Raw genomic sequence first — 120,583 nt, 5'->3', positions numbered from 1 at the left:
TAGATGCGGTCTGATAACATAGATTCAACAAGACCACCAGACCACATCTAGCGTTGAAATTATGGCTATTATATACGGAACACTGATTTTGTATGGGTTAACTTTATTTTACGAAATAATTAACGAAAGATTCGTTGATTTTGAGTGTTGATGGGGCTTTAAAATGATCTGTCTGGTTATGATGTCTATTTTACGAAATAATTAACGAAATATTCGTTGATTTTGAGTGTTGATGAGGCTTTAAAATGATCTGTCTGGTTATGATGTCTACGCATTGAAACGCAAAACTTATAAATTTATCGGGATGATTTAACTATTGTGGTTAGTCTACATTAGCGACACGGTAATTCACATGGACCGAAGTTCAAGTAGGGTGCAACGAAGCAATACAACGAAACGAACACATACCGTACTTTTTAAAATATGTTGTCACAAGATTTATTATCGAATCCCCGGTGAATACAGTTTCATGCTTTTGTACATATTTTCACGAAATTTATGATCGAATCCCGGCTGTATTTAGTTTGAAGCCATAAAAGTGTGCGTTTTGCAACACTGCGTTTTGCAAGATAGAATCTATACATGTATTTGAAATATAAAATGAGCAAAATAGACATAAAATAATTCTTGGAACGAAATCACTTGCATTGAGTATCAAATTAATTGAAGTTTGTATTTGAATAGCTAATATGTATTTAATATTCATGCCATTAAGCATTAAATATTGGGGACTTACAATGATAACTTTATCTGTTTCAAGTTACCGAATTAATATACGTAACATCACTAAAATTATGTTTCAATTAAGCTTTATTTTATTTAATTCTTACATAGTTGATAAGTTTACTTGTTGTTTTGTTCACTTAGCTTACTGTATCTTATACATATTGAAGAGTACAGAAAACAAAACATTGTTTAAGCTTTGATCTTTGGTTAACCTTAAATCTTAAATGCAGTCAAACAGTCTGCGCTTAACATACCGGTAATGTTGCACTCGAGAAGTAGAAGTTGGTTGTCAATAGGGGGCAATAAAGCGATTAGCGATGGTAACTTTTAGCCAGACAGAGCTTGAATAGCGAATATTTTATTGTGAATTTATAGAACGTTTTAACGAATATCTGGGCAAATTGTCTCATATCGGGACGCCGGAACAATCCCAAAACTGGCGGGACTGTCCCGTCGAGATCAGGCATGTATGTTTTAATTCCGTTATCCATATATCAAATCAATGAATATCTAATCAGAATTTGGTTTTTCAAATCTAAACCAATTAAATCGTTCTTAAATGGTTCTATATTCCAGAAAAAATAGCGAGACCAAAAGCATAAATATTATCGATGGAAAGTAATCCAGATCACTTATAAGTATTGAAATAAATAAGAATTATGGTAATGTGTTTGCCCGAAATATCTTACATCTAATGAAACTAAACAGTATTTATTTAAAAAAAGAGCATAATAATCCATGGTCTTAAAAAAATATTACTCTATCCTGTTTTTCAAAGCCGCACATAAGATACGATTTATAGTGGCATTTGTGGCAATTGTTCATAACATTTTTGAAAGTAAAGAATACAGTATCAACTTGTATGTTGTGTATGCGAGATAAACAGATAAATTCACAACTAACTTTTTTTATTTCACATGTTATTATGAATATGACTTTAATTCGTTTTACTTAACAGGCGATTGGGTGTTTGTGATTATATCTCGATTCAAAACGATTTTATCGAATCATTTATTGCAGCGGAGAAAATATATCTCGTATAAAATTCCTGTTAATATACTTACATCGTAGATCAATGTCAACTGAACCCATACGTATTTTGAAACAAAGGGTCACAGAATTAGCTCCTTTAACACATGTTAATTTGTAAATCATAAGAGTCAATACCAGTCAAAATGTAACAAAGCTGAATTATTGGTAGATAAACGTTGCAAAAAATATGCATACATGATTACAATTGTAAATACTGCAAGGGAGCTAACAGTGACGAGATTGTAAATACATGTTTAACAGTAGCGTCCCTTACCTAGCGCTTCTTATTAACATACATTTTTACTGACGTATGTTAAATTAAGGTTTTGACTTACAAATATTGACCTTCATCAGAGACGTAGATTATCTACGTCTCTGCCTTTATCAACATCCAGTCAAATGTCGGAGACAGTTTCCGTAAGTATGCACGAATTAATGTTAGTTCTACAATGGACACTTTCAAACCTGATGAGAATGCAGCATTTTGTTTCACAACGATTATAACCGAATTTTGCGTATGAAGTTATCATATATAATGATAGAAATGTTTACAGGATGCAACAGTCTCACACTCAATGGATGTTGTAAGAAAACCTTCACTCTCAGAAGCTGTGTTTATTTTCAACAATTACTTTCATATTGCATTTTGTGCACAAATATATTTTATATAATCTAAGTGACGCCATTCCTTTCCATTCCCTTGTTTATTTACGAAAAGTAACTAGATATACTGTTATATTTAGATAATCATTTAAAAACATTTGGGATATGATAAGCCAGTGATCCAGCAAACATTGTGCACTCACTCTTGACCTTATCGGCTTTTTATTGCATAAACCACTCTTTGCGGAGAAAATCCAGAGATGGACGAAGTGTTACGATATATTTAATCGTAACACTTCGTCCATCTCCGGATTCTCCGTAAAGAGCTACCTTATGCAATAAATAGCCGGTTGGATCCAGAGTGACGATTGATTGTGCACTTTCTGAAACGTAATATATCCCGTCTCGAAGGATACCAAGATCAGTTCGAGGACAGACTGTCTGGAAATCTTCTCCTAGAGCTAACCTCATGATCGGACACCCCGGTCTATTCATTACGTTACTCTGCATTCCTAGATAGAAGAGTGGAGCGTAATTATCAGCCGTGGGTATCCGACGATGAGCCAACCTAGGCTCTCGATTTGCCCTTTTGCTATTTAGCAATAACATTGTCTGATCCCCATGTTCTTTCGAAAAAGTATCCTAGTTATAATCGCAATAAGATTCAAAGTGGGATTTGAATGTGTGTACAGAATATTGCGTTACAGAGAAAGACTAGCATATCATATAATTTCAATCTTAAATAACAAATTCGTGACTAAATCCAATAGGCCATGTGAGGACACATAGTATCATATGATTAAGTACCATTCATAGCTACGTACATAAGTGTTACATTTGAATATACATGTACACGTAAACTTGTACTAGATATTTCCTGCATGTCTAATTTTTAGCGAAGGCCAGCATATGTAAGTGTATAAAAGTGCATTGGAAATGTGATGTACTAGTATACTATGTATTGATTTCTAAATTTTATAAACATGCATTCAAAATCGTTTGTATTAATAAACAATACACTACATAATACACATGCAATGCCGTGGATAAGTGAATAACACCATAAACAAGTACATTGTATAGTTAACACTTGTGTTCAATGCAATTATTTAGAAATGAAAATAATCAATTTTATTTTTCAAAATCAGGATAAACGCAGAATCTCATTTTTTAAATATATTTCGTACTTGTCATTTTAATCAGTCATGTGTCAATAAATTGTATTTTTAATAGCTGCAAAAATATGTCAGTCTTATAAAATGATGAACGATGTTTTAATATAAGTGTATTAATGTCAAAATGTTTCTCTTCTAAATAAAATACAGTGATCAAAATACCTTTTACCAAGTCTGAGATGAAAATGAAGACGCAAACACGATATTTTTTTACATACACTCTTTATTTATTTTAAAATAAGCATAACTTTTGATATATTTGTATTATCCATTTATTTTGTTTAGATTGTGATTTAAATACATCAAGAGTTTCTACAAGTACTATGCCATTCTTTTATTGGTTTTGTTTTTATGAATATAGTATAATAAACGACGTTAATTAACCTCAGCGATTTTGTTCGATGAATGAATGGTCTTTTCCATCTGATTTTACTCCCTCATACCCCTCCTCCAGGTTTTAATTCTTCATATATCTATTTTTTGGACACACTGTCTATTCCTTCTCCTCTTGCTCATCAAATCATCTCATCTTCGCATGTGGTCCCGTCTTGGACATAAGCCTTCCTTCATGCGTCTCGGTTCTGGGCTGCCCCCGCGTTTTAGCCATCTGCTTAACATCTATATCCATGTCTCGGCGCCAAGTGTTTTATGTCGCAATCGATGCTTCTTCCTCTCGGGGTTTCAGGTGAGTGATTGTCGTATCGTATTGGCTGCAAACTTGCGAAGGGCATGACCTACCAAACGCCAACGTCTCTGAATGATGTTTTCTTTCAACGGGCTGCTGCTTTGTCCTTCTCCATAATTCTTGGTGGTAATCTTGTCTTACCAGTGGATCTTGAGGATCTTCCTGACTAAGACCTGAATTTTCTTTGTAGCGGTGACCGTGGTTTTCCAAGTCTCTGCTCCCTAGATGAGTATTGGCTTCTCTATGACATTGAAACGCCTAATCTTGGCGGTAATGCAAGTCTGACTAGATCCCCACATGTTCTTCAGCTGATTAAAGGCTGCTCTTGTTAACCGATGCGAGTTCTGACGTCTGCATCCGTTAAAACAGGGTTGTCCAGGATTCTGCCGAGATAGTTGACTTTGTCCAACTCTTCCAGCGCCTCGCCTTGCACAGTGTATGGTGTGTCGTTGGATGCGATCGTCTTTAATACCTTGCTAATCCCTCTGTTGATGGCTAAGCCCAGTCTAACTTCGCTACCTTTTCCTGCGCCTGTTGTTGGGTGTGAGAGAGAAGGACCAGATCGATTCTGCAGATCATTCCTTCATAAGATTTCCTGATGAGTTTGGTAATCTTTTCTTGCACCCCGTAGTGCCTCAGTAGTCTCCAGTGGGACTGCTGGTCAATGCTGCCAAACGACTTCTCACAGTCAATGAACTTTACTCATGAGTGTGAATTGATGATTGTTCCAGAATGATGCACAGGGTTGAGATATGATCCGTGTATAGATCTCTCTTTTCGGCGACCGACTTGATAGTCACGGAGATGCAGGCCTACTGCATTGTTATTCGGTTCATCAGGATGCGAGTAAACACCTTTCCTGGTATGGACAACAGCGTTATACATCGGTAGTTGGAGAAGGAACTGATGTCGTCCTCCTTGGGGAGTTTGATGAGGTATCCCTATTTCAACTCTGTTGGTATTTCTTATTCTTCACATATCTGGCCGTTAAGCGCATAGAGCAGCTCCATACTGGCCTCAACGTCAGACTTTAGCGCGTCTGTCAGTATGCTGTCAGGTGCTGCAGACATGCTAATCTTCGATTTCTGGATGTTGATTCGGATCTCTTGGTGACGATAGTCTGAAGCAACATCTGCCTCGCTTGGCGCTTACATTCCGAGATCATAACAATGCACAGTGTGTCAATCTGATTTTCCGTTTACAGGTCTGGTGACACCCAAGTCGCCCCGTGTATCATTTTGTGCATGCTTCCGATGCCCATGTTAATTGTGGTGCACATGTTGGTGGATCTCTCACCGGTGTCGGTCATCTCGCCTAGCTTCCCCATAATCTCCTCATATCCTCGGTTGTGATTGCCGATTTTGGCGTGATAGTTACCTATTAGAAAAAGGGAAATATAATTTGTATGGCCCACACCCAAAGTGGGGGACATATTGTTTTTGCCCTGTCTGTTGGTCTGAACGTCTGTTGGTTTGGTCAAACTTTTACATTTGCCATAACTTTTGCATTATTGAAGATAGCAACTTCATATTTGGCATGCATGTGTATCTCATGGAGCTGCACATTTTGAGTGGTGGAAGGTCAAGGTCAAGGTCATCCTTTAAGGTCAAAGGTAAAAAAGTATAAGCGGCGCAGAAGGGGACATAGTGTTTCTGACAAACACATTTCTTGTTTATTATTATTATTATAATTATAATTATTTTTATTATTATTATTGTTCTTGTTCTTGTTCTTGTTTGTATTATTATTATTATTATTATTATTATTATTATTATTATTATTATTATTATTATTATTGCTATTATTATTGTTCTTGTTCTTGTTCTTGTTTGTATTATTATTATTATTATTATATTATTATTATTATTATTATTATTATTATTATTATTGCTATTATTATTATTATTATTATTATTATTTATTATTATTATTATTATTATTATTTTATTATTATTATTATTATTATTATTATTATTATTATTATTATTATTATTATTATTATTATTATTTAATTTGTTTCTACATAGTATTTCTAAGTTATACATTTAATTAACTTATTTCCTTTATTAATTCTATTTTACAATTATTCTGTTCTGGTTTAATCCTTCATCATTTTTTGTTTAGGTTTTTCATATTTAATTTCCTCATACTTCTATAATATTTTAATAGAAAGATACTGATCGAGTAAGAGACATGTTTGGATTTTCCCGTATGTAGCCTCTCCGATGACGTCACTATAGCAACATGTTGCAAAGTGCGCGTTCATGTCTCGTCGAGGCTTGTCCTCCATCTTGTCTGACCGGAAAGTTACGAAGTTATTTTCGTCACGTGTTTCTGTTTATTTTGTGTACTTTTAACGTTTCATTTTCAAATTTAATAATGTTTGGCATTTTTGGAAGTAACCTAAACCAGTTCGATGATATAATTTAAGTTATAACAGTGGGAAACGGACACGGCGTGTTTGGATTTTCAAAAAGACGTGTTTGCGCGCCATTTGGTTGCTGGGATCGAGGGGAAAAGTCACATCAGCGTCGGTTTCTATGGAGAATCTGCCAATTTAACACCTGCTTCATGAGTAGAACATAAAGGTAATACATTCTGTGTGAAAATGCAGTAATTGTGATCTTTTGCCAAGTTTGAAAACACTTTTTGGGGGCGATTGTTTACAAAGTTATTGAAATGCTGTGTTGTAGTTTTGACAGCAAAGTGAAAATCAAATGCCAAGAGTAGGGTCCATATTCATAGTGATGCAGCTAAATTTGAAATATTAGTTTATAAACTAGCTTTGAATTGAATAATGCCGCATCCTTCCACTAGTATATATGATAGAATAAAACCATGAATTGACAATTGCAAGAGAACAACTTCAACAAGTCTAGACAACACAGTCATATCAAGCCCTTGGCCTTTGATTGTTAACTGTGGAAAGGTGAACGTTCTGCTTTGATCAATGAAGTGGCCTTGTTGCATTTGCTTGATGATATAAATTGTAATGTACCATCAAAAATTAATAATGTTTGTATTGTTGGTCATACATTAATAGATTTTGTAGGATAGAAAACCTTTCATAACAGTACACACATTTGTATTCAAGAGTTGTTCCCCTGGATAATAATCACTGTTTAAATGTTATTCCTAAAATAAACAGGATCCATCAGTTACAAGCAAAGACAAAGCTGCTTCAAAAATATATTTACCTTTAAAGTTTAATAATTAAAATAAGGAGTAATAACTTGGCATTATCCTGAAGCATGAAATTGCTTTAGTAACAGTCATTCCAAAACAGCGCTTCCGTTAGCTTTTAAAAGTTGGAAGTCCTGACTTCCAAGCTTAAAATTTTTGACGTCCCAGACATACATTTGGAAGTCTCACTTTTATTTCAGAATTTTAATATACGTTCATGTTCCAATTCTATCCATTACCCGATAATCCAGTATTATTACGATTGCTATTTTCAAAACCAAAGTACGGCCAATATTGACGTCTGCAAATGTCCGCCAATTTATGCAAGTGCATATACAAATTGAATTGTGGGATGGGGAACCCCCCTTGAACATGCGTTAATCACGTTACGCGATTTGAGAGCATAGAGCACTGGTCATATTTAGTAATTACGACAAATCAACGACTGAATTTAAAAAGTTACATGTAACTTCTTTCAGAAAGGTTTGTGTAGGTGACAGCGAATTTCGGAGTATAAAAACGCTTCTTTCTTTAAATTTTACAGAGTACACTTCATTCCAATAAAATTTGTCAGGTCATTCATGCATTAGACCAATATGTATGCATACTTTGGCAATCTCAAAACACGTTATTTAACTACTTATTGCATTATGTTTAATGTCTGTTGATATAACAAAATACATTATTAAATTTTAGTATTTTCAAATGCTGATTTTTGAACGTGTTATCCGAAATCATTTCCAGATTTTATTATTCACGGAAAGTTAAGAAAATTCTACCAACAAATAAACATTCCTCGTGTATTGTGTGTACTGATGAAAATCATGCAAAAATTAGACTTCATGTACAACATCATGTCATTCTTCCTCGGGGAAAGCGAAGACTTAAATATTTGATTGCTGAATAAAAAGTTTGTAGCACAAAGGCAGGGTTTTTTTTTAGAAAAAGGGGAAGACGCTGGACGCTGGGTTAAAGGGGAAAATCGAGCGCGAAAGAGACATATTTGGGGAAAAAATAAAAACTGTTCATTTCAATGTCTATAACTCACCTACAGACTTCAGGTTTTTTTTAGAAAAAGAGGCATGTCTCTGACCTTTTTGTTCTTAAACACATGAACAAGTATGATATTAAAGTCAAAGTCCTAAAAAAGTTGCAGGTGTAGATCTAATAATGGGAAATGTTTTCAACTGGGGCCGGGGAACGATGTCAATACTATGATCTCAATTTCATGATGAATGGGTTGACGATCTAGATCTGCTACAGTATTGGCAGGGAAAGGTGCGGCAGCTGCCGATTGTCTACTTTTACTTTCACAATAATCCGACAGTATTAATCGATGTTGATTACATGTACCTCCGAATCCTGCTGGGTTTCAACGGTTTTTGATGATTCATTCTTAAAAAATGCGTCAACGCAATTAATTTTTTCCGCGTCCGAACGTTTTATTTTGTTTGTGTATGAACACCAATTGTGAGACTTTTTTTCTGTTTTAACGTTTTTATCTTGGCTTTCACATAACCCGGATGAAAACTCGACTGGTTTCCGGTAATTAATTGACGAAACATCCTTCTCGCGCAAGACCGGAATCCAGTAAAATAGTCACATGATTAATACGATTAGTTGCCCGGTTTCCATGACGTAATTTTAGAGCTATATATAGAATCACTGGGATTCCCAGATTTGAGTGTTCGTCGGAAGAGAGAGAGAGCGAGATCGTTGTACATGGTACAAATTGGATAAGTGTCGACTTCCCAAAAGAAAAAAAAACATTTCCTTGAGGGTAAAATATTATATTTTGGTGAAAAAAATTATATTTTTGGAGGGGAAATTGTATTTTTAGAGGAAAAATTCTGGTAGGGGAAGACGCCGAATATCGGCGTCACTTTCTTAGTAAAAAAAACCCCTGAAAGGTCGCTAATATTATTGTATACAGCTTCACGAGTGGTCGGCATGTATTTGGCTGCCTGAGCGCTGATTGGCTGATGCGCTTACCAAGAAGAATTTGATTGACAGCTGGAAAAATCAATAGTGGCCACTCAATGAGAAATTTATTGATAACAGTAGCTCTTAGGCGGAGTTAACAGTCTGAATAACACGATTTACTGTTGACATTGGTATGTGTTGTGTATTAGAAAATAGCGTACAGGCGGATTATCGGATGTCCAAAGGACTTCCGCCATTTGCATAATGGACGTACGACTGTCGCTTTCGGGTGTAATTTACGCCCGGACGTCCACTAACGGAAGCGCTGTTCCAAAATATCGTCCATTCTTTTCTTCCAATAATAGTTTGAAAATCCGAAAATGATTCTTATATTGCAGGACCTTGTTTTATTGAATAAAATCCATTGGTTTTATTTTCCTAATGACGTTAGTGTATATACTGTTACCATATTCAAAAATTGTGCTGCTTTTTCAAATCGAAAAACACACTACGTCGTCACTAGATGAGTACATTCCACAAATTAAAATTGACAATCATGTGCATTTGGTTTCCGTTTTATTCGATTAATGTGTTAGCAAGCGGGCATAAACAAAGGTCATTGTGACCTTTTGCGTACTGTCAACATCAACACAATTGCAAAAATCTTGGAAATTCTGTATGAATATATGCATGATTAGTATTATGTAATGAAGAGAGCTTTTTAAACTTTATTTGTGAAATTTATAAAGGCTTTAAGGCTTGCTTTTATCAGTGCCCAGGATAATTATTTGGGAAATAGGGTTTTCACCCATTGATTTAAAAACATAGGGTGATTTCGGTCTTGAAAAGGGGTGAAATGAGTTATAAAAATCCATACCTTAAAATCAGAGCTCCAGATAAAAATTTGGTCAAATTCTTATTTACTCCCTATTTTAAAAAATAATTCTTATTTTACCCCCTATTTATAAAATTGATTCTTTACAATATAATACAAAATAATTTTGAGTGCTTTAGATTCGCAGTCATTTACGCAAGAGCTTATAAGTTCATCAATTATTGACAAAACCATGCTTAGGGTATTTGAATCTAATTGAAAAAATGCATGCAGCGAGGACTTTTGACACTGAAATGGCTTTTTTGCCTTCCACGCTTCAATACACCGCTTAAGTCGGACATTTAGATTTTTTCTGTAAAACGGTCACTCACACTTCGGCTTTATATAGGTCATAATGGCCTTTTGGTCGCCGTTAAAGTCATATCAAAAACTATATTTAACATTTAATTTTAATGGCATATTGAATAGGTATAGTACAGTATATTACGTGTGTATAAAAATTACGATAAGTGTAATTAAAAAGGTACAATAAACAGTAATGACTCGCCTGCAAATCTAGGAGAACAGAATCGAGACCGTTTGGCCTTTCGACCGTTCTTAGGTGTGGCTCTTCCTCACAGCAAACGCTTGAGTGACGTTGATTTAAAGTTGTAGTTTTAATTGAGCGCCTAGAGGTTACGCATGCGCAATTAATTTCCTTCTATATTACATATAAAATAGTTGAAGTTCGATATCAATTTTTACCATGATCAAGCAATGACCCACTATATCATCATACATCCTTGGAAAGATAAATGTATAATCTTTGAAAAAATGTGTGCCATCACATTCTATGTGTTGTAACTAAAAATATTTACCTTAGAATAGGCACACCAGTTTTGACACATGTGGAGGCGACCATTTTTACTCAAATAGTATGACCTACTTTCAAAGCCGGGAACCATCAACAGAAAAAGTAGAGCACAAAAATGGCTCTTTTTCTTATTGCTTACAAATATACCTTCAAATTAATACCAAAACATACCATTTGCATTCTATTTTACAAATCCTAGGCAGCATTCACTGAACAATGTGTGCTATATATCAAATTGACTGCTGTAACCCTGTAAACAGGAGTTCCGGTTTGGGGTTATGTGACCTAGACAAGCCAGAACCGGGATGAAATGTTTACCATACATAATTTGCTACTGGTAGTTATACGCACGTTCGAAAATTTCGATTTCGTGTTTTATTTTTTCAATGCGTAACTTTACGCAAAGATTTTAAATCTAAATCGTTATTTAAGAAATTTAATTCGTTTTTACGCCTTTATGCATGTTATCTGGAGCACTGCTTAAAATCATTGCTGCTTTCCCCGTTGAATAAAAGCCAATCTTGGTCACTTCAACGTATCAATTAAGATTCAGATTACTTCTGTTGAAGCTGCACACTTGTATTGATTCAATAAAACTGTAAACTATTATAATTAACTGTCATAAACTGGTGTTTCATAACATCTTTAATTCTTGATACTGTCCATAATATAAACTTTAAACTTGAAAAAATTGATAACACGAATAATTTGTCACTTAATGGCTCTTGCTTTCTTGGTTTAAAAAGTTTGCGATAGATTGATATTGTGGCGCAACAATCGCGGATGTCTTTCAACCTCTCTTAGACAGTTTTATTTCGCATCGTTATAGAAACTGAAAGTACAGACGCTTTACAAACACTTGCACAATGAGCGACGGATTAAATCAGATTGAAAACGCATGTTTGTCATAAATAATTTGGTCAGATGCTGTAATTAACTCTGAAATCTAGTCCGCAAAGCGTTTGAATAACTTTGACTGTTTTCCTGCTCCTTCATCTAGACGCTTGCTGAATAAAAGCGACCTCGCATTACGATAATTAATAATTGCAAAGAGGCAGGTTTTTTTTTCCCACTTTTTGGGAAGATAGCCCATGGCTTAGGAATTGGGACTTTTATCGGCATTTTCATGAAATTGGGAAAATTAATTCATTAGCCTTTTTTTCCACACGAAAAGTCCACTAATTAGGGAAATACTAAATTTGATATAACACTTCATAATCATTAAAACTAAAAGAACAAAATCATAAAATACTTTGATAGATGTAATTGAATTAAAATTGAGATAAAATACGCATAAGACACTTCTTTCTAAGAAAAAAAAAAAAAAAAAAAAAAAAAAAAAATTTTTTTTTTTTTGGGAAATTGGGAATTTTTTGCCACATTTTGGGAAAAAAGTATACTTTTTGGGATTGGGAACATAGCCGAATTTCGGCTATAAAATCGGGCCAAAAAAACCCTGAGAGGATATACCGAAAATGAGCAAAGAATTTTCTATTGAGGCTTTTTTATTGTACGCATCGAATTTTAGGAATTTGCATAAAAAACAAATTGGTTGCGTTTTCAATACGCATGATATTGTATTTCTTTGCGTTTTTAAACATTTTAATAGGGTGAAAGACGCAGATACGCAGCTTATCTGGTGAACTGCTTTTATGTTGACATGATGTTTAATGGAACACAGGCATTTTCAATTCACTTCAAAGGCCTAATATCTGCATGTGATTTGATTTACAATACAGTTCCATACCATTAATAAAATAAACATACACAGAAACAAATTATTAACATGCTGTCAATGGAATAAATAAAAGTGTAGCTCTCGGACGTACATTATTCATGCTATTTGCTTTTAAAAAAGAGGAATTAAGTTTCATTATTTGTTAGTGAAAAGAGAGCAAAAAGCACCCACAAAAATATAGAAACATTAACGCAGGTTAATTATTCATTGAAATTTACTTTTCTTTTGTCCAATTTTCAGAAAAAAGCCCGTACTTGAAAAACATGTCGCCTTAAATCTAGATTTAAATTCACTTGTAAATTGGTCAGTTCCCCATGTACTAAATAAGGACTGTGTGACTGTCCGCTGCTTAAAGCATTGCCACACATGATTATTAGTTTTTTTTGCATTTACTTCCAAAGACAGCCAACATAAATTTTACTTTGATGATGAAGAAATTATTAAACACACATGTGTCGATTTTGGCCATAATTGCTTTGAAAAATTGTAAGTTGTTTGTATTTATTGTGCTATAAGGTAAAAAGTATGTTTTATAATATAGATGCGTTTTTTCTACTCTCCATGTTCCATTTGCTCTGACCTAAAATCAAAGTGTATCAATATATATTCTACAGTCATGTTTTGTTCCATAAGAGTTTTATCTTTGTACTTTTCCTGCTTATAATATATTCAAGGCTTTGAGATTTTTATGCCCCCGAAGGAAGGCGTATAGTGATCGGACCGTCTGTCTGTCTGTCTTTCAGTCACACTTTGCATTTAGGTCTGGCATTTGGTTTCGAAAAATGCTCATAACTTTTATGTCGCTTCAGAAAGCAACTTGATGTTTTACATGCATGTGTATCTCATGGAGCTGCACATTTTGTGTGATGAAAGGTCAAGGTCATCCTTCAAGGTCAAAGGTCAAATATATGGCTTCAAAGCGGCGCAGAAGGGGGCATTGTGTTTCTGACAAAAACATCTCTTGTTCATTGTATGAATTTCTGAAAATGTAGAAAATATCACTTGATAAATAGATAACAAGATCCCCTCTTACTTTGTTGCTTAAAAACAAATCAAAAGCCATCTGAACATATCTCTTCCAAATTAACTGTCTGGAAGCCTTTTTCTTGCATCTATATGTCTGGACTGACCTAAAATGTGCTCAGTTATGTGACTAGACAGATAGTCTACAGTTATTGTTGTAAGGTGACTGATGATTGGTCAATAATTGGTAGACACATGAAAGGCCTTCTCTGATTGGTCAATAAGGAGCCTGAGTCTGCTATAGGTAATGCAGAGTGCACCTCATGAAAATCATGCTATTATTGTTCTTTGTGTAAGAACATTTGTACCTAGAGGGATAACTGTTGGATTTATTAATAGGGTTAAGTGGATGTGTCTACCCAGACTGATTCTTTGAATAAAAGAAAAATCTGGTTAAAAAACTATTTGTGAAAGTGAAAATAGATACAACAAAATTAATGCTTATGTATATTTTTGTGGCGTGAATTGTCTGTGAAAAGTAGAAAGCTGATCAAGATGTTAGCTAAGCCAGTGAGTCATTTAGCAGTGAATAATATAGTGACCTTAAACACTGGCGGTTACAAAGAGTGTTTCACTGGTTTATAAAGATGATTGTGGACTGACACATTGATGTTGTGGGGGTCGTTTTCATGTACATAGCGGAATGTCCCTTAGGCTACATGGTCTGTCTAGCTGTGTGTGACAGCCTAGTGTGTGTACCTAGCTATCCCATTCAGATGGTTATTGCGCAAGTTTAAATGGCCAGATAATACACTCTTGTTAAGATCTGTCACTGCAAGTGATAACAGGCTTGGGCTACTATATTTGGTTAACATGGCTCACGTTTTAAGTGATAATTTCGCAAGTGCTTGCATGATTCCTTGTTAAACGTGGATAAGAACTTCTGTGAATATTACTGAAGTGTTGCCTGTTGTTTTAACACTGGATTTGTTTTCTTGTGTGTTGTGAACAGAGAGAGTAATATTCATGTTCGTATATTGTTGTACTGGTACACCCACACACTTTTGGATTTGTATTGGTGGCTTAGTGAAAATGGATGCTGGGCCTATTTTTAGACACACAGGCATCTGTTGTTATGAATAATTCTGCTGTTGTAGGTCAGTGAATAGTTGTTCCATTGTGAAATGGTGTCGGTGTTTAAGAAAAAACATGTATATACTGGACCTATTTAAACTAAATGACTGTAAAGTGTGTTGTCGCTAAAAGTGTGGGACTCTTCATACATGTATACTACACACGTGGAAACAGCTGACTGTGTTATTGTTGTACAGGTTATGTTTCATCCAAATACCTGGAATTTCTTGACTACCACCAACAACTAGACTGTAATGAAGTATAAAACTGTCAGACAGTGACCTTTGTCCATTAGGTAGTGTCAGATTTTAAGGATAAAACTGCTTAACATTTGTACACAAGTTTATATTTATTGATGTCACAAGGAAACATTTGGGTGTGAATCATCCATGAACAACTGATATTGATTTTTTAAGAGAGGACCTGATTCACAAGTTTTTGCTTTCGTTGGAATTTAAAAAAAAGAAGACCAGACCTTATGCCTATGGATGAATCATACATGAACATCATTAAACTGGAAATCACAAGTTCTCTATTGTATCTTTTTGGATGGAGTTCTATCATGCTATGCAAGTGTGTGAATTTTAAAAGATGTTTCATCAAAGGAGATAAGTAATACAAACAAAACACTCTGTGTGGATAATTTTTCATGTGACTCTGTTTCTCTGAAAAAAGTGGTTGAGTGGCGCTGGACAACTTCTAGGAAGACATACAGAAATCTTTTGCACAACAACAATTATCAGTTCACATCTTTATAGGGATTGATGTACATGTTCATAGTATTATGTGTTGAAAAGTGACCGAATAACATAGCTCTGTGACTGTCATATTTCTGTGCTTAACAAGATTATAAGTTGTCCAATTTTCCTCACAACTTTGAAGTGACCAGTTTGTGCTATATTTAAGTATACCAACTCCTTAGTATTTTTTTGAAAATCTGGATATAACAATGGTATCAAAGTTGAAAGACTGTCCAGCAACTGGGCTGTAAACAATCAGTGTTTTGTGTTCTGATTTTTTTATAATATTGGATTAAACATAACTATCTCATGGTGCAATACCATTAGACAGCCAAGGATTCATAAACAATAGGAATTTCTGTTGTTGGAAAAAACTGGATTAAAGAATCTTACCAATTTCCTGACACTGGACAAAACAAATTTCCTAGAACAATTTCATTTTTGGCTGGTATTGTTGTTAAATTCAAAAACTGGACCAAACAAATCTTTCCAATGGTCTGAAACTGGACAAGAAAACAAATTATCATTAACAATTACATTCTTTGGTTGATGATGTTGTAACTTTTGTGGAAAACTGAATTTAATGAATCGTTCCAATGGTGAGTGGTGGTAAATCCCCACAACACAGCATGGTGGATACTGAACCAACCGGGACGGGGGGTGTAAAGGACCCCTTGCCCGTAACGGACCGAACCCTCTGGCTAAAACACCAGCAGGAAGCATACTTGCAGTCAATGAAACTTAAACGTTAGTAACTTAGTATACTATTGTATATTGATGAGCCCTGATCTAGGAAAACTGAGTTTGACTCTTTCAGTGCTTGAACCGAAATTTGAAGGCCTTTGCAAACAGTTTGGATCCAGATGAGACGCCACAGAACGTGGCGTCTCATCTGGATCCAAACTGTTTGCTATTCTGATAGTATTCTTTGAGAAAAAAATGAAGAAAATTCTTATTTTACTAATTCAGCAGACAACTTTTTAGCAGACGACAAATTTCCCAGCATGCAAAGAGTTAATGCAGTCTTTACAGGCTTATCAGTGACAACACATTTGCATGTGAACCATATTTTGCTACGAAGAGAATTTCTCAAAACAAAAAAATACAATAAAAGGTGAAAGTGTCCTCCCTTATAATAGCCTGTGTGGACTGCACAGGCTTATCTTTGATGACACTATGCACTGACCTAATGCACATGCATTAAGCCCTGTTTTCACAGAGCAAGGCTCACATTTTTGTAACTGTATGGTACATATAATGAAAAGTATAAGATCCTGTTATATGTGCGCAACATTATTGCTTACCATTGTCAAGACTTGTAGACATTAAATCAGTGTCAGATTGGAATATACCTTCCAGAGACTGAGTGGAATTCACGTGATCAGATTTGAGAATCCAGGCTACTAATCTAGGTTACTTGGTCAGAGTTGTTTACCTTCCCTCTTACATGACAAGTGTGTGTAAGTTGGTTATTGGTACTGAGTCAGTTGCCGATAAGAATAGGTGAATTAAACAATTTTTTTCCAAATGTGTAAAAGAACCAGTTCCTCGTGGAAGCCAATCGGGAAAAATAAGCGCAAAAAATATTGATATTGGGCAAATTTGTGTCGTGAAATCTTCAGATTGGGATTTAATGGTATTTAAATAATTGCCTGGTAATAAAGTGCACAAACCACTTAAAATAATCTTTTACGTGTCCTTTCTTCTTGAAATATTAAGTTTTAAGTGCTCATTTTATTTGTTTACTTGCAGATGATTAAAAATGACGCAATTTTCCTTCCTTTGGGAAATGTTTAAATGACAATCGGGAATTTTGTTGATTTTTCTCAATTGGGAAAGCACCTTTTACTCAAATTACTGGTACTTCACAAAGAAGGAAAAAATTCACTGAACTATATAAGAATACATTTATTTTGCTCAACATCATGGAATGTTTGTAAATCTTTTACACCCTTGATGAATAATTGAATATTGTTATACCCCTACTAAACGAAGTTAAGGGGGGGATATAGGAGTGAGCTTGTCTGTCGGTCGGTCTGTTGGTCGGTCCGTGTCTGCTCTCTTATTCAATTAGTTTTCATCCGATCTTTACCAAACTTGGTCAGAAGTTGTATCTGCATAATGTCTAAGCCAAGTTTGAACATGGGCCTTGTTTTTAAAGCTGTTCATTGCAGATTTAAACATACTAAAATAGTTGGTTGCACAGCTGGAACAATAATGCTTAATACTGAATGTTCATAAAGAAAAAAGAGAGCAGCGACAAAAGCTTATTGGTATGACCTGAATATTTTACTAACAGATCGAATTTTTTTTTTGCCAAACTGGGAAAAGTACCGGTACCAGCCCAATTGGGATTTTTTTTTTTTTTTTTGAAACCTTAAATTTGAAATTAGTATTTTTTATACGCCTGTTTTTACAAAACAGGACGTATTATAGTTTCACCCTTGGCGGGCGGCAGTCTGGCAGTGTCCACAGCACTGTCCGCTCTCTAATTGAAGTAGTTTTCATCGGATCTTCACCAAACTTGGTCAGAAGTTGTATCTAGACAATACAGTAACTAGGTCAAGTTCGAATATGGGTTATGCCAGGTCAAAAACTAGGTCATGGGATCACTTGGTGCATTTCAAGGATTAAGCATGGTGTCCGCTCTCTTATTGAAATAGTTTTCATCCGATCTTCACCAAACTTGGTCAGAAGTTGTATCTAGACAATATCTAGGTCAAGTTCGAATATGTGTCATGCCAGGTCAAAAACTAGGTCTGGAGGTCACTAAGTTCATTTCAAGGATTTAGCATTGTGTCCACTCTCTTATTGAAGTAGTTTTAATCCAATCTTCACTAAACTTGGTCAGAAGTTGTATCTAGACAATATCTAGGTCAAGTTTGAATAGTGGTCATGCCAGGTCAAAAACTAGGTCAGGAGGTCACTTAGTGCATTTCAAGGATTTAGCATGGTGTCCGCTCTCTTATTGAAGTAGTTTTCATCCGATCTTCACCAAACTTGGTCAGAAGTTGTATCTAGACAATAATTAGGTCAAGTTCGAATATGGGTCATGCCAGGTCAAAAACTAGGTCAGAGGATCACTTAATGCATTTCAAGGATTAAGCATGGTGTTCGCTCTCTTATTGAAGTAGTTTTCATCCAATCTTCACCAAACTTGGTTGTAAGTTGTATCTAGACAATATCTAGGTCAAGTTCGGATATGGGTCATGCCAGGTCAAAAACTAGGTCATGAGGTCACTTAGTGCATTTCAAGGATTTAGCATGGTGTCCGCTCTCTTATTGAAGTAGTATTAATCTGATCTTCACCAAACTTGGTCAGAAGTTGTATCTAAACAATATCTAGGTCCAGTTCGAATATGGGTCATGCCGGGTCAAAAACTAGGTCATGGGGTCACTTAGTCATTTCAAGGATTTAGCATGGTGTCCGCTCTCTAATTGAAGAAGTTTTCATCCGATCTTCACCAAATTTGGTCAGAAGTTGTATCTAGACAATATCTAGGTCAAGTTAGAATATGGGTCATGCCAGGTCAAAAACTAGGTCATGAGGTCACTTAGTGCATTTCAAGGATTTAGCATGGTGTCCGCTCTCTTATTGAAGTAGTTTTAATCCGATCTTTTCCAAACTTGGTCAGAAGTTGTTTCTAAACAATATCTAGGTCAAGTTCGAATATGGGTCATGCCAGATCAAAAACTAGGTCAAGGGGTCACTTAGTGCATTTTAAGGATTTAGCCTGGTGTCCGTTTCTTATTGAAGTAGTTTTAATCCAATCTTCACCAAACTTGGTCAGAAGTTGTATCTAGACAAAATCTAGGTCCAGTTCGAATATGGGTCATGCCGGGTCAAAAACTAGGTCATGGGATCACTTAGTCATTTCAAGGATTCAGCATGGTGTCCGCTCTCTTATTGAAGTAGTTTTCATCAGATCTTCACCAAATTTGGTCAGAAGTTGTGTTTAAATGATATCTAGGTCAAGTTCAAATATGGGTCATGCAGGGTCAAAAACTATGTCATGAGGTCACTTAACGCATTTCAAGCATTTAGCATGGTGTCTGCTCTATAATTGAAGTAGTTTTCATCCGATCTTCACCAAATTTGGTCAGAAGTTGTGTCTAGATGATATGTAGGTCAAGTTCAAATATTGGTCATGCTAAAGTTATCAAGTTGTCCAAAGCCTTCAAACGGGCGTATCTTGTGACAGTTTGGCACTCTTGTTCACAATTGGGAATGTGCCATTTTCCAGAACTTAATAAAGAAGGAAAAAAACAGTTTAGAATAGAATATAAAAGCTTTGGTCCATACGCCCATAGTCCATGGGCGACCATGGTAAAATGTTAGTTTCTATCCCTGTGGCTCCCTGCTGCAATATTCAATAAAATTAAAACAAATGTATTAATAATAACCCGTTCTGAACTTAAAACATTAAGAGAAGTTAAGTAATTTGTCTATCATAAATAATTATTTTTGTGTGATTTTTATTTTGTTCTTGTTTTCTTAATGACTTAAGCAGGGATACAACAGTAAACAACAAACAGACTGCAATAAAAAAACACTTTCATTTTTATATTGTTCTCAAAAGGACACAGAATGTCTGTTGGGCCTTATTTGTTACTCCTGAGTGAGAGACAAAAAGTCTTCACTCAATAATTTAGTCACAACAGTACGGTACTGTACAGTCAGGGCTTTATTCCCCATCTTTGTGAATCAGCATTGTGAAAAAAAGGGGGGTTTTTTATTGTGTGAAAAAAGAGAGTCCAGAACTGTTCAAAATTGTGAAAATTTGCGTCACAAACTTTTTTAAATTGTGAAAATTTGAGTTGCGAATTTTGTGGCCATTCTCTAACAAGGGAAAAAACCTGATTGTGAACGTTATTTTTACACGCTGGTCGGTTAATAAGTCAAAAATGAATTTTTGACACCTAGAGTCTGATTTCGCAGGCTTTGGTGCTTTTGAAAATGCAGGCAAATTTATAGAGCCAACCTTAAGTGTTAAAATAACTAAGAAGATAAACTATCAGTAATGAACAGAAAGACTCTTGCAAACCAATAGGATTGTTCATCAAATAAAACGCTCTAGTCATTGAATCTTTATTGATGACATTTGTAACTGTTAATCATATTACACAGTCCAAAAGTACACTGCGATGTAAATACTGCGATGAAAGTAGGTCACAGAGGTCAGTAGGATATCTAAAGTATCCATTAGGTAACAAGGAAAGTGTTGCATATTTATAGCAATATCTTAATGAGGTTAATTACATGCCTGACCACAGATATTATGATACATGCCAAGTTAAGAGTGAAAGTGTTGTATGTGATATTGCAGTGTCACTGCAGATACAGTGGTTTTACCCTCTTTATCGTATTAGTATGCGTTTTCGCTTTGATGTTGAGACTTTGTTTAAGGATGGGGGTCCAATGTAATCGATTATCGCACTTATCAGTACTTATACTAATATTTACAAGTAATACCGATATAAATTATGTTGAAGATGAAAATTACTGATTGTATAGGGTGCTGCAAAAAATAGTGGAATGCCATTCATTAAAATTTGCACCTAAAAAAATCAAGAATAAAGTTTGTAACGCTTTAAAATTCGTAAGTTTTTAAATCATCAAAACATGCAACTGTTCAGGCTTTATGCTGTTTGCTGCTCATCAGTAACGTACGGTTGGAAATACAGCCTTAAAAACTTGAATCTAGGTAGGTAAGAAAGGTATTTATTTAAATATAACTTTCTACGAGACTACAAATGCGTGAACATACGTATCTAAGTCACTAAAGTGGTAAAGGGTCAAAGTGTGAATTCCACAGCTATAAGAAGGGGAGAATCCCAGTGAGAAAGTGATACGCAAATTATCAGTAAGATAATAGAATAATAAGAATCATTAAGCATAGTTTCATATCCAATGATGCCAAGAATGCTAGAATGCTGTATTGGTTGCTAAGGATCAAAAGTACATTGAATAACTGTGATAGAGAGAATGACAAAGCTAATTTGTGGAATGACTGTTAAAACCTTTTCCAATTAAGTCTTCTGAACAGAAGCATCAACTGGTGTACAGCAGTTGCTGCAGACTAGTCAGCACAGAGTTAAGGGGGGGGGGGGGGGGTAGCTGGGGCAGTAGATACCTTATTTGGAAAATATTAAATATTTGCTTGTGGAGACTTTTTCACAGTATGGCAAAATACAAAATGCTATTTTGTTCTTGTACCATATTAGTGTTTGTGTGTCGTATGCAAAGATATTGTTGCTGGAAATTAAAATGGAATATATTGTGCCATGCAAAATAAAAAAAAAGCATTTAAAATCTCGTTAAAATATACGTTGCCATACTACATATACATTTAGTGTTGAAATTTATTTATTGCTATAAGGAAACTGATTATATGGGTTAACGTTACGAAATATTTTGCACAATATTTGTTGATTTTGCGTATTTATGTTACTTAAAGACTATCGCAAAACATTAATGATTTGTTCGTAAACATATTAATTAATTACATTTTTGCAATATAAAATATGAAAATTATCTAAGAACTTAAAAACTTAACTATAACGCATTAACAAGCAAATTCATTGAATTGATATCCCCCGCCAATATGCTTCTGGACACAATAGCATTTTTTCAAGATACAAAGGGCCATAACTCCGTTATTAACAGATGGTGTACAATGCCATTTGGCGTGCATCATCCTCTAATTGATATACATACCCATACCAAGTTTCAATGAAATCCGCCAAAGCACTTCCAAGATATGGCTCCGGACACACACACAAAAGCATTTTTTCAAGATACAAATGGCCATAACTCCGTTTGTACAATCAGAGAATGCCATTTGGTGTGCATCATTCTCTTATCCATATATATACTCATACCAAGTTTCAATGAAATCCGCTAAAGCACTTCCAAGATATGGCTCCGGAACAATATCCCCCGTCTATGGCAGGGGATAATTAATCAAGTCACTTTTAGATCAACATTTGACCAAAAAAACAACACTCTTCAAATGTTTATATTTAAAATGTATAAACTGCACAAAATAATGATTTTCACATTCCACTGCTTTCAACAAAAGATGTCAGTGCTATAAAATTTTAAGTATTGAATAATATAATAATGTTAGAACTAGTTTCCTTTTCTTTTTGATTTTAGTTCAAGTTCAAGCCTTCAAGTTTTCGCTAAAAATCTTCTTTAAACAACAAAAAAAATCACTAAATTTACATTATAATATTTTTTTTTTTTAATCAGTTGTATTGAATGCAAGAATTCAAGGGTTTGTGACCTTTTGTTAACATTTGACTCAATCTTTATTAAAGTGAAAGAATCAGAAATTGTATAACTATGCACATAAAATTATAAATTCTTCTGATCTACCCTTAATTGCATTGACCTTTGATTCAAAAGAGAAAATGCCAACACAAACAGTCAGCAACAACTTTTCATGATCAGAAAGACCTTTTTCTGCTGCTCTCTAATGATCTATAAAAACATGTTCTTCATTTTGCGTGGCACTCCTTTGATAAAGGTTAACTGCTATACTGAAGATTGATTTTTGCAGTTATGCACTGTGCAGCTGGTAAAACATGTATATTGAAGCATCGGCAAACATGGAATCGATGCTGTAAGTTGATCTTATAGGACGCGAACTTGAGTGGTTAATTGAGAGCAGCAATCGATGGAATGCTCCTACCAGCTACTCGCCTACTCGCGAGTTGTAACAGCAATGTGGGTGGCTGATTTCATGTGGAGTGATTATGAAACTGACGTTTTAACGTTTGTCGTGAATTTCGATGCTTGGTGACGACCATCAGTTTTATTAATGAAATCCTATGGTCTCAGCCCTGCTTTGATTATTAACCCTTTCCGTGCGGGAACCGAATTTTAAAGGCCTTTGCAAACAGTTTGGATCCCGATGAGACGCCACAGAACGTGGGGTCTCATCAGGATCCAAACTGTTTGCTATTATGATAGTATTCTTTGAAAAAAATAGAAGAAAATGCTAATTTTAGAAATTCTGCAGACAACATTTTAGCAGACGACAAATTTCCCAGCATGCAAAGGGTTAATTATGGATGATATTAATAATGTTCCTAATGGGAGATCTTACGATCTAGGTCTTCTTAGCTTTCATTGATGATTGTTCTGCCATTCTAGTGGATCGATTTATTGATATATTTTTGTTCATTGAGATTTCAAAAGTATCTTTTGTAATCAAGACAGGTAACATTGCAAAAGAAATTTTCATTGAAAAGAAAGCCAATAAGTCGGATGTAAATTATTATCAGGTGAAAAACAATCTTACTCATAAAATATATAATAATTATGCATTTTTGTATTACATTTACTATAGTTAGATCAGTTTGTGTCCTGAAATGTTCATGTCTAAGGAAATTGTTGATTTTTAGGAATGATGCTTAACCCTTACAGTGCGGGAACGGAATTTTGAAGGCCTTTGCAAACAGTTTGGATCCAGATGAGACGCCACAGAACGTGGCGTCTCATCTGGATCCAAACTGTTTGCTATTCTGATAGTATTCTTTGAGAAAAAAATGAAGAAAATTCTTATTTTACTAATTCAGCAGACGACATTTTAGCAGACGACAAATTTCCCAGCATGCAAAGGGATAAGAATAAAGTCATTTTACAGAAACCTGACAGTATTGATTTGTGACGGTAAGGTATGTTTTAATGGAAGGTTTATGAGTGATATTTTGGATGCATGTTTCCAAAAATATCCCTGTTCATGCGACTGCATAATTGTGATTTATTATTGGCTGGTAGTCTGAAGGTAATTAACTCTCGAAAAAAGCCCAAGAATGTTGCATCCTTCCTTTTTCTGATGCGGGTAATTTGTATTTATTATCAGTGAATAACCTAGCTTCTTTTGGTCCGTTACCCAGGATCCCAACAAGGTGGGGGAAATCTAGCAATGATTGGGATGAACCGAAAGATGAGGACAGTAAAGTAGTCGGAGTGTTATTTACTGCCATATAGAAGCATTGGAAATTGGTCTGGTGATCTTTTCACTTTTTGTGGTCTAGACGAATTGATTTCCTGTCCTCCCTTGTAAATATCTACGCCTGCGGTCTGCTAAATTTATTTGTCTGAAGTAAGGACAGTCTTGGGCCGCATCTTATGTTTGAAGATTTCTAGTTGTTGTTGTATTGTGGTTGTTTCATGGGTTGTTGTTGCTGTTGTTTTGTATTGTAGTTGTTGGTGGGGTGTTGTGGGGTGGGGGGTTCTAGCCACTGGATTGATTGAGAAAGTACAAGTGAAGAATTCAACTAATACATAATTATGTATTATATTAAAATAATAATCAGTAAACTAGTTATATTAGTTAACATTAGTGCAAGGAATGTTTAATTGATATAATTATGAATGCAAAAAAATATTGATAAATTATTGTTTTGTAACTTAGGCAAGCTTACCAGTTGTGATGGTGGTACAACATATTCTGCAATTGTGACTGTACACTATATTTTGTGAAGAATAACATTAATTTTACAGCACCGCGCAACATTTTTTTTTGTTGTGTTAAAAATGCAGGGCATAAATGTTTACAGGGGTGTCAATTTACCGAAATCTAAAATCCTGAAAATCATCCTAGAATTTGGGGACCAGAGTCAAAAGAGTTTTAATGATTCATTAAATTATGTTTCCTTTGTAAACAATATGCCAAAGGTCAATAATTTGTGTTTAAGAGTGACATTTTGTGACAAGAATGCTTAAAATAACCAAAACAATCCTCTGATTTATATCAATATCAAAAGTTTTCCTTGAGGGCTTAAATCCTGAATTCAGGAATAATCCTGAAAATTGACACCTCTGTGTTTAGCAATTTCGCATTTTGATAAAAAATGATATGATTATATTTAATCATTATTAGTGATTGTAAAAAAAAAGGTTAAAAAAATGTAAGTGTAACTAAAATTAAAAGCTTTGATTATATTATAGACTGCAACAAAATGAGAACTTGTAAACAATATTTTGACTAAAAGATTCTTTTCTATTGCATTAAGCTTATCTTGAGTGATAAGTCACTTACAAGTTGTTTATAATTCGGATGGGGCAAGCTAAACAAAGTTAACCAAAAAAAAACCCATTAAATACACAATTGTGTTTAAACTTTGATATCTCCACGAAAACATCATTTTAAATACAAGAGCATACAAATTTTTTTTTTTGATTTCCATTGGGATCTATTCTTTGGTGGTAACAATTGTTTTAAAAAAAAAACTATCAAAATCTTTACCTCAGCAACCGAACATTAAAAATAACTTCCCCTGTAATATATTGCTAAATCTGACCTATCAAAATGTTGTACTCCATAACTTTCCCTTCATCCATGAAATGTGGTTTTTAAAAGCATGCAAAGAATTTGATTCAAAAAATGTATATCTTGCTAGACTGTATTTGCAATAATTTCATTGGGTCTTTACATCTATAAATAATCCACCAAAATGTACTGTTCACCTCTATACCTATGCCTGTTTAGTAAAGAATTTATTTGCTTTTTACAGTGTATTGTTTCGCTTGTGGCCTTGTTTTGACCCAAAGAGGGGTCAGTTGAGGCCCCTAGCCTAGTAATTAACAGGGCGAATTGGCCTCAAAACTCCCATAATATCTGTCTGGTCTCTCTGGCCTAATTTAATGCTACTCTGCGCTATAAATAGAATTGCTGCACAGCAACAAGCTAGGTAAAGATAGTCAGTACTCGTTTCTGATTGGTTGGGTTGTAGCTGAAGCACGATTTTGATTGGTTGAGCTCTGGTTCAATGGTTATAACATGCTCCAGGCATATATGATAATTATGGTCACATGATGAAAACACAGCTGGTTAAATCAAGCATGGCTGCCCATACTTCTGACGAAAGTATGACAGCTTTATTGTTTTGCTGTCAATTATTTATCAATGTGTGAAATCGGATAAAACAGTGATGCTCTTTATGAGGGATAAGTGGTTGATGTATACTGGATTCTCATGCCCTGCAATGCACTTATCCTTTAACATTGTTTGATTGAAATTGAATTCAATGGATAATTGTACAGATAGAAACAGATGGTTCAATTAATGAATGAAAACTTCATTAATAGTGGATGAACCTGGGATGGTGGTGCTTTCACTTATTGATTTGTGGAATTATTCAATTTGTGGACTCTGTGAAAGGAACTAGTGCTCATTCAGAATGACATTTTGTGACTTTCTGTGAAGTATGGGAAAATATTTGATCTATTTTTAGATTACCAGAAGTTAATACATGAACATACCTGTCTTGAATGCTTCACTTCCTGTATTTTTTCTAAGCATGTGACCTTTTAAATCCACAGTGAGTTGATTTCAAGTTAAAACATAGACAACACAAGGAGGGAATCGGATTTCTTTTCATAAAGTTATAGATTCTAAAACAAGTTTATTGTATATATGTTAATTTCATGTTGGATTTATTTAATTGATGAATGCATGGAACACAAACGTTTCTTGGCAAAGCAATTTCGGAAAAATCTGTCGGAACAAGTGCAGTGCAAGTGTTTGAGACTTTAATTCAATGCTGCATACACAGGGTGGTACTTATTTTGGGAATCATAAAGACGGTAACGGTTACAATCACATGGTTCAATCCATGTGCGGTCTTCACTTGCAAACAGAACGAACAGGTATTTCAAAAAAGGGGGCGTGGCATATGTATTGTTTCTTTTTCTTCCTACTGCAGCTTTTGAAATTGTGTGTTCATATGTCATCGTATGGTTGTTTTAATTTACATTTGTTCACTCACATTATATTTCATGACATTTAAGTTGACTAGCAAGAGTCTGTTGGAATTGGCAGGATTTTAGCTACAGTACAGCTTCGTAATTCAAATGAATCAACACTTGTGCTGAATCATAATGTTATATTGTTCTGAGTCTAACATAGGCAAGCAATAAATTGACAGGGGTTATGATAAAGAATGGATAATATTGTAGGATGACATAATTGTTGTTAAGAATTTCTGATTCAATATTCTTCTTTTTAAAATAAATAATGCCAGTTGAGTTTATAATTGAGAATTTCCTTTAAAAAAAAAGTGAAATAAGGTGTTAACCTTTTCTGCTTTAAGGTTTCACCTACACGCCAAATACATCATTAAAAACTTGTCTGTCCCACCCAGACAAGCGTTTAATGTGGCTTGAGTTTGGGCCAACAAAATAGACGATTTCTTTTCATGTTGGCACTTCCAACACATTATGCATAATGTGGAGATTTAAATGTCCATTGCCAAAAATACCAATGTACTGTTTAATCTAATGTTTACCCAAAGTTCTTTCTTTGTTTACATTTAACTTGTGTTCGACAGACATTTTGCGTATTGAAAATTGAGGGATATATATTAGTGTTCTCCTTGAAAAACTTGTAATGGTAAAACTCTTCTTATGTTGTTTTCATTTTAGCGAAGTTAATGTTAAACAAAAGGTCATTTTAATTCCTTGCTTAAAAACTTTGTAATTTCAATAGGGAACAAATGCAGTTAAAATCATGTTGAATCTTGCATTGGTTTTTCAGAAAACAGATATGTATAACAATTTCAATACAAACTTCAATACAGTGTGATACATATTAGTTATACCCCCACAAACAAAGTTTAGGGGATATATAGGAGTGAGCTTGTCTGTCGGTCTGTCTGTCGGTCCGTATCAAGTGCCCGCTCTCTAATTATCCCCACGCTTTTTGAAAAAAAGGTGGGGATATTGTGGTGATCTCCGCCGTCCGTCCGTCCGTCTGTCCGTCCGTCCGTCCTGGCCACTATCTCCTCCTACACTAAAAGCACTAGAACCTTGAAATTTACACACATGGTAGCTATGAGCATATGTGCGACGGTGCACTATTTGGAATTTTGATCTGACCCCTGGGTCAAAAGTTATAGGGGTTGGGGTGGGGCCGCGTCATAAATTATCACTCATTTTTTTAGGTTATTTTACATTTACTTCTTTATTTCTACACCGATTCACTTCAAATTGATACTGGACCTCACCTATGACAATACGGTCAATCTCAACCATGCATGGCCCCATTCCCAACCCTGGGGCGCCCCGCCCACATAGGCCACACCCACCAAAAATTTCCATTTACTATAATTTTTTCATTTCTACACGGATTCACTTCAAATTGATACTGAACTTTTGTTATGACATTAGGGTCAATCTCAACTATGCATGGCCCCAATCCCAACCCTGGGGCGCCCGCCCACATAGGCCACACCCACCAAAAAAATCCATTTACTATAAAAAAATTTAGGTTATTTTACATTAACTTCTTCATTTCTACACTGATTCACTTCAAATTGATACTGAACCTCTCTTATGACAAAACGGTCAAACTCAACTATGCATGGCCCCGTTGCCAACCCTGGGGCGCCACGCCCACATAGACCACACCCGCCCAAAATTGCCTTTTACTATAATTTCTTCATTAATACACTGATTCACTTCAAATTGATACTGAACCTCTCTTATGACAATACGGTCAATCTCAACTATGCATGGCCCCATTACCAACCCTGGGGCACCCCGCCCACATAGGCCACACCCTCCCAAAATTGCCTTTTACTATAACTTCTTTATTTTTACACCCATTCACTTCTAATTGATACTGAACTTCTCTTATGACAATACAGTCAATCTCAACTATGCATGGCCCCATGATCAACCCTGGGGCGCCCTTGGGTCAAACATGCGGCGTGGGGATACGCGTCGGCCTCTGCCGCGCCATTTCTAGTTCAAGTAGTTTTTATCCGATCTTCACCAAACTTGGTCAGAAGTTGTATCTACATGATGTCTAGGCCAAGTTTGAACATGGGCCTTGTCGTGTCATAAACTAGGTCAAGGGGGCACTAAGTGCGTTTTAAACATTCAGCATGTTGTCCGCTCTCTAATTCAAGAAGTTTTCATCCGATCTTCACCAAACTTGATCAAAAGTTGTATCTAGATGATCTTAAGGCCAAGTTCGAACATGGGCCTCGCCGGGTCAAAAACTAGGTCACGGGGTCACTTAATGCGTTTTAAACATTTAGCATTTTGTCCGCTCTCTTATTCAAGTAGTTTTCATCCGATCTTCACCAAACTTGGTCTTAAGGCCAAATTCCAACATGAGCCTTGCCGGGTCAAAAACTAGGTCACCAGGTCACTTAGTACGTTTAACACATTGAGCATGGTGTCCGCTCTCTATTGCAAGTAGTTTAGTAGAACCCAACTTATAGGCTTTAGATAGTTTTCAAAACGTTTGACACTGTTTTGGTTTTCCAATTTTTGTAATGTAGACTGGGGCCCTTAGGGAAAATTATTGTTGTGTTAACTTTAATGGGGCAATTTGTGTAGTCATTTCTGCAGGGTTTTCCCTTCCTTTTATTTGAACAGGCCAAATAAAAATTTGAACCGGCCAAGCAAGGCACTCCTGCTAGGGGGGTCCGGGGGCATGCCCCCCGAAAAATTTTGAAAATCTAGACGCAAAATGGTGCATTTTGGGGGGGTTTGGACAGAAATTTTAGAGATGAAAATTACTTGTTTTTTTGTGTATCACTTATGGAATTTTTCTAATTTTTTAAAAAAATTTGTGAGGGGAGTGCCAAATAATTATACTGTGCATAGTGTGCGATGAATTTTGAAACAAGTCAATAACTAAGCTACTGGTTATGCCAAAGCCAGTTCATGAGTTCTTTGACAAAGCTTGGTGGAATGAACTGTTGATAAAGAACCATATCATTGAAAAACATCTGTAATTTCTTTCATGCATTTTCATCGAGATTTTCATCAATACAAACCTTTCTGACGTTTTGAAGGCGCTGTCACACTGAAAAAATCTCTCAGGGTTCGTTTCATTTTGAGAAAACCATGTGGTTACGATTTTTGTAGTTATTTGCGTACTCAAAATAATCAGCCAATGAGAAGCGCCGTTTTGTAGTTATTTGCGTACACAAAATAATCAGCCAATGAGAAGCGGCGTTATAAATTATACTTGTTCGGTAAAACGTACACACGGAAGTATAAAGAACATAAACAAAACGATGTTAAATCGATGTTTTCGCTTGTTTAATTTCGTCTTTTTTTAACTTTAACAATTACATCGATCAAAGTTGCAAAACCTCTCATTATTTTTTTTTGTTACCAGCATTTGAACCGGCCAGAAAATCGATTGAACCGGTCAATTTGGCCGGCGGCCGGTTCTTAGGGAAAACTCTGCAGTGTCTTTTCTGCCATCAAATACTGAAAACTTTGGAATGAAATGTTTTCAATACAATATTTACTAGGATTCAACTAATAGAGCTATTCAAGGGCCAAATATTTGCCCCAAATATTACATAAAAAACAGCAACACTGTAAAACTCCAGATTTCAATTAAATTCCTCTGTAAACTCCTTATAGAACTGTTTCATAAGTCTTAGCCTATAGCCAGTCAGCAATCTACCCTGCAGATGATCTATTAATAGTTGTATATCTGGGTAGATAAGTATGTAGATTTGAAAGCTAACATTATGATCAGCTGACACAAGATAACAGTGGCTTGCCCAATCTTGTATTATGGTAAATAGCTGCAGGGTTCATTCACTTATTTATTTTATTGTGTCTGGGTTTATATCCTGGCATGAAGTACACCAAGGTTATATTTATGAAGATTTGTGCTGGGTGGAGAAATTGATTTGCCAAAATGATTTCTTAATTTTAATTATTGAAAAGATTTACACAATTATTATTTCTCATTAATTGTTATAATTATGTGACCCTTTTAAATGCAACACTAACAATTAATATTTTAAAACTAACTACATAATTTTAAATATCAAAATTCTTTTTATGGTATATCTTAAAAGAATATTAGTTAAGTTTGTTGAAAATCTTATTTGACATTTTTCTAAAACGTATGTAAAAGTTTAAAAGGGTCAATACTAAGATTGTTCATCCTCATTTGCAAACTTAATTAGTAAAAGATACAAATTTTGGTTTATTTCGATACCATACCAGTAGCTGAAGCATTTTGTAGTTGAGTAGTGAAGTGTTGTCCCTGATGTGCGTACTGCACAGGCTAATTTGGGAACACACCATGCTCATTCAGTAATCCAAATTTTTTCATAGCAGTTCATAATTGTATTACCATCATAACAAAAAGCTAGCTTCTTCAACAGTCTTGGCATTAATTTTTGGTAGGCACTAGCCCAGCCGGGCTACCAGCGTGGAAATTTCACTAGCCCAAAACAATTTCAACTAGCCCGAAATATAAGTTGAAATTCTGTTACATTTGTAACTATGTTTGTATTGAACTGTTTGAACAAACATAAAACAATAATGATTACACAAATAAACACTTGATTCTGTTTTATTAACATTTAATGTATGACAAAAAAAATGTAACACAAGGTCTCCAGACATCTCCATTCCATCATGATCCTGTCACCGAAATCAAGGTCTGACATGCTCTTAAAGGCGGTCTGAAAACAAAAACAATGTTATAACATGATATGAATTTTCCACTCAAATATCTGAAAAAAAGTAAATGCAATGTCAAACTAGCAATAATACCTGTGCATAAGAAGTAGAATAAGAAGGTAACCTTTCTGCCCTAACTTCTGAGTATTCTTAATCTGAAACAATATTTGTAGCAGTAGTTCCATTGCCTAAGCCACATCTGTTTTGTCGCCAATTGTACCAGCATCTAAAATGCCGTATGATGACACATTTGAATTTAATGTCAGAATTCATTCCTTGACAGATTTTTATCTGTTAAAAACTATACTTGTAAGTTAGAGCATGATATTTAATTGCACGCTGTATTTTTTTAACATTACGTATGAAATGCACTTACCAGCCAGTCAGAATTGCTGGCTCAGAATCAAAGTCCCCAAGGCAATAGGCATTGGCAATACAAAACAAAGCCATGGCCGATTATTTTTCCGTAACGGTTGGAATTTTCATTTCTTTGACTGTTCATAATTTTTGTTGCAACCTTCATTGTCATTATGCAGTTGATGTTTTTGCCTAGTGCCCTCAAAAATCGCAGAAAATACATTAAAACAAATTTATCGCTGCGAGTTTTCCCCCCAGTAATAATAATAGAGTCTCGCGAGATTGACTTACAACACTGTTCAATTAGCGTCTAATCAATGATTGCTCAAGGGAAATAACAAATGTAGTTTTGAATAAGCTTCTATTTTAATCTATTTCGGACATGTTACAAAGTTCGGACACGGAAAAAATGCATTCGACCAATCGGGCTACCGGCTTAGAATTTTCGCTCGACCGACGCAAAAATCACTAGACTCGGTAGACGGTTGAGTGGGTAACGTCCAAGGCTGCTTCAAGTATTTTTTCTCCTAACCGTCTGTCATAAGTCTCTATGTATCAGTTTAACTATATTATAAAAAACAACAATATAAGAGCTACAAATAACGATCATCAGCACAAATGACTAGCTTCGTCCTTTTTCCTCTTCAGGCCAGCTGTCAAAAAGTCTCCACATACAATTGGTTTACGGGCAACTAGTGGAATTATTTAAAAGTTTTAAGCAAGAGTTATAAATAACAATCTTCAGAACAAATTACTTTATTTTCAGGCCAGCTGTAAAAAAGTCATTGTACACTGATGGTTTAGCCCCGACAAGTGGAAATATTACAATAGTATTTAGAGCTGTATACAATGATCATCAAAAGCATTCACAAACTTATTTTGTTCCTTCAGGCCAGCTGTCAAAAAGTCGCCATGTACCGATGGTTTACGGGCGACTAGTGGACACAGATCAGCTGATCATCATGACCGACTCCCTGCAACAGCAGCAGGACATGGCGGCCATGCAGAATCGCATACCGACGAACTTCCGCGACGCGACAGGCGGTCCACTGCGCAAACTGAGCGTGGATCTCATTAAGACGTACAAACACATCAATGAGGTAATGACTGGCAGTGTTTTTTTTCTTTAACCCTTTAACCCTTTGCATGCTGGGAAATTTGTCGTCTGCTAAAATGTAGTCGGCTGACTTTCCTTAATTAGCATTTTCTTCGATTTTTTTCAAAGAATATTATCAGAATAGCAAACAGTTTGGATCCTGATGAGACTCTCATCTGAATCCAAACTGTTTGCAAAGGCTTTCAAAATTCGGTTCCCGCACTGAAAGGGTTAAAAATCAGGTCCGGTACTCGGCCCCATTCCCAATAGAACAGAGTATATATTTTTCCCAAATTGGAGCTAAAATTCCCAAAGGAAGATTTCCAAACAAAAAAATGTTTATTTTTAAATCTTAATATTTTGTTCATCACCCATCCATATTAGTTCAACCTTAGAATATATAATACTGAAAACACTAGTTTTTTCAATTTTGAAGCATTTTTTTTTGCAAAACAAATCAGGCCCAATTCCCACAGTGGTGAAAAAAACCCACTGGCTCACTCAGTGATTCGAAATAGGAACGAAACAACAAGCTTTAACTTATAAAATACTTCCATTGTGTACTATAAGCTGATAAACAAAAAAGTAAGCTCTTGTAAGAAGAATAACCTTAACTGTAATCAGTAGTAAAACAACTCGGCTTTAAAAAAATCTACATGGAAAAGACATTTTGCAAAACTGAAGCATGCAGCAATGAAATGCCTTCAGTCACCTCGTGAAAGTATGTTTTCATGATAAACAAAGGTGCTTGCTGAAAAAACATTTATTCCTTCAAGGTGATTCGTGCACTCAAGGGTAACAAGACAGCATTTAAAGGTAAAACCAAAGATTCATAAGGAAGGTCAAGGTTACATCCAATCAGGCCATCTTATGGTTACGGCGATATTTTTTTTGCTTAATTCGGAAAAGTGACTGTTCCAGCCAAATTGGGCACAATAATCTCAGAAACAACAGAAATTGGGAAAAATCATGTTGTGAAGTCTTCAGATTGGAAAATTGGTGTATTTAATTTGTTCTTACCTTTACTTTACATTTGATAACTCAAGTTGTCAATATTTTGTTTACTTAGGTGCAAGCGATAGGAAATTAACAATATTTTACTTTTTTATTAATTATAAAAGAACATTGGGGAAACCTTAAATTCGGATTTTTTTGGACAGCAATTTGAAATTTTTTAGTTTTTTTCCCCATATGTTAAGTGCTGTTTTGCGGTGCTTTATAAGGAAGGAAAAATTCAATGACTGCTGTCTTTCGATGAAATAAAGCAAATTGATAACTTGGTCATCTTGAGGGAAAATCTTTTTAATAAGGGCAGTTAGTTATATCATATGAAATACATGAAGGAAGGAAGCTCTATTATGGCCCCAAATTGGCCCTAAACGTTGATGTAGTGATTATAATTGTTCATAATATTGTGTCATTAAGAATTGCAACATGAACAAACAGGTGCCACATTACAATTGAAACAAGAGTGTTCAATTTAAGCCTAGATTTGACAACATGCAATATGGAACGATTAAAAGGTTCGGTGCTGATGTGGTTTTCCTGCAAAGCAACCAGTTGCTCTGCAAAATTCTTTATTGCATAAAAGGCGTTTTCATTGATTGATGCAGTTCTGTAAAACAATACCACATTTGCACCGCTATTCTGGTAAGAGAGATTTACCCAGTGTTTTCCAATAAATGCATGATCATGCTGACTGCGCAATTTGAAATTTGCCCCCCCCCCCCCCACCCCCCACCCCCCCCCCCCCCCCCCCCCCTCTCACACATGCAATCTTGCATCAGTTTACATTGTTGATTGTTGCTATTTTCTTCATGAAGATAAGCAACCGGTCAGTGAAGATGTAGATAGTTAATGAAATGTTTGATGTTTGTGGATCCATACAGTGTTATTTTATTAAGTTATTTTGTGGGAAACAAAATGTTTGAAGCATAATTTCACAAAAGTTTGCAAATTAGTTTGACTTTTTGTGTTTCATTTTCACTGACATCAAACCAAGTAGTTGAGTTTGAAAATTTGAATTCAAGTTGAAGTATATATTTAAACTTCTGTTAATTGCAAATATTTTTATGTCCCCCACCACTATAGTGGGGGACATATTTTGTTTTTGCCCTGTCTGTTGGTTGGTTCGTGTGTTTGTTTGTTTTCTCCAACTTTAACATTTAATTTATGCAATATTGAAGATTGCAACTTCATATATTTGGCATGCATGTGTATCTCATGGAGCTGCACATTTTGAGTGGTGAAAAGTCAAGGTCAAAGGTCAAATATATGGGGACATAGTGTTTCACAAACACAACGCTTGTTGTAATTACTCTTGCATAAATTTGTTTTGCAATGCTCCAGCTCACATTCTATGTTGGTCATTTTCTTATGATTTACCAAAATGCCGATCCTATGAGCAGAATAACATATTGACCCATTTATGCCTAGCGTCCTGAAAAAAGGACATTGCAAACAGCGTAGACCCAGATGAGACGCTGCGGCGTCTCATCTGGGTCTGCGCTGTTTTGCTTAAATGAATTTCTTTATGGAATATTCTAAATATAGAAATAATATACTTGACACCCCTAATTTTGGAAATAAATTCATCCAATTTAGAAGAGTGGGAGAGTCCACTAGGCATAAATGGGTCAAAGAAGCATCTTACATAGTTCCCGAGGACCACAGACCAAAGTAATAAATAAAGCCCAATCCTGTCCCAGACGCTACTATTATGTAATGGTGATCAATAAGGCTGTCTGCTGCCTCAACCAAAAAGGTTACCATGGTTTCAAAATCGGATCATAACATGTATTCACAAAATATCCAGACTGTGCATAATCCAAATGCATTTGCACCAGCGGTGCACATTCTTTAGGGCAAACTAAGGAAGAAGTTGCGCATCAAATTTCAGTATAAAAATGTGCATTGTTTAATCATTTGTTAGTTCATCATTTATATGCGGCTGCATCAAGGACATTTTATTATGTATATTGATTTGTCCTGTCATGGTGTTACATTTGCTATATCTTGTGCTATGGAGTTTATAGTGTTTAGAGACCCAGCCAGGTCTGTGTAAGGAAGAATAGTCTTTGCAAAATTGCCTTTCCGTCCGGCTTGACCAGAGAAATTAATTATGACCTGCATGTTTTCTTTGAATTTTGGCCTGGGCAATATGCAAATAATTTATATTTTTAACATGTCTGTACACTTTTTTGGTGGTGTCTATAAAAAAAAAAACTTTTAATAAATGTCTGTATGTTTGACTGGCTGTTTTAGCTTGTGGTGAAGAGTAAGACTGATGATATATCCTAAAAGAAATCAGTAATATACATGTTCTTTACATTGAAAATACTTATATCAGACAGAATGTACAAAACAAACTTAAAAACGTTAATTCTTTTGAAAATTTTAAGTCACCAAAATGTAATTAAATAATGTAAGTTCAGGTAACAGTCTACAAGAAAAACAAACATTCTGTCAATCTTTTCATGATATTAAGTAAGAAATATTTTTTGCTGACACTGCAAGACAAAAATTATTTTTTATAATGGTCAATAAATATGCTGGGCTTGTATGAATATCATGTTTCAATTAAAGCTTTCTCTTGTATTTTTAAAGTATTTTGTTCATAAAAAAAATATGCATACATCCTGTATTCAAAAGAATAATTTATCTAACAAATTTTCATGCTATTACCTTTTAAGTCAGTTTTGAAAAGAAGATGAAAGATAACAGCAACTGACAGGCGGGAAATTGCTAACAAATGTTTAAGGTGCAGTCATTTAAATGCCATCTTTATATTTAAAACCCCACACACATCCGGAAGTGGTGACTCAAAATAAACATTATGATATTTCCTACAGAGTAGTTGCTTTTGCAAGTTCACTGATAAATCACCTGATGTCACCTATTATACCGGGTATCTGTATGGATTAACAAAACATTGACTCACAATTTTTGTTCTTTACAAACTGCATTAAATATTGAATTTCATAAAAAAATCAAGGTAGGGCCTAAATTAAAATTGAGTTTGTTTGCCCTTTACCGACCGACCCGCTTTTAACCCCCCGACCCAAAAAATTTTATTGCGATTTCTGAAAACTTATTTTTTTTATTTTCGTTTTTTTCGACGATGACAAAAGAGCCGAAAGCAATATTTATTCATGCGTGTTTTTATATCCCTGTCTATTATTATCGCCCCTGACCGATCTAGGTCGCTCCGATGGTTGGAATTTCATACGCCCCAGAATAGACAGTAATGCAAGCGTCTATAACCAGCATCGCGATCGGCGGTGTTCCGTGAAAATGGCCGAACGACATCATACTTAACCATTGGTTCGCGAAAGTAGTCGTACATATACGAGTTTACGTTCGTTGTACACATGTTGTTAACGTGATCCAAGATGGCCGACAATTAAAAGAAATAACGATGCTCAGCGAGAACAAATAACTATCGAATTTACAACAGACATCATATAATTAGTATCGATTAATGAAAAGAGCGTGTCATTCTACGATTGAGCATAGGTTTTAGATACAATAAAACTCTCTTTTTTTTGCAAATGTATGAACTGAATGTCACACAGGTGGTTAGCGTGTGGCTATGCTATTAATTAGTGAAAACATCATTTTGAATGATAAATAATCATATTATAACGAAAAATTAACTTTTCTGAAAAAAATATATTTCACTATCAAATATATATATAACAAGGTATGCAACTCAAAATCAGCCCAAAACGGGGTGCATCGCTTTGAACAGCCATATCTTCATCAATTTTGCAGCGATTTTCACGATCTCGGTCTTATTCAACGCAGAAATTAATTTCCTTTCTGGAAATGTATATGTCTTGCAATATTTTTACAAATGCTGGGTCAACTTTTAAGAAATAACACGATACACAACACGGATGACCCAGTTGACAGTGATCATGTATTCTTTATGAATGAAATCTCCAGTTGTAAAGACACACCTCCGCATTGGACCAATGAAATCACTCGTATGTTTAAAATGTCAGTTAGTTGAAATGTATGTAAACAAAGGTTTCAAACGGCGCTGGACAGTTAGTCTTGATGCAGAATGTAACGACAAGAACGGTAATAATGTTTTTTCATACGTTTTATTGAATTATGGTATCGAACTACATGAACTTTATAGGGAAGTTGCCCTTTACTCCGTGAAGATTTCAGTCTTAAAGACAGCATGATCACTGTCAACTGGGTCATGCGTGTTGTGTATCGTGTTATTTCTTAAAAGTTGACCCAGCATTTGTAAAAATATTGCAAGACATATACACTTCCAGAAAGGAAATTCATTTCTGCGTTGAATAAGACCGAGATCGTGAAAATCGCTGCAAAATTGATGAAGATATGGCTGTTCAAAGCGATGCACCCCGTTTTGGGCTGATTTTGAGTTGCATACCTTGTTATATATATATTTGATAGTGAAATATTTTTTTTCAGAAAAGTTAATTTTTCGTTATAATATGATTATTTATCATTCAAAATGATGTTTTCACTAATTAATATCATAGCCACACGCTAACCACCTGTGGAATGTCACAGAACAAGTGATGAAGTGTTTGAAAATTGGAATGCAGTCTACTCGCAAAGAAAAATACATCTAAAAGTTACAGGATTTTTTTTGTCGAAAATGCAAAATAAAAAAAAAAAGACAAACATGATTTGATTTATATGCAAGTGGATCTGTGTTTAATCAGATTCATGTGCATATTCTGCTTTATTATGTTTGCCACACTGAACAGTTTACTGTAATGGCATGTTAGTGAAATGGATATGTAAAGGTAAACTTATTTAATTTATTAATGTCTCTTAGCTAAATACATCGACAACACTCAAGTATATATGTTTAAAGCGTTAGTATATCCACAAACTGAAACTAACACCCACTGTCCTACAGTGGGACTAACCACCCTCTCCCCCTGTTGCGCCTACACCGAAAGGTCCTGCAACGTACCTATCCAGATCCAGAATTTATTTCCCCAAATCAAGTTTTCATGCTTATGTTAGTTGCAATAATACAACTCCCAGCTATTGACCCTCTGAGCTGTACGTATGTACTCATAAAAGCTCAGAGCATTCAAGAAGAAATAATGATTTATAATAGTGTTCAGTTTGCACTTTTATGAATTTACTTTTCCATGCTGAGACTATGCACTAACCGGTCAAACACTTAAAATTGAGGCCTGTAAAAACTTCAACAGGCCTGTGAATTGTTTCTCCTGGTAGGCAAGTCTGGCCTGTAAAATGTGATGGTCTTTCGCCACGTCTGAATTTTTCCATTAAAGGCTTTGGGCTGTCTTTCTACACTCCTTCAATGCTTGTTGCATGCTAATTAAGCCCAATTTGAGGGAAAGGTTTAAGTTAAAAATAAAAGCTGTCTGGCTGTTAAATAATTACAAATGCATTTGAGCAATTAAAATCATATAATGAACAAATATTTGATGTAATAAATAACACACAAGCATGCATTTGATATTAATATATGCAAGAAACAGCAAACAAGATAATGTTAAGCTACATAGGGCTTCGTACACTGCAACAGTGCTTTAATAAAAGTGTTTTAAATATTCATAGACTATTTGTGTATTAAAAATATAATTTCTCAAATAAAATAAAATAATTTTCCTACCTACCTACCCACCTGTAAAATTTAGGGTCGGTAAAGGGCAAACCAACAATATTTTAATTGTGGCCTAATCAGGCAAAAAATCAAAAGATGTATATACCAGTGAATGTTCCTTGAAGGTCAAGGTTGTGGTACAGTATATGGACATGTCAGTTGTTTTCAAATGGGATGACACTTTTCCGCCTGAACTAGATTTTTGCTTAGAAGACACAAATGCCATTAACCCATTCATGCCTAGCGTCCTGAAAAAAGGACATTGCAAACAGCGTAAACCCAGATGAGACGCCGCATGATGCGGCGTCTCATCTGTGTCTACGCTGTTTGCTTAAAGGAATTTCTGTAAGAATTGTTCTAAATATAGAAATAAATATACTAGACATCCCTAATTTTGGAAATAAATTGATCCAACTTAGAAGGATGGGAGAGACCACTGGGCATTAATGGGTTAAACCTGTTTTCTCAAAGCAAGGCTCCTATAAAAGTGTATGACCCAATTAATGACTTTGTTTACAGGAACATGCTTGAAGTCATGTTTATGTTCTGTGCAATCAATTGAGCTGTAAATGTAAATATTTTGTTTATTTCACCGCATTTCCACCTTGGGCATTTAAATAATAGCTGCTTATGGTGTAAGTGCATATGTTACTTCATACTTGAACAGTAGATAAAGTATGTGCTGGACCGATGTTAATTACGTTTGAAACATGGGTTTAAATTGTTAACTATGTGTTCTTGCATGCCTCAATAAACATCCCAATAAACATCAGTGAATGCTTGTCCTTGGTTGAAGTGGAAAAATAAACATCATTTTGTGCAGATAGATTCAAGGATGGATAGATTTGAAAATGGAAGTTGTTGCTTTTGCTCTGATTTTTACTTTGAGTATGCTGGTTTTAAAATGAATGTGTGGAAAACTGTGTAGTGTCATGTCATTCATCAAATAAATATACCAGTAGTGGGAGCAATGAGGACGAGTTAACTGTAAAAAAGTAAATTATTTGGTTTTAAAGAGAGTGATACAAATGTACATGGAAGTTATATTATATGTAGATTGAGTGTGCTAGAGCGTTGCAAAACCTATTTAAGAGGTTTAGAGTAGAATGTGTAGATTTGAAAATATTCTGTCTTGGAGAAGGTTGGCGATCTGTAGATTTCGAGAAAACTTTTGGTTTGCAGGGCATTGAACTTGTAAGTTTTGCGTGTGATGTTTGGATTTGACCCCACTGATTATGCGTTGAGGACAGTGCTTTATTTTGAACCAAGTGGGTTATTATTGGAGCAGTGAGTGACATACATGTTAAGAGCTTCCGTATAATGTTGCTGATACATTCCTAGTTTCTATAGATTGGTAAAACTTGGCCACATATTGATAATTTGTTCAAGGTGCATTTCGGTAACTACATGTACTTGTTTTATACAGTAAATTAAAACATGTTGCCAGTTATAGAAACAGGTGCTGTATTGTTGGAGATTATTGTGAAACTAGGTCCTGACTGAGAGAGATAAAATCTCAACAGTTATGCAAAGAGGCATGTGTTCCAGAAGTTAGTTTTTCGCTAGTCTTCGTGTGTGTTCATGCAATGTGTTACAATATCGATTCTTACTTCTGCTGCTGGGCTAGGCTAACTTTGTTTTCCAATGAGATGTATTCGAACTGGGATCTATGATGCCGAAAGCAACATTACTAATGCATGTTGGAGCCTCTAAAATAAACAATGCAAAACCATTGCTTGTCATGCTCGGATGAACTTTCTGAACTGTAAATGATGTTGTGCTTGGTGGTAAGAAGCTTTCAGCGTGTGCCTTTGCAGGCTAGAGTGGTTACTAGGAATGTGGTAATATGTCGAGCTACGACATCAACCACTCATCTTCTGAAAGTAATTCCAGTGGTCGATAATGAGCTGAATGTAATCGAGGATGAAATCCAGGTAAACGCTGAAAAAGATAGACATGTTACTGATGCATATTTTTGTAATAATTATGGGTCATTTGAAGTTGTAAATCGTTGCATAGAAGCTTATCAGAATTCTTCCAGTGCTTTAGCCCTTTGCATGCTGGGAAATTAGTCGTCTGCTAAAATGTCGTCTGTTGAATTTCTAAAATTAGCATTTTCTTCCATTTTTTTATACGCCCGTATAAAATACGGGACGTATTATGTGAAACCCCTTGGCGGGCGGGCGGCGGGCGGAAGGCATCACTTTGTCCGGACTCTAATTCAAATTGTATTCATCCGATCTTCACCAAACTTGGTCAGCAGTTGCATCTAGTTGATATCTAGGCCAAGTTCGAATATGGGTCATGCCGGGTCAAAAACTAGGTCATAGGGTCAATAAGTGCATTTTCAAAGGGGCCACTTTGTCCGGACTCTATTTCAAATTGTATTCATCCGATCTTCACCAAACTTGGTCAGCAGTTGCATCTAGTTGATATATAGGCCAAGTTCGAATATGGGTCATGCCGGGTCAAAAACTAGGTCATAGGGTCAATTAGTGCATTTTCAACGGCGCCACTTTGTCCGGACTCTAATTCAAATTGTATTCATCCGATCTTCACCAAACTTGGTCAGTAGTTGCATCTAGTTGATATCTAGGTCAAGTCCGAATATGGGTCATGCTGGGTCAAAAACTAGGTCAAAGGGTCAATTAGTGCATTTTACTTTGTCCGGACTCTAATTCAAATTGTATAAATCTTATCTTCACCAAACTTGGTCAGTAGTTGCATCTAGTTGATATCTAGGCCAAGTTCGAATATGGGTCATGCCAGGTAAAAAACTAGGTCATAGGGTCAATTAGTCCATTTTCAACAGCGCCACTTTGTCCGGACTCTTATTCAAATTGTATTCATCCGATCTTTACCAAACTTGGTCAGTAGTTGCATCTAGTTGATATCTAGGTCAAGTTCGAATATGGGTCATGTCAGGTCAAGAACTAGGTCATAGGGTCAATTAGTGCATTTTCAACGGCGCCACTTTGTCCGGACTCTAATTCAAATTGTATTCATCCGAAACTTTTAAACAACTTTTATCCTGCGTCAAAGTGGTATGGGGGTATAAGTCACATTCAGTGACAAAGCTCTAGTTCAAGTTGAATTCACCAAACTTGGTCAGAGGTAGTATATAGATTATATATCAGTCAGGTCTGATTGGAGACATGCAACCGATTAACACATGCAATATTTTTATGCAATATTTTTATCCAGTTTTATTTTGCGATATTTTCATCGGGTTTATTTTTTTCGCGATTTTTGAAATTTTTTTTGCTTATTTCCAAAACAAATACATCAATCATCAGTGTATCATCTCCAATGGCACACGAATCGGGCGTATATTGCTCTGTCATGCGGCGCTCTTGTTTTTTTTAAAGAATACTATCAGAATAGCAAACAGTTTGGATCCAGATGAGACGCCACGTTCTGTGGCGTCTCATCTGGATCCAAACTGTTTGCAAAGGCCTTCAAAATGCGGTTCCCGCACTGAAAGAGTTAGAGACTTTGTAAACAGTACTATAGCAGATACATATTGTTTAATATTGGGGGTACACACAATTATAAAAAATGTGGTGTTGATAGGTTGTGGGCATGAAAAGAACATCCGGCTAGGGTGAGGAATATAATTGTTCTTTCCGCCTTGATTTTGTTTTATGTTTGAAGTAAGTACATGCATCTTCTTAGTGGAAATTCAGTTTAAGGGAAAAAGTGTTGTCCCTGATTAGCCTGTGCATTAAGTACAGCCTTCGCACAGCCTGGTTCAAATTATTGTGTTTTCGTTTCTAGTTATACTAAGCAAAAAAGAAAACAATACTTATTTATATATTGTTTGTTTCCAGGTATACTATGCAAAGAAAAAACGCCGTGCCGCTCCAGGGGCACAGGGGGACGAAAGTGGGCACAAGAAGGGGAAGGTCAACGTACACGCTTATAACGAAGGTTACGATGACCCCAACCACGATTATATCGTAAACCCGGGAGAGAAATGGCTGGACCGATATGAAATTGATTCACTCATAGGGAAAGGGTCTTTTGGACAGGTATGTTTTAATTGAAAATATCATATGTGTTGTGGGCTTTCTTCTTTTCAGCTGATCTCCCACTTTGCAATCGAACATTGCGCAACTGATATTTCTAAACATTTAAAGGGTCTAGTGAATGTTTTTGTTGACATAGTTTTTCCCCTGCTTTTTGACGTAACTAAGACATGTACACAAGTATTTGTCAATTTTGTGTAGAGATTAAAGGTTTGCTAAGTTGATCTTCTTGTATAATCCAAACAGTTGTACATTGTTAGTGGAAATTCTCAAGTCAGTTTATTATATTAGCATTGAAATAATGTATATGTCATGAAATCAGAATGCCAAAAAAACAGCAGCAACAAAATTCTTTCATTGTGTTTGCCTTATTTTTGGCGCAATTGTGATGTAAATGGAAGCTACTTAACACCACTACAAACATAGGTCACTGTTCCAGCCTTTGGGCTTTTTCTACAAACAACACTTTAAGGACAACAGTGCCTGTGTATTTGAAATTTGATTGGGTGTTTTTGTACAACAGTTATGAAATATTTTGTGAACGCTGATTGGCTGTTGAGCCATTGTGAGCAAGGAAGTACTTGTGTTCACATTCCAAGAATGGGGTTAAGAATTGGTCTGAAATGACATGTGCTTTTATTTTCTGTATTGTAATTACAATAAAGGATGTCGTGGAATGAAGGCAAAACAGTTGCATCTCCTGAACGCTTCTGGTATAAGATTCAACAGTTTTCTAGCTGAAATTTCCTAATAATAATTCATGATTGTTTACGCCTCCTACAAAGCAGGAGACTGCATACAGGAATAGCCACTAGCAGCTTGTCTGTATGTCAGTCTGCCTGTCTATAGAAACAAAGTGTCTGTCTGTAGACACAAACTTTTCTGCAGGCTTCACTTTTCAATTTATAACATTGAAACTTGTGTGCATCCTTATGTATCTACCAGAACTATTTTTAAAAGTTCTGGTTGAGTTCATTATTTTTGTTCTGATGGTGGGTTGGCACTAAAAATTAGTTTATTTTCAAAAGTTCAGGAAAAAGCATATTCAAATGAGCTAAAAATTACAACCCATCACCAAATTTATTATTTCTATTGATAGCAAATATAACAAGTATTGCAAAATCAATTACCGGTATTTATTGACTTTATTTCTTTTTATAGCCAACATTATTTTGCAAACAAATATTGTAAAATTGATTGGTATTTCATTATTGCTTCTAATAGCCAATATGATTCTGCAAACAAATAATGCGTTATCGATTGTTAAGTGTGCTCACTTTATTAAGGCATAATGCAAAGAGATAAAAGTTCTTTTATTTAGCCCTTATCCATACAGTTTAAAGAGGTTGTCTACACACTAATCGGAAGTGTATTAGGTTCTGTTCTGACATGATCTTACATGTTGTGGGGCATGATTTATGGAGTGATAGTCAATAGGGTTAACCTGTGTCAGTTGAATTGGGGTTTATTTTGGCGGGTAGCTCAGGGCACATGGTAATGAATGGGGGGGTTCAAGTAGTTCAGGTTAAAGCTATTGATTGGGCTCTTCTGATTGGTTGTGATCAGACCTGGGAAGCCAGTGGTTAGCCAATTGGATTGCTTGTTGTAAAACTTGTGTGAACAAGTTTGAATGAGGTTTGGATCAAATGTATATCAGAATTCATCTGTGGAAGCTGTGATATGTCCAGACATGATGAATAATGCTTGAACTGGTTGTAGACATGAATTTCCACTGATAGAATTAAAATTATCATTTAATTATTTTAATGTAAATGGTTTAAGTGGATGATGTTATGGTATACGTGTAGGTAATTGTTGTATTAACAATTCTTTTTTGGCTGCAATAAAAATAGTTCTGGTGGCAACTAAGTACTTTTCAAGAACTTTTTGGCAGACGAAGTGCGCTAATTGGGCTCTGTTGATTTCTAGTGCTGTTAACCATAACAAAAAGTGGCAGGTTATTGTTTGCAACTATAAGGCTATGCAAGTCCTTAACTGTTCACTTACACCCAGACTTGATAAAGATCTTTATGAAAAACAATGTTGTTTTGCTTTTGTTAGCTTCAAAGTTTGGAAATTTTTCTATCCCTTGTATTTTAAACAGAACTTGTGAACTTGATTTTTAGGAAAATTCAGCATTCTCTCACATGAGTTTTGGAAAGAGACTTCCATTCAGACATACGTTGTGAAAAGTTTAAGAGAATTTTCTTCCAAACAAAATAGTACGATTACACATTTGAGTGCATGCTGAGCACTTTACCTGTTCATATTGGATCTATGAGCCTTGCTCTGTGAAACGGGGGCTTAATGCATGTGTGTAAAGTGTCATCCCAGATTAGCCTGTGCAGTCTGCACAGGCCAATCAGTGACAACTATTTCCGTCTTAACTGGATTTTTGCGAGGAAGAGAGTTTCTGTATACAAAAAATATCATAAAAGCGGAAAGTGTCTTCCCCAATTAGCCTGTGCGGACTGCACAGGCTAATCTGGGACGACACCTAACGCTCATCCATAAAAACCTTCTTTTCATAGAGCATGGCCCATATGAATGTTGAACATACAGCAGTAATAGACAGACAGCAGCTTGATAGATCATAGCAGTAATAGACAGACAGCAGCTTGATAGATCATGGCTGCAATGCAGAAGTTCATACCTGGGCATCCCAGGAATGTAGCTTTACCGTTTATCAACAAAGCTTATCATTATTACGCTGCTCATAAGAATCTGTTTTTTGGGGTGTTAGAACATCCTTAGTTAACTGGGTTTTTTTTTGGGGGGGGGGGTTCTGAATAAGAGCACTTTAGTTTGTGGTTAGAATGAGTCAGAATACACTCATGACAATTTCCTTATCCCCAATGTGTGTTCATTGTGTATTTGACCCTTTGTGTTCTGGGTTCTGTTGAGTTAATGTTTTTTTTTTGGGGGGGGGGGGGGGGGGCGTCTGTACTTTTGTTAAAACAAATAGAGGTATTTCATGCTAGCACTGGGAAAAAAAATACACAAAATTACTAACATTATAACATGTATAACCAAGAGCAAAAAACATAAAATGATGGTTACAATGGTATAGTATTACTTAAGTTTTACATGGTATCTATTTGTTTGATTGAAAAGGTATTTATTCGCTTGAAAGGTGATCCTTTCTGTTTCAGTTACTCTGGGAAAATATTAACAAGTCGATTTCCTTGTCTGTCTTGAATCTATGAATCTAATTTTGGTAAAACCACCTTTCTTAGCAGTTTGTAAATTCTATTTTTAATATTCTTATTTTCTAGAACTGTTTATTACATTGGTTACAATGGGTTGTTTTGAATGTAGCGAAGATTTTCACCTTGTGTGCAGATTCTTTGCAATAATAACAATGGTGTGTTGCAATCAGCGTGACAGCTGTGAGTTATATTGTACCGGTTATTAAAAAAGCTTCTGCATTCTGCAAGTTATGCTTTTGTCCTTGAATAACCGTGCGTTCAAGGTCGAATGAAGAAGTAAAAAAGGTAGATTTGCCTTCTGTGTTCTGTAGTTGATGAAACGTGAATGACAAAATGAAATTTTAATTATACATTGAACAGCTTCATATATTAAAGTCAATTAGTTTGTCATGGCCTAGACAACCTGTTAATTGCTTGAAAGCATTTAGATTTCTGTTGAAATTTGCACAATTAGATTTTTGCTTTCCTTTGCTTGAGTAAACATGACAGGTGGAATTTTATTTTAATATGATAAATGGTTTGCGTTTATGTCGGAATATTCTCTAAGGACCACATGTCAAATTGCACAAAATTTTTAAGGCGAGAAAAAATATGTTCATTCCCGAACCATTGTTCATTTAAAATGCTTTATTATATAAAGGGATTTGAGGGTTTTCAAGAATTTTTTTCTCTCTTCTGACCACATAGTGTTCATGGTGAGCTTTTGTCATCACCTTTCTCTGTAATTTGCCATTGGCCCTCTTTTTAAATGGTGAATCAACAGCAAGAGGTCTTATAAATTAACAAAATATGGCAAAGAGCAGGAAAAATAGAGAAATATTATTGTCCTTTAATATGCAATACAGGACAAAAAATATGAATTGCGGAAGCATCAAATAAATAAATGCACCAATCCAAATTGCAAATAATAAAGATTGGCTAATGCACATGCGGGAAAATAACACGACTGTCTGTTCTTAATTTGTTGCAATGTTAAAATTGCTTTTTCAGTGTTTATTAAAGTTGTTGGTTAAATCAAGATGCTTACATTGTAATCTCACACTCATTCAACAAATCCCTCTCCTTAAACTTTCATTTGACATTCACATGCTCTATCTGTTAACGAGAGCAGTTGATTATATGAATAGAGCCGTGCTCTGAAAAAATTTGTTTAACCCTTTGCATGCTGGGAAAATTGTCGTCTGCTAAAATGTCGTCTGCTGAATTTCTAAAATTAGCATTTTCTTCAAATTTTCAAATAATGCTATAAGAATAGCAAACAGTTTGGATCCAGATGAGATGCCACGTTCTGTGGCGTCTCATCTGGATCCAAACTGTTTGCAAAGGCCTTCAAAATTCGTTTCCAGCACTGAAAGAGTTAAAATGCATGTTCATAAGGTATTGTCTCAGTTAAACCAGTGCATGCTACAGGCTAATCAGAGACTGCACTTTCTTCCTTATTTGGATTTTTGCTTAGAAGATACTTCTCTTAAAAGAAATATATATTAAAATAGTGGACTGTAATGGCCCTCCTGATGAGCCTGTGCAGAATGCCTAGGTTAATTGGGGACAGCACTCAAGGCGCATGCTTTAACCCTTTGCATGCTGGGAAATTTTTCGTCTGCTAAAATGTCGTCTGCTGATTTTCTAGAATTAGCATTTTCTTCGATTTTTTTCAAAGAATACTATCAGAATATCAAACAGTTTGGATCCTGATGAGATGCCACGTTCTGTGGCGTCTCATCTGGATCTAAACTGTTTGCAAAGGTCTTCAAAATTCGGTTCCCGCACTGAAAGGGTTAAGAGCTTGGCTCATGCCTATATACATTTGTTTTTTGCTATACATTTATTGGTGGTTAAACTGATGAGATAGATTCATCCGCTATTCACAGGTGTATGTATCTGTGTACATTTGCAGGTGGTTAAAGCGTTTGACCACCAGGACCAGGAACCTATCGCCATTAAGATCATTAAGAACAAGAAACCATTCCTCAACCAGGCTCAGATAGAGGTGCGACTACTGGAGACGATGAACAAACACGATGCGGAAAATAAATATTATATAGGTAGGATTACTATAAGAAAAAAGGTTCCCACTTAAAAATTGTCCTCTAGTTGAAGCGGCCAAGACATTTTTGAAATTGAGATGTATATTTTTTTTATACGTGAAAAGAATTTTAAAGATAGCACTGTCTGTCAAGTACATTTAACAATAACAATACTCAACCATTCATTATTCAAGTATAAAAAATATAACTATTTACAATAAAAGGTTAACTAATGGTTGAAGACTTGATTTACAACGCCCATAATTTAAGCTTGTCTTGTCATTATTATTGAATGAAAAGTTTATTAAGTCACTTGAGTAATCAACTTATATATCATATAATGTATTGTTTCATTTCCTGTCATAAGGACATTTATTGATTCATTGTTGTGTAGTTTTGTGGTCATTTTCCCATGCCATTCCCATTGTTTCTAGGAAAATAAAGGATACAAATAGGCGTAACAAGTTTCATTAACAATGATAGCGTTTTTAAGGAAATGAAATGAAAGCTTGATACATTTTTAGGACAAATTTGCTATACAAGCAGTTTTAGTGTTGCAACCCAAGGGAAGTAATCCATCATCCAAATATTGAATTGTGAGCCACTGAGGCTTTCATGAGTAATTTCCCTCCTCATCTTTATAAAAGCTTTCAAGAATGAGGTTTTAAACTTTTATAAACAGTGATTGCGTTTTGACGTCTTTTATTGGGTTTTTAGCCAAATGATTTCATTTAGACATTGCTTTTGTTGCATGAATATATATTTAAAAAAACAAACATAAGCAGAAGTTTGTTAATTTGTTAATTGTAATATGCATTTCCCATTTTCCTTTTCAGTCAAATTGAAAAGACACTTCATGTTTCGAAATCACCTGTGTTTAGTGTTCGAACTACTATCGTACAATCTCTACGACTTATTACGGAATACAAACTTCAGAGGTGTGTCGTTAAACTTGACTAGAAAGTTCGCACAACAATTGTGTACGGCCTTGTTGTTTCTCGCCACTCCGGAGTTAAACATTATTCACTGTGACTTGAAACCTGAGAATATATTGCTGTGCAACCCAAAACGTAGTGCAATTAAAATTGTGGACTTTGGTAGTTCGTGTCAATTAGGACAAAGGGTATGTACACGTTTATTTTCTGTTTTGTTTAAATACAGTCTAAAAATTCTTTCAAGAAAAGAAAACTGCAGAAAACATTTGTAAACTTAGAGACCCAATTAAAAATTAACACAATGAAATCAGTGATATGAGCTATATTTTCGGATAACTGGGCTTTATGCATAAGCACAAAGTGTCATCCAAGATTGCCTAATCTGGATTTTTGTTAAGAAGCGATTTCCTTCAAATGAAAAATTTTAAAAAAAGCTGAAAGTGTTGACTCTGATTACGCTGTGAACATGAAAACAGATTCTATAAAATACGACTCTGTTTCCTGTTAATGTTTATGTCATCAAACTTAGCTTAATGCACGTGCATAAAGTGTGTTCCCAGATTAGCTTTTGCAGTCCTCAAAGGTTTAACAGAGACAACACTTCACTTTTATTGGAAGGGTATTCTTAGCAAAAATCCAGTTAAGGCTGAGAGAGTTGTCACTGATAAGCCTGTGTTCTCTGGAAGCACCGGCGATTTCACCGATTACACCGTGTCTAGATGCAGGCTATTAACCCCAAATATCAATTAAAATGGTGCAAATACACCAGTATTATTGCTTAGTCGCTGGCTACTTTAAAAATATAACTTGCTTTTCAATTTTTATGTTGTTTTTGCCCTGTCTGTTGGTTGGTCTGTTGGTTGGTCTGTTGGTTGGTCTGTTTGCGCCAACTTTAACATTTTGCAATAACTTTTGCTATATTGAATATAGCAACTTGATATTTGGCATGCATGTGTATCTCATGGAGCTGCACATTTTGAGTGGTGAAAGGTGAAGGTCAAGGTCATCCTTCAAGGTCAGAGGTCAAATATATGTGGCCAAAATTGCTCATTTTATGAATACTTTTGCAATATTGAAGATAGCAACTTGATATTTGGCATGCATGTATATCTCATGGAGCTGCACATTTTGAGTGGTGAAAGGTCAAGGTCATCCTTCAAGGTCTGAGGTCAAATATATGTGGCCCAAATCACTTATTTTATAAATACTTTTGCAATATTGAAGATAGCAACTTGATATTTGGCATGCATGTGTATTTCATGGAGCTGCACATTTTGAGTGGTGAAAGGTCAAGGTCATCCTTCACAAGGTCAAGGTCATCCTTCAAGGTCAAACGTCATACAGGGGGACATTGTGTTTCACAAACGCATCTTGTTTCTGGAGAACACTGGATAAGCTAACTGTACAGGCTAATCTGGGAGGTCACTTTATGCACATAAATTAATCCATGTTTTCCCATAGTGAGGTTCATATATTCAATGTTTTTCTTCCATTTCGTGATGTCATACAGACTCGCAATAGTTTTATGGAGATTTGTGTTGCAAATGTATGAGTGATGATCGATTATCTGTGTAAGTTATTATCTTATCGTCTGTATGTTTCAGATCTACCAGTATATCCAGTCTCGTTTCTACCGGTCGCCCGAGGTGTTGCTGGGTATCCCGTATGACCTGGCCATCGATATGTGGAGCCTGGGCTGTATACTCGTGGAAATGCATACAGGAGAACCTCTGTTCGCTGGGTCTAACGAAGTATGTCAGGGTTTTTCCACCTTATTACAGTGTACACCCTTTATTGCTCAGATGCGAATTTCGATTCGTTTTCAGTCCTTACAAAATCCAATTAAATTGTCTTGAAGACATTTGTGAATAGATACACAGATCCAAAGGCTTTATTTCCTGCCCTAGACTTCTAGTGAGCAGCAAAAGTACATAGCCTGAACAGTCAGGGAATTAATGGCAGGCCGGTCTGGGCAGTCAGGGAATTAATGGCAGGCTGGTATGGGTTTATGTGCTGCAAGTAGCCATTTTCACTTTGGCCCTGAGCGGTAAAGGGATAATAGAGGCCTATTTTAGGCATCTTGCCATTTAAAAATATCTTTGAAATAAACATACTGTTTTTCCCTACATCAAAACTTTTTCATTTCCCTATGAGGAGGGAAACTTCAGTGTTTCATTCGTCAATTCTTTGTAAATGAAATCATACCCATGTTTAACAAAATTAATACCATTCTTGTTGTTCAATATCATAAACATGTGTAAACATCTGATGTATGACTGCTTTTCTATGACAATCTTTCTGTTTTTAGCTCACCTGAGCACAACGTGCTCATGGTGAGCTTTTGTGATCGCTTTTTGTCTGTCGTGCGTCGTTTCGTCAACATTTTGCCTTGTGAACACTAGAGGCCTCATTTATTTTCTGATCTTCATAAAATTTTGTCAGAACATTAGTCCCATTGATACTCGACTGAGTTCGAAACTAGGTCATGCTGGGTCAAAAACTAGGTCACTAGGTAAAAAAAAGGAAAAACCTTGTGAACACTGTAGAAGTGACATTTGACTGGGGGCGGGGCAGTATTCCTTATATGGCTAAAGAGAAACCTTTAACACACATTTATTTTCCGATCTTCATGAAACTTGGTCAGAAGATTTGTCCTAATGATATCTTGGACGAGTTCGAAAATGGTTTCGGTTGCTTAAAAAACATGGCCACCAGGGGGCAGGGCATTTTTCATAATATGGCTATATGTGATGCTTTAGTAAAACCTTGTACACACTAGAGGCCACATTTATTGTCCGATCATCATGAAACTTGGTCAGATGATTTGTCCCAATGATATCTCGGATGAGTTTGAAAATGGTTCCGGTTGGTTGAAAAACATGGTCGCCAAGGGGGCGTGGCATTTTTCCTTACATAGCTAGAGTTAAACCTTGTAAACACTCAAGAAGCCATATTTATTGTACGATCATCATGAAACTTTGTCAGAAGGTTTTTCCCAACGATATTTTGGACAAGTTCGAAAGTGGTTCCAGTTGTTTAAAAAACATGGCCACCAGTGGGCGGGGCATTTTTCCGTATATATGCACTTATGAATCTTCATGAAACTTTGTCAGTATATTTGTTTAAATGATATCTTGGATGTGTATGAAAATGGTTCTGGTCTGTTGAAAAATGTGGCTGCCAGGGTGTTCACTAGTCATGAAAGTTGGTAAGAACATATTGTTCTAATGACCTCTGAGGCTTCACAGAACAGGTCAGTTCCTTTGAATCTCAGGTGAGCGACTTTGGGCCTTTCAGGCCCTCTTGTTTAACAACTTTGAGTTGAAATTCACATTTTTCAAAATGCAGTTGAGCAATTTAAATGACATCTGTATCGTGGGAATTGGCTAATTAAAAAAAAATTAAGTACAACTTTATCAACTTCATTAAAGGTGTCAGGGTGGGATCAACAGGGCTAAATCCATATGCGGTAAGTTATGTCCCAGATTATGCTATGCAGTTTGAAAAGGCTAATCAGGGACGGCACTTCCTGCTGTTATGGTATTTTTCGTTTGAAGTAAGCCTCTTTTATGCTAATATCCAGGTCACATGGAAATGTTGTCCCTGATAAGCCTGTGCAGACTGCACTGGCTTATCTGGGATGATGATCTACCCACATGCATTATACTCTGTTCTTCAGAGTGGCACGTGTGTTCAATTTCTTTCCTTGCAACATTCAGTTTGACCAGATGATGAAGATCGTTGAAGTTCTCGGCATGCCTCCAAAGCACCTTCTTGATCAATCAGGAAAGGCACGGCGGTACTTTGATCAGCTTTCAGACGGCTCCTATGTCTGTAAGAAACCTAAAGATGGGAAAAAGGTAAGTAATAGGGATGGAAATTACTGAGGCACTACGCAATTTGGTGGGCCGTTTAATTTTGTGAGAAAACTATTTTATTTGCAGGAAGTATTGTGTGAGTGACATTACAATGTTGGCAAGCCATTGCAAAATGTTGGTTCTTTAATGTTTAACCATTAGTAGGAAATTTTAGGGGTCAAAATGGAGAAGGCCACAATCAAAATACTTAATATAAGTTTCAGAATGTAATAATGCTTTGTAGAACTTGCACTAGTTAATAAAGATTACACATTTTTCAAAGGAAAGCCAAAAAAAAAAGAAATAAAAGAAAAAGAAAACAACTTTAAAAAAAAGTGTATGAAAAATATAACTATTTGATGAGAGTTATTGCTGGATTATTTGCCAGTGTCCAGTTGCTCAAAAAAGTAATTCAAGTAACAGTCTAGTAACTTCAGAACCAAGTAAAATTGAATTTAAAATCAATATATACAAGTTTTACAATTAACACATATATAATAGATTTAATAATTAATGTTAGTCACTTAATAACTTGATCCAAAGATGAATGGCTGAAATCTTATCTGGCCGTCAAAGTTTGAGCAACCAGGTCCTAATAAACAAACATGCTTTTTGGAATTCATTACCAATCCAAATACTGGTAATACATCTTTATCTCTTATCTCTCACCAGTACAAACCCCCGGGTACCCGTAAACTGCACGACGTCATCGGCGCAGACACTGGGGGACCGGGAGGTCGACGTGCAGGGGAACCGGGTCACACCGTGGCAGACTACCTGAAGTTCAAGGACCTGATCCTACGAATGCTCGACTTTGACCCGAAAACGCGGATAACGCCCTACTACGCTCTGCAGCACAATTTCTTCAAGAAGACGACAGACGAGAGTACGAACACGTCGAATAGCACATCTACGAGTCCCGCCATGGAACAGCACAACGTGACTGGCCCCACAGGTAATACCGTGTACGTTTGACTTTTCTTCCTTTACGAATATAAATTTAATCAGTGTTTACAGGGGTGTGATTTTTAACGAGGCTGTTTTCAGAGAAAACCTGAGGTATTGTCATAGCCTTCTCGTCGTCAGCCGTCCGCCGGCGTCGTGCTAGAACCTTTACATTGGCTCTAAAATCAAAGTGCTTCCACCTACAACTTTGAAACTTCATATGTAGATGCACCTTGACAGTGTTCTGCCGTGAATCTGTACTGTTGGGGACAGGGACCCTTAAGGTTAAAAAAAGTGGGGACAAAAGGGAAAAATTTGGGGACGGAGAAATACATTTGTAGCAGAATTACATTTTCAGAAACTAATAAACCTTTTACTTGCACTCTTAAACTGGCTAGATTTATTCCTACAGCCAGTCCACAGGATGTAACATTCTAATTCAAACTTGAACATTTTTTAAATTTTAAAAAATGTCAAACAATTGTCAATATACTAACAACTTTGAACAGTTACATGTATTTAATGTCTATATCTACGTCTGTCTACATCTGCTTCAATGGAATTAGAGGCAAAGAATCACATTTGCTTTACATTTCTCCAGTGATCTAAAGCCTTTTCAAATTAGAATTACCGATAGTAAAGGCTTTTTATGCCCCCCTTCGAAGAAGAGGGGGTATATTGCTTTGCTCATGTCGGTCGGTCGGTCGGTCGGTAGATTGATCATGACTCGCAGATGACCCCTATTGATTTTGAGGTCACAAGGTCAAAGGTCAAGGTCACGGTGACCCGAAATAGTAAAATGGTTTCCGGATGATAACTCAAGAACGCATACGCCTAGGATCATGAAACTTCATGGGTAGATTGATCATGACTTGCAGATGACCCCTATTGATTTTGAGGTCACTAGGTCAAAGGTCAAGGTCACGGTGACCCGAAATAGTAAAATGGTTACCGGATGATAACTCAAGAATGCATACGCTTAGGATCATGAAACTTCATGGGTAGATTGATCAAGACTCGCAGATGACCCCTATTGATTTTGAGGTCACTAGGTCAAAGGTCAAAGTCACGGCGACCTGAAAAAGTAAAATGATTTTCGGATGATAACTCAAGAACGCATATGCCTAGGATCATGAAACTTCATAGGTAGATTGATCATGACTCGCAGATGACCCCTATTGATTTTAAGGTCAAAGGTCAAGGTCACGGTGACCAGAAATAGTAAAATGATTTTCGGATGATAACTCAAGAATGCTTTTGCCTAGGATCATGACACTTCATTTGATTTTCAGGTCACTAGGTCAAAGGTCAAGGTCACAGTGACAAAAAACGTATTCACACAATGGCTGCCACTACAACGGACAGCCCATATGGGGGGCATGCATGTTTTACAAACAGCCCTTGTTCTTGTTTGGGCTATATGCACAAACTGCATGTCATTTTGTTGTGTCAAACAGTAACCAAGAAAATTCTCAAAGCCAATTTGCTTGGCATGTACGTTTAGGGGCAGACTTTTTTCATCATTGCTAAACGATGTTGGTACTTGGGAAGACTCTTTTGGGGTGTTATTACTATCGATATATTTTCTTATTTTACTTGCCAGAGGAAAAAAAACTCAAAATGAATGGATTTTGTTTTCTTCTGCCGGTCACTTTCCGCCATTTTGATAGGTATGGAAATTTCCTTGATAACTGATTGGTTGTTATAGTCTCAACTTACCAATGAAATAAAGTGTTATTAAAGTAAATTAAGGATTGGCAGCGAAATGACGTCACGTCCAATGAAATAATTCGTTCCAATTACGCATTTACTCTCTTTCTTTAACAACTTTCAAATTTAATTGATTAATTTTTATTCCTAATTTCTGTGCACCCGCGGACCCATATACGTTAAACGGATGGGGACAAATCTCTTTTTTTTGCACTAATGACGCAAGGGCGCATCCACGGCAGAACACTGCCTTGATGATTTCTACAAGCCACACCCATTTTGGGTCACTAGGTCAAAGGTCAAGGTCACTGACCTCTAAAAAACCGACCTAAAAAAATTATAAATTCTTACAAGCTTTTGCAGCCGAGCGTGGCATCCGTTATGCGGTGCTCTTGTCCTTCTTTATGCTGCTAGGGGGGGGGGGGGGGGGGAATATGGCATTTTCCTCCCCTGAGGTGGTATTAACCCTTTGCATGCTGGGAAATTTGTCGTCTGCTATATTGTTGTCTGCTGAATTTCTAAAATTAGCATTTTCTTTGATTTTTTTTCAAAGAATACTATCAGAATAGCAAACAGTTTGGATCCTGATGAGACGCCACGTTCTGTGGCGTCTCATCTGGATCCAAACTGTTTGCAAAGGCCTTCAAAATTCGGTTCCCGCACTGAAAGGGTTAAAATCACACCCCTGTGTTTTTAACAGTTCTATATTTCATGGTGGTCGAATAGTTTAAGATTTAAATTGCCTTGGGGAAATCGGGCATAATACATGTGCCTACAAGAATGGGGACAACTTTGGCCGCTGTTATGGTATTTTTTGTAAAAGGAAAGCTCTGCGAAAATCCAGTTAACGCGAAAAGTATCATGCCTGATTGCAGTACCGGCTTATCTTGGATTACATTTTACGTACTTGTATTAAGCCCTTTTTCCCCCACAGCAAGGCTTACTTAGTTACTTTTTATTCAAAAGACAAAATTTCTAATCAGGGGCAGAAAAATAATATAACAAATGTATACTGCTGGTTTGGGCAAACAGCAAAAATGACAGATTGTTGAATTCGCTCCCAAGCACCAAGGAAACATTCTGCACGTGAATTATGTATTAGTTAATTGATAGTTACAGCTGGAAAGTACTTTTTTAGCTCACCTGAGCGATAGCTCGAGGTGAGCTATTGTGATCACTCAGCGTCCGGCGTCCGTCCGTCCGTCTGTAAACAATTTGTAAACATCTTCTTCTACTAAACCATTGAGCCAATTTCAACTAAATTTCATGTGGAGCATCCCTAGGTCATGGGAAAAAAGAATTGTTAAAAAAAATTTGATCCCATAACCAAGATGGCCGCCATGACCATATATGGTAAAAACCTTAAAAAATCTTCTTGTCAGAAACCGCTCATCAGATTTTCAAAAAATTTCACAGGGATGACCTTTGAGGGCTCCCCTGAAAAAGTTGTTCAAAGAAATTTGATTCGTCAAAAAACATGGCCGCAGGAGCTCGTTGAACTTTGCATGTTTATTCGTTTTTGCCTATTTTGTGAAAACTTTCAAAAATCTTCCACATTTTTTGTCCGATCCTTTCCAAATTTGCACAGTGTCTTTATATCAATGAGCACACGAACCCTACAAAAAATAAGCATTATTGGTCCATGAAGTACAGAATTACCTCCCCTTGAATTAAGAAAATGGTGTTTATGCAATTAAGTACAAATTTTTCATCCAATTCTTTCCAAACTTGTAAGGATTCAGCATGGTTCAAACAAGGGAAACAACTACGGTTTATGCATGTTCTTTTATTACAGATTTGCCTCCCTTTAATTCATTCAAAATCTCATTTTACAGCAGAGATTCCAAATCTGACCTGTAAATGAGCCCCATATTTACTGCCGGTGCTATGTTACCTTTTCCCATTTGATCATTCTTAAGTATTGGTCTTGTAATGCTGCTACTGCTACTGCTACTACTACTACTACTACTACTACTACTACTACTACTACTACTACTACTACTAATACTACTACTACTACTACTACTACTTCTACTACTACTACCACTACTACTACTACTACTACTACTACTACTACTAGTACTACTACTACTAGTACTACTACCACCACCACCACCACCACCACCACCACGTCTACTATTACTACTTCTACTACTACTGCCACTACTACTACTACTTTTACCACTACTACTACTACTACTACCACTACTACTACTACTACTACTACTACTACTACTACTTCTACTACTACTTCTACTACTACTACTACTTCTACTACTTCTACTACTACTACTAGTAGTAGTAGTAGTACTACAACTACTATTACTACTACTACTACTACTACTGCTACTACTACTATTACTACTACTACTACTACACCACCACCACCACCACCATTCACAGTGACAAAAAACGTATTCACACAATGGCTGCTACTACAATTATAGCCCATATAGGGGGGCATGCATGTTTTACAAACAGCCCTTGTTTCTATGGGATTTTAACCAAAACTGTTCATGTTTATCTCCGACACATATTTTTAGGTCACCTGTCATGAAGTGACACGGTGAGCTTATGTCCGGCGTCCGTTGTGCGTGCCTGCGTGTGTTCGTGCGTCCGTCCATCAACAATTTGTTTGTGTAGACAGTAGAGGTCACAGTTTGCATCCAATCTTGATGAAATTTGGTCAAAATGTTTATCTTGATGAAATCCGGTTTGGGATTGTATTTGGGTCATCTGGGGTCAAAAACAAGGTCACTAGGTAAAAAAATAGAACAACCTTCTGTAGACAATAGAGGTCACAGTTTTCATCCAATCTTTATGAAATTTGGTCAGACTGTTTATCTTGATGATATCTGGGTTGGGATTTTATTTGGGTCATCTGGGGTCAAAAACTAGGTCACTAGGTCAAATCATAGAAAAACCTTGTGTAGACATTAGAGATCACAGTTTTCATCCAACCTTTATGAAATTTGGTCAGAATTCTTGATGAAATCTGGGTGGGATTGTATTTGGGTCATCTGGGGTAAAAATCTAGGTCAAATAAATAGAAAAACCTTGTGTTGACAATAGAGGTCACAGTTTTCATCCAATATTTATGAACTGTGGTCAGAATGTTTATCTTGATGAAATCTGGATTGGGATTGTATTTTGGTCATCTAGAGTCAGGAACTAGGTCACTAGGTCAAATCATAGAAAAACATGTGTAGACAATAGAGGTCATAGTTTTCATCTGATCTTAATGAGTCAGGTGAGCGATTCAGGGCCATCATGGCCCTCTTGTTTTTATAAGTTTTTTATTTTATAAATGATCATTTGATGGTCAAATATAAATATTACTTTGAAAGTTTGGCTTGCCATAATAGTTTTCATTTCCTATTCAGGCACCTGGACCTACTGTCAGTCTGTAGTAGTTATTTTATCACTCCTGTCATGACATAGAAAGGTTTGCCTACTATGACAGTTATATCCTCTCTAGTTATTTAATCACTCTTGTCATGACATAGAAAGGTTTGCCTACTATGATAGTTATATCCTCTCTAGTTATTTAATCACTCTTGTCATGACATAGAAAGGTTTGCCTACTATGATAGTTATATGCTCTCTAGTTATTTAATCACTCTTGTCATGACATAGAAAGGTTTGCCTACTATGATAGTTATATGCTCTCTAGTTCTATTCTCCTGATATGACATTGAAAGCTTTGCTTACTTTGATAGTAATTTTATCCTACCGAGCATGTCATCATTAATCTGGATCCTTTTTAATTAAAGTACGCGCAATATACGTATAAACATATCTGTGTACTTACTACTTCAGTCGGGTCATCCAGTAGCGGTCGCGCTCGGTCGGACCCCACACACCAGCACCCAACTCACTTGCACGTTCACTCCCACTCGGCCGCGCACCAGGGCACCGGTCTCCACGCCAACCTCACGCAGTACCAGACCATGGAGTGCGAGAGTCCCCTGGGGGGAGGGGCAGCCAACCCCAGGGGCTTGTCCCAGGGTGGCCACATGACCCAGCCATCATCCCAGCAACAGGTCTACTCGCAACAGAGCTGGCCAGGCAGCATGGGAGTTGTTGGCGGTGGCTCGCATTTGCACCAGCAGCAACATCGTCACCATCGGCAACAGTCGCCACCATCGAGTTTCAGTTCTCACGGTCAGCTGTCATCGAGTCACGGGGGGAACTCGGCGAGTCTGATCATAGGTCCCGGGTTCGTTTCTTCTGCCACTTTGCCGCCTCAGTCGGGGCGGTCCGTAGACATTGTGCCTGGCGGACATAGTGGACACGTTAGGGTGCACAGTAGTTCTGACCCCCCACAGATTGCACCAATGAATATGCATTTGTCTGGCTACGCACCGCAGTACGGACAATACCCACAGCCCCAGTGGGCAGGCACGGGGTTCCCGTACACGCTTTCTTCACCAGAGGTCCCATTACCTGTTGGGCCTGAAAACCCCTCTGTGCAGCATACAAGAGGGTCTAGCGAAAGGGGGGACGAGTCACCAATGATGGGCGTTGTAGTACAACAAAGTCCAGTAGCTAGCCATTGACGGAGGCTGACTCCTAGTTTGTGATTGTGATAATTCTTTTTTGAAAGCAGGCTTTTCGTCACTGCCAGGTGAATGGTGAAAGGACCGAGGCCTTCTGTGATTCTGTCCATACAGTATGTCATTGTTTCGCAGGGTGCTTGAACAGAAGTGGCCTGGTCGTATCGCGGTTGCCTTAGAGGGACGGCACTGTGTGTGTTTGATAATTGGCTTATAAAGCTCATGTTATGGACAGGTGATGAGTGTTATGTGGATAAAAAATGGATTGTAAAAAAGATGAAGCACAGTTTGAAAAGAAGGACCGTAGTGATTTGCTTGAAGTTTAGGAGTCTGGATCTGAACAGTGCCTTGGTTAAGGCAAAGTTGTGTGTGGTATTGCATCAGTCTGAACATTGGGTGTGTGTAACCTCCAGTGCAAACCAGCCAAGCTGGTGAAGATCTCGCCACATCACCCACTAGCGGGCCGTGGTGGAAACGTGGTGGAAGGTCAAGGTCACATCAGTAGGCTTGGGCAGGAGTTCTCATTGATCGACACCAGGGGATGGGGCTGTTGGAGTCAATATTGCGCAATTCTGAGACTTGGAGACAGAAATGTGCAGAGGGTGTGGCTAAGAGCCTTAAGTAATGTGAGTGCGATTCAGTGAAGCCGTTAGTGCTTAAACTGTTGTTACCAGTCACTGCAGAAATGTAAACAGTTAGTGTTTTGCTAAGGAATTTGTTGTTGTGTTTTGTGACAGGAAGCTGTGTGCCCCTTGATAGCTTACGTTTGAAAAACATTTCCCAGCAGTTAAACTGCTCGTTATATTGTAAATCAATGTTAGATGTTTGTTCTGATGAAAAACGAAATATCTGTCTATTGAAAGTGAGATGTACGGAGATTTGTGTAATGATGGTACTGTGAAGAGGATGTATTTTATGACTTCTCTATGAAGAAGGACTTATCAGTATTTGTCATTCAACTCTTGTGTATTGATCACACATTTACTCACATCACTTTGTGAAAATGGTCACAGACTGTTTGTGAGTTAAGATTGGCCATTGTGCTGGCAAAGTTCTTTATCGTAATATATGCTTCGAATTTTTATCCTCTAAGTTTTATTTAAAAGAAGTATACTTGTGGAAAAAATTCCTCTACATTTTTAACTATGCAAATATTAGTTACCGGAATTATTAGCCAAGTTTTCTGTTACAATTCCAGAATGTTTTCATTTGTCTATTCATGTTTATTTATTTAGATTTTTAACCTGAAACTAAATATTTTGCTTGTCTCGGTGTAAACTTGTTGTAAGAGTCGAACACAGAAAACGACTTGTAAATAGAAAGGTGCTTCACAAACTATGAATTCGATCTCTGTTACCCTTTTATCTAAAATTGCGCATGGGGCCCATAGTAAAAATGCTCACAAGTTCTTATTGCTTATATGAACTAAAGTCTAAATTTCAGATTATTGTGATTTTAGTTATATTCAATATTGTTTCATTAAATTCTATTGTATATATATATACACTTTAGTCACATGCGTTAATAAATGTTAATAAAAAGATAAAAAACAGAATTTGAATTAACAGGTTAATTCTGTAGTGTAATAAATATGAACGAAAACATGTTTGCGAGATAATCTGATCATGTTAAAATTAGGTATTTTTTGTGGTTTAATTTCAATTGTTGGTCAAAAGCCATATGTTTTAAGTTGTTTGACATTTCCTTGTAAAAAGATAAATCAAACAATTACATGCTTTTGAAATTGCTTTTAAATAATTTTTTGCCCGCAAATTAAATAATGTTATCAAAATAATAGTGAAAAGTTTAATAGTAAATAAACAATCATGTTGATTTAATAAATGATCCTATGCCAATTCGGTTGCAAAAATGAATTAGCTGGTTATCTTTGAACTCAACAGTTTTATTCTGCATTGAATGTTCATATTTCTCTTGTGGACCATCTTTGAAATAATGTAACAATGTTGATTGTCTATGGAATATACATTAAATATTTAAATTATATTTAAATCGTTGATTAATTTGTTTACCTATCCTTTACGAAATCAACTGTATTAAACATAAAAATAATATAATAGTCTATAGTTATTTTTTATGAGCCTTTATGTATTGATAAAATATATTTGTTAAATTTTTGTTTTGGGTAAGCAAACAAAATAATTATTTTTAAGAGCCTTGTTTGAGAAAAGTGGGACGAATGCAACTGTGTAAAGTGTCATCTCAAATTATCCTGAGAACTTGAGTCTTTCTGTGCGGGAACCGAATTTTGAAGGCCTTTGCAAACAGTTTGGATCCAGATGAGACGCCACAGAACGTGGCGTCTCATCTGGATCCAAACTGTTTGCTATTCTGATAGTATTTTTTGGAAAAAAAATTCGAAGAAATGCTAATTGTAGAAATTCAGCAGACGACATTTTAGCAGACGATAAATTTCCCAGCATGCAAAGGGTTAAGTCTGTACACGCTAATGAGGGAAGACACTTTCTGATTTTTTGGAATTCTTCGTTTATGTGAAGTCTCTTTTAAACGAAAATACAGCTGAAGAGGAAAGCCCTTTGCACATTATCACTTCATTGTTGCATTTATATTATCATGAATATGGTGTAAATATTGTGATAATTCTATTTAATGAAACTGGATGGTGAATAAAATGCCACAAACCTGTTCAATACGTTGTCTTCTATGCATCAGGAATAAAAGACAGAGCTCCAGCTTGGCCTTAATGGCAAGGGACAGCACCCTGCCACTCAAAGGTGTACATTGGACCCCTACCATGCGTTTGAGCTTATCATGTTGTTAACTCGTTTGATTAAGTGTTTTAAATAATTATTCATGTATATTGTATGAAATATTAATGTAAATTACAAAGAACACATGATTTATTAATTATGCCCGCTACATTGAAGATAATTCACAAGAATAATATCCTCGCGTACGATTACGTTACCTTTTGACAAAAGAGCACCCTGCCCTTTTAAATACTAGCTGGAGCACTGAAAGACAGTAGCATTTACATATAAAACATTTCTTTACCGAATATTAACAATATTATTCAGATGTGTATTTTCCCCTTTCTGCTTATTTGGATTTTACATCGGTCTTCTCAGCCTTTGCACTGATCGGCTAACTTAAATGGCTAAGCACGTGTGTTCTTTTAGACACTATGGTGACTAGGGGCATAGGGCATGGGTCCATAAAGTGTAGCTGCCAATGGGTTCCACAGTGCTTATTCCGGCACTTGTGTTAAACATTCTCTTAAAACTCTGGGTTATGTTTATTTCAGGGTAAAGTTCGCACGTTACATTGAAATTTACATATAGTTCCGTTCATTTAGGAAAATTAGGGGCATTCTTAAAAACTGACAAATTTTAGCGACGGTTATTTCTTTAGATATTGATTAAAAGTATTATGTTTCATATGACGGTTTTAAAAATAATTCTAACATGTTTGGTAATTAATATGTTTTCAATGCATTATGCTGCTACTGCATAGTCTCGCGTTGTCGAGCGGAAGGCCCTTGTGCGTAGCCATGAGCTTTCCCAGCCACATTATCCTGGGAACAAACTGGAGCATATCAAAATCTATACGTATTAAACGTACACAATATTTTATTGAATTAATTCGATAGCGGAGATGTATATACCATTACATTAGTAATACAACGTGCTCATGGTGAGCTTTTGTGATCACCTTTTGTCCGTTGTGCGACGTCAACATTTGCCTTGTTCACTCTCTAGAGGCCACATTTATTGTCCAATCTTCATGAAATTTGGTCAGAAGATTGGTTTCAATGATATCTTGGATGAGTTCGAAAATGGTGACGTTTGCTTGAAAAACATGGCTGCCAAGGGGAGGGGCATTTTTCCTTATATGGCTATAGTAAAATCTTGTTAACACTCTAGAGGCCACATTTATTGTCTGATCTTCATGAAACTTGGTCAGAAGATTCATCCCAATAATATCTTGGAAGAGTTTGAAAATGATTCCGGTTGGTTGAAAAACATGGCCGCCAGGGGGCGGGGCATTTTTCCTTAAATGGCTATAGTAAAACCTTGTTAACACTCAGGTGGCCACATTTATTTTCCAATCTTAATGAAAATTGCTCAGAATATTTGTCCCACTGATATCTTTGATGAGTTTAAAAATGGTAACCTTAGCTTGAAAAACATGGCTGCCAAGGGGCGGGGCATTTTTCCTTATATGGCTATAGTAAAATCTTGTTAACACTCTAGATAGAGGCCACATTTATTGTCCAATCTTAATGAAAGTTTGTCAGAAGATTTATCCCAATAATATCTTGGACAAGTTCGAAAAAGATCCCAGTTGGTTGAAAAACATGGCCACCAGGGGGCGGGGCTTTTTTCCATATATGGCTATAGTAAAACCTTGTTAACACTCTAGAGGCCACATTTATTGTCCAATCTTGATGAAATATGGTCAGAAGATTTGTCTTAATGATATCTTGGATGAGGTCAAAAATGGTTATGTTTGCTTGAATAACATGGCCGCCAATGGGCGGGGCACTTCCTTATATGGCTATATTATATAAGGCTATAGTAAAATCTTGTTAACACTTTAGAGGCCACATTTATAGTCCGATCTTCATAAACTTTGTCAGAAGATTCAACCCAATAATATCTTGGACGAGGTAAAAAAATGATGCCGATTGGTTGAAAAACATGGCCACCACAGGGGTGGGGCTATTTTCCTTATATGGCTTTAGTAAAACCTTGTTTACACTCTAGAGTTCACATTTATTTTCAGATCATCATGAAACTTGGTCAGAAGATTTGTCCCATTGATATCTTGGATGAGTTCGAAAAAGTTTTTGGTTGATTTAAAAACATGGCCACCAGGTGCGGGGCATTTTTCCTAATATGGCTATATATGGCTATAGTAAAACCTTGTTAACACTCTACAGGCCACATTTATTGTCCAATCTTCATGAAATTTGGTCAGAAGATTGGTCTCAATGATATCTTGGATGAGTTCGAAAATAATTATGTTTGCTTGAAAAAAATGGCTTCCAAGGGGCGGGGCATTTTTCCTTATATGGCTATGGTGAAATCTTGTTAACACTAGAGGCCACATTAACTGTTTGATCTTCATGAAACTTGGTCAGAAGATTCATTCCGATAATATCTTGGATGAGTTCAAAAATGATGCCGGTTGGTTGAAAACATGGCTGCCAGGGGGCGGGGCATTTTTCCTTATATGGCTATAGTAAAACCTTGTTAACACTCTAGAGGCCACATTTATTTTCCGATCTTCGTTAAACTTGGTCAAAAGATTTGTCCCAATAATATCTTGTTATCTCAGGTGAGCGACTTTGGGCCTTTCAGGCCCTCTTGTTAGTATCGGCGACGCTGCGGGGACACTGATTGCCTTGGTTGTGTGAGGATGAGTCTGTGTCTATTTCAATGTCAGAATTATTTGACAAATAGTTATTATCTTTACTGGATCTACCGGCTATATACACATTAAGAGTTTAGGCGAACCCTGTACCTGGGAATTTGGAAATGGCATTTTCTCCATTGAGATGGACTTTTAAACACACACCCCCTGATTATTGTGATAATTTACGATTTTAGGAATGTTACGAACGCTTATTCACATGCTGGAGAAGTTTCGTGAAGATCGGATGCAAAACAAAATCATGCTTAATTTTTTAAATCTATTTGCCGTTCTTTTATTGTGAAAGTTATTCTTTGAGGTCATATTCTGAACAGTCCCCAAATTGAAAAGATTCCATGAGTTTTTTTTAGTTCATGAACTACAAGTAAGGTGAAAAAGTACCATCGATACTCTTTCTTTCTTACTTTATAATGCTAAATAATATTTAAATAATATTACAAATTGAAAAGAACAAAAAAGAGAAAATACATTTTTTTTTATCTTTAACCCCGACATGTGACCTCAGAAGCGAAAATGATTGTAATCGACACGTCATTTGATCACGGCAGTTCATAAGTTTCGTATAAATGTAATAACATCACCCAATGTATTAAACCGTTACATGGCGTAAACAGAAGTTATTGCCCTCTTTTGGTTATAAACATTTGACCTGAATGTGTTGCCTTGACATTCAACCGAGGAGAATGGGAATCCTACGCGACAAATCTCATAAAAATGCACCTGATCCAAATTAATACTTAGCCTAGATATTTTCACGATGAACTTTCTGACAAAGTTTCACAAAACTTTAGTCATTAATGTTGCCCCTACAGTGGTAAGATTCTTTTTGTAATTTGACCTGGTGACCCATTTTTAAACGCCAGTGACCCAGATTCCAATTTGGCGTAGATACTGCCAAGATAAACATTCTTAGGGTGCAGGATCACGTGACTTTGTGGGGTTCACAATTAAACGTTAATGGACGTAAACACACCGGTAAGTGCAGCTGTTTTGCAAATAGCTTTTTAAAAATCTAAAGAATTTCAACTAGTGAATAAAATACAGCTTTACGCTGCTTATAGCAATGTGAAATACATACGAATTACTTTATTTAATAAGCCTGTGTTCTTGGCAAAATGTTGATGCGTACCGCATTTATGAACACGGTGTTGCTGCGCGCAACGTGACATTTTGGCGCCGATTTCAGACGTATTCGAGGATTTATTCTTAAATCTTAAGATATCGGCAGAAACTGCAAGAAAAACTGTCTTTTATGCGCTAAAGATTTTTGCATATGTATTACAGTAACTTGAGAAGTTTGCAAAGTGGAGTTCTTAACGGTGTGTTAACATTCTGTCCTGCCCGTGTATGAACCACTGTAAACCCTGTTGATCACTCTGTTCTTAAAATAATCTTAAATACAATGTAATAGAAGAATACTCAAAGGCTTCCCTTCTTCTTCGCCATATCATATTGTTATGGCACGTGGAGGTGGGCTCTTAGATTATGAGTGAATAAACGCCGCCATCGGTCTCTTCCTTGGGCCGCCCATGTTAAGATTTGCGGACTCTCACAGTGTTTGCGATCCTGTTCTTGTCCTTCCGGAGTACATGACCGAGCCACTGGTATTGTCGTACTTGCTACCTTCACCGTAAATGATCTGAAACAAACATTCATTTCCTTTGACATTTAACTGCTCAAAGCCGTTTGTATAAAATCTAGCTAGAATTAATCACATGGGGTATCTAAAAGGTATCTAATAAAAATTAACGGAAATATCTAAAGTTAAGAAAATGTTTGTGCCCCTTCGGCAACCGACCCAGCAAGATTGCCGCGACCATGACTGTGTTCTATGCCTAAAACAAATGTTAAGATGAGGCGCTGTTCAAAGGAAGCCATTGTTACAAACGCATTTTATAAATCCATCACTGTAAGCTCTCTTTCAATATTTGCAATAATAATATATATACAGATATTGAATATGTGGCTAAACACGTTGAATTACAATTCGCAGTAAAAGTAATAATTACTGCGTTCCGTTAGGGTTACTAGTTGTTTAGCATTGTCGACCTTTGAATTATAAGGACGAAAACTCAAAAACACGATACGAAGGAGCGGAATCACGACGCAAGAACACGAGATAACGAAGCGATAACGCGGAATCACGATGAGAGAACACCGTGTCTCCTCGCACCGTGATCTCGCGTTATCACCCATGCTTTTACCTATGTCGAGGACACGACCTGTCGCGATCGCGCATCGTATTCTCACAATCACGCATCGTATTTTCGCATTCTCGCAATAACCATTCAAGAGTCGCTAATGAAAAGTCACGATAGGATTGCGAGAAACACAAAAGTGGAAGTATTCGGTTAGAGATCGCGAGATCACGATGAGAGGTTGCGAAAATACGATTCAAGATGCGAGAACAAATGGACTGATGGACTGAAAAGTCGACCAGTAAACCGACATACCGACGGTTGAAGTGACATATTCTTCTGTCTCTATGCCTTCTGGAAGTGGAGTATGAAAAGAACTGTTAGCACAGCAAATGCCGATAGTAGTGCCCATTTGAGATCGATTATAATTTAATGGGTAGTACAGCTCAGTTGAGAGCACAGCAAATTGAAGAGTGTGCAAAGTGTTAATTGGTACATCGCACTGGAGATCCCTAATTACCGCACCTGTCGATCCTGAAACGTGAACCAAATTGAAACAGACTAGCATTATTTTTACTTGTTTTCCCACTGTATACGGAGCTGCAAACGAAGTTTTTTAAACGTTATTACTGTCATGCACTGACTTACCTTAAATAAATTTGAGTGACTTCTGAAATAAACATACAGTATCCGCTTATAAAACATTTACACATGTTTATTTAATGCCGAGAAATTGAGGATAGACGCCCAATTATTTATTTTTAATACACTTTTCACTGTTACGAAACAAATAAAACACTTCATTTGTTGTATGCTCTATTGACTATGTACTTCCTCATTTTAATATTATTTATTTAGCTTAAACATAGTATAATGTTAATGCAATTAATGTTGGCTCAATGGGGACGACGCTTAGAGTAAACTTACGTCGAAATGTGAGTTTGAAATGAAAGTACAATTCAGTGGAGACTTTAGCTCAGTAAGTAGGGGGTTCAACTCGAGAGGAGTGCAAACCATAGCGCGGAGTAAAGCTCATTGCAGAGTTTTTCTCAGTGGAGAGTTAAGCTCTGATGAAATACAAAATCGGAGTAATGTAAAGCTAAGTGGAGAATAAAAATCGATAGTGGGTGCAGTTTCTATGTAATTAACACTTATTGGATAGTAAAGGTAGATGGAGAGTACAGATGTGTGGGGAGTAAACCCAAGCGGAAAGTACAACTCATTAAAAAGTACCATTCACTTGAGAGAACAACTCGGTTGATAGTACAGCTCAATGGAGAGTACACCTTGAAAGTAAAGTTCGGTGGAGACCACCGCTAAGAAGAACTCAGGAAAGCAGAGTAGAGGTAGAGATTTCAGATTTATAGAGAAAACAGCTATTGGGAGAAGGGTAGAGTACAACAATTTAAAAAATAAATAAATAAATAAATGTGTGGATACTGCATCTCAACCCAAGCGACAATCTCCGCAATATTACTTTTCGGGAGTCCAAGGTGAGAAGGTTGTAAGCATGCCCCACTCTCTTACACTGCGGTTCATTACATTCACGAATGTTGAGGCACGAGCGACAACTCTGCGAGGAGAATGTGCATGCCCATGTAAAGATAGGTGTTTTGTAACCTAGGCGTGAGTATTCTTCAAAAGGAGATTTTCAGTTTCCTTCCCGTCAAGAAATAGATTCAGTTCCGCGTTAAGACTTAATCAAAGTTTTTTGTATGCATTCTGAGTTCGGTCATTAAGTCATCAAGATGGTCAGTTTGTCGGAGGAGACTAGCAGGGTATGTATGTCATTGACAGAAAAACAATGGTGACATCCAGGTTTTCCAATTCAATTTGACATTGCAATTTTCAGTTTCGTCAATTTTATATAGACATACTTCCAGAGCCTTTGTTAATTTTTGCTTTGGCGGCTCTGGGAGTACATATGCACCCCTTCAAAAACACAATTGCAATTCTGCGCTCAGATTTCGTGCGCCTCACTAAACAGACGTCTTGGTTACCAATTCAGGAAAGCGATGAACATGATGAATATTAAAACTTCAAAAACACATTAAATTTACTTGAAAGGCAGCCTACAGACGTTATCCTTTGCATGCAACCTATAAAACACTATTTCAACACACTATTCTTGCTGACATTTTCATTTTGACATTTCGAACAGTGTAAATATTCAACGACTGTTTGACATTGTTATCGACTTGGTAACATCAGATATCACGATGTGCAAAAACAGTTCCCAATATGGTGGATAGAGCGTTCGAAAGTACAACAAACAGGGGTTTTTTTGGGTTGTGGGGGAAGGGGCCTTTAGCCCTTATGTGGGGGAAATTTTACGCGGGATTTTCCACTTTGGGGAAAAATTGTGCGCGTGGGTATTTTGCGGCGTTCCCCTTTTTGGGGGATTTGTTTACTTTTGTACATGTTTGCACAACATTCATTTTTTTTTCATAATTTATTACGTTTTGCAAGATTAAATTGAAATAGAATTGAGATATTATAATCATGAGACACATCTTTCTATAAAAAAAAAAAAAAAGAAAAAATATATTTTTTTTCTTTTTTTTTTTAGGGGGAATTTTTGGTTCTGAAAGGGGGAAAAAAACAGCCTAGTTTGGTGGGGGAAGACGCTGATATTCGGCGTCTGTTATATAAGGTAAAAAACCCCTGACAACGTAAATAAAAAGCAATGATTTTTTGCTTTTTGGTACCATTTGCACCAGTTTGTGCTTTAGACAGGTAAACAATGATAAGTTTTTGCAGTATCAGTGTTCCTGACCTTAGCCTTTGCAGTGGTCATACAATTTTGCACCTTAGACAATAGACGGCAAATTGCAACTCTCAGCAACCCTTTGGGTTATAAAGCTGAGAGTTGAATTATTTCATCTATTTTTATTGTACGACTTTTTGTTAGAAGTTGTCCTAATTAGCTCTTCTTCTTCCCATACAGCGCTCCTTCTTAATAGAAGATTTTGTGCCTGCACCTTTTGGTTAAAGTGAGAAAACTGTGCAAAGGTGCTCAGTTGGGTGTTAATTAAAAATTATTTACTTTGTAAGTGTTTACAGGTCTGGAGGATTAGGGACAAGGACAGCCACAAGAGTAAGGGTTGTGAAAACTTTTTCTGTGGCTGCCTCATTTATATGGGGAGGTAGTGAATCCTATTGGATAACTGTTCTTGAATGATAATAATAAGAGTCTTTTTAGGTTTGAATGTGTCTTAAAGCAATAGTTACTGCTGGGTCTGGATCGGTGTGCGACAGGAACAAGGGGATTTTCAGGCGGAGTGATGGCAACTACATGGTGGAAAATTAACATAGCATGATGAGACATTTTGTTCTGCGTGTTTCAAGAGTTGGCCAATTCAGGGTGTCTATCATATAAGTAATTAGTGACTGTGCTTGTGTTGTGATATCTGTTTGTTAGGAATCTAGCTGCATAATTTTGTACTCTTTCCAGTTGATTGATTTGAGCTTTTGTATGTGGGTCCCATACAGTGGAGGGGTATTCTAATTAAGGGCTTACTATTTCTTAATAAGCATCTTTAACTTTTAATGAGCTAACTTTTAGGTTGCAGTGAAGAAATCCTAGTGCCTGGTTAGCATTATTAGTGATTGAGTTAATATGTTTATCAAATTTGAACAAACTGTGGAGTTTAAGACCAAGATATTTGGCATGATTTTGGCTATAATTGTTCTTAGAGGGTATCTTTGACAATTTTTAATATAGGGGAAGTTTTGAGTAAAATGCAGAATACTTGAAAAGGGCATTTTATTTTCATAGGCATTTGTTGAGGACTGAAAATGTTTAAAATGAACAAAAAAGGTTACCTTAATATCAGCAATATTCTGTTCATTAGGTCGTTTCTGACCACAGCATTAAACTTGTTACATTGCACAATTGATCTGCACACTAGGTCAGTATTTGCCGCAGTAGTAAGCAGTCTGAACTGCACATTTTATCTTCATGCGTGGTTACTAATGAGCACCATTCTTTGCTCTTTAAACATCAAGGATTTTCTCTAAACCGGCTTGCCTGTTGTTACACAAGTGATGCTATTGCATTGGCATTTTAAAATGTAACAACAAAAGTGCTACAATTGTTATGCAAATGTAAATAATTGTGTAAGTATTATCAGTGTGAGACATTTAGATTGTGTTTACTAGTCTTTTTGAAAATTCAGTGTTTTCATATAAAAATTACTGAACAGTTCCATATAAAAGATCAAACATTAAGTTTCTAGAATGCAGTCTTTTAATTAGACAGTAACAAAGGAAATTCTTGATTTGAAAATCCGCTTGCCTTTATTTAAACTCACGACCATAACGATTTCAACTTTAAGCCTATAATTGTATTCATTCTGGAACTGCAATAAAATCAGCAAAAAAGCATTTCTCTCAATTTTCAATCATCAAAAGTTTGCAATAATAATGTCCCTAGATATGAAATGTTTACATATCATATCCTACATTTTTAGCTAGGCTGTTTTTGGAGAAAACCCGATACATTGTCATAGCCAGCTTGTCGTCCGCGGTCCACCGTCCGTTGTCTGCCGTGCAAAAACCTTTACATTGGCTCTAAAATCAAGTGCTTCCATCTTCAACTTTGAAACTTCATATTTAGATGCACCTTGATGAGTTCTACACCCACACCCATTTTAGGGTCACTAGCCGCAGATCAAAGGTCACTGTGACCTCTAAAAAAAATCAAAAAATCTGACAAGCTTCCATTTATTCAAAATTGCACCTGCAGCCTAGTGTTGGCACCCGTTATGGGATGCTCTTGTTTTTTCTGAAATAAACTGTCTCAGAATAGTTTAGTTTAGGGCCAATAGACCTTTTGTTTCTTTTGTAGAGAACTTTCTTTGATGCCCATGAAGATGAAGATGAGCTGACTGAATCAGCCACTCTTTCACTTGTGGTCAGTTCAGAGCAACAGGGTCAAACCATCTCCACAACATGGTGTATCTTCCTTGAGATTGTGCTTTTGGTAAGCTACTGGATGAGAGATCAATGTCTGGTATTGAATAGCTTTGTTTGTAAGTTACTGGATGAGAGATACATGTCTGGTATTGAATAGCTTTGTTGGTATGTTACTGGATGAGAGATAAATGTCTGATACATGTAGCTTTATTGGTAAGTTACTGGATGAGAGATAAATGTTTGGTTTTGAATAGCTTTATTGGTAAATTACTGGATGAGAGATAAATGTCTGGTATTGAATAGCTTTGTTTGTAAGTGACTGAATGCGAGCTAAATGTCTGGTATTGAATAGCTTTTTTGGTAAGTTACTGGATGAGAGATAAATGTCTGGTATTGAATAGCTTTGTTTGTAAGTTACTGGATGAGAGATAAATGTCTGGTATTGATTAGCTTTGTTTGTAAGTTACTGGATGGGAGCTAAATGTCTGGTATTGAATAGTTTTTTTGTTAAGTTACTGGATGAGAGATAAATGTCTGGGATTGAATAGCTTTGTTGGTAAGTTACTGGATGAGAGATTAATGTCTGGTATTGAAAAGCTGTGCTGGTAGGTTACTGGATGAGAGATAAATGTCTGGTTTTGAGCAGCTTTGTTGGTAAGTTACTGGATGAGAGATAAATGTCTGGTATTGAATAGCTTTGTTGGTAAGTTACTGGATGAGAGATAAATGTCTGGTATTGAAAAGCTTTGCTGGTAGGTTACTGGATGAGAGATAAATGTCTGGTATTGAAAAACTTTGCAGGTAAGTTACTGGATGCGAGATAAATGTCTGGTATTGAATAGCTTTGTTGGTAAGTTACTAGATAAGAAATAACTGTCTGGTATTGAACAGCTGTGTTGGTAAGTTACTGGATGAGAGATAAATGTCTGGTATTGAAAAGCTTTGTTGGTAAGTTACTGGATGAGAGATAAATGTCTGGTATTGAACAGCTGTGTTGGTAAGTTACTGGATGAAAGATAAATGTCTGGTATTGAACAGCTGTGTTGGTAAGTTACTGGATGAGAGATAAATGTCTGGTAAATTTCTTTTAAAGGCATTAAAATATCTGTCACAAAGTTAAAATAAACCTTGCTATGAAAAAAACAACAGGGCTTAATGCATGTGTGTAGACTGCCGTAGAGTGTCGTTCCAGATTAGCCTGTGCATTCCGCTCAGGCTAATCAGGGACGACACTTTCGCATGTACTGTATTGTTAGCTCAGTGTTTTCGGAGAAAACCCGAGGTATTGTCATAGCCAGCTTGTCGTCCGCCGTCCGCATAGTGCTAAAACCTTAAAATTTTGTTAAGGTTTTGAACATTGGCTCTAAAATCAAATTGCTTCCACCTACAACTTTGAAACTTCATGTGTAGATGCACCTTGATGACTTCTACACGCCACACCCATTTTTGGGTCACTAGGTCAAAGGTCAAGGTCACTGTGACCTTAATTATTATTTTTTAAATCTGACAAGCTTTCATTTATTAAAAACTGCACCCGTAGCCGAGCGTTGCACCCGTTTTGCGGTGCTCTTGTTTGTTTAAAGGAAGTCTCATGGTATCGTAGATCACGTTTAGGCTGAAAGTGTTGTCCCTGCTGAGCCTGTCTTGATGCACAGGCTCATCTGGGACGTTACTTTACTCTTATGCATTAAGACCTGTTTTCCCAGAACGAGGCTCATTTATCTTGTCTTTTTTTCTGATTCAGTTGGGGTTATGGGTGTGTGTCTTCATTCTTCCTGTACTTGTCAAAGATGAGGACCACATTGGCCAGGTGTCATCTAATTCATTGATACTGTATACAGCGGCTGGTCTATGGTTTATTCAGCTAGCTATGGACAGATTTTACAGGTGAGAATCATGAAAAAATGAGCTTCAGCCTTAATGCATGTGCCTAAAGGTAGCAATTTGTTTGCCCTAAAATTTGTGCAGTTGGCAACAATGTTGATACGCAGCAGTAGCCCTGCAAAAGTTTTAATTATGTGAATGAAACTACATGGGTATTTAAATGGGCCAGTAATTAAGGAGGAATAAATGTGGTTTTCCAAAGTCTAGTTTATTCCATGATACTTTATTCGCCTTGGATGTCTTCCCACCCGCCTGAGCATGAAAGATGCACACAATTAATTAGAGCTTGTAACAATTCTCTGTTAATGAAACTTATTGCAATTGCCTACTTTATTGGACCTTTTTACATATGATGTAGATGTATTAACCCTTTCAGTGCGGGAACCGAATTTTGAAGCTTTTGCAAACAGTTTGGATCCAGATGAGACGCCACAGAACGTGGCGTCTCATCAGGATCCAAACTGTTTGCTATTCTGATAATATTCTTTGAAAAAAATCGAAGAAAATGCTAGTTTTAGAAATTCAGCAGACAACATTTTAGCAGACGACAAATTTCCCAGCATGCAAAGGGTTAAGTATGAAAAAAACATTGTTTTATGAACATCAGTCATGCCTTGGAAAATGGGATTTAATGCATATAGTTAAGTGTTGTTCCAGATTAGACTGTGCAGTTTGCCTAAACTTGATTTTCGGCAAGTTCTTACTTGCTTTAAAGGAAAATGCAATAAAAGCAGAAAGTGTCATCCCTGATAAGCCTGTGATTACTGCTAAAGGGGCCTTTTCACAGATTTTGGCATATTTTGAAGTTGGTCATTAAATGCTTTATATTGATAAACTTAAAGATAATTTTTAGGTTTTCAAATTGGCAACAGATACATATAATGGCTATATTGGACTATGGTAAATGTTCAGTAATACCGTTTCCTCACAAATATCATAACTAAAACGAAAATTTGCGAATCTGAAACAACTTTTTTCAATTTTGTCAATTTACCAAACGGTGAAAAGATCCCTCTAAGGCTTATCTTGGACGACACTTTACACACATGCATAATCATAAAACCCGATATTCCCAGAACGGGACTCATGCGTCATTTTCAGAAACCAGCATTACAGAAATAGACTGTTTGGCTACCTTAGCTTCTACAGACGGACTCGCAACATCAGAAGACTACCACTACTTATTTCATCTGCAAGTATGCATACATCATGTTGCATGTCAGGGCTTTTTATGCCCCAGAAGGAGGGCATATAGCGATTGCACTGTCCGTCTGTCTGTCTATCTGTCACACTTTTTCGTTTAGGTTTTGAAAAATGCTCTTAACTTCTATGTTGCTTAAGATGTAACCTTCATATTTGGTATGCATGTGTATATGGACATGGCCTTTCCATAAGCACACAAGTTTTTACCCCCTTTGACCTTCGCCTTGAACTTAGGGTCCGCTTTTAGGTTTCGAAATCTGCGTTTAGGTTTCGAAAAAGCGGGGGCATATGTCTTCAGATGGAGACAGCTCTTGTTTCCTTCTTATATAGGCCCCTTCCCCAAAGAGAATTTCTCTAAAATGATGCACTTTTCCCCTTATTTCAAGCTTTTTCCTTCTTAAGCAAGGGCCTTATTTAGGCCCCTTCTCCAAAGAGAATTTACCCAAATTTCAAGCTTCTCAGTGTTGGTGATACATGAAATTCTTTCCCCAAAATTGAAGGCCACGCCCCTTTCCCCAAATCCGGACAAAAAGCATTGTCTAACATAATCAGGGCTCCATCTAGGATTTGAGAAGGGCAGAGTGTTAATTTGTCAAGAGGGCATTTAAGCCGACTCTCCATAGGTACAATTTTGTCAGACAAAGTGCTCCTGACCTTTTTCATGTTCTTTTTCAAATTCCACCTAGCATGTGTTGTTTCATATAAAAAGCTGTGAAGGTGCAATATGTATCATCCTACATTAAAAAAAGTTATTCCCCTTTTTATCCCCACCGAAAAAAATTTGGAGGGGATATAGTAATTGGTCCTGTCCTTCTGTCCGAAACTTTGTCCAGAGCATATCTATTCAATGGATTTACTTTAAACTTAGAATATAAAGAAATGGCATCTAGGAGAAGTGCAGTGATCAAGAACCATAACTCTATCTACCTTAGTTTTTTAATTATCTCTCTTTATATAATTTCAAGGGAAATTTTTGTCCGGAGCATAACTCTAAATCTACTGAAGGGATTTACTTGAAACTTGAAATATTAACAGATGACAAGTAGGAGAAGTGCAGTGACTAAGAATCATAACTCTATCTACCTTAGTTTTTTTAAATATCTCCCTTTATTTAATTTCAAAGAAATTTTTTGTCCGGAGCATAACTCTAAATCTACTGAAGAGATTTACTTGAAACTTGAAATATAAACAGATGGCAAGTAGGAAAAGTTCGGTGACTGAGAACAATAACTCTATCTACGTTTGTTTTTGAATTATCTCCCTTTGTTTAATTTCAAAGTAAAGTTTTGGCGAAGCATAACTCTAAATCTACTGAAGGGATTTACTTTAAACTAGAAATATAAACAGATGGCAACTAGGAGAAGGGCAGTGAACATGAACCATAAATGTTTCTGCGGTAGTTTTTGCTTTAATTATTTATTTATTTTTTTTATGCATATTTTATTTATTTATAATTTTAAATTATATTTAATTTAATTTCATAGTAAATATTTTAGCTTTTCAATTTTTAATATCTCCCTTTATCTAATTTTACAATAATATTTTAATTTGAACACTAAAGTATTCACTGTAAAATGAATAGATGAGTTTAAGGAAAAATACAGTGATCAAGAACAGTAACTGTTTATAGTCTTCTTTTTAAATTACCTCCCTTTCTTTCATTTCCATATATTTTATTCTCTACAGCATAACTCCAACACTATATAAGTAATTGATCCTTGAAATATAAATAGATGACACAGGTGCCATGTTTTACAAATATTATTCTACTCTCTAAAACAAATGTTATTATACAAGCAAACACATTTCGGCGGGGATTTGGCACTTCTGTGACAAGCTCTTGTTCAACATAGAATTTTGAAAACATTAATATTTTTACTTGCATATTATGCCATGCAAAGGTGTGTTTGGGAGGGTATTCGTCCCTATATTTTTTGAAGACATTATTTTTTGATAAATCAATATCAAACTTTTTAGTCAGAAATGAAGAGAATGTTGCAGACCCTTAAACCCTTTTTGTACCCTGTCCCTCCCCTTTTTTCACCCTCATCCCCTTCATGCAGGTAAACACATCAATATAATGATTTTTTTTATGTTTTATAGGTTTTGATTTTGTTTATATAGAATTTCAAAGGAATCTTTCATTGAAATTATATGAATTATTATATCAGACTTTTAAGTTTTTGTTTGTTTAAAGTAGCAAAGAATATATTTAAACTATGAGGGGAAAAAACTGTTGCAAATCAAGATATCATAAAATGTGATAATGTATTTTCAGATCTCATTAGGTGAGCGAACCCGGGCCACTTAGTCCATCTTGTACTCTTTTTCAGAGTTAGCCTTCCTCCTGGTGACTTCACAAGTTTTAGTGGACACTTGCGGAAATAGAACCACTTGCGGAAAATTGGCGCGAACGGCATACCCACAGATTATCATCTCTATTTCTTGCTTCATCCAGATAGTGTTACTGGTTCTGTATTCAGGTAGTGTAACTAAGTATCCCGTATTACACAAGTAAAACAAATATTTAAAGTAAGTATACTGGACACATATGAAACTTTTGACATTGTTCAATATAGATACATTTTCTGTTCAATCTAAGTGGGACCATAGCCAATAATTTAACAATATGTTTAAATATGCTAAACAAAAGCTATAAACACTATTTATCACACATGTACTTTAAAAGTGAGCCTGCAAATGTTAGTGTTACCAAGATCTCTTTGAGCGATAATCCTTCACTTAAAAATTTTGTGTAGCCAAACTTACCATATTGCATAATAATTCTTATAATCGTAGATATTGTATTGACTTTTATAACGAAAAAAATGAAGGCAAAGCCAAGTTTGCAACTTTGAACCAATTGTTTGAATTTGCACATGTCGCAGTGAGTCCTGACTTTCACATGGCTAATTCGATCATCATTTCAGTGCACACGATATCTTTCAATCGTAGTGGAGCCTTTCCCGATGTGAATGAAGAAGAAATGGCAACCAGCTTTCAGCACACCAACACCGTCCATTCAGACATTGGATTTAGGTCAGCAACTTGGTATTTTCTTCCTTGTTAGCTTACCTGAGCACGAAGATAGGTAGTCCTCTTGGGTTTTGTGTCGTCAATTACTTGCCTCAAAGAACATCTCCTAAACCACTTGGCATTTTTTCACAAAACTTTATAGGACTGGTCCTTAGATGACCCTGTTTCAAAATTGTTCAAACCATTTGGTTTGCTACATATGTAGGTCATCAGAGCTAAAAATAGATTTTTAAAAAGAGGAACATTTTTCTTCTCAAACTGCAAGACCTAATGTATAATACTTGTTGAGAAACATTGTCTTAAAACATGCAAAAAGTGCCGTCCCAGATTATCCCAGAAATGATGAACAGCTTCCAGCATACTAACAGCATCCATTGAGACATTGGCTTTAGGTCAGCAACTTAGTATTGGAGTTGTACTCTGTGAGAAGGGGGCTTACTGCTTGTGTGTCAAGGGTTGTTCCAGATTATCCTTGCAGTCCTCACAGGCCAATCAGGGATTACATTTTCAGATTTTATAGAATATTTCATTCAAATGAAACTTCTTGATAAGAATCCAGTCATGGCATGTATGGTCATTACTTAAAGTTTTCGGACACCCCCTTTTTTGGCCTGAATAATTATTTTTTTATAACTCTAAATGTTTTATACAGGTTTTTGTCAACAATATACGACTCTAATTTTTTGTCCAGTACAATGTACAGTGGAAGTTAAACAGATTTCTTCCCTATTTATAGCTCATCTATTTTTTGAAAAATTATGAGCTATTGTCGTCACCTTGGCGTCTGGGTTTGCGTCGGCGTCCGGTTAAGTTTTGTGTTTAGGTACACTTTTCTCAGAAAGTATCAATGCTATTGCGTTCAAACTTGGTACACTTACTTACTATCTTGAGGGGACTGGGCAGGCATAGTTAAATAACTCTGGCGTGCATTTTGACAGAATTATGTGTCCTTTTTGTACTTAAAAAATTGAAAATTTGGTTAAGTTTTGTGTTTAGGTCCATTTTATTCCTAAAGTATCAAAGCTTTTGATTTCATACTTGCAACACTTACAGACTATCTTAAGGGGACTGTGCAGGCAAAATTATGTAACTCTGACTGGCATTTTGACAGAATTATGGGCCCTTTATACCTAGAAATTGAAAATTTGATAGTTTTGTGTTTTGGTCCACTTTACTCCTAAAGTATCATAGATATTGCTTTCATACTTGGAACACTCACAAACTATCATAAGGGGACAGTACAGGACAAGTTGCATAACTCTGGTTGTCATTTTGGCCCTTTTTTGACTTAGTAACTTTGAATATATGGTTAAATTTTGTGTTTAGATCCACTTTACTTCTTAAGTATCAAGGCTATTGCTTTTAAACTTCAAATACTTTTATGCTATCATGAGGGTACTGTACCTGGTAAGTTGAATTTTACCTTGACCTTTGAATGACCTTGACTATCAAGGTCAAATTATTAAATTTTGCTAAAATTGCCGTAACTTCTTTATTTATGATTAGATTTGATTGATACTTTGACATAACAACTCTTACCTGACATACCACAATAGACTCCACCCAAACCATCCCCCATGCCCCACCCCACTCCACCTCACCCCAGAATCCCCCTTTTTTTTTCATTTTTTTTAAAAGATCATCCAATAAATTACTACACCCTCACACTATACACTCCGCCAGCCCCCATTTTTTTTTGAAATACCGTCCAACCATCCCACCCAAGAATACCCCCCCCCCCCCCCCAACAAAAATATGTTTTTTCTTGCATTTTTTGTCTTATTTTTGGAAGATAATGTAATAAATGACCACACACCCACACTAAACACCCCTCTTCACCCCACCCCTCCCTCCTTTGTGATTGAAGTATTGAGATATGCCCCTTCACCTTTAAAAGAAAAATAGATGAGCGGTCTGCACTCGCAAGGCGGTGCTCTTGTTACTTATTTGGTGTCACTTCCTGGTGACTTCCATCATGCATTATTATGTCTGCATAAAGGTTGTAAATACTGGCAGAGGAGCGCGTTAGGGCAATGGGCTATTACATTTGCATACATGCCATACGTCCCGGATTGTCCGGGACAGTCCCGGAAATGAAGAACTTGTCCCGCTGTCCCGGAAATCTGTCAAATGTCCCGGAATTTGACAAAATCCATATATACATGTACCTTATCTTAGGCACCTCGAATCTGTGTATATCTGCAGCGTCTCCATGACAATGCCTACCCGAATAGGCAGACTACACTATGTGTCAAAATTGATCAATTAACAGGGGTCCTGTTATCATATCGATTGTCTCACGTTCGGGGTCAAACCGAAAAGGCGGCATTGTTTAATGTGGTTGTTAATTGACTTTAATCTACTACGTCATTATTTCCCGCTGCGTAAGGGCAAAGGATAGTTGTTCACACATCTGAAGTCCAACATCGCTGAGTAAAAAATTAAAAGCAGTTTATGTTCGATCTAACGGTACTGTATTGTTGTAATTTTTATTATATAAATGTTATAAATGAATAAAGGCGTATCAACAACTACGCGTTACACACCGGTCTTAATAACAATAACGCAGTGACGTCACCATCTATGTTTAGAACGCTTACACTGAAAACACGAGGCTTGTATCTAGTAACGGAAGTAGTTATGTTTAATTTGACGTTAATAGATCAAGTGTATTTCGGATAGGCTTTCGAACTTTTGCAATTAACGATGCGAAACAAAAAAAAAACGTACCAAAAATGCATATGTCTATAAATATCGCTACATTTTATACATGTCCCGGAAAATCGGCAAAAGTCCCGGACAATTTAACTCAATGTCCCGGAATTGGTCTGAAAAATTATGGCATGTATGCATTTGCATAATTGGTTAATTAACCATGCATGCCGATATAAACAATGGTTTTACCGCAGAAAGTGTGACTGTGACAGATACTAAATGCTCCAAAACATAATGCACCCCTATTGTTATACAAACAATTGAAGGTGTTAGGCATCGACTGACAAAGAACCAAAGAATCCTTAATTTGCTAATTTCTATTTTACTAGTCCCCTAAAGGTGAAACCGGAGAGGTACTTATGGTTTGCGCTCTGTCAGTCTGTCACACTTTTCTGGATCCTGCGATAACTTTAAAAGTTCTTCTTATTTGTTCATGAAACTTGAAACATGGACAGATGGCAATATGGAGATTATGCATGTCGTTTCATTTTGTTCCTAAGTCAAGAATTCTGGTTGCTATCAACAAATAGACTAGAAATATTGCTGAAAATGGTGGATCCTGCGATAACTTTAAAAGTTCTTAATATTTTTTCATGAAACTTGAAACATGGATAGATGGCAATATGGAGATTATGCACGTCATTTCATTTTGTTCCTACATCAAGAATTCTGGTTGCTATGGCAACCAATAAACTACAAATATTGCTGAAAATTGTTGATTCTGCGCAGTTAGGGGACTTTAATTGCTTGGCGATAGTCTTGTTTCATCAATTACAGGTTCATATTAGAGTATCGGTAAATAAAATGCTCAGCTTTTAATCCATTGGCCAAAAAAGAGCTTAGAGTAACTTTCTATACAAATGCAATGAATGTAATACATATGACAAACTCATATGTAATAGTCATTAATGCTATCTTTTAAGAGTATCTTTATAAAAACACAGATTTTTTTTTCTCTTTCAATCTTAATTTTTTTACATGATATTTCTTCATTATTTTATAGTGTCCGAAAACTTATGGTGATATTGTTGTGGACCTCTACTAAGTTATGCCTGAATCATGGTTAAAATTTGCCCTGCCATGATGGTTCCTTGTTTTTCTTATATGTATGCAGTGAACGATTACATAATGCACTCTTGTTTATTTAACATAAAAAATTACCAACTGTAGAAAAGGCAGTTTCCTTTATGTCTATAAACACTAGAAGTAACATGTTTTGCTCAATCATCATGAAACTGGCTCAGACCATTGGTTATAATGATATATCTGCTGATGTCGTGACATAATGTCAGACCATTTCAATTCTTTCTGGTCTCAATGGAATGACATAGGGTCTTTGGAAATCCTGTCTTGATTCACCACCGCCTTCTTGATCTGCTACTGATATTAGGCTCTAGGAGAAGTGCCCCCCTGGAGAACTGCCCCCCAAAGATTTTTCACAGGGCGATGAACTGCCCCCTCGCTGTTTTTTTTATAGGGCGGAGAACTGCCACCCTGCTGATTAATAAGGGGCGGAGAACTGCCCCCTGTCAGAATTGATGACCCGGAGAAGTACCCCCTAATTAAAGAAATTTCGCGGCGATATATCAAGCGAGTGTTATAATGACAATAACGCCTCTAGACAATTTGTGTTATTCAGTTCGATAAATGGTAATATACTTGTACTTAAATTAAATTGTTACCGGATAAAATTTGTACGGCGATAACGTAAAATTACCTGTAGGTATTGTTTTCACTACGTAACTAATAACTAATATGACACCGGGGGGCAGTTCTCCTTACCTACAGATTTGATGGGGGGGGGCAGATATCCGCCTACTAAATTCTGACAGGGTGGCAGTTCTCCGCCCCTACCGATTTGATGGGGGGGGGCACCTCTCCGCCACCTTTAAAATAAGGGGGCAGTTCTCCGGGGGGCAGTTCTCTGGGGGGGGGGGCGCTTCTCCGGATACCCTGATATTAGTCTTAATGCCTTTTAAATGCTAGTCTTAATCCCAGAGGGACACAAGTTTTGCTTCATATTAGGTCTTAAAGGAAAAAGCGTGATCTGCCAGCTTGTAAGTCTTTATATTTTAATGTGGTTATTCTTTTGATTTCAAAGAATTTAGTCTTGATATTTCAATGCAGTTCATCTTTCTTTTTCTTTGTGTTTAGTCTTTCTATTTCAATGGGGAAATTCATTATATTTCAATGTAGTTAGTTTTCTATTTGAAGAGTTTTGTATTGATATTTTCAGTCGTTTTCAGGAAATTAGTCAAGAAATTTCAATGTGGTTATTCTTTCTATTTCAATGAGATAAGTCGGAGGTCAGCATGGCATATTGTGTCCGCCTGAAGACACGGAGGTCATGGGTTCGATCCCCACCGTGGGAGTGTTCTTTAAATTTTCCTGAAATACACTTAGTACTCGTTCTACGCAGGAAATGGACTTGTGAGTGAAGTCTGTCTAGTTCAAAGAGTTTTGTCTTGATATTTCAGGGACGGGGGCCTGGTTGACCAGGTGCTTGAGAAACAAGCAGACATGATCCGATACCTGAAGAAGCACAACGAGCAGCTCAGCAGGAAAATCTGCTCTCTCTCCGACGATAACAAAAACCTGCGAAACAGGAATCAGTGATGTGTAGCCAACAAATGAAGCCTGTTGGCTACAGTGACTTGAGTGAAAAGACATGACTGTAATGAAATCAGGGTTTCCACTATGGGTGTCACCATGGGGAAATTTAAATGGTCTTAAACTGCAATATAAATAGTTATACTTATTATGAATTTTAAAATATGTCCTGTTAAGAACTGCATGTACCACTTATATTTATTGCATTTTTTGTTCATCATCATGACGTTATGTTCTCACTATTTTGTTATACTTTTCCATTGTCAAGTGTTTATTATAATAAACTATGAACAAATAATGAGTTATTTTCTTCGTAAAATATTTTTCTGAAATTGTAATAGCTCGTCAACATTAAGCCAACATAGACCTTTGTACTTGCACCATATTTTGCTTAGTAAAAGTTTTAACCTATTTATTTAAGCTCAATTGCTTATTGAAACGCTCTTAAATCCGTTTTCTTGGTAGAACCAGTACTTTGCGTTTTTGGCGGAATTGTTAAACTCAATTCTAATTCTCACAGTGGGGATACCCGTGACCTCATGGTTGATGGATGGACACCATATCCAATACACTTCAGCACAGAAATCAGTGATGTGTTGCCTGTTGGCTATGCTGATTTGATTAACAAGAGGGCCTGAAAGGCCCAAAGTCGCTCACCTGAGTTTTAAAGGCACTGACACATTCTGTGAAGCCCAAAATGTCATTAGAACAAAATTAATGTCCCAACCAACTTTCATGATGAGTGACTTTTTTCAGACCGGAACCAGGTTCGCACAGATCCAAGATATCATAAAAACAAATATTCTGACCAAGTTTCATGGAGATTGGACAATACATGTGAGTTTAAGAGTGTCAACAAGTTTTTACAATAATAAGGAAAAATGCACTGTCCTCTGGTGGCCATGCTTTTAAACGAACTGGAACAATTTTTGAACTCGTTCAAGATATTATTGGGACAAATCTTCTGACCAAGTTTCATGAAGACCAGACAGTAAATGTGACCAATTGCAAAATTGGACTTGGTGGGTTACATGCAACCATTAGAGTTTACAAAACACCTAACTTGAAAATTTGATATTTGAAGCAATATGGAGGCAATAAATAAATTACCATGCCATCTGTTCAAATTGCCATTTGCCCAACCAGTCTGGTGGGCAACATTGTTGTACAGCTCTTCTAGATGGAATAGTCTCCTGCATTGACAGGTCCCTATCACTACCAGAATTTGGATTGACTCTGAATGTGTTCTGACCTTGCAGACAGGTTGTGGTACCTGTTCAAGTTCTGGGATAGAAACAAACAGTAACAACATGTTCCTGTGCAGATTTATAAAAGGTCCCTAGCGGTTCTCTCCCTGTACCCAGGCTGGCCTTCTTATGCGGCAGTTAATCACAGGCGCCACCTCTTTGCGATGCTCTTATAAATGAGCCAATGCTACTTCCAAGGTGGTGCTAGGTTTGAATGTTTTGAAATTTCACAGATAATGGTTGTTTGCCTGTGTGACGAGCAAATTTCCAATAGATTTATTTGTGAAGGACATAATACTTTTTTTCAACATACACTCTTAACTGACCTTACTGTCACTTAAGAATAACGGTCAAATGCAGACAACGGTCTGTCTGAAAACCCTCGACAAAATCACCCTATATTACACTTGAGAAAAACGGTCAATGATCCATAACGGCCAATAAAATTATATTTCACTCCGAAAGTCATGTTTGAACTGAAAACAACAGTTATGCGTCAGTTGTTTCGTGTCGCGAAAAATTAAGAGCATAAAATAAACAGGTGCACATGACAAAAAGAATGTGTATTAGTAGCAATTATCGGCTGCATTTATAACGACAAAGCATAATCACGCGTCACGCGCACCTGCAAATATTAGACTCCGCCCACTGGTTGGCAAAAAGAGGTGGATTTCATATAAGCGCGTATAGAGATGGTTGACAAAATCATCGTTTTTATTGATAATCGCGCACAATATCAAATATAATTTTGCTAATTATGTCTGAATAAAACATAAGCGTGCAAGGAAATGCATTTTTGGCACGATTATATTGTTGTTATTATTTGTTTTACCTATAAACGAACTCGGGAGTGGAACACAATTTACGAGCTCGGTATGTGGTTACCATAAACATCTCTTCTTGGCACATCTTCGCGACCATTTTTTAGATAAAAAATTCTCAGATATTGAAATTATTTCAGAATAAATCAAATTTAATGAACGAACACAAATAAGGATGTAAACAAACAGCAAATAGATCGACTTTATGTACGCAACATATAGTAACTGATTTGAAAATGTATGACTGTAAAAACCTACCTTGTTACACATTAAATAAATTCTCTTGATAAATGTAATTGTTTTTATTTAATTATTCACACCAATTTTGACACTCTTTGTTTAAGCGTTTTTAACCCGGTGTTTTATTGCACCTTTGTTCATCATAAACCGATTATCTCGTTATGATCGGATACTGTCCAAACAATTACAAAGAACACATGGTGTCATAAATCCAGGGACCTATTCTTGGGTTTCTGCATAAACCACATGTGGCATACAAGTGTCTGGTCATTAAACACGATTTATGATACCTCCATGTCATCTCTTGGCATATTGAGCGATCATCTAAGCAAAATTGTAAAGCCAAAATACGAAACAGTTGCTTAAATAAAATATTTTAACATATTTTAAAAAATGAAGATATTTGTCCGAAATGGATTAACAGGAACTAGTGTATATAAATTAGCCAGTTTAAACATAATAATACAGTGTTTAATAACTATAAATTAAAAATATTGTGCAATTTCACTGCTACACGTATTTAACGATCGAGTACCGGCAAATGTAAACTCAGGTATTACGTGTTAAGATTGTACGTTACTGTAGTGTACGAAACGACATCACGAAAACAAGCAAACAACAAAAGGGTAAAGAAAACTTGCGTAAAAGAAATTAATATATAGATTTATTTATCATAAAATGCTAGATTGTTATCACTCCTTATAACCAGTAAAGAGAGTGCACGCAAAGACAGTTCAATTTGCATAATATGCAGTTCTTGTTTTTCATATGTATGCTAAACCTTAATATGATATTGTCATTCGATGGAAACGAAACGATAATTCATTCAATGGAAAATAAAATAAGTACAATGTTTAAAAATTGTAATGTATTCCGCTTTAAGGGTTTCTTTTTATATAATTGATTAAATGTCCCTCTTACACTTTCGCTCGCTTATGAACAATAACAATATCTACACCACTTATAATAATTATAATCAAATAAATGTATGTGCTATTATCTTTGAAATATAATTTATCAAAATCCTACTATCACAAAGAATACGAAAGAATATTAATTGTTTTGTTTTGTGGGATTGCCAGTTTAAGTCTTCCGACCACGTTTACTCTGATGTTAATAACTAATTCGTATTTTTATACAGAGGAAATTATATTTATGAAAATACATTTATTGGTACTAAATATTATATGTTTGCACCATTATTTAAGAGTTTTAATGTTTATTTCGGATTTTTGTATCGTTTTATTGACTAAACAAAAGACATATATACATGTTTTACGTTACTGTAACCAGTGTTTTTTTGCCAACCAGTCAGTGCGCATGCGCGGAAAATCCCGAATGTAAACAATAACATTCAACTGGTCTATTAAAAACAACACATAGCTGGCGATTGTTGCTAGAAGAAGGCGATAAACGGTTTTGTGATCGTCTATTCAGGAACAATAAACATGGAATTGCAACTTTTATAACAAACTGAATATTTTTTAACAAGATTGTGTCGTCATTTTCTTATGAAAGCGAATCCGCTTTTATTGTTTTCACGTGACGTCAATTACAAGTGACAATATTTATTTTAAAATACATCCGAATGAATGTAATACGAACTGTCAGATTAACTGAATGAAGGAGATGCACGAGTAAACAACAATTATATTGTTGATACAGTCATAGATTTAGTTTTAAAATAGATATGAAATGAAATAAATTTAAAGGACATTATTATGTACAGTATAATTTTAATAGAAATTAATTATTTATTTTATTGTGCTTAGTTATTTGCAATGAGCCTATGTTTTAATCTGTGTGCGAACAACGACGTAGTAATAATACTAAACTGACCAACCATCTAAAAAGTGGTGATCCAAGAATAGCGGTCACTTGTCAACAACGGTCACTTTTGCCATTTCTCTTGACTGACCGCTGTTCTCAGTTTTGACTGTATACATGTGCTAGTTTCTGCATGTACAAACACATTGGCTTTTCGCAGATCTAATAAATAATTTTGTATTTTTCCAAAAGGGATGGAGCCTATTCCAAGGTGGTGGCGCTAATGACAGGAGGTGGTGCCAAGGTGGTGGCGCCTATGACAGGAGGTGGTGCCAATGCATGATATATACATCATCACATGACTTACATTTGATAGATAATATTCCTTTTTCATATTTATTTTTATTTTCAACGTTAATACTTTAATCCAACTATATACAACACATATACACATTCTATACAAAAGTTAAATATGTAAATATATATAGTAATCAACTACATTAAGAGGTCAATAACCCCAAAATAGACATCTACAATATAAACCCAAAATATGTGATATTCATTAAATCCAATCATTGAATTCTCACATTTTTTTTAAAACAAATGTGTTTAGACAGTAACATAATTCACAAAATAATTAAAAGATGTGAGTTCTGCTTGAAACGATGAGTTTAGTCCTTTATTCCAAGTGCTGAATTCACTAAAAGGTAAAGGTCAACGAAAATCACTAAAAGGCAAAGGTCAACAACACTCAAATAGGCTATAATATGTTGTTTGTTCCTACGAACATATGCAAAAAAGCCCCGGCTTTAATTGTTTACAATTTGTATTACCCTCAAGTTTCTTTACGGTTTTATAGTATATATTCAATTACAGCAATCTTCAAACTCTCCTCAAAGCAAATGTTTCTTCATAATAATGCTGTCGACTTCGTTGAATTTAGAAAGAAAATGATCAAACACTCAACCTGGAATAAGAAACAAAAAGTGTATTTTCAGCATTGAAAATTAAAATAGCAGAAAATGTGAATAAGAACCACCTCCTGTCATTTGCGCCACCTCATCGGCATTGGCTCCATCTCTTTTGAAAAATAACAAATTACCGGTATCTATTATTAGATCGTCAAGAAGCCATGCTGTTGTGCATGGAACAAATACCACATGTTCAAAGCAATTGTATGATATTGTTAGGTTGGGTGAAAATTTGATCGTAACACATGTAAAGTACATCGATTCTCTGTTAAAAACTTCTCTATGCCGCAGCTTGCAAGGTCGAAATGTTTCCAAATTGGTTGTTATTATATGTTGCTGTACATGTGTTGATTAATAAATCTTCGCCAAATCGCACTACATTGCCTGAACTGTGTAATAATGCAAATATTATGTCGGAAACGAGCGTTCCCGGTTGGAGACATATGCCTCCCAGACAGGGCTTTAAACTAGTGACCCCAATTTCAATAGGAGTCTTCTACTGTCAAAGGCCAATGCACATGTGAAGTATCAAGCCAATTGGTCAATACTTCGACAAGTCATTGATCGAAAACAATTTTCACACTTATTTTTTACAGTGACTTTGACCTAGTGACCAAATTTCAATAGGGGTAATCTACTGTCCAAAGCCAATGAACATGTGAAGTATCAAGCCTAGCGGTCAATTTGTTGATAAGTTATTGATCAGAAACGTTTAACACTTATTGTGAAAGTGACCTTGACCTTTTACCTTATGACCCCATTTTCGGTAGGGGTCATTTACTGTCCAAGTCCAATGCATATGGGAATTTGTTTACGAGTTATTGATCCGAAACTATATTCACACTTATAAAAACAGTGACCTTGACCTTTGACAAAGTGACCCCAAGTTCACTAGGGGTTATCTTCTATCCAAGGCCAAAGCACATGCGAAGTATCAAGCCATTCGGAATTTGTTGATTAAGTTATTGATCGGAAACAAGTTTGACACTTATTGTGACAGTGACCTTGACTTTTGACCTAGTGACCCCAATTTCAATAGGGGTCATGTTCTGTCCAAGGCTAATGCATTTGTGAAGTATCAATCCAATCAGATAATTTGTTGACAAGTTATTGATCGGAAACGAACTGGTCTACAGACAGACAGACTGACACCCACTAACAATATACCTCATATTCTTCGAAAGAAGGTATAAAAACATATAAAACCTACTCACACTGTAGAATTATCCGTGGCACTTCTAAACATCCGGTTCTTAGCACCACCTTAAAAGCATTGCTAATTTATCAATGTATCGCAAAAAACGAGGTGGCCTCCCATGATTAACGGCCGTGACTCATGGAATATTTAGAACAATGTATAGTTTCTCTCTCCCATTTATGTCTGCCTTGTAGATTGACTTGCATTACAAGTACAAGATTATTAATGCAGACCTAATTCTTTTAAACTTTACTAGCATACACAGCTTTGTTATGAGTTGCATGCTTTTTTGCACATGCAATTTTGTATGTAAATGTTAGGTGTTCCTGCAATTAAGCAATGTATGCAACTTACAATGCCCTCTCTTTATTTTCTGGAATTGTGCTTATGAGACATGCATCAATTGGTCATCTTGGGTGCCACCTGAAAATTAGGAAATGTGGGGAATAACAAGTTGAGCTGCTTTTAGTAGAATTATGTGTATAATTATACCAATTTGACTTTTTGTCATCACACAGAAAACCCAAAATATGGAGCAAGGTTCAGTTAAACCAAACCGTTCAGCTGATGAATTACCCATGGGGTGAAAAGGTGTGGTCTGGGTCTTCAAAACATTTGAAAGTTTACATAGTACTTCGATGACTCTAAAATATCTGTCTTGAGACGAATTAAATGGTTTTGCTTAGGGAATGCGTAATGAGCAATAAAATGTTTGAACAAGGTTGGCAGTTGTGGTAGCCTTTAGATTGCCACAAGGGACTGCCTTGTCACTGTTTGGCAAAATTACAATTTTATAAAAATTGTCGAAATATGAAACAACATTGCCATCTAAGGCACTCACCTGAGACTCGAACAAAACTTTTGGTGAGGATGAAATTAAGAAAAATTATGACGGTTTCAACCAAGTTTCAGAAAAATTGGACAAAAAGGCGACTTCATTAGTTCTAACAAGCTTTATTAAATTTTACATTTTGACCTATTGGTTTTCCTCATGTGACCCAGTTTCAAACTCTAGATTTCATTGGGAAAAATGCTCTTACCAAGTTTAAAGAAGACTGGATATAAAGCAATAGAGGGAAAACTGCCACATCCCCTGAGAGCTTTTGTATTGCTTTCAAAATAAGCTGTATGAGGTTTTCTGGCCTACAAAAGACTGTTACCACTACATGTTGCTACATCATACCATATGCTGAACTAGAGTCTTAATTCTGGCGGAATTGCGTGCTTATCATTGACTTATAAATAACATTCGGAGTGTAATTTAACATATTTGTAACAATTATTTCGCATAAACTGCATTTTAATTATTGAAACTAAGAATGAACATTGTAAATTGTTTGAAACAAACAAGTTGCAATAATTTATTTAACAACCTTTTGTTATGAAGTTAACATCATTGACAGTTTTGTATAAGGTCGAGAAAATATTGTACATTATCGAAGTAACTTCTTTACTTTCATACAGCTGGATAATGCTTCCAATAATAACATGTATTCATCCATATAACAACACTTACTATCTGTTATCATTATTGGGGACAAACAGAGCGATAATATTAAAAAACAAGAGCACCGCATAGCGGGTGCCAACGCTCGGCTGCGGGTGCAGTATTGAATAAATGAAAGCTTGTCAGAAGATTTATATATATATATATTATATATATAACGGGTAAGACCTAGTGCCCCAAAAATGTATGTGGCGTGTAGAATTCATCAAACTGCAGCTTCATATGAAGTTTGAAAGTTGTAGGTGGAAGCACTTTGATATTAGAGCCAATGTTTAGGTTTTTGCACGAAGCGGACGGCGGACGGCGGACGAGCTAGCTATGACAATTTCTCGGGTTTTCTCCGAAAACAGCCGAGCTAATGAATTAATCCTCATACAGAACTTGAACAAATCGTTAACATAGTCGTGTACTTTAAGTTTGGCTTTGTTTTGAAATTAGAATAAACAAATGTTAATGAAATTTGGAAATGCAAAAGCTTGTGTTGATGTAGTTGTCAAACACATGTATAATTATTTGCATGTTTTATGTTTGGAATATTACTCTAGCCTTTAAAGTTTGAACAGGATTGTACATTTAAATTGGAAAAGGTATGTTACTGCGTTTTTTCCATGATTTTCTCAGTAAAAACGTAAGATGCTAAAACGGATTCTCTGGCATTTGATGTACGAAACTGTTCAAGACTTAATGTTTTGGCGTTCACCAACAATATTCGGACGTAAATTACATCATTAGGTACACTGATGAAAGCAACGACAATTAAATTAAATTATATGTTATGATGAAATTGCCAGTCATGGCAATTTGTATGGGTTTGTTATATTTGTAAAATGTCTGTGTCAAAATTGTGAAATGGCATTCCACCGCTATTTAAAGCACTCCCCCTGCCGAAACCATTTTTTCAACAAACTGAAACCATTTTAGAAATGGACTGAGCATAGGGTATGTAAGTCTCGTCATGTGACCACCGATATTTCACGAGATCTCCAACTTCCGGGTACATACAAAAAATCAGAATGGCTATATCAATAATGTACTGGTCTAACTACGTTGAATCGCACGTTAAATTAAGTCGAAAGAGTGAAGCATCGGTTGAAAGCGACAGGGTATTGAAATTCTTTATGGACGAACTGCGTGTAATCCGTGCCAGCGTCCAGGCTTCGATGAAAAATACATCATACAATGTTACGGTTAGTTATTAGTCCAAATAATTAGACGTAAGCTACCCCGCTTATGTAAATCGACCTCATATTTATAGGAGTAGGTTAGTTATATACATCCGAATTACTATGACAAAGTAAAATGCTAATCGTACTCGTAATGGTTTTAACACTTTTTATTTTCTCATTCTGATTTTGTTCTATATTTTTCATTAGATTCACCTTGAACCAGAGGACAATGGCGTGATACAATCATCGATGTGTCAGTGACAAATGAGGGAATTCAAATGTCATCATGTGGCTGCTGCTTTACTGTTTGGGTAATGCATAAAATTACATATATTTGTATTGTTTATGTTTTAAACATGCTGTAAATATACTCAGAGAAAATAATTATCTGTTTACTATTCATGATACTTTTTTCAGCTAACAATTACATTTGTAAGTTTTTCATAATAAACACAAATATCCTCACAGGGAATGTAGAGGCAAATGCTTATGTGTTACTATAAGTATTAATTATGTCTTGTATGTATTAAAGCTTTTAAAAGTTGTTATTAAATTAATTAATTCATGATACAGATACAAGAGAGCGAGCAAAACTGACATTAAGTGTTCCTGGATCAAGCGTCCGAAATCCGCACCACCCAAGAAAACTGTGACGATGGCTGAAATGTATCCACCAAATCAGCCTGGATACAGGTAAAGAGCAAAAGAATTTTAAAATGATTAAAAAATGTCATCTCAAAGCTATTATTTTGAAATAATAAAATTGTGTACTGTATATAATTCTTTTTCGAACCATCCTAGATCTATTCATTAACTCATGAGAATAATTGTTTTCATAATTATTTTTTAATGCAATGTACCTTTTTTTACTCGTTACTCAGGGCTCTAAACAGATCTGTCTCAGATGATGACAGAACTTTTATTTATAAACAACTTGGACAGTTGGGTCGCTTTACAGGTTCGCATAAGTGGTCCCTGTTAGAATGTTTTGTTCCTGTTATCATGATTTTTTCCTGTTAGCATTTTTGGTTACTGTTGAGCGGTTCCAGTTAGTGTGAGTATTTCAGGTATGTGCTTTAAAGCGTTTGAATATATATGTATATGTTAAGCAATAATTTTCACGTAAAAAAATTATGCTGTACAAATACTGAGATATTACTTATTAAGCTATCTCATTGGCAATTATGTAGTTGTGATAGTATGACTTATAAATAATAATTCCAAAAAATTTTGGTATGTCAAAAATTATCAATACTACATGGTCTTGTTTTTAAAAAAAAAACATGAGCATTATTTTAATGGTCTTTTGCTAATATTTGACCTGTTCTTTTTTATGTTTAAAGCTCTGCATTGGATTATGGCAGAGGAGCCACAGACACCGGATGTACCAGTGCCTCTCCTGGATGACTTGATGATCCATCCTGAATATCTGGGAGCTGAGGACCCCCGCACATGGCTGAGACGACAGTTGCTGGTGTCGCACGAAAAGGTCAACCAAACAGCTGCAGCAACTATTGGACAGAGGGAAAATGCCTTATGGGCAGCTGTTCGCAAGTTGAGATTTACCGCCTCTAACTTCGGACATATCTTGTCAGCGTTTGACAAAAAAAAGTAAGTGCTAGTACATATTGCTATAATTTTAATATATATGACGCACATGTCTTCATTTTATGTGAGTTAATATAAATTTAAACTAAGTGGTCAATATGAACTTCTGATATATGTTTCTCGACATTAAAAAATAGACTTGCTTTACTTTTTCTGCCATGTTTTTAATGCATTGCAGTTACTTATGCTCGATTGGTCATTGTCGGCTCGGATACTACTTACATGTACCCCGGGTACTCTTAAGTATACTTGCATGTACCCCGGGTACAGTAAATATACTTAAACATACCCGGGAATTTGAACGCTAAATCGGTCGTTGTTGACTATTTTTGTTAAATTAATTATGTTAACATAAGTGCCTAATTTCTGTTAAATGGCCTGTATATCATCGAAACTCATACTCAAAAAGCATGGTGATGTAGTGTTTTTTTAAACCCATTTATTCCTAGTGGACTCTCCCATCCTTCTAAGTTGGATCAATTTATTTCCAAAATTAGGGATGTTAAGTATATTTATTTCTATATATTAAGCAAACAGCGTAGGCCCAGATGAGACGCCGCATCATGCGGCGTCTCATCTGGGTTTACGCTGTTTGCAATGTCCTGTTTTCTGGACGCTAGACATGAATGGGTTAATTGAAGAGAAGTTTGTTTAAGATAAACAATATCGTTTAACGGTATCGGTAGCATTTATGACGACATCAGATTTTGGGCAGGAAAACAACTCGGGTACAGTCTAAAATAGCCTGGGTATTTTTAAGTATATTTACCGTACCCGGGGTACATATATGTATACTTAAGAGTACCCAGGCTACATGTAAGTAGTACCCGAGCCGACAATGACCAATCGAGCGTTACTTATACTGTTGTTTAATGTAAATAAACATACAAGATAAATAAGTGTTTGTATATGTTTTTCAAGACTGACAGTGTCCTTGAAAAAAAGACTTCTGAGCGCGTATAACCTGGAAAAAAGGGCACCTGTGCAGTGGGGGGTAACACATGAGCAGGTGTGCATAGCTGAATACTGTAAGGTTGGAGGAGTCGCTGTACGCCCGACAGGCAAGTGAAAAATGTGTTTTTTATAAGTTTGAATTGATCTTTAGTTGTAATAGAATTTCATAATGTGCTTATTCTGCTGTTAATGCAGTTATGCTTTGTAATAAAAGTAATTTTTAAGGTCATATCTTATGTTCTATCATTTTATTACAGGAATTTGGCTGCATGAGTCTGGTGTCTTGGGTGCATCACCAGATGGTTTTGTCGAAGGCGTGTTTAGGGGTTTAGTTCATCAACAACATGGACAAGCAACATGTAGTGCAGACATCATAGAAGTAAAGTGCCCCTACACTGCCAGAGACATGACTATCCAGGAGGCGTGTTCATCTATCAAGGATTTCTACCTAGGTAAAACTATTATTTCTACATTTTCAATGTTGTAATGCATTTATAGTATAAACAATTAAAAAATATGCATCAATTACCCATTTTGCATACAGCGTACAATTACATCCATTCCTATAATTAAAATCAGTGTGATGTAAAAGATGGCTTTGCTTTTACAATCTCTTTATGTATATAACACTACTACAGGGATTTCAATAGATTTGTGTAAACCAGGAGTCAAATTACCCCATGCTTGACTTTTTCGGGGGTCAAATAAAATAATCAGAGGTCAAAAAATGAAGTTATCTGTTCCTGAATAATTTTTATATAGTCTGTAAATGTTGTTTTGCATATACTAAAATGAAATACTATGCAAACAATAATTGTATGATAAGAAATATATTTTGAAGTTAGTTTCTTTGTTACATTTGTGTCAAAATGATGCTATGTAGATTATTTGCAGGAGTCAAAAGACCATCAATTTTAAAATCAAAAGCATAAAAAAGCATTATTGTGCTTCAATTGAAATTCCTGCTACTAGGTGACAATTGCCTTCTTACACATGGATGCATACTCATTTCAGATCAATCTTCTGATGGACGGCTTTCCCTCAAGCAAGCCCACAACTACTGGCATCAGATTCAAGGACAGCTACACATAACGGGAACTAATACATGCGATCTTGTTGTGTGGACAAATAAAGACTTGCAAGTGATCAGAATAGCAAAGGATCATTTGTGGTCGGTCAATCTGTCAAAAATGATTGATTTTTATTTTTCGAGCTTTTTACCATCACTATACGAATAAAGGTTACATTAAATCTGAGATGTTATTACTCCAGGACTCCAGGGGTCAGTGGTTCGACCCCAGTTGAGGACTACACCTTTTGTTTTTATTCATCTTTTTGTAACTGGAGCTTTTTAGATCCAAAGTTTACATTTATCAATGTTAAAGCATTGAATGGCAAACTTCAACACGTGCCAAAATCTGTGAAAAGGCCCCTTTGAAGAAATATGTTAATACATGTACTACCAATTAGTTGGTTATTTATATATTGTTTATATAAAGATAACTGAACCATTTTGTGACAGTACAGATATTCTTTAATTCTACATTTTCAGCAGAATGTTGTTTTTATGTCCCCCAACACTATATTGGGGGACATATTGTTTTTGCCCTGTCTGTTGGTTGGTTTGTTTGTTTGTGCAAACTTTAACATTTGCCATAACTTTTTCAATATTGAAGATATCAACTTCATATTTGACATGCATGTGTATCTCATGGAGCTGCACATTTTGAGTGGTGAAAGGTCAAGGTCATACTTCAGGGTCAAATAAATGGGGACATAGTGTTTCACAAACACATCGCTCGTTTTCATTTGTTCAAGTCGTAATTAATGCATGCTTTTCAACAGCAGCTTTATCATGGTCAACTGAGTTGCCATAATCAATAAAATGTAATTGTTTTTATTTGTTTCTTTGTGTTTTATGCCCCCCGATAGGGTTGAATATACCAGTCATACTTTCCATCTGTTAGATGTTTATGAAATAAAAATACAGAACGACAACCAAATGTGCATGATTTGTTATTTAAACAATACACACAAAAGTTCATAAAAATACAAACATTCCATATACAATCGGCATAAGCATATGCTAAAATTAGAAATACAAACTATGCCTCCGATAGGGTGGAATATACCAGTCATACTTTCTGTCTGTTAGATGTTTATGGAATAAAAATACAGAACAACCAAATGTGCATGATTTGTGATATAAACAATACACACAAAAATTCACAGGCATACAAGCATTCCATATAAAATTGGCATAAGCATATGCTAAAATTAGAAATAAAAATTGCCAACTGAAATGTAATAACCATTCATCCACACTGTCTTCAGAGTGTTTGAAGAGGTTTGCTCCTTTCAACTACTATGCTAGCTAGACTGAAACTTGTCTCAGCAAAGAGGATCAACTCTTTATGGTACATACAAGTCACAACTGAATCCATTCTTTTTACAAAAAGATTTAGGAATACAGCATCATTTACACGAAATATTGTTTGAAGGAATTTTACAGGTACACAAAGTAATTCAAGTAGTTTTCATCCGATCTTCACCAAACTTGGTCAGAAGTTGTATCTAGATGATGTCTAGATCAAGTTTGAATATGGGTTATGCCGGAACAAAAACTAGGTCATTGGGCCATTTAGTGCGTTTTAAACATTCAGCATGTTGTCTGCTCTCTTATTCAAGTAGTTTTCATCCAATATCTTTACCAAACTTGGTCAGAAGTTTTATGATCTCTACGCCAAGTTTGAATATGGGCCATGCTGAGCCAAAAACTAGGTCATAGGGTCACTTTGTGCGTTATTTAACATTCAGCATGATGTCCGCTCTCTTATTCAAGTAGTTTTCATCCGATCTTCACCATACTTGGTCAGAATTTTTTTCTAGATGATGTGTATGTCAAGTTCGAACATGGGCCGTGCCGGGTCAAAAACTCGGTCATTGGGTCAATTTTACTGTGACAAAGCTCTAGTTTGAATCAATTTCATATTTATCTGCTATTTCCTTTAAAAGAGGAGCCTGAAGATTGACAAGACAACAACACAATTGAAAAATTTTTGTCGATAAATGTCTGTATTGTGCAGGAATATGATCTAAAATATCATAATTTTTTATCCTTTCGTTTGCCCTTTCTACATGAATTCGGCTCCTTCCAATTTTGAAGCAAAGTAAAGCTTCCTCTTTTGTGAAATGACCTTTACTAGAAAGAAAAGGAGGAATGTTTAAAGAAACTCCAGCAGGAAGTTTATCAAAAATATTGAAGCCCTTATCAGCCAAAATCAAGTCACCTGGTTTAAGTTGCTGTAATATTTTCGAGTGATCAACAATAGCTGCATCTGATGTAGAGCCTGGATAAAGATCTGAACAAAAAAACTAATGCACCATTTGGAGCAACACATGTAACAGCTTTTACAGTATGTCTACTTTTATAATTACTATAAGAAAGTGTTTGATGGTTCATGTTACAAGGAACATCCTGCACAATTTCTGTAGCATCCATTGCAATTCTTGCAGAACTAAAGTCTTCAAATGACTTCGGCATGGATCCCTTGCATTTGAGTTGGCTTGGAATTCCTACTTTAAGTAAAATTCCTTCAAACAATATTTCATGAAGCACAGAAATATATGTATTTATAATGTTCGAAACAGTTCCTCTGCTTGTATCAAATCTAACTGCCAAATCTAAGTCCTTACAATTCAGACGTAATTTCATAAGGGTGATTAATAGTTGATCCTCTAGGCTGAAGCAGGTAACAGTCCAGCCAGCATAGTAGTTGAAAGGAGCTAACCTCTTCAGAACACCCACCAGGACTTGGAAGACATCGACAGGAAAAGATGTGTATAGCAGCATCTGAAATAAAACAGTGTGACATGAACATATTGAGTTGTGAGTGAGCAATGTTTTAACTGTGGTAGGAAATAAAAAGGATTAGATATGATATACAAATAAAGCTTTTTAATACAATAAACATTACATTTGTACTCCACTGACTTTATTCCATATTTTGTGTAACAAAAAATCATTCGGATTCAGTGATATAATTATTCTATATGTTCCAACTTAAAAAGAAAAGCAATTAGCTTATATGTATACACTTATAAGTATACAAGAGATGTGTTCATCAGAAACACAATGACCCCTACTGTGCCGCTTTGAAATATTTTATTTATTTTTTACCTTTGACCATGAAGGATGACCTTGACCTTGAACTTCCACCACTCAAAATGTGCAGCTTCATAAGATACACATGCATGCCAAATATCAAGTTGCTATCTTCAATATTGCAAAAGTTATGGGCAACGTTTAAGTTTTTTTTCTTCGGAAGGTCGGACAGACTGACATACTGACTGACGGACACTTCAACTGCTATATGCCACCCTACTGGGGGCATAATAAGTCATTCATATACTTGTGCACAGTATCGAAATGATGGATTGTACCGAATTGCAAATGGAACAACAATTACAAAAAAAGAAACTTGTATTATATCCAGAATGAATGAATGATATATTTTGTTATGTATTTTTTCATTGAGTACATTTTACAAGTATACAAACAAATACCTTATCATTGTCACCAATAATGTCCTGAACCGACATTTTGGATGGGCGCAATTTCATGCGGCCAAGTTCACCCTCTAGACGGGCTATCTCCCTTTCTAACTCTTGAACTGCAAATAAAAAATTAATGAAAACTTTTATTATTAAAATGTTGCTGTATATTGAATGTAAATCAGTGATTTTTACACCCAAGTCCTGCTTCCTGTAATCACAAAAACCTCTAGAGATGCAAATTTTCGAATTATGTGAGTCCAAAAAATGCAATGAAATTTCTAAAAAAATAATATCGTTTAATCATTGGACTCATTCTTTCATTTCTGGGGCTCATAGATTTGCCAGTTATTGAGTCCCAGGACTCAGATTAGAAAATTTGTAAAAAATAAATCACTTGTCACGAACACTGTATTATGTGAATTTGGATTAAGACATCAAACTGGGAATGGATATCCTTTTAGTGATTTTCTCAAACAAAACTAATCATTTAAGATCTGAATTTATTTTATCAATACTTCAAGCTTAAAAAGTAATTTTCCATGACTTTTTCATTAACAGTGATTGTATTTTGATCATTTTCACTGTATTTTAAAACTGTGTTCATGCGCGGCATGGACACAGTCTTATTTTATGAGGATTATAATAAAAATTCATAAAAATCCAGTTTTGTAGTAAAATCAATTTAAATGAAGCTATTATATATGCAAGTATCTATTTTAATCATAATTTGTCAAACTAAATAAATACAACATGTAAAACTGTATATTATGCACAGTTGAAAAAACACAATTTATTCCCAAGTTGATGTCTTATTCCAACTTCACACAATAGAGTGTTCGTGTGAGTATTAAAGTAAGCATAATTGAAAAAATTCTGTAGCATACTAGATTTTGTTGGTAGTTCAGCTTCAATGTCATCATAAGCCCTGTAGTCATGCGTGTAATAATTATGGTCCTGGGAAATTGTAGTAACATCTACTGGTATGCTTTCTTTCACATCTTCCCTTTCCTTCAACTTCGGCCTTTTGCATCTGTTGTAAAAAAATAATTAATATAGCAAAAACTGAAACTGAAGAAACCTTATCAGAAGAGAAATTATTGTTATTATCCACTTCTTTTATAACAGAATACCAACTATAAACATAAAATAAGGACATCTGGGATCAGCACCATTGAATGGTCAATGTGAACCATGATTTAATACTGTTTTTTATGAACATATACTTAGTACATTCTACTACAAATTCTTTACTCAAATTTAAACTGTTAAATAAAAAATTAATTGCTTATGTTAAAAAACAACAACAAAAATATAACATGTTATTATAAATATTCTACACTTTTTACTATGATATTTAAAACAAGATATGTGTTTGTCGGAAACACTATGTCCCCTTTTGCGCCGCTTTGAAGCTATATCTTTGACCTTGAAGGATGACCTTGACCTTTCACAATTCAAAATGTGCAACTCCATGAGATACACATGCATGCCAAATATCAAGTTGCTATCTTCAATATAGCAAAAGTTATTGCAAAATGATAAAGTTGGCGCAAACCAACCAACAGACCAACCAACCAACCAACAGACAGGGCAAAAACAATATGTCCCCAACTATAGTGGTGGGGGACATAATAAAAACAGAAAGTTAACTTGAACAATATTTTGTTCCGTATATAATTTTAGTACTTTAACAATATTTTGTTCCGTATATAATTTTAGTAATTTACCTTTTAGGTGTGTTCATTTCTGGGAAATGTAGATCTTTCTTCTGGTAATCAAAAATGGTTGGGCCATTTTCTTTCTTGCCATCTACAAAATGACAACTGCATATCCGGTCATTCCCGTTGACAGCTCTGTCCGCTCGTCTGGAAATAATTAATTTCGTTTTCATTACGTATGATATTGGTGTAAATAATATCTGCAACATTCCATCTGATATAATCTTTAAACAAATTATAATGTCATAAAATGTGTTTTCTTGTTAATGGATACATGTTATACCAATCAATTCACTAAATAAACTTAGCCGTCTATGATTCAAAACATATGCTTCAAACTTGATACTTACTCTACAAATATAAATGTTTAATGAATGTAAACAAAAAAGTTGGCGTAAACAATCCGAAACGTATCATATCCGAAAGCGTTCACACTCGTCAAGGGTAAACAAACTGGTTTGTGATTGTGCAAACAAAATCACTATACCTGCATCTATCAACCCATTTCTTCTTCTCCTTTGGGTTTATGGGGAACCTGAACAGACTACATGTTCCATTGCCCCCAGTCCTGTGCACACAATGAATGGCAAAGCAATACACCATTTCAATGCTATAGCTGATGTACCCGGAAGTTCAAAAGCGAAATTGAAAGTAAACGAGACTTACATACCCTATTAGAAGAACAAATGTTGTGGTCATTTTTCATTAAGGTTGGACTAAAATTAAGACTGTTTGTAAAATTCCGTGCAGTATAGTATACATAACTTCTATATTTACTATTACTTAATTTTAAATAATTGATCGTGTTTTATATTTATACAGAAAGTTACTTAAATGCTGTGCATTTACGACTGGGATCAAAGATGAACATTTTATTTACAGATACTCTGGTATGAACTTGTCATTAATGCAAGGATATAAAAATATGCAAATGCAGGAGAAAATATTTTTTCCGACAGCTATTTGGACATTGTCGTTTTCCACTACCCTATTTTAACAGGCATACTGGTATTTAACGTCCGATTTAAAGATGTTTTTTCCACGGACTTAAGTGTTGCAAGAAATCCGTTTGATACTGGATAGGAACAATCCTTTCTTTCGTCTTCCCTTGAAAATTCCCATCTGCAATAAAAAGCAAAATAAAAATAATGCTTACAATGAGTGGTCGTTAAGCGAGGTTTTCGACCACATAACTGTATTGTTTCAATAAAATAAATAAAATATTACCAACCTTTGATCTTATGTTACATTTAATACTGCCCTTACGTTTGTTCTTATATAAGTTACTTCACATCAGCATCTCAACAATATATTTCGACCACAACATGTTCTCGCGACCACAACATTTTAAAATTAACGGATACAACGCCTACACTCTGGACTAGCAGACGATTTATTTCATAAATCATTATATCTATCCAATCGTGATACATCGGCTATCTCGAATTCCTCCTTAAGATAGGAATAAATCGTCTGCTGATCCAGAGTGATATCTATCTTACGGAGGAATCCGAGATGTATCACGATTGACAACGCCTACTTTTCAGCAGAGGTTACGATATGTCTTGAAGCCGAGCATAGTTATAAAAAACGAATATTAAATAGGATTTACTGTACAAAAATATATTAATATCGTAAAAATGTGCGACTTGTCCATTATTAACATCGCATGAACCAACCTTTGTAAAGTCCTTGAGGTTATGATATCGGATTTTTCTCTAGAATTTTGCCAGAATAGTATACAATATTAATATTCGTATCGAATACCATTCCCCGATTTTTAAATGAAGTTCTGTATGTCTGTACGAAACGTTAAAAAACACTAAATCGTACTCACGGTTTGCATCCATTTTTAGTCTATTTGCAACGCAAATAGACTTTTGTAATATCTCATTTCAAAATTACAGGAAAACAGTTGTCCTTTTCCAAGCATTTCCTGATTTTGGGCTGACGAAATAGATATTTAATATAGTATTTCATAATTCTTACAATTTTTCATTTAGAAACTTTTGTCTAACATTTTCTTCCAAGAAAATTGCTTAAACCATTTTTAGTGAATTTTTCTAAGACCGTTTACGTAAAAAGAACGTTTTTAGAAACTAAAACAAATTCCGTTCGTGAAACAATTCTGTTATTGGCAAAAGCGACTGACTAGAAACATTTAGAGATTCCATTATCTTTATTTTTAGAAAATTACCATCTACAAGATAAACTTAAAAGAATTACGTCCCTCGAAAACAAAGGGGGACAATTATATTTCTGCTTCATGCGAGGCAGGTGACTTTTATTGCTTGGCAATAGTCTTGTTCTTCATAAAAAACACACAATTTTTTAATAGCCCTTTACAGGCATTCAGACAACTAATCCTTTCACATTTACTCAGTAGAAACTTCCCTGTATCATGCAAATAGACTTTCAACGCCATCGGCGCTCTCGTTGAATTTGCCACCACAACGGAAGCTGCATTGCGACATTTTACGCTCATAACGGAAGCTGCATTGCGACATTTTACGCACGTAACAAGAGCGTTATGGTCGCAATGATTCCATCCCGTGTTCTTATTGTCATTAATACAAAATACACTTATCTTTGATGTTTCAGAAAATTTTGAGCAGTTGGAACAAGCATCGAATCATAAAAATGTATGGCGTACCATTTGGGTCGAAAGTCAACAAGACCTACTTGGTGAAAAGAGAAATGTACGTCGACGTACAATATGTACGTCGACGTACACAAATTGTACTTCGACGTACAAATATGAAATACACTTCGACGTATATATTTCATTTTGTACGTCGAAGTACAATTGTACTTCGACGTTCATTTTTGTACGTCGACGAACAAATTTTCTGAACAGCCAATCAAAACACTCGTCTCTTGATCCTCTTTTCTTTCAGATTGATTCATAAAAAATGTTTCAAATTTCTACTTAATTGAGGACAAAATGAATAAAAATATCATAATTGAAAAAAAGCATTAAAAAGAAGAATTAAAAACAAGTATCTACTTGACAGTTTTCATTCTAAAATCGGTTTAAGTAATAAATATTATACACTTTATTAGACAGCCGGCCGATGTCTGATCTATATGTCATAACTTGACGCTCAAGGGGATTAGATAGGGATCACCACAGCAGGTTGCTAATACACAGTGTAGACTTCCGCTGTTTTATTGTGGTAAAACGATTGTTTAGAAAGTATAGGCCAAATAATATGGAATCAAATTTTGAAATAAAAATCGTATAAAGAGTCTGAAAATAGCGCAGTGAATGTTTAACATGCGGATCAAAGCAACAGATGTAAAGGGTCTTCTTACACTCAAGGGTCGGTAAAAATTGTACGTCGAAGTACAATTTTGTACGTCGAAGTACAAAATAATGTACGTCGACGTACATTTCTCTTTTTACCTGCATGATCATTGTTAACTGGGTCATGCGAGTTGTGTATCGTGTTATTTCTTAAAAGTTGACCCAGCATTTGTAAAAATATTGCAAGGCATATACATTTCCAGAAAGGAAATTCATTTCTGCGTTGAATAAGACCGAGATCGTGAACATCGGTGCACAATTGATGAAGATATGGCTGTTCAAAGCGATGCACCCCGTTTTGGGGTGATTTTGAGTTGCATACCTTGTTATATATATATATAATTGGTAGTGATTTTTTTTCAGAAAAGTTAATTTTTTGTTATAATATGATTATTTATCCTTCAAATTGATGTTTTCACTAATTAATATCATAGCCACACGCTAACCACCTTTGGTTACAGAAATTACCGATTGTACAGATGTATCGACAGACATATGCAAAACGAAAGAATAGCTTGCATATTTCAAGTTTATCAGCCTTGAAATTACCTATTCATCATATGAGAATCGAAATTATTAAAATATAAACCAGTAATGTTCATTAACAACAAAATCTTTGTGCACAACCATCATATTTTTGGAAACCGTGACGTATTGTTTTTCGGAAACTGACGATCGGTCATTTCCATAACCATATGTAAAATTTCATCACTGACAAGTTTCGTTTCTAATGTTTTTCTTAAATATTCTACCACACAATTATTGTATACCATTACACAAATGGATGACAAGTAATTTTTGCTTGATTTTGGGGAGGGACACTGTCCATAAATGCTTATAAAAACGCATTAAGGCTAAACTTAAATGCATAAAATATTGAAAAATAAATCAAAATTCAAGTGTAGACAAGTGTTCGTTTTATCCGATATATTCATTCATCCACATTGCGCAGACACTCAATTATATTGGAAATTATTACATATCTGATAAAACTTGCATTATTTATTTTTATCTTTAAACTTCCATTTCATAAATGTTTTTTTTTATAAACGTCGTCAATTATTAATTGTATATAGATTTCTCTATAGTTTGAAAAACATTTAGGCAAATATTTCTCATGTAAGATAAAATGCAAATAATTAATAAGATATTCCCTTTTAATGTTGGTTTATCGGTCAATAACAATATCACTTTGAACATTGAATTTTTTAAAAGTTATAACAAACATTAAATGTTCTCCGAACAAATGATTCATAACACATATAACAGATTGATAGGAAGATATGAACAGATCAAGGTTGCTAGGTTGCCCACCTAGAATGGTCCTGTAAGCATGGAAGTACTTGATATATAAATTTATTAGCCTGTCGGTGTTGTAAAGACATATAATATTTTATGAATGTCTCAAAGTGTACAATTATTTTGCATTAAGTAAAAGAAAGGCAACATATAACCCTTAAGTGGCTGACGAGAACTTGTGGCTGAATACAACTAAAAAGAGGCATTATGATTCTTGAAAATAAAAGTAAACATCATTATATATGAATTTTCTGATCAAAAGTGTTATTTTTAGTGAATAGGGGAAATACATTTTCAAGAATAAACAATATAATTATAAATGCTTTGGCGAAGTGCATCATAGTATTATCATAGTACCAGTTTTGGTATAAAAATCCAGTACCATTTTTTAAATTTCATAACCCCTTGCTGCAAAAAAAATCATGAAAAATATAATTTTTAGCGTAACCTATTAAAATAAAATAAAAAATGCTTTATTAGACCTTAGATATTATTTTTGCAATCATTTTTCATCAATTACAAATGTTTAAAAAAATTATTGTTTCATGCTACTCATGGTACCAGTTTTTTGTCAGAAAATTAATTACATTTTTAAAAAATGCATTACCCCTTGTTGCCAAAAAATTCATAAAAAATATAATTTTCAAAAGATATCCTTTAAAACAAAAGAAAATGCCTTCTTAAACCTTAAATATTATTCCGTTAAGAATTTTACATCCATTATTTATGTTTGAAAAAATCATTGGTTCATGCTAATTCAATGTTTCACTGCTGTTGAATCTGTGTTCACTCAGGACAGAAAATCAAGTTATCCCATTACCTTAGTTAGCCCATTGGCTATTCACAAATATTTTTTTATATTTTTTATTTTAATAGTTGAACCTTATATTGTTTAATTTATTTGAATGTATGATTAAAAAAAATATTAATACTTTGGTTAATGAAAAAAAACAACATTTTTTAAACATGTTTGTATGGAGTTTTTAAATTTCCATTTATGGACATCTTGTGGATTTATAATGCACTTGCACACATAAATAGGTTTTCCATAAATAGACTGTTTTAATTTGTTTTTTTTTAGTTGCAAGCTGATGTACATAATCTTATTCGAATTCACAAATGATACATGTAGCATATTTCTAAAAATTAAATTAAAATTAATCCTTATCATTTTGTGACTCTGGGAATTGCATTTAATTTATTTTTATCCCTTCTGGAAAAAGTGTGCAAAACATACGTTTAATGTACGTTTAGTGTGTGTTTAACGTGGCGGTATTGGCACTGCGTTTTATGTGCGCTTTTTCTTACCAAGTGAGTTTTTACCAAATCAAAAAACAAATAGGAACTGCGTCAAATGTGCTCTTTATGTGGGTTAAAGTGCGCTTTTAACTAGATACGAAAAAGTATGCTTATGACTGTTTCAAAATGTGCGCTTTTATGTGGGTAAAAACTGCTCTTTTAAGTGAGTTAATGTGTGCATTTGTATAAGTGTGTTTTTTGCTGCCATTCATGCGTGTAAAATTTGCGCTTTTATGTGGATTAAAAACTGCGCTTTTAAGTGCGTTTAATGTGAACTTTTTTAAGTCAGTACTGATAAAAAGCGCACATTAAACACACTTTAAGCGAAGTTTTCACCCACATAACAGCACATATGTTGGTAAAATGTGCGCTTTTGGGCGAGTTTTAACTGCACTCAAGTGAGTTAAAAAGCCCACATTCAACTCACTTATAGCGCAGTTTAACCCACATAAAAACGCACATTTTACACACATAAATGGCAGTCAAAAACGCACTTTTAAAAGCACACCATGTGCGTTTACGGTGCATCTTTTGCCTGAACAAAGTAGATTCGATTGCATGATGTCAAAGTTTAAAAATGCAGATGTGCAATAAAAATAAAATGTAGGTATACTAGTATATTTTAAATAATTACAAGATTAATACATTTTACACTTTGATTTAATCCAACATTATTCCATTTATTAACATACATGATCAGTTTTATTTCAATGATAACAATGTGGTGAAAAATACATAATTAAATTACAAATAAACATACTTATAATAGTATACTTATAATATCAATAATACACAGGAAAAATGTTGACTCATGTTGAACAATTATTATACACAAAGAAAACATTTATCAAAGAAATTAATATAAACCGGTTATCTGGTCGGATTTCTTTGCATCTATCTCTGCAACTATCTCTGTAATGAAGTATTGAATAATTTATGCTGATTTGTTAACTTTTCACTTAATCTTAAAACTGTGTTTGCTACTAAGCATTCACAAATACCTCATTAATGTTTACAGGTTATGTTTTTATCACACAACCGCGGTCTGAATGACTTGATTTTGGTGGAATAAACTTTTACATTTATATGATGAGTTCAGGTATCTCATTTTAACATCATCTACATTAGAAGGGTTTCAAAAGATGTTTTTAAACAAGGAGGCAAATTACTGTGGCTTGATTTTCGATGGTTCAAAATGAAAGTTTATAATTAACTTTATACTGAGGTTATTTTTGTCTGTCTGTGTTAAATTCTCCAAAACTTTTTTATACACAAACATATTTTTTTGTAACTCTTAAATTATAGCAGTAGCATTAAATTATCGCAAGACAGATTATGTGCTAGAGTCAAATTTGAATTAATTGCATTATGTTTGTTTCAAAATGGATATGGAGGCAATAGGACACTTATTTATTTACATCACCCTTTTCCCTAAAATAAACAAATCATACCAACTATTGCGCAGCGTTCGGCAATCGGGAGACCCTCTCGAATCTTGGTTGAATCACCCTTCATAGAGCAGTTCACCAGCTGATCAGGTCTGGAAACTACTGTCATGGTCTTTGTGCGGCGCGTCTCGTGCATAATCTCATTTGAGATCAGGTCCTGAAAGATATTTTATAATGTTAGTGTTAAATATTGCTGTTATGGTAATCTCGTTGCTATAAAAATTATAAATTTAAATCAAAACAAGTTTGTTTGCTTGTTGTTTTTGGTTGTTTATTTTTGCAATTTTAATCCCCTGATCACATGTGACTTAACGCTTTTCATAAATAATTAAAAGAAAATACGTTTGGCAGAAAATACTGTTTGAAAATGTACCATGATACGTGGTCTCATTTTGCTGTGTGGACTGTCGGAAGTAACACTAGATGTTAGTAAATGTAGTAAACCACAAACTAACAAATACAAATCATTATTTGGGTGTTTTTTGTAATATAATCGTAAACATTATTAAAAATCAGGTGCTGATCACATAAAGTCATCTTTTAATTGGATATATTGTCTTACACACAAGGCTGTTCACATTTTGCGCTAATCCTCAATCTTATACATCAACAAAACGTCCCTATCGATACCGATTTACTGCATAAAAGTTGTAGAGGAAATAGCAAGTGTCCGTTCAGAACACAGTGTAATTTACTCTCTTTTGTGTACTATTTGGATTTATCTGGATTTCAAACCAAGTGCAGGATGTATGCGTGTATAACGTTGGAGATTAATGCGTTGGATGCTTGAAAAAAAGCGTTCGTACTTGTTTTAAATATTGGACATTAGTTGGAAGACAGTTACCAAGATTCACTCTAGAAATGTAAAAAAAAAAACTCCTACAGGTTCATGGTTTTCAGAATTACACTTATACGTTTAAATCTTGCAAGTACCGTTTAAATTACGATTCCCAAAACCAATTATACAGTACACCAATAGAGTTATTTCCCTTGATTGAAAGTTTGTTTATTTTTTGCGGAGATAAAAAAAGTGATTTAAACTGTGAATTGCGAACTATAGGCGGATAATTTAAGTTGTGTAAATATATGAAAGGATATATCGTACTGATTTCTTTAATCTGGAGGTGAAAGACTTATTTTGAGAAACCGTATTCTAGATATTGAACGTATTGAAAGATAGATAGATAACTTTGATATATTTGGTATCGAAGATCTATTTTCTAGTAACACTACCTGTACTTTACTGTTGATCGTTTACCTGGTCAATCAGGTCTTGTGTAAAACCTCCGTTTTTCTCGTGTTTCGTCACGCTTGTATTGGGCGGAACTAAGTCAAGCTCATTATGGGTGTTTGTATTGAAATTTGGCGTGCTAGAATAGGTTGTTTCACGCATCCGATTAATTGTAAAACAACATTACAAGTTCTGATTGTTAGTGGTTTCAGTGTATCTCTGTGCATTCGTGTAACGTTATTTTTGCTTCTAGCCGTGCACGGCATTGAGTCGAACCCTGGACCTTGCTCTAGGAGTGATAACTCATGCGGGGTTGGGGGACGTAGTTCAAGAGGTAAAGGTCAGGGAAGAGGCCCAGATAATAATATAAGTGAAATAGACCTATTTTCCCTACCGTCCCAAGCGTCCCAAGCGTCCGAGATGCCCCAAACGAGAAGAACTTCACGATTCGTCTCCAACCAGCCAACTATGAATTCTTGGCTTACAAATTATCAGAAGGAGAGAGATCTCTCACCCGGGCATACTTTCGATATTCCATCCATTGCTAGTAGTATTGACTCGTTTTCCGAATCTATGGAGCCCGGTGATGCACATAATACAACTGTTACACCTAGTGAACATGAAAATCCTACAATGACCATATTGATTGATATACAAAAAAATGAAAAGAACTTAACAGAAAATTTGATAAGTTGGAGAAATCTGTTGATGATTTAAAACAGGAAAACAAAAAATTACAAGAACAAAACCTCAAGCTCAAGGAAACAGTTAATAAGCTTGCTACAATTGTGTCAGAGCTTGAATAAACATTAAAACGGTCTTCCTATAAACTGGATCAGCTCGAGGGTCAATCAAGACGTCAAAATCTGAACTTTTTCAATATTGAGGAATCAAGAAATGAAACATGGGACGAATCGGAGGTAAAAGTACGATATTTTATAAAAAGTGAGCTTAAACTAGATGAATCGGCAATAAGTATTGAACGCGCCCGCCGTCTTCCAGGGAAAAATAATCCACGTCCTGTTATTGTTAAATTCTCCTTCTTTAAGGATACTTTTGCCATATGTTAAGTAATAGATTGACCATATGGTGTGATACTTTTGGTGTTATAGATGAGTCACAGGCAGGGTTTAGAAAACAATATACAACACCAGATAACATTTTTACATTAATGGCGCTCTGTCAAAAATATATATCTAAGAAAAAAGGTCGTTTATATTGTATTTTCGTAAATTTTTGCAAAAGCATTCGATAACATACGGCATCAAAACCTGTGGAATGCTTTTGCAAGAAAAAATGTTAATGGTAAATTTTTGGTTATTTTTCAATCGATGTATAGCAAGTTAAAATCATGTGTTAAGGTTAATAACAGATTGACGGAATTTTTCCCATGTTATATAAAATTGAAAAAGTGCATATAAAATTTTGTAAACAATATTGTTATTTACCTAAAAACACACCTGATATCTTAGCTTTAGGAGAATGTGGTAGACTTCCTTTATGTATAACATATATCCCAAATTGCATCAAGTTCTGGTTGAAAATTACCCGTATTGAAAATCATAGATATCTTAAACAGTGTTATAAAATGTTAAAAGAGTTAGATGATGCAGGTAGAAGTACACGGGCTAGTTATATCAAAGAATTACTATTTAGTTATGGATTTGGTTATGTTTGGTTTGCTCAAGGTGTTGGGCATGAAGACAATTTTATACATCTGTTCAAAACACGAATAAAAGATTGTTATCTTCAAGTATGGAAATCAAAAATTGATAGTTCTCCTAAAGCATTGCATTATAGATTTTTTTAAACCGATTTGTACTGTGAACCATATCTAAATATTCATTTGTCTTTTGTTTTAAGGAAAACTTTGTCGAGTTTTCGTTGCTCAGCGCATGACCTCATGATTGAGAAAGATCGCCACTTATCAATAGATAGACATTTAAGATTTTGTCCATTATGTGTAAAAGTGTAAAAAATAATATAAGCGTAGTTGAAGATGAAGATCATTTCTTTTTTTAAATGTAATGAATACGAAACATTTAGGTAAAACATTCTTCAAAGCTGACTGATTAAGAAACCGATCTCATCAAATGTTGCATACTATCTTATGCTTAAAAGGTGAACATAATATTATAAATATCGCTAAGTTTTTGCATAACTCGCTTGTAAGAAGAGAAAAGAAATCTTAAACATACATACCTGAAATAGATTGTTAAATTGCTCTTTCGTACTTTTTAATCATGTGTATAGAGTTATCATTTGAGAAACTTTTCCTATTCTAGCATTAGTATATTAAATGAGTGACATAATTTAAGTGTATAGCAACATGCTTTAATGTTCTTAAATGTATGATTATGTATCACTCTGTTTGACATATTTTCATGTAAATGCTGTATTTTGGGCCAGTGGCCTATATTACCTAATAAAATGTCTATGTCTATGTCTCATATTGAATACTATTTTCGAACGTTATTATATTAGTATAGTCAATATATGCAATTTCGGTAAAACAAATAATCTTACCAAATAGTGTTAAGTTTAAAGTTCCGTCTAGCTCTTCAATAGATGTAGAAATAGGTGCATGCTCCAGAGCATATCATGTTCCACGCAAGAGTATAATTGTACCATTCATTACCCATATTCAGCCTGAAAACAGGGTTTGCCAGTGTAAATTGGGTAATTCTTTCACAAATTAATTTAAAGTACTAAACGTCTAAGTCATCCCGACGGGCGGCCGATGGGTGAGTAGCATGCACAAGGTCGCTACCAATGGATAGCATTCATAATACTTTCAAAAATGGGACATTTAAGTTGCCCACTCATGCATTAATATGCACTTGACGATCTCGATATATATGCACACCCACTGACCCCAGCCCTAATCAGAACATTGGTCCCAATAATCCAGAGGGACAGCGGAAGGGTATTATGCGTTCACTTGGTTTCTACCTTTCGATAATGCTTGCTTGTAAATCATCGGTTGGTTCTCAGGAGCTGGCCTGTTAGTAGTTCCAGTCATTGCATAATCCACCTCTTGCTCTTTGTCATCTGTCATCATTCCTCCATTATTGTCCCTTATTGGTCTCTGTGGCTTGGAAAACTTTCCTGCTCTCTTGGTGATGGATTACAGGTCCTTAGTTATATTCTTACAGGCTGCCTCTGCTACCTGTGCAAGTTTCTCTCTGTATTTCCACTGTCTGCTCAAATAATTTGCTTGACATTCCTTTTTGCTTCGGTGTACTCTTTTTGCGTTTACACTCCTTTCAACTCGTGTTTTCTGTTTGGAGTTTTAAATTTATATCTTATTGTTTCGTACCTTTTGCACGTTATTTAGAGAACGCTTTGATCAGCGTTGGCCCTCCCCCCTCCAGGAATGCCTGCTCCAGCTTGGAGGTTAGTTCTGTACCACTGAGGGCCTTATCCCTGTTAACACCCAAAACATAGCGTAAACACTCACATGTGACACATGTAGGTCAAGTTCACAGGGGCTAGTAACGTGACATTCGTTTCAGCACGAAACCTAGAGAACAAGTTGACATTCAATCATTCCAAACCCCAATGTAAAAACATGCCCCAAAAGACACTGTCACACACAAAGGTAAAATGTGGGCACTTTATGACCTACCCGTATTGTAACGTGTTCATTCGTTCATGCGATTTTAGAATAACTTGAAACAATTGCTTATTTTGATCAAATGTCAAGGTAAAAATAAGAGACCAAATGTCCCATATGATCATAATTCAGCTTGTCTAGCATTATTGTGCATCAAGGGGGCGTTTTTCTTACTAGCTCAAACATAAATGGAACAAAATAACTATTTTCATAAAACAGTTTGTCTGAACTATATCATCAACATTCATCATTCAAATGAAAAGAGACATTTCACAAGTTATCATCGTGTTGCTTTGTATAATTGTAATTTCAAAATGAAAGGTTAATGGGATTGATGTGTTGCCGACAGGCTTCGAGCATTATACTCGCTATATATTACGACATGTAGCTTCTATGACAAGCTCTAGTTTGTACATGTCTAAACTTCAAGCCCTACGAGAGTGTTTGGATATGCGTATGATATGATCCTCAACAAAAACACCTACATACCTAATAATTCGAATAGGGTATCCATACATGAATTCTTAGCCCAAATGCCCAATAGGGTGAACAATTTAGCAAATGTAAACTATCAAAGGTAAAGCTATCAAAACATGCCAAGTGCAAATATAAAAATATGCATCTGTCAACAACTCGAAAGTAATGAATTCATGACTAATATTATCTTCAAATCCTTTATCTAGTAAAGTACTTTGTAAAATTCTTTAGTATCCTCATGTTCTTCATTTTATGGGTACTTGTGCACAAAATGGTATTTTAGTTTGTATACATCTTCGGATGAATATTTCGCAAAAGCGTGTTTAGTTCTTAGCATATTAATACAATCATATAAAAACATATATGCGCTTGTCATTTCAGATTTTCGCGATTGAGGAGTACGATTTCAGAAAAAAGTTAAATACTTTATGCGTTTATGCATCCTGCCTATGCATGACTTAGACTATTCTTCATTGAAAATAGTTAAACGATACAGTGAAGAAAAGTGTGTTTTTGTGACTTAGTTTCCATCAGCTAGATGCGGCTAAATTCAATATAGCAGTTAAGATGGTTGAGTTTATGTGAGTGCGTGCTTTTGTGCATTAGAGCCTGCGTTAGATCGTACGAGCTAGTAACTATAATTCCGAACGCTTTTAAATAACTATTATGTTCAACATGTAGAGGCGACATCGCGTGTATTCGACTCTGGCCCCTAGCTTAACTAACTATTTCAAGAGTCTAAATAGAAAATAATACACCTTGTCGTGACTGCAGCTGAATAACTCGTCCTGCAATTTTTAAACACATGTCACTTGCCGAAAAAGCTTACACAGAATATATAGTTTTTGGCATAATATAGCTGGTTTGGGCCATTAATTCAGCATGCCTGTATACATTGATTCATTACTACGGGCAAAAGCCCGCAAAGCGGGCGTTGACCGTTCATACATATGGAAATTTAGACATAAAATTACACCTAGGGATGCATCTCAAACAAATTTGCCATGCGACATATATTTTCGCGATGCTATTTATGACCTAGAACAAATCAAAAACACGTTGACATATGCTAAATCACATGTAAAAACATACCTCAGGAAAAAAGTATATAAATGACAACTTTATTGTGAAGCGAATCGCACTTAATATTCTCGCATTATATGTTTTTCTCCGCTACATTAGACCGTTTCAGAATTAAGATTACATAATTATCTCCCCTGAATACTCATCTTCTTCATTTTCTCTCTCAAAGACTGGTTCACTACATATAGTGACAGTCTTTACCAAACACAATTACGGTAAATATAACCCGTCTAAAATGTTTTGCCTGAATCTTCGATTTCTTTCGAATTTATTTGCTTTGATCTTTCCAATATCTTAGTGTTATTATAATCCTGACAAATCACATGAGCAACATTCTGGTTAGTTGTGGTTGTTATCCATCAGAAATACATTTATTCACAAAATATAACGATTTCCGATTTAACTTTTTAGTATTTTACCTTATTTTCAACGTATTTACACCTCGTCGACTCGCACTTGGCCGATATCCCGAAAGGTTACATATCACTATATAAAATTTAGGCCTTAAACCACAAAATCTAATACCGTTGGATTTTCGTACCGAAATTTTTCGTAACAAATCTTCCAAATTCGAAATGAAAAAACAACAACAACATGACGTTTTTAGAAGCTGTTTACCAAGGCAAGAGCTGGGCTGCCGCATCACACAACTCCAGCCATTTTATCGAGCAAACCTGACAGTTTTGGTTTCCAGAAATAAACAAAGCAGTGATAATTGAATTATTGATGTTTCCAAGCTATACACACAGTTATTTGCTGTGGTGATCTTATTATTTATTGGTTCTGTAAGTTTACCTTGATGGAGCATGTGTAAACTTTTATAGAACTTTGAAAAGTCAATATATGTATATCTATAAACACAAATCAGCAATGGCATTATAAGATCAGATGAGCAAAAATTGTCAAAGGGTTGTTAAATTAACAATTTGAAGGCAATGATGCTGAAGAAATATGAAGGTTCCCTTGCAAATTTAGTCTGTATATCGACAAGTGCCTCCCAGTAAATGTCAAACTAGTAATACAAAACTTACCACAAGTATGTAAAAGAACTAAGTACCTGTTGTGATAATTTTTAGTAAGATAGTGCAATTCTAAACAGTACGAAATAGCTTGTTTAGTTAGTTCACAATGCCATTAATATGATTTCCTTTCTATTGTGTTATTAATAAATTTGTTGTTATTTGTTGTTCCATGAAAAATGTTTTATGCGCTAGTAAAAAATCAGCATGGTTATCCCCACGCTTTTCGGAGAAAAAGTTGGGATATTGTGGTTATCTCCGTCTTCCGTCCATCCTGGCCACTATCTCCTCCTACACTATAAGCACTAGAACCTTGAAACTTACACACATGGTAGCTATGGGCAAATTTGAGACCCTGCACTATTTGGAATTTTGATCTGACCCCTGGGTCAAAAGTTATGGGGGTTGGGGTGGAGCCATTTGTTATTTTATTTTACATTTACTTCTTCATTTCTACACCGATTTACTTCAAATTGATATTGAACATCTCTTATGACAATACAGTCAATCTCAATTATGCATGGTCCCATTCCCAATCATTGGCCGCCCTGCCCACATAGAACACGCCCACTCAAAATTGCCTTTTATTATAATTTATTCATTTCAACACCGATTCACTTCAAATTGATACTGAATCTCTCTTATGACAATAAGGTCAATCTCAACTATGCATGGCCCCATTACCAACCCTGGGGCGCCCCGCCCACATAGACCACACCCACAAAAACTTGCCTTTTTACTAAAATTTCTTCATTTCTACACTGATTCACTTCAAATTGATACTGAACTTCTCTTATGACAATAAGGTCAATCTCAACTATGCATGGCCCCATTACCAACCCTGGGGCGCCCCTGGGTCAAACATGCAGCGTGGGGATACGCGTCGGCCTCTGCAGCGCCATTTCTAGTTAATTATGTAAAAGGTAATACAATTTTACTTCATTGATTCCACAGTTTTGCAAAATATAACATCTCTTTCGAATTTTATATACGTAACTTTCTTGTAAGTTGATAACAGTGTTTTAGTATAACTGATTGTGTAACTATTATGTTTTGTGCAAAAAATGATGTGAAGCGTTTTGCATCTCCACGCAATACCACACACCTTTTTATATATGTACTGAATATATATATACAAACGTCATTTACATGCTTTTGCTAGCGGCTTACCCAAGAAATACAATGACTTCTTTAGCGTAAGAATTCCCTGGTACATTTCAGTAAATTTTCCGTACAAGGTGTACATTTAAGTATACTTAAGAGTACCCCAGGTACATTTAAGTAGTACCCGAACCAACAATAAGCAGTACTTATTGTATTAAGGGTGATCTTAAGAACGCCCCCACTTAAGGGATCAATACAGAAACCTCCCAGTTGTTAAGCAGACACCATATCTACTATACCGCAGCCACCGAACCAGCTTTAAATTCCTGCGGCTAGAAAACACACAAAATTATAAGATGCTAGATCATAAAGCTAGGAACATGTTACACGTTTGAAGATTGAATTTTTTGGATGCATTACTTTATTTTTGAAACAATACTATTATTTTGAACACAATAATGTAAAACATTATTTATTTAAAAAAACATGGTTATCAAAAAAGCTTTTGCCAGTAAATTAGGTAGCATCATATTATGTAAAAGGTGTGTCCTTATTCAACCTACTTACCATTTCCTGGATATTACAAATACTCAGTTAATATATGACACAAACTATGGAATTGTCCACTGGCCATCGGAATGGTAGGTTATGTTTCGATCGGAAACTGACGATAGTCGAATACAAACGGTCGACTAGTGTTTATATGTATCCGGTCTGACACAATATTAAGTATGATGAATAATGATAAACTCTTCCTATGTGGATAACTTTTCTTTTTCCAATACAAATATTAATTAAAGGTTAATAAGATCATTTTTATACGCCCGTCTATGACGGGACGTATTATGGTATACCCCGCGTCCGTCTGTCCGTCCGTCTGTCCGTCCGTCTGTCCGTCCGTCTGTCCGTCCGTCCGTCCGTCCGTCTGTTAATGTCGTACGCTACGTCAAATATCCTTTGACAGATTTTCTTCAAATTTTAACACAATCTTAATATTGATAAACCCTGATCCCCTTTCGTTTTTGACGGAATTCTGAATTGTCGTTCCAGAGTTATGGGACTTTGTTCGTCAAAATTTCGTGATTTCATTGAATGTCCTACTGTAGCTCAAATATCCTTCGATGGATTTTTTTCAAATTTCAACACAATCTTAATATTGATAAACCCTGATCCCCTTTCGTTTTTGACGGAATTCTGAATTGTCGTTCCAGAGTTATGGGACTTTGTTCGTCAAAATTTCGTGATTTCATTGAATGTCCTACCGTAGCTCAAATATCCTTCGATGGATTTTTTTCAAATTTTAACACAATCTTAATATTCATAAACCCTGATCCCCTTTCATTTTTGACGGAATTCTGAATTGTCGTTCCAGAGTTATGCGACTTTGTTCGTCAAAATTTCGTGATTTCATTAAATAAACTGAAGTAAAAAAATGATTCAAAGGGTTATTTATTACCTTACTACTTCATTGGCGAACGACGGGCGTATCATGCGCTCATGGCGCAGCAGTTTATTAATATCTATTTCAGCTACTCTCAAGTATATTGACCGCAACGAATAGCCATCGTTTACATAATTGGTATGTGTCATGATACTCAAGTATAGAAAACACAATACATGTA

At 35.6% G+C, this 120,583-nt stretch overlaps 4 protein-coding genes across 8 annotated transcripts; 3 read left to right on the top strand and 1 right to left on the bottom strand.

Moving 5' to 3' along the window:
• Positions 1 to 6,490: 6,490 nt before the first annotated feature.
• On the top strand, positions 6,491 to 64,070 carry LOC127859840 (dual specificity tyrosine-phosphorylation-regulated kinase 1A-like). 4 transcript variants are annotated; one of them, XM_052397364.1, is made up of 9 exons: positions 6,491 to 6,809; positions 33,304 to 33,512; positions 43,970 to 44,170; positions 49,274 to 49,421; positions 50,240 to 50,526; positions 51,943 to 52,089; positions 54,058 to 54,198; positions 54,868 to 55,150; positions 60,670 to 64,070. In XM_052397364.1, exons 2-9 carry the CDS (start codon positions 33,333 to 33,335, stop codon positions 61,407 to 61,409), a joined length of 2,127 nt encoding a protein of 708 aa, XP_052253324.1. In that variant the 5' UTR covers positions 6,491 to 6,809; positions 33,304 to 33,332; the 3' UTR covers positions 61,410 to 64,070. The 4 variants fall into 4 exon arrangements, with proteins under 4 accessions (XP_052253324.1, XP_052253322.1, XP_052253323.1 ...); XM_052397362.1 differs by lacking the exon at positions 6,491 to 6,809 and adding an exon at positions 14,059 to 16,337; XM_052397363.1 differs by lacking the exon at positions 6,491 to 6,809 and adding an exon at positions 26,417 to 27,255.
• Positions 64,071 to 70,575: 6,505 nt separating this feature from the next.
• Positions 70,576 to 85,622, top strand: LOC127860868 (transmembrane protein 192-like). 2 transcript variants are annotated; one of them, XM_052399169.1, is made up of 7 exons: positions 70,576 to 70,737; positions 73,809 to 73,943; positions 75,621 to 75,763; positions 76,862 to 76,956; positions 79,297 to 79,446; positions 79,894 to 80,002; positions 85,192 to 85,622. In XM_052399169.1, exons 1-7 carry the CDS (start codon positions 70,708 to 70,710, stop codon positions 85,328 to 85,330), a joined length of 801 nt encoding a protein of 266 aa, XP_052255129.1. In that variant the 5' UTR covers positions 70,576 to 70,707; the 3' UTR covers positions 85,331 to 85,622. The 2 variants fall into 2 exon arrangements, with proteins under 2 accessions (XP_052255129.1, XP_052255130.1); XM_052399170.1 differs by lacking the exon at positions 73,809 to 73,943 and having other exon boundaries at positions 70,579 to 70,737.
• An 8,870-nt stretch (positions 85,623 to 94,492) lies between these two features.
• LOC127860659 (uncharacterized) lies at positions 94,493 to 98,639 on the top strand. Its single transcript, XM_052398898.1, has 7 exons — positions 94,493 to 94,552; positions 94,815 to 94,934; positions 95,123 to 95,199; positions 95,585 to 95,852; positions 96,771 to 96,910; positions 97,061 to 97,255; positions 97,818 to 98,639. The coding sequence occupies exons 1-7, from the start codon at positions 94,506 to 94,508 to the stop codon at positions 98,039 to 98,041; spliced, it is 1,071 nt and encodes a 356-aa protein (XP_052254858.1). The 5' UTR covers positions 94,493 to 94,505; the 3' UTR covers positions 98,042 to 98,639.
• Positions 98,640 to 98,803: 164 nt separating this feature from the next.
• LOC127860660 (uncharacterized) lies at positions 98,804 to 103,747 on the bottom strand. The gene is made up of 5 exons (XM_052398899.1): positions 103,566 to 103,747; positions 103,088 to 103,225; positions 102,245 to 102,390; positions 101,370 to 101,476; positions 98,804 to 100,656 (listed from the first exon to the last, which is right to left on the bottom strand). Exons 1-5 carry the CDS (start codon positions 103,679 to 103,681, stop codon positions 100,126 to 100,128), a joined length of 1,038 nt encoding a protein of 345 aa, XP_052254859.1. The 5' UTR covers positions 103,682 to 103,747; the 3' UTR covers positions 98,804 to 100,125.
• Positions 103,748 to 120,583: the final 16,836 nt, after the last annotated feature.

The sequence above is a fragment of the Dreissena polymorpha genome, chromosome 15 (genome assembly GCF_020536995.1).
Source record: "Dreissena polymorpha isolate Duluth1 chromosome 15, UMN_Dpol_1.0, whole genome shotgun sequence".
NCBI lineage: Eukaryota > Metazoa > Mollusca > Bivalvia > Myida > Dreissenidae > Dreissena > Dreissena polymorpha.
The sequence above is the reverse complement of the archived record's forward strand: the minus strand, read 5'-3'. Positions and strand labels throughout refer to the sequence as shown.

Coding starts and splice junctions, on each gene's coding strand:
- LOC127859840 (XM_052397362.1), top strand. CDS start 16,187: ATGGTGAGTGGTGGTAAATCCCCACAACACAGCATGGTGGATACTGAA. Junction 16,338..33,303: donor GCAGTCAATGAAACTTAAAC/GTTAGTAACTTA, acceptor TTGTTCCTTCAG/GCCAGCTGTCAAAAAGTCGC. Junction 54,199..54,867: donor AACCTAAAGATGGGAAAAAG/GTAAGTAATAGG, acceptor ATCTCTCACCAG/TACAAACCCCCGGGTACCCG.
- LOC127860868 (XM_052399169.1), top strand. CDS start 70,708: ATGGTCAGTTTGTCGGAGGAGACTAGCAGG. Junction 70,738..73,808: donor TGTCGGAGGAGACTAGCAGG/GTATGTATGTCA, acceptor TTTCTTTTGTAG/AGAACTTTCTTTGATGCCCA. Junction 73,944..75,620: donor TCCTTGAGATTGTGCTTTTG/GTAAGCTACTGG, acceptor TTTCTGATTCAG/TTGGGGTTATGGGTGTGTGT.
- LOC127860659 (XM_052398898.1), top strand. CDS start 94,506: ATGAGGGAATTCAAATGTCATCATGTGGCTGCTGCTTTACTGTTTGG. Junction 94,553..94,814: donor GCTGCTGCTTTACTGTTTGG/GTAATGCATAAA, acceptor TTCATGATACAG/ATACAAGAGAGCGAGCAAAA. Junction 95,853..96,770: donor TCAGCGTTTGACAAAAAAAA/GTAAGTGCTAGT, acceptor ATGTTTTTCAAG/ACTGACAGTGTCCTTGAAAA.
- LOC127860660 (XM_052398899.1), bottom strand. CDS start 103,681: ATGGTGTATTGCTTTGCCATTCATTGTGTGCACAGGACTGGGGGCAAT. Junction 103,226..103,565: donor AAATGGGTTGATAGATGCAG/GTATAGTGATTT, acceptor AATTATTTCCAG/ACGAGCGGACAGAGCTGTCA. Junction 100,657..101,369: donor TTATTGGTGACAATGATAAG/GTATTTGTTTGT, acceptor GTTTTATTTCAG/ATGCTGCTATACACATCTTT.